The sequence below is a fragment of the Heterodontus francisci genome, chromosome 29 (genome assembly GCF_036365525.1).
Source record: "Heterodontus francisci isolate sHetFra1 chromosome 29, sHetFra1.hap1, whole genome shotgun sequence".
Classification (NCBI taxonomy): Eukaryota; Metazoa; Chordata; class Chondrichthyes; order Heterodontiformes; family Heterodontidae; genus Heterodontus; species Heterodontus francisci.
In genome coordinates this window covers 38,267,238-38,411,416 of record NC_090399.1, presented here as the reverse complement: position 1 = coordinate 38,411,416, position 144,179 = coordinate 38,267,238, and the positions used below count along the sequence as shown (strand labels likewise).

At 44.9% G+C, this 144,179-nt stretch overlaps 2 protein-coding genes and 2 pseudogenes across 2 annotated transcripts; 2 read left to right on the top strand and 2 right to left on the bottom strand.

Moving 5' to 3' along the window:
• The window catches only part of LOC137345776 (netrin-G1-like), a 13,900-nt pseudogene extending 1,715 nt beyond the window's left edge, over window positions 1-12,185 (bottom strand).
• A 26,645-nt stretch (window positions 12,186-38,830) lies between these two features.
• On the top strand, window positions 38,831-48,461 carry LOC137345775 (probable G-protein coupled receptor 139). Its single transcript, XM_068009031.1, has 2 exons — window positions 38,831-38,897; window positions 47,551-48,461. Exons 1-2 carry the CDS (start codon window positions 38,831-38,833, stop codon window positions 48,459-48,461), a joined length of 978 nt encoding a protein of 325 aa, XP_067865132.1.
• Window positions 48,462-55,934: 7,473 nt separating this feature from the next.
• LOC137345774 (nuclear factor 7, brain-like) lies at window positions 55,935-117,422 on the top strand (annotated as a pseudogene).
• Window positions 80,042-94,986, bottom strand: LOC137346318 (probable G-protein coupled receptor 139). The gene is made up of 5 exons (XM_068009809.1): window positions 94,785-94,986; window positions 94,512-94,631; window positions 92,070-92,143; window positions 90,310-90,437; window positions 80,042-80,978 (listed from the first exon to the last, which is right to left on the bottom strand). The coding sequence occupies exons 1-5, from the start codon at window positions 94,984-94,986 to the stop codon at window positions 80,042-80,044; spliced, it is 1,461 nt and encodes a 486-aa protein (XP_067865910.1).
• Window positions 117,423-144,179: the final 26,757 nt, after the last annotated feature.

Below are 144,179 nucleotides of genomic sequence, written 5' to 3'. Positions count from 1 at the left end.
AAGAATGAACTGGTATTTAAACAGCATCATTAATGCAGTAAAAGCCCCAAGGTGCTTCACAGGAGCAAAAATCAGACCAAAACTGACACCGAGTGAGATAAGGAGATATTAGGACAGGTGACCAAAAGCTTGGAGAAAAGTAGGTTGAAGGAGGATCTTAAAGGAGGAGAGAGAGGGAGAGACACGGAGAGGTTTGAGTTGGGAATTCCAGAGCTTAGGGTCCAGGCAGCTGAAGGTACAGCTGCCAGTGGTGGAGTGAAGTACATGGGAGATAGAAGAGGGCAGAATTCGAGGAGTGCAGAGATCTCGGAGGGTTTTATTCGGCTGTTGGAAAATATTATTAGAAATGAGTTTTTCTCTGTAACCTCCTCCAGTTCCACAACCCTCCAAGGGAGGGAGGATTGAGACTGCAGAGGGATTTGAAGACAAGGATGAGAATTTTAAAACTGAGGCATTGTCAGACCAGGAGCCAATGTCGATCAGCAGCAACAACAACAGAAAACAACTGGTATAGGACCGCTAACACAGTAAAACATCCCAAAGTGCTTCACAGGAGAGTCAATCAGATAGAAACTGACACCGAGCCACATGAGGAGGAGACACTCAGAGCAGTGACTGAAGATGGAGACTGAAAAACTGATAATCTCCACCTTCCCTCTTCTCCTGGGACACTCCTGACTTTCCCCATTTTCACCCAAATCCCAAACCAGCCAGATTATCCCCAGGGTTTGCTCAGAAAGGGTTAAACCTGGGAATCTCTTCAAAGGGTTTAAACCGAAATCATTCAATTCCCACTGGGCGGGAAACAGCAGGAATTCCAGGAATTGTAAATGACGAGTAATTGATGATTAATGAATAATTAAATATTAAATCTGCTGCAGCAAAACACTAAACTAATCCCAGCCCATCTTTTACTGGATGTTTGTAAAATATCATGAATTAATTCATTTGATGATTGAATTTGCTGGACTGATTCCAGTGTTAGTTCACTGGGAACTCCAGCTTCAGATCAGGTGAATGAGCAACATTCAGTGATAGAATGAGTGTAGTTTACAGAACAAACAACTCTGCTTTTCAACAGAAATCTCCAGGAAATGTGACAGGAAAACTGACAGGAGTGGATATCAGTGATTCAGGATAGAGAGAGGAAGCAGAGTGTGGGATTTGGGATCAGTTGGATAGATTGGGACACAGACACAGACTGGGAAAAGGCAGGTTCGGGACTGAAGTCAGGGACAACCTGCTGGTGAAAGTTTTTTAAAATATTCTAACGGACACAATCGTATCACTAACATCGACTGTGAATCCATCACTCCACTGACGGCGGTCATGCCTTCAGCTGCCTGGGCCCAAAGCTCTGGAATTCTGTCCCTAAAGCTCTCCATCTCTCTCCCTCTCTCTCTCTCTCTCTCTCCTTTAAAACACTCCTTAAAACTGACATGTATGACCAAGCTTTTGGTTACCTGCCCTCATATCTCCTTATTTATCTCGGTGTTATATTTGGTCTGATTTACTCTCCTTTGAAGCAGTTTGAGATGTTTTACTAAGTTAAAAGTACCACATAAATACAAGTTGTTGTTGTTTAGTATGTGTGATTTGGAAAGGCCCAAAGTGTTGGACCCGTCTTTCTGCCGTGAAGCGTGAGAACACTGCTCTCGGTGACTCTGTATTAACAGCATCGAGCCGCTGTTTAACTCACTGCGAAGGAGATGCTTCAAAATCTGCAGATTGGACGTTGCACAGTTTGCAAATTCACAGTTATGGGAAATATTTACCAAACTAAGCAAAACACGGACAGTTCCTTGGAGTCAAATGAACGGCAGCGTAAACATTTTCCTGCTCCTGTTCTCTAATTAGTGTCTGAAGATTCTCCTGGACTAAAAGCTCGAGTGAGTCTCCCAGAAGCTGAGTGTAGAATAATGAGGTAATGGCTCCGAGTCCCGGAGATTGTGTGATGGGTGAATGGGAACTCACTGATCGAGACTGAATATAGATTGAACAGGAAGGAAGTGTTCAGTCAGAATCATTCATTAAATCATCAGCGACTTTGATCGAGTAAATAAGGAGAAACTGTTTCCAGTGGCAGGAGGGTCGGTGACCAGAGAGACACAGATTGAAGGGATTTGGTAAAAGAACCAGAGGGGGAGATGAGGAGAATTTTATTTACACAGCGAGTTGTTGTGATCTGGAATGTCCTGCCTGAAAGGGCACTGGAAGCAGATTCAATAATAACTTTCATTACCAGAAGGGGAAAATTCACAGGGCTATAGGGAAAGAGCAGGGGAGTGGGACTAATTAAATAGATCTTTCAAAGAGCCAGCACAGACACGATTGACTGAATGGCCTCCTCTGTGCTGTCTGATTCTCTGACTCACTGAATCCTGATGAATCATAGAATCATACAAAGTTTAAGGCACGGAAAGAGGCCACTTGGTCCATCGTGTCTGTGCAGGCCGGAAAACGATCCACCTATTCTAGTCTCACCTTCTAGCATTTGGTCTGTAGCCCTGAAGATTAGTGCACTTGAGGTGCATATCCAGACTCCCTTTTGAATGAGTTGATGGTCTCTGCCTCAACTACCCTTTCACACAATGAGTTCCAGACCCCCGCCACCATCTGGGTGAAAACATTTTTCCTCATTCCCCCCTACCAATCACTTTAAATCTATGCCCACTAGTCACTGACCTCTCTGCTAAGGTGAATAGGCCCTTCACCTCCACTCTATCCGGGCCCTTCAAAATTTTGTACATTTCAATCAGATCTCCCCTCAGCCTTCTCTGTTCCAAGGCAATCAATCCCAGCCTATCCTATCTTTCCTCACAGCTGCATTTTTCCAGTCCTGGCAACATCCTCATAAATCTTCTTTGTACCTTCTGCGGTGCAATTACATCCGTTCTTTAATGAGGTGACCAGAACTGCACACAGTACTCAAGTTGTAGCCTAACCAATGAGTTATACAGTTCCAGCATAACCTCCCTGATCTTATATTCTATACCTTGGCTACTAAAGGAAAGGATTCCATCTGCCTTCTTAACCATCTTATCGACCTGTCCTGCTCCTTTCAGGGATCTGTGGACATTCACTCCAAGGTCCTTCACTTCCTCTACACTTCTCAGTACTTTCCCATTTATCATGTATTCCTTTGCCTTGTTTGACCTCCCCAAATGCATCACCTCACACTTCCCCAGGTTGAATCCATTTGCCGCTTTTCTGCCCACCTGACCAGACCATCAATATCTTCCTGCAGCCTACAGCTATCCTCCTCGCTATCTACCACACGGCCAATCTTTGTATCGTCTGCAAACCTCTTGATCATGTCCCTTACATTTACGTCCAAATTGTTAATATATACCACAAAAAGGAGGGGACCCAATACTGAGCTGTGCGGAACATCACTGGAAACAACTGTCCAGTCACTAAAACACCCATCAACAATTACCCTTTGTTTCCTGCCACTGAGCCAATTTTGTATCCAACTTTCAGCATTTCGCTGGATCCCATGGGTTTTTTTTTTAACTAGTCTGTCATGTGGGACCTTGTCAAAAGCCTTGCTAAAATCCATGTAGACCACATCAACTGCACTACTGTCATCTATCTTCCTTGTTACTTCTTCAAAAAATTCGATCAAGTTGGTCAAACAAGATCATCCCTTAACAAATCCATGCTGACTATCCTTGATTAACCTCTGCCTTTCTAAGTGATAGTTTATCCTGTCTCTCAGAATAGATTCCAATAACTTGTCCATTACTGAGGTTAGACTGACTGGTCTGTAATTATTCGGTCTATCCTTTGCTCCCTTTTTAAACAGAGGTACAACGTTAGCAGTTCTCCAATCCTCCGGCACCACACCTGTATCCAGTGAAGACTGGAAAATGATGGTCAGACCTTCTGCTGTTTCCTCTCTTGCTTCTTTTAACAGCCAAGGGTACATTTCATCTGGCCCTGGTGATTTATCAACCTTTAAGGATGCTAATCCCATCAATACTTCCTCTCTCCCTATGTTTATCACCTCCAGTACTTCACATTCCTCCTCCTTAACTACAATATCTGCATCGTCCCCCTCTTTTGTGAATACGGACGCAAAGTATTCATTAAGTACCATACCAACATCTTCTGCCCCGACACAAAATTACCATTTTGGGCTTTTATGGGCCCTACTTTCTCCTTAGTTATCCTCTTACTCTTAATATATTGAGAAAACATCTTTGGGTTCATCTTGATTTTGCTTGCCAATATTCTTTCATGCCCTCTCTTTGTTTTCCTGATTTTCTTTTTTGATTTCACCCCTCCACTTTCTATACTCCTCACGGCTTTCTGTAGTATGGAGTTCTCAGTGTCGGACATAAGCTTTCTTTTTCTGCCTTATCTTACCCTGTAGGCTCCTTGACATCTATAGGGCTCTAGATTTGGTCATCCCACCCTTTTTCTTTGTGAGAACATGTTTACTCTGAACCCCTTGAATCTCCCCTTTGAGTGCCTCCCACTGCTCTGACACTGATTTACCTTCAAGTAGCTGTTTCCAGTCCACTTTTGCTAAGTCACTCCTCAGTTTAGTAAAATTGGCCTTGTCCCAATTGAGAACTCTAACTCCTGTTCTGTCTCTGTCCTTTTCCATAATTCTGTTAAAACTGACTGAATTATGATCACTACCACCAGAATGCTCTCCCACTGCCCCCCCTTCCACCTGTCCAACTTCATTTCCTAAAACTACGTTTAAAACTGCACCTTCTCTCGTTGGACTTGCTACATAGTGGGCAAAAAGGTTCTCCTGAATGCACCTCAAGAATTCTGCTCCCTTAATTCCTTTCACACTAAAACTATCCCAGTTAGTATTGGGGTAGTTAAAATCCCCTACTATTACTGCTCTATTGTTCTTGCACTTCTCAGAGATTTGCTGACACATTTGCTCTTCTATCCCCCTCTGACTGTTTGGGGTCTATAGTACACTCCCAGCCATGTGACTGCCCTTTTTTTGTTCCTTAGTTCAATCCATATGGCCTCATTTGATGAACCTCCTGACATATCATCCCTCTTCACAGCTGTAATAATTTCCTTGACCAAAATTGTCACTCCCCTTCCTTTCTTATCCCCTTCCCTATCACGTCTGAAAACCCTGTAAACCAGGAACACTGAGCTGCCATTCCTGTCCCTCCTTAAGCCATGTTTCTGTAATAGCTATGATATCATACTGCCGCGTGTCTATCTGTGCCCTCAGCTCATCTGCTTTATTTGTAATACTCCTTGCATTGAAGTAGATACCCTTGAGCACTGCCAAAATCATTTTTTAATTTCCTAACCTTTGTTTCCTCTGTCTTCCAGACTCATCCATTAACTTTCTGCCTTCCATTTTTATTTCTGATTTTCTCCCAAATGAGTCTACCCTCAGGTCCCCATCCCCCTGCCAAATTAGTTTAAACCATCCCCAACAGCACGAGCAAAACGTCCCACAAGGAACTCAGTCCCAGCTCTGTTCAGGTGCAACCCATCCAGCCTGTACAGGTCCCATTTCCCCCAGAGCCAGTCCTAATGTCCCAGGAATCTAAAGCCCTCCCTCCTGCACCATCTTTCCAGCCATGCATTCATCTGTCATATCCTTCTATTTCTGTACTCACTTTGCATGGCACTGGGAGTAATCTGGAGATTACTACTTTTGAGGTCTTGCTTGATAATTTCTTACCTAGCTGCCTAAATTCTGACCACATCCCTCTTTCTACCTATGGCGTTGGTCCCGCTGTAGACCGCAACTGCTGGCTGTTCACCCTCCCCCTTCACGATGCTCTGCAGCCACTCAATGACATCCTTGAGCCTGGCACCAGGGAGGCAACACACCATCCTGGATTCATGTCTGTGGCCACAGAAACACCTGTCTGTTCCCCTGACTATTGAATCACCAATCACTATGGCTCTTCCAGTCTTCCCTGTAGCCCCCCCTGTATGCAGCTGAACCACCCGTAGTGCCATGGACTTGGGTCTGGCTGAAATCCCCAGGTGAAGTATCACTTTCCTCAGTATTCAGAACTAAATACCTGTTGGAGAGTAAGATGCACTCAGGGATCTCCTGCACTTCCTGCCATTTTCTTTTTGACTACCTGGTGGACTCCCATTCCCTCTCTCCCTGAATACTCTTAAGCTGTGGGGTGGCCACATCTATAAATGTGCTATCCACATAGCTCTCATCCTCATGAATACACTGCAGTGTCTGCAGCTCAAACTGCAGCAATTGACAACCCTTCCTGCACAAATGGTTCTCCAGGATACAGGAAGCATCCTGGAGCTCCCATATAGCACAGGAGGTGCATTCTCGAGGTTGAAACACACCTGCCATTTTTTTATTTATTAGTTAACCCTTTGTTACTGCTACAAAAAAACCTTATCAATACTGCAACACCTTAGAGTTTTTAATAAAACCTTACCGGTACTGATAAATCCTACTTAAAATCAATACAGTTCACTAGTTAAAATAAACCTTACTCAACAAAAAAACTTACCAGCTACTCACTTGTTCAAAATACTCAGCAGCTTATCACTTGTTCTAAAGTTATACTTTTCTTGATTACACAGGTATGTAGACCTTCCTACTGGTAATAGATCTTGCCAATGCTAATAAACCTTACTATTATTAATAAACCTTACAAATACTGATATACCCTTATAATACTTGATGCAATTTATGTATTAAGTTGTCCAAATTTGAGCAAATACATTCCCTGCTGGTCTCTCTCTTTCACTCCGTATTATAAATTCCACTTTAGTTTTTAGTTTATATAACATGGAATTGATCAAGTCTTATTTTATATTTGATTGACTGAGATTAAGATAAATTAAATAAAATAAATTTAATGAGACTGGACTTCGGCAGTGTTGAGAGTAAAGGTTGTGCTGCTCGATTGGCTGAACACTGAGCAGGAAATGGCTCCCTCATGGTGAGCCAGCCAGCAGGACTCTGAAAGCTCACTAACAAGCCCATCACCAGGGACAGGGGGAGCTGTCACAGTGCTGCTCTGTACAGACTGTCACAGAGACATTCAGGGAAGCTTTCACAGTCCACACAGGGGCAGCTGACAGTGCTGAGAGGGCCGAGGGAGGGATCCCGATCTATCACTGTAAAACCTCACCAGTTACTGAGTGCTCCCATCAGTGAATCTGAGCAGAAACAGTGAGGAGATCTCACTCTCCGGGAATCTCCAACAGATTGAGAGTGACCCCCAGATATTGGCTCTGATAGAGTGACTCCAGACGTTGGCCCTGACAGAGTGACTCCAGATGTTGACCCTGATTATGCCCACCCCCCAGATGTTGACCCTGACCCGGTGCTCCCTGGATGTGAAGTGTGGGGTCAGTGACTCTGTCCAGAAGAGTTGAGGAGCTCTCACCGCACGCGGATGTCCAGGTTGGAGATGGCGTAGAAGTATTTGGAGAGGTTGAGTGGGTCAACACTGGTGGGCCCAGTGGCCGGCCGGAGCAGCCTGACCCGCAGGTCGGTCAGGGTGAAGAAGTCCCTCAAGTCCTTCGTGGTGTCCAGCTGGCCGTACAGTGAGGCCATGTCACGGAGACGGGCCCCCCGAACAGGGCGAAACGCTCCTGGATCTCGAAGCGGACCATCTTGTCCACCTTCCACACATAGCCCCTGGAGTACTCCTCCGTACAGATGATGTCCAGCACCGAGGCCGGCCTCAGATCCAGGGCCCTTCTCGGCTCCATCCCGAAGGAGTTGAGGCAGTCGGCAGTACAGAACTGGTAGTGCTACCACGTCTGGCCATGGTCCAGAGACTTCTCCAGGACCATCTCAGTGTAAGTTAAAAGTTAATTCCCTTTTGTTTTCGGAGGACCAGGGGAGTGCTGGGTAAGTAAAAACTATATATTTGGGTGGTGGCTGTACCCGAGACACTACACGTGTAGTGTCTCCCATCCACCCTCCTCCTCTCACCAAAAAAAAAGGACTCTGGTGTGTTGATAAGGTAAACTTTTTATTTAAGAAGTTCTGTCCGTTGGATTGCTAACCTAACAAGTTTTGACATTTTTTTTTGGTTTTTCAGTAGATTTGTTGGGAATTTAGAATAGTGGGAATGGAGGTTAAGGCAGTTGTATGTTCCTCCTGCAGAATGTGGGAGGTAAGGGTCGCCAAGAGTGTCCCTGCTGACTGCATCTGCGGGAAGTGCACCCAACTCCAGCTCCTCGAGAACCGCGTTAGGGAACTGGAGCTGGAGCTGGATGAACTTCGGATCATTCGGGAGGCGGAGGGGGTTATTGAAAGGAGTTATGGGGAGGTAGTCACACCTCAGGCAAAAGAAGTAGGTAGTTGGGTTACCGTCAGGGGAAGGAGAGGGAACCAGCAGGCAGTGCAGGGATCCCCTGTGGCCGTTTCCCTCAACAACAGGTATACCGTTTTGGATACTGTTGCGGGAGACGACTTACCAGGGGTAAGCAATGGGGTACAGGTATCTGGCACAGAGTCTGTCACTGTTGCTCAGAAGGGAAGGGGGAAGAGGAGCAGAGCATTAGTCATCGGGGACTCCATAGTTAGGGGAACAGATAGGAGGTTCTGTGGGAACGAGAGAGACTCATGGTTGGTGTGTTGCCTCCCAGGTGCCAGGGTTCGTGATGTCTCGGATCGTGTTTTTGGGATCCTTAAGGGGGAGGGGGAGCAGCCCCAAGTCGTGGTCCACATAGGCACCAACGACATAGGTAGGAAGAGAGATGGGGATTTAAGACAGAAATTCAGGGAGCTAGGGTGGAAGCTTAGAGCGAGAACAAACAGAGTTGTTATCTCTGGGTTGTTGCCCGTGCCACGTGATAGCGAAGCGAGGAATAGGGAGAGAGAGGAGTTGAACACGTGGCTGCAGGGATGGTGCAGGAGGGAGGGTTTTGGTTTCCTGGATAATTGGGGCTCTTTCTGGGGTAGGTGGGACCTCTACAAACAGGATGGTCTTCACCTGAACCAGAGGGGTACCAATATCCTGGGGGGGAGATTTGCTAGTGCTCTTCGGGGGGGTTTAAACTAATTCAGCAGGGGAATGGGAACCTAAATTGTAGTGCCAGTGTACAGGATGTTGAGAGTAGTGAGGTCAGGGATATGGTTACAAGGACGCAAGAGGGCACTGGCAAGCAAGAACCTGGTTTAAAGTGTGTCTACTTCAACGCCAGGAGCATCCGGAATAAGGTGGGTGAGCTTGCAGCATAGGTTGTTACCTGGGATCTCGATGTTGTGGCCATTTCGGAGACATAGGTAGAGCAGGGGCAGGAATGGATGTTGCAGGTTCCGGGATTTAGATGTTTCAGTAAGAACAGAGAAGATGGTAAAAGGGGGGGGGGTGTGGCATTGTTAATCAAGGAGAGTATTACAGCGACAGAAAGGACATTTGAGGACTCGTCTACTGAGGTAGTATGGGCCGAGGTTAGAAACAGGAGAGGTGAGGTCACCCTGTTGGGAGTCTTTTATAGACCTCCGAATAGTTCCAGAGATGTCGAGGAAAGGATAGCGAAGATGATTCTCGACAGGGGCGAGAGTAACAGGGTAGTTGTTATGGGGGACTTTAACTTTCCAAATATTGACTGGAAATTCTATAGTTCGAGTACTTTAGATGGGTCAGTTTTTGTCCAGTGTGTGCAGGAGGGTTTTCTGACACAGTATGTAGACAGGCCAACCAGGGGCGATGCCACATTGGATTTGATACTGGGTAATGAACCCGGCCAGGTGTTAGATTTAGATGTAGGTGAGCACTTTGGTGATAGTGATCACAATTCGGTTAGGTTTACCTTAGCGATGGGCAGGGACAGGTATATACCACAGGGCAAGAATTATAGCTGGGGGAAAGGAAATTATGATGCGATTAGGCAAGATTTAGGATGCGTAGGATGGGGAAGGAAACTGCAGGGGATGGGAACAATCGAAATGTGGAGCTTATTCAAGGAGCAGCTACTGTGTGCCCTTGATAAGTATGTACCTGTCAGGCAGGGAGGAAGTTGTCGAGCGAGGGAGGCGTGGTTTACTAAAGAAGTTGAAGCGCTTGTCAAGAGGAAGAAGAAGGCTTATGTTAGGATGAGACGTGAAGGATCAGTTAGGGCGCTTGAGAGTTACAAGCTAGCCAGGAAGGATCTAAAGGGAGAGCTAAGAAGAGCAAGGAGAGGACACGAGAAGTCATTGGCGGATAGGATCAGGGAAAACCCTAAGGCTTTCTATAGGTATATCAGGAATAAAAGAATGACTGGAGTTAGATTAGGGCCAATCAAGGATAGTAGTGGGAAGTTGTGTGTGGAATCAGAGGAGATAGGGGAAGCGTTAAATGAATATTTTGCGTCAGTATTTACAGTAGAGAAAGAAAATGTTGTCGAGGAGAATACTGAGATTCAGGCTACTAGGCTAGATGGGATTGAGGTTCACAAGGAGGAGGTGTTAGCAATTTTGGAAAGTGTGAAAATAGATAAGTCCCCTGGGCCAGATGGGATTTATCCTAGGATTCTCTGGGAAGCTAGGGAGGAGATTGCAGAGCCTTTGTCCTTGATCTTTATGTCGTCATTGTCGACAGGAATAGTGCCGGAAGACTGGAGGATAGCAAATGTTGTCCCCTTGTTCAAGAAGGGGAGTAGAGACAGCCCTGGTAATTATAGACCTGTGAACCTTACTTCGGTTGTGGGTAAAATGTTGGAAAAGGTTAGAAGAGACAGGATTTATAATCATCTGGAAAAGAATAAGCTCATTAGCGATGGTCAGCACGGTTTTGTGAAGGGTAGGTCGTGCCTCACAAACCTTATTGAGTTTTTCGAGAAGGTGACCAAACAGGTGGATGAGGGTAAAGCAGTGGATGTGGTGTATATGGATTTCAGTAAGGCGTTTGATAAGGTTCCCCACGGTAGGCTATTGCAGAAAATACGGAAGTATGGGGTTGAAGGTGATTTCGAGCTTTGGATCAGAAATTGGCTAGCTGAACGAAGACAGAGGGTGGTGGTTGATGGCAAATGTTCATCCTGGAGTTTAGTTACTAGTGGTGTACCGCAAGGATCTGTTTTGGGGCCACTGCTGTTTGTCATTTTTATAAATGACCTGGAAGAGGGTGTAGAAGGGTGGGTTAGTAAATTTGCGGATGACACTAAGGTCGGTGGAGTTGTGGATAGTGCCGAAGGATGTTGTAGGGTACAGAGGGACATAGATAGGCTGCAGAGCTGGGCTGAGAGATGGCAAATGGAGTTTAATGCGGAAAAGTGTGAGGTGATTCACTTTGGAAGGAGTAACAGGAATGCAGAGTACTGGGCGAATGGGAAGATTCTTGGTAGTGTAGATGAACAGAGAGATCTTGGTGTCCAGGTACATAAATCCCTGAAGGTTGCTACCCAGGTTAATAGGGCAGTTAAGAAGGCATATGGTGTGTTAGCTTTTATTAGTAGGGGGATCGAGTTTCGGAGCCACGAGGTCATGCTGCAGCTGTACAAAACTCTGGTGAGACCGCACCTGGAGTATTGCGTGCAGTTCTGGTCACCGCATTATAGGAAGGATGTGGAAGGTTTGGAAAGGGTGCAGAGGAGATTTACTAGGATGTTGCCTGGTCTGGAGGGAAGGTCTTACGAGGAAAGGCTGAGGGACTTGAGGTTGTTTTCGTTGGAGAGAAGGAGGAGGAGAGGTGACTTAATAGAGACATATAAGATAATCAGAGGGTTAGATAGGGTGGATAGTGAGAGTCTTTTTCCTCGGATGGTGATGGCAAACACGAGGGGTCATAGCTTTAAGTTGAGGGGTGATAGATATAGGACAGATGTTAGAGGTAGTTTCTTTACACAGAGAGTATTAGGGGCGTGGAACACCCTGCCTGCAGCAGTAGTAGACTCGCCAACTTTAAGGGCATTTAAGTGGTCATTGGATAGACATTTGGATGAAAATGGAATAGTGTAGGTCAGATGGTTTCACAGGTCGGCGCAACATCGAGGGCCGAAGGGCCTGTACTGTGCTGTAATGTTCTAATGTTCTAATCTGCTCCGGCCGGCCTGACTCGAAGGTGATGACAATGTCCTCGGTCAGCTTGATGCTCTTGCCCCAGGACAGAGTGATGTTGACCAGGAGGGGCTCGGGGAAACTCCTCCAGGAGACGCTTTGCCAAAAGGTTGGGAATCCGCCCCTCGTCATCCAGCATCAGCTCAGGCGGGTGTGCGAGCTCGGGCATGCGAGCGCCACACTCGTCGTTGCACATGTACGGGTTCTCCTGGAAAAGGAGACAAGAACAACATGGGTTAGATACAGAGTAAAGCTTCCTCTACACTGTCCCATCAAACACTCCCAGGATAGGTACAGCACGGGTTAGATACAGAGTAAAGCTCCCTCTACACTGTCCCATCAAACACTCCCAGGATAGGTACAGCACGGGTTAGATACAGAGTAAAGCTCCCTCTACACTGTCCCATCAAACACTCCCAGGATAGGTACAGCACGGGTTAGATACAGAGTAAAGCTCCCTCTACACTGTCCCATCAAACACTCCCAGGATAGGTACAGCACATGTTAGATACAGAGTAAAGCTCCCTCTACACTGTCCCCATTAAACACTCCCAGGATAGGTACAGCACGGGTTAGATACAGAGTAAAGCTCCCTCTACACTGTCCCATCAAACAGTACCAGGACAGGTACAGCATGGGTTAGCGACAGAGTAAAGCTCCCTCGACACTGTCCCCATCAAACAGTACCAGGACAGGTACAGCATGGGTTAGCGACAGAGTAAAGCTCCCTCGACACTGTCCCCATCAAACAGTGCCAGGACAGGTACAGCAAGGGATTGGCTGGAGAGTTTGTGGAGCACTTACTGTGTGTAATCAGCCGAAGCAGCTGCACTTGTGCAGCCTGGTGGAAGCAGCAAAGGAAGAGGAGAGTGGAGAGAGGAGACAGGAGAGAGCTGAGAACTGAGAATTGAGAACTGAGATTTACAACACAAGTGTTTTACTGACTTTATCTATTGGTGTAAAGGACCTATGAGTTATTTTGTAGAGGTGGGTGTTGGAGTACTGGAGAACTGTTTTTGCGTGGACTGCTGGGGAAGGAAATGCTGGAAGATCCAGGAGTGGGGCTCAAAGATTCTATAGGCAGCCCCTGTATTTGCTGTTGTGCTTTCCTCCAACTTGCACAAAGGGCGCTTCCTCCCCACCCCAACTGCGTGGCTCAGGATGGCTGGAGCTGCCCAGTAAAGAAAGTCTTTGTAACAGCATAGAAAGTGGAAAGAACCGGGCGGCTCCAGCTGATCCAGGCGAAGAACTCTCCCTCACCAACGGGATGATTCGACTTTGTGCCTTTTCCAGGAAGGTGTTCTAACCACTGATTCAGGAGTAACATCCTCACAGCCTTTCTCTCCCTTCCACCACTCAGCCACATATCTCCTCCTTTTCCTTTTCCTTTCCACTCCTATCTCCTCTACTCCCACTGACCACCCACTCCCATCATATTGCTTAAAGTTTTAAAAAAACTGTTGTTTGCTTTATTTCTTAGGGGTGGGCGTGACTCGTCAACCCCATGATAAGCCCCTCTTCACCGGTGGCGGGGCCTTCTCGCATGCATGCTGCTTCAGCTACTGCAGTTGCACCTGTTGCCTCGTCACCATTTATGCTGTTAACATCAAAGAACGGGATCAAGATCTACATCCACCCCAACATGTCAACAAAGGCATGTAAAAAAGCAATGTCCGAGGTTATTGGCCCATCCGTTATTGTCGGCGCCTTGAAAATATATGGGAAGGCAGGTTTTTTCCTGAAGACCGAGCGGACGATGTCCCTGGCCCTGAGCAGGGGGCTCACAGTGGGCGGACCTTTCTGCCAGTAGACAGTGGACCCCCTGGAGGCCAATGCGCAATGGGTCACCTTGTCAAGTGGCCCACTCTTCATTCCTGGTGAGCTTCACTTCCCCCACCTGCACCATCTGGGGGAAATAAAGACGGGGCTTACCCCAATCTTACTCAGTCATCGGGAAAACATGTATACTCCTTCCGCTGACAGCTCTTTATGCAGCTGGTGTGGGAGGAGGTTACAGAAGGCCAATTTAATGTAGAGTTCCAGGGGGCGGCCTACCACGTCTTTTGGACGGGGCGCGGTGTCATGAGTGTAAGAGGGTGGGGCATGTTTGTAAGAGCTGCCCCAGGCTCCGAGCTGCCAACTCCACCTCGGCGACCCAGGGTGGCGCCACTGCAACTCCTCCTACTCCCCACACACCTGCAACAACTGTCGCTCAGGTGGTTCCAGAGGCCATGGTTGTAACAGCCTCTGGTGGGGAGGGAGAGACCCTTGCAGTTGGAAGCAAGGTGGAAAGCAAAACACATGAAGGCGCACCCCTGGATACAGAAACAAGTCCTGAACCTGTGCTCAGCATTATGGCTGAACCAGGGGAGACCACCTGCCCCGTGGCTGAGCTCGGGTCCAGGAAACCTGGGCAGGGGGACATGGAGGGAGAAGCAGAGGCATCTACTGAGATGGAGGACTCTGAGACTCCACACCCCTCCTGGAATAAGAGGAGGAGGCGCCCTTCCTTTGAAGAGGGCCAGGAGTTGCGGGGTCCATCTCCAAGTGCAGGTCTTTGGGCTCCCCCTGCCACCACAGTCAGGACCTCGAACCCTGGGCAGGAACCCTCTACCCCCTCGGAACAGAGTGGGGAGAGATGACCCTGCAAATCTGGCAGCTCCCGAGGAATGGGGACCCACCCATGGTGGGGGAGCATGTGGACTCCAAGGGAGAAATCACTCCTTTGGCCGATGAGTTGGGTGTCCTGGGTGGGGACGAGACATGTGAGGGTCAACCTTCCCAGCAGCATAATGCTGCCGCCCAGGATGTACTCGACCCAGAGTCCAATTTGCATAGTTCCCCATCTGCTGGACCTGTCCTGAACTGCTGGCAGCCATATGCTCCAGTCCGACAGATGAACCCAGAGAGGACTCCTCCGCCATTGATCCTAGGGGTGGGATCATGATGGAGGTGGGACCAGCTGGTGTGGCCGAGACGTCTGCTCCACAGTGTGTGGTGGGTGTGTCGGCCGCTGGAAGTGTTGACCCGGAGGAGGATGTGGACTCGGTGTTGGGCACAGAGGACGATCTTGAATCATCGCCAGTGAGGCAATAGGCTTCCTTGTGCCTCCTACTGAGTTCACATATCAACCCTACCGTGGAACCCCAGGACGTCCTTACGGCCTGCATGGGTTGCTGCAATAAAGTTCAGCTGGCCCTCAGCTGGTGATCATATCTGGCGCTTATCATCTAGTCCATACATGCCGCCCTCAAGAAGTGGGTTAAAGCATTCCTCAATGGGTTACTGGGTGAGTGGAGGGATGGTGCACTTCCACTCCCTCCTCACAGTAAGGTGTCGGTGATTCTAAGTAACTTTGACATGGAGATAACCATAGCCAGCCTCAACATCAATGGCAGCAGGAGGCCTCTCAGTAGATTTCACAATCTCTCAGTCCTCAGAAAAGAGAGGTATGCGGTAAGCTTCCTGCAGGAAACCCACACCGTTCTGGGAGATGAAGCCACCTGGCTCTTGGAGTGGCAGGGTGGGGTCTACATGAGTCATCTCACCCATATTTCTAGTGGGGTGGCCATCATGTTTTCCACAACTTTTCAGTCATAAATCTTGGGGGTCAACGAGCTTGTGCCGGGCCGCTGATCCACCTCGCTATTCGCCTGGGTAGTGTGCCATTCCACTTTGTAAACATGTACGCGCCCAGGCCCGGTGCTTTGCAAGCACGCTTCTTTAAAGAAGTGTCCACTCTCTTGAGTTCCATCAATAGCGGTGAGTGCATCATCCTCAGGGGGGATTTTAACTGTACCCTCAAGGTGAGGGATTGTTCCGGTCCCCATGATGGCCAAGCATCAGTGGAGACGTTGAGGAAACCCCCAGCTCCCTCAACTTGGTGGGTGTCTGGTGGAATCTGCATCCTGACTCCCAGTGCATTCACCTGGAGGTCTGGAGGAGTAGGGTCCTGAGTAGGGTCCTGAGTAGGGTGCCGTGTTCGGACCACCATCTGGTGTGGGCAGAACTCACTCCGGTCTGCACGCGGGCAGGGTCCGCCGACTATCACTTTAACAACCAGCTGCTGGAGGACGAGCAATTCCAGGACACGTTCCATCAATTCTGGGCTGACTGGAGAAGGAAGCTGGGGGGTTTCCCGTCCTTGAGGCTATGGTGGGATGTGGGCAAGACCGACATCCATGTCTTTTGTCAGGAGTACGCGAAGGGATCGACAAAGAGGTGGGAAGCCAAGATAGGGCACCTAGAGAGGGAGCTGCTCGACTTGGAGTCCTGCTTCGGTCATGACGTTGCGGACTTGGCCCTGTGGCAGGCATACAAAGAGAAGGGAGAGCTGGGGGACCTGCAGAACATTGCGTCACGAGGTGTGTACGTGAGATCGTGGATCCAGATCCTGGAAGATTTAAACTGTGCCTCACCCTTCTTCTACTCACTGAAAAAATGGCGAGGGGTCTGTAAGCAGCTCATCAAGCTGCTGGCTGACGATGGATCCTCCATCACGGATCCGGATGGAATGGGCCTCCTGGTTCGTACCTATTACAGTGCGTTGTTCTCTCCGATCCGTCCAGCGGGGATGCGTGCAGAGTTTTGTGGTGAGCCCGGAGGACACTGAAGGATTGAGGCTTCGCTCACATCAGCGGAGCTGACCAGTGCCCATCGCCAGTTCTAGAGGGGCAAATCCCTGGGGCTGGACGAGCTGACCATGGACTTTCTCAAGAGATGTCCTGCAGGCGACTACGCGCTTGTCCTGGGGGAAAGCCAGGCGACTGGGGAGGTTCCCCACTTGTGGCGCAGGGCAATCATCATCCTGCTGCCTAAGGGGGCGATCTCCATTTGCTTAAGAACTGGCATCCGGTCTCCCTCCTCAGCATGGATTATAAGATCTTTGCCTGGGCTCTATCTACCCATCTGGTCTCCGTGCTGGCCCATACGATCCACCCTGACCAGTCCGACACGGTCCCGGGCTGGTCAATCCAGGACAACATCCACCTGGTCCGGGACCTGATCCAACTTTCCCAGAGGACTGATCTGTCAGTCGCCGTTCTCTCCTTTGATGAAGAGAAGGTGTTAGACAGGGTGGATCACAAATATCTTTTCGGGACTCTGCGCATGTTCGGACTCTGGCCACATTTTGTGGCCCTGGTCGACTTCTATACTCCACTGCAGAGTGTCTGGTTAATGTTAATGGGTCCTTGACAGCACCCCTTCGTTTTGGGAGAGGAGTGCATCAAGGATGCCCCATGTCCAGCCAATTGTATACAATCTGCGTGGAGACATTCCTGTTCCTGCTTTGCAGCAGGTTCACGGGATTGGCTCTGCGCAGGCCGAACATGTGGGTATTCCTCTTGGCTTACACTGAAGACGTGTTCCTCACGGTCACAGATCTTGTTGACTTGCGGAGGACACATGAGTGCCAGCAGAACTTTTCTGCCGCGTCCTCCGCGAGGATGAACTGGGAACAGTGTTCCGGTCTCCTGGTGGGTCAGTGGCGGGTGGACTCCCTGCTGGAGGAGATAACACCTTTTGTGTGGAGTACCACGCACCTCCTCTATCTGGGAGTCCACCTTCCCCCCGCTGAGGAAGCCTGGCCGGCAAACTGGCAGGAGTTGGTGGCAAAAGTCACCACTCGGCTGGGGCGCTGGACAGGACTGCTCCAAATGCTTTCCTACAAGGGCTGAGTGCTGGTCATAAACCAACTGATAGTCTCAATGCTGTGGTACCTTGTTGGTCACTTTGGCCCCGCCCCCTGCATTTGCCACTGAGATCCAGAAGAAGCTCGTTGATTTCTTTTCGGGCAAGAGAAAACACTGGGTCTCTGCTGTGATCCTGAGTCTCCCGATTGAGGAGGGCGGCCAATCGCTGGTGTGCCTCTGCACCCAAGCTGCGGCTCTGCGCCTTCAAACCGTACAGAGGTACCTGTACGTTGAGCCTCCTCCCAGATAGTGCACACTGGAGACGTATTTATTCTTCCAGGGAACTGCCTTCAAGATGACATGTGGCACCCGGCAGAGAATGTTAGCCGGGCCTCTGAGGGAGTTGCCTGTCTTTTACCGGGATCTATTCAGAGTCTGGAATATGGTCGCCTCCAGTCAGAGCACTCCCCCGCCAGTGGAGGAGAGCACCTGGGCTGTCTGGGCAGCTGACTCCCGGGACAGACTAACCGGTGGAGGAGTAGCCAGAGCCACTGGGACGCCCATCACTGCGGGTGACGAGGGTGCTCAGGAGTGCGGAGCACTCCCAGCCCAGCGGACTCGCGCTCGGCCCGAACTGCTCATCAGATCCAGGCCCGAAACCCTCCCTGTGAGTTGATCCCACACAACCCTTGCCGCCTCTTGGAAATGCCCTCCGTGCCATTCCACACGGTGCGGAGGGGTTTTCTGTATTGGCTGCTCCTGCACACTCTCCACTTCCTCGCCCTCGTCTGCCATTTGGACATGCCGTGGTGGTCGTGTTGCCATCTGGCGGCGAGGGGAATCCCCAGTGGAGGTCACTCTATGCAGGAGTCCTCCTCCTTTACATCGGGGACCTGGGGTGGAGAGTGCTGCACAGAATAGTCCCTTGTATTAGACTTTTAAATAGATTCACAGACTCCAAGGCCGCCTGAAATTTCTGCAGCCTGGGTGAGTCCATGTTCCATGTTTATATGGAGTGTGTGAAGTTGTAGCCTCTCTTTGATTATTTAAGAGGGCTGCTCCTCAAGTTTTGATTGCACTTCAGCCTCATGCTCCTGATCTTTGGGCACCCAGTGCGGAGGGGGAGTGGGCCGGGAGGAGGATCTCCTTTTTCCTCTACTCCTGAAACTGGCCAAGGTGTCAATTCGTAGGTCCAGGCTGCGGGCTGTCAGGTGGTTCATCCACTCTGCTTGCCTGCCCATCTTCCGATGGTTAAGTTCCCATCTGGATGTCCCTGGAGTGGGAGCATGCGGTGTCCGCCGGTTCGCTTGAGGACTTCCACGATTGGAGGGCAACGCAGGGACTGGACTGCATAATGGATGCAGACAATAGCATTTTCATTTTAGTTATGTTTTATTTACTTGATTTTCATAATTATTCATTTCAAATGCAGAAAAGGGGGCCCGAGGAATGAAGGCACTTCTTGACAAAAATTTAAGGGACATGGGGTATAATGGCCACCTAAAAAAGAAAAATAATGGATTAGATATAAAAAAGTGAGAAAAAAGAAAGATAGTGAAAAAAAACTGGCTTATTGTGACTCTCTCTCTCTCTCTCTGTTCTGCCCCAGGTGATATTGAAAGGTTAAAAGGTTTACTGTGGAAAATAATCTTTACGGTGAGACTGTGACCATCAACACAAGGAACTTATTCCTCATGGCGGGTGCTGCGGGATTGTGAGACTGTGCACGGAGTGAGGAGTTTCCACGGTTTGTCCAGTGGACGTGTGGGTTCGGTGATTCCGAAGGTGTTCCCGTTGGAAAACCCCCACTTTAATCCCCATCTCTGCCAATCTCACCTGATCCTTCTAGTGTGTCACTGGGAAGTGAGTCCTCCCCCAGTCACTGCCCTAGGTTTGTCACTCTGAACCCAGAGTTCTCTCTCACTCTGAATAATACACCCAAACACACAATCATACAGCACAGGAGGCCATTCAGCCCTGAGAACCTGTGCTGGCTCTTTGAAAGAGCTATCCAGTTCGTCTCACACTCCCACTGCTCTTTCCCCCATTGCCCTGAAAATTCATCCCTTTCACGGATTTATCCAATTCCCCTTTTGTAAGTTATTATTGAATTTGCTTCCACTGCCCTTTCAGGCAGAACATTCCAGATCACAACAACTCGCTGTGTAAAAACATTTCTCCTCATCTCCCACTCCAGTTCTTGTACCAATTATCTTCAATCTGTGTCTCTCTGGTTACTGACCCTCTTGTCACTGGAAACAGTTTCTCCTTATTTACTCCATCAAAACCCTTCAGGATTTTGAAAACCTCAATAAAATCTCTTCTGAATCTTCTCTGCTCTGAGGAGAACAATCCCAGCTTCTCCAGTCTCTCCACATTAACTGAACTCCCTCATCCCTGGGCCCATTCTAGTAAATCTCCTCTGCACCCTCTCCAAGGCCCTGACATCCTTCCTAAAGTGTGGAGACCAGAATTGGACACAATACTCCAGCAGGGGTCTAACCAATGTTTTAGCACAACTGAACATAAATCCATGTTTTTTACATTGTGCCTCTATTTAAAAGCCCAGGATCCAGTCTACGTTTTTATCAGGCTTCTCAACCTGTCCTGCCAACGCCAAAGTCCTGAGCACAAATGTCCACAGTTTCAGATTTACTGGCAGTATCAGTATTGAGGGAGTGCTGCACTGTCAGAGGGTCATTACTGAGGGAGTGCTACACTGACAGAGGGTCAGTACTGAGGGAGTGCTGCACTGTCAGAGGATCAGTACTGAGGGAGTGCTGCACTGACAGAGGATCAGTACTGAGGGAGTGCTGCACTGACAGAGGATCATTACTGAGGGAGTGCTGCACTGTCAGAGGATCAGTACTGAGGGAGTGCTGCACGAACAGAGGGTCAGTACTGAGGGAGTGCTGCACTGACAGAGGATCAGTACTGAGGGAGTGCTGCACTGACAGAGGATCATTACTGAGGGAGTGCTACACTGACAGAGGGGCAGTACTGAGGGAATGTTGCACTGTCAGAGGATCAGTACTGAGGGAGTGCTGCGCTGTCAGAGGGGCAGTACTGAGGGAGTGTTGCACTGTCGGAGGGGCAGTACTGAGGGAGTGCTGCACTGTCAGAGGGGCAGTACTGAGAGTGCTGCACTGTCGGAGGGTCAGTATTGAGGGAGAGCTGCACTGTTGCTGGTGCTGCTTTTTGGGTATGACATTATAAGAAGGTCAAATTTAGCATCTCAGGTGGAGGTAAAAGATTCCATGGTCCCTCCTCCCAGCCGAGAGATCCTCTGTCACTTTAAAATAATGATCTGTTTACCAATTCCTTCTCTCCCTACAAGTTCCATCAAAAGACTGATGGAACTCGAGGGGTTGAATGGCCTCCTCCTGTGCCAATTGGTTAGACATGGTGTGGGGCAGTGAATCTCTCTCCATGGTTAACTCTGTGTCTCTTCCCCACTCTCCCCTCCCCAGGAATAACTGAAGACTCTTGCCAGTGAGATGGCGAAGGACTCCCCAGAGTTTCACTGCCTGCAGTCCCAGTTCTCCGTGCTTTACAATGAGAGCCTGCAGCTCAAGGCCCAGATGGACGATGGTTGCAATCTGTTCTTCACCACCCGAACCACAGTCGAGTTGAGGACATCACTGAAACAACATGAGATCGAGAGATGGGACTGATGGTGTTTGAAAGAACAACCTCATTGCTGGGAGAATACAGCTTCAAATTTTCATTAGTTAATTAATGTGATCAGAATTGTCCAGTCTTTAAAGTTTTCCAATTCAAACTCAGAAATAAATATATTCTATCACAACACAGACTGAGCTGGATGTCATAATCTGTTTGTTCAATTTACAAAACAGTTTGAACAATGTGGCAAGCTCAATTTATACCCACAGGGTATAAATTACAGGCTCTGGCAATGTGTCACCTCAGAGTTTAATACAGAGAGATTGTCTGCAGCACGAAGGGACACATCACTTCACACAGAAAATGCATCTACCTGTTGACAGCATCTTGAAAATATGTTACTCAATTCTTGCTGTCATTGGTGTTCCTGGTGAGTGACTATAACCATTGAAATTGTGTAAATCTGTGTGTGAGCTGGTCTCTGGTTTTACTCTGTGACTGATAATGTTAAATGCTGATCTAGTGGTCACTGTTATACAGACACCCGATCAGTGATATAATTTCCTTATGTCAAATATCCTGAATTAACTCTGCAGTTTTATTCCATTCTCTCAGCTGGTAATAAACCTCTGTTTGTAACTGACAGGCTCTCTGAATTATCAAGTTATTGCATTGAGTGGAATATTGTCTAATGCTGAATTAGACCTCAGTGAAGGCAACTCTCTGAGTGAAGGTATTCGTGGGAGCATCAGTCACTCTACCATTGAGTGTGTGTCACTAACCGGAGTGCAACACATGATCCCAGTGACCATGTATTATTGGGAGTTTCTGTCACTGTGGAATTGTACTGAGTGTGGGTCATGAACTGCAGTGGAACACCTGATACCAGTGACCATGTATTACTGAGAGTATCTGTATCATGCAGGGCCCCACCTGCCAAGAATGAGGCATATTAATTTTGCCACACATGAGCATTGATTTCAAACTGTTACTGGAGTGAAGAAAGAACTTACTTTAAAAAAAAAGACAAAATCCTTGACTTGAAAGACATTTGCATGTTTACAGACAGTGCTTAAAAGGGACAACAGACCATTCTCTGACACATTCAATCCACAATGGACTTTTGATTACCAGACGTTGAAGATGGAGGAGCTAGCATTCTAGTTTGATTGCTAAGAAGGCCAAATGCACAAACGGACGCGGTCACACCAACTAGTCACATGACTAACCTGCTGGGCCACTTGAGTTTTTTGAAATAGAACTTGCCACAGAGTTTTGAACTGACAGAAAGCTCCTGGCTCCTAGATTGAGAACATCTCTCTCCTGTCCACTCCATCTCTTTCTCACCAGCCTTGGAATCCATTGAAGACACATGAACCCCAAGAGTGAAAAGTCTCCTACAGTTAACAAGGTTTAAGAAGAATACTGGGCCCATATGAAAAGCAAGAATTACCTACAAACAAGAACTACCTCCAAAAGGACTCTACGGTGAGCTCGAAGCACAGTAACAAGAAACTCTTCAGATTTATTTTTCTTCTGCTCTTTTCTGTCCCTATCTGCGTGTGTGTATCGCATATGCATGCTAGCGTGGGTGCGTCGTGTATCCGAAGGCATTAACTGAATTGGAGTTTAAGTTTAGGTTTTAATAAATTTCACTTCTTTAAACACAGGAAAGCCTGTTTGTGCTCATTTCTTGACCTTACAATTGAAAAGCAGTGAACCAGGATTCACCAACGGGGAGCTCAAAACATGATCTGTTTAAAATCAACCCAGTTACAGTAAGAGCAGGTGAAGGCAGAGAGGGACCCCCGAGACACCTTTCTCACTTGGTCGCAACACCAGTCACTGCAAAATTGTACTGAGTGTGGGTCACTAACTGGAGTTGAACACCTGATCCCAGTGACCATGTATTACTGGGAGTATCTGTCATTGTCGAATTGTACTGAGTACAATTGTACAACCTGGTTCTATCATGAAATCATTTTTTCAGGTATCATATCTCTCCATTACATGAAGCTGCCTCTGTATTTTAACAATATAATTGCTGATGTTTGGTAATAAGTGTATAAAGTGAAATGTATTGATATTGCTCTGTCTCCTATTGAACTGCTCCAACAGAAACAGATGTTAACAACTCACTGACCGTTAAACAGCAGGACAGCACTGTTACAGCATTCTAATCCTCTGTATAATGATGTTTCTTACTCTGAGTATAGTTACTGTAAACAGTTTAGTTATTTTAGTGAAGATTAATCCCCTTCCCCCAACATGGTCTGAAGAATCTGTGGGTCATGAATGGTGAATTTTATTATCTGTCTACCACACAGGATGAATATTGGGCTGTGTTTATTAAATCATCCACTTCTGTAACTGATTATGGTTTAACGGATCAGTTCTTATCTATGATTCAGAGTCTTAACACATGTAATCTATACCAATCTCTGCCCTTAGCTCAGTGAGGGGTGTCCCTGTGAGGAGAGACACCTATAACTGAGGAACAGACATAACAGGTTTTCAGAATAGAGAGATCAGACTGAGGGCAGTAAATAATATGAGTAAACTGTTAATGATGAGATAAATAGTACACTTCTCTCAGTTCTGGTATCATTTGGTTAAAATAATTGCACCTTCTCCAGTGCATTAATATTCTTTTTGCAATATGGAGACCAGAACTGTACACGGTACGCTAAGTGTTGTATAACCAAGCTTCTATGTTAGTTTAATATCAGCTCTTTGCTTTTTCAATTCCATTCCTCTAGAAATGAACTCCATTGCTTTGTTTGTATTTTTATGGCCCTGTTAACCTATGTCGCTACTTTTCATGATTTGTGAATCTGTCCCCCGAACCCCTTTTCCCCTCGACCCCATTCAGATGCTTATTTTCCAAGGTATATTAGGGAACCTTATTCTTCCAACCAAAATTCAGCACCTCACACTTAGCTCAACTGAAATTTAATTTCCATTCAGACACTTATTTAGATTTTATTGTATTAAAGGTATATTTGGAAACCTTCATCTTCCAAACAATATTCAACAGCTCACACTCAGCTATATTGAAATTCATTTGTCATTTAAATGTCCATTGTGCAAGTCTATTTATTATTAATAATATGTTCAGGTATTAACTCGACTCTCAATAGGATCTGGCTTCACCACTTCCCTCCCTGCCAGAACCACGATCAGGTTCCCCTTGTCCTCACCTTCCACCCCACCAGCCTCCACATTCAACACATCATCCTCCAACATTTCTGCCACATCGAGCTAAGTCCAACACCAAACATATATTCTGCTCCCCTCCCTTCCCCCCACTCATTGTGACACCCTGATCCACTCCTCAATCACCCCCAACATCAGCTCCTCTTCCCCAGGCACCTTCCCGTGCAAGCACAGGAGATGTAACACCTGTCCTTTTACCTCCTCCCTTCCCACTGTCCAAGGCCCCAAAAACTCCTTCCAGGTGAAACAGTGATTTACTTGGACTTCTTTCAATTTATTAACAGTATTCACTGCTCACGGTGGAATCTCCTGGACATTGGGAGAGGAGCAAACACAGATTGAGTGATTACTTTGCTGAACTCCTCCATTCAGTCTGTAAGTGTGACCCTGAGCTTCTGGTCACTTGTCATTTTAATTCTACATCCCACTCCCACTCTGACCTCTCTATATCTGACCTCCTACAATCTTCCACTGAAGTTAAACAAGGAACTGGATTTTTCAATTAGTCATTTTATTGCCTCTCACATGCAACATTGAGATTAAAAACTTCAGATTATAAACGTTGTTCTTACTTTCTGGTACGGCCTGTGCTGGTAATGGAGGATGGCTACACCAGAGTCACTGGATGTGGAGGGGGTGTGGGCTGGTGCTTGGGGTGAGGATCCCCTATTGGTACACAGCTGGCAGGCTGGTCACACCCCTGGGGTCTCCCCACCAGTCTCCATCATTTTCCAGGCCACTGGAGCCTTCTGCTCTTTGCCAGATTTTCCATGCTCCCCTCCCCCTCTGTTATTCTGCTGTAACCATTTACACCTCCTCTGGACCCATCCTCTGTTTCTTTAATTGTCCCATTCACCTTGCCCCATCGTCCCTTTTATCATTGAATCACTCCTGCCCTCCACTCGATCACAGACCTTCCCTTTTGTTCTTTCCTCCCCCTATATCCCACTTTTCACTGACTATATGATTGCTTTAAAACTGTTAATCTCTAATATCTTCCAGTTCTGATGAAAGCCCATCAGCCTGAAACATTAACTCTGTTTCTCTCTCCACAGATACTGCCTGACCTGCTGAGTGTATTCAACATTCTCCTATTTTTATCAGATTTACAGCAGTTTCAGTATTTTGCTTTTACTCCAATGTTTATTCCTGGATATTAACAGGGGTGAGTGACATAGGTGGGGAGCAGAGTTTCAGAGTTTTAACTCCACAGACTGCCTCTTTGATCCTTGACAGGTTCCCCGTCCTGAAGTCAGCCTGATTGACAGGCTTGGCTTCCAGTCAGGCAGGGTGGACTCTGGAGCAGGCCTCAGGACCAGGGCGGTCCAAATGCTGACCCTGGTGTTTTGGAGAGATGTCTGATATCGGGAGGTCAGAGGGGGAGAGGGTGGTGACATCTCTGATCACTGGTCTGTCGATCCTTAAACCCCAGGGAGGGGTCTCCAATCCTGCAGCGTGGTCTGAGTCTGGGGAGGAGGAGTGGGAGGGGATTGGAGGGGGAGGGTGAGTGTCTGATCTTCAACCCCGGGGAGGGGTCCCCAATCCTGCTGATAGTACCCAATCTGGTTACGGGGATTGGCAGAGGGCAGTTTCTGTTCCATGACACAATGGGGGGACCTGATTTTTTGGGGCTTTCGACCCCGGTAGGGTGGTCTAAACCTGGAAGAGGGGGTCCAAGCCCGTAGGGGAGTCTGATCCAGGGAGGAGATTCCAATCCTCCCAGGAGGTTCCGAAGAAGGGTCACTGACCCGAAACGTTAACTCTGCTTCTCTTTCCACAGATGCTGCCAGACCTGCTGAGTGATTCCAGCATTTCTTGTTTTTGTGTGAGGAGATTCCAATGCTGGGGAGTGGTGCAGTCTGATCTGGGGGGAGTAGTAGGGTCCAATCACAGGTTGGAGGGGGTCCGATCCTGGCGCAGAGTGGGGTGGGGGGGGGGGGGGTGCCAAGCCTGGAGGGGTGTCCAATCCCTTGGTGGGACTCCGATCCTTGGAGAGGTCTGATTCTGGGGTGCCTTATTCTGGGTGGGCAATCCGATCAATGCGGCTACAGTCCGATCCCGGACAGTGGTGGGGGTCCTGTCGTGGGGTAGCTGGGGTGTGGTCCCAGGATGGGGGGATGATCTCAAGGGAGTGGACCAATCCCGGACGGGGGTCTGTTCCATTCGCCGATCCCAGGTTTCTTTGTATGTGGTGTGGGGTATAATGGGGAAACCCGGCCGTACAGAGTTAAACCTGTAAAACAGATTAAATCAGAGACTTCCAGCCTCATTCAAATATTTAAATTACCAACCCGCCTCCTGGGAGCGGTTGTCTGTCCGTCCCCTTTCTCGACTTAGGTCAGCTCGGAGGTGAGCAGGTCGGAGGTATTTTGGGTTCGGGTTTGGGATTATTAAATTTTAACCTCTGACCCACCCCCAACCCCCCTGTTTCTGGTGCTATTTGTTTTTATTTCATTCATGGGATGTGGACGTCGCTGGCTCGGCCAAAATTTATTGCCCATCGCTAATTGACATTGAGAAGGTGGTGGTGAGCTGCCTTCTTGAACCACTGCAGTCCATGTGGGGTAGGTACACCCACAGTGCTGTTTGGAAGAGAGTTCCAGGATTTTGACTCAGTGACAGTGCAGGAACAGCGATATAGTTCCAAGTCAGGATGGTGGGTGGCTTGGAGGGGAACTTACAGGTTGTGGTGTTCCCATGCTTTTGCTGCCCTTGTCCTTCTAGTTGGTAGAGGTCGCGGGTTTGGAAGGTGCTGTCGAAGGAGTCCTGAAGCTTTGCTGCAGTGCATCTTGTAGATGGTACACACTGCTGTCACTGTGCGCCAGTGGTGGAGGGAGTGAATGTTGATGGATGGGGTGCCAATCAAGCGGGCTGCTTTGCCCTGGATGGTATCGAGCTTCTTGAGTGTTGTTGGAGCTGCACCCATCCAGGCAAGTGGAGAGTATTCCATCACACTCCTGACTTGTGCCTTGTAGATGGTGGACAGGCTTTGGGGAGTCAGGAGGTGAGTTACTTGCCGCAGAATTCCTAGCCTCTGCCCTGCTCTTGTAGCCATGGTATTTATATGGCTACTCCTGTTCAGTTTCTGTTCAATGGTAACCCCTGGGTTGGTGATAGTGGGGGATTCAGTGATGGTAATGCCATTGAATGTCAAGGGGAGATGGTTAGATTTTCTCTTGTTGGAGATGTTCATTACCTGGCACTTGTGTGGTGCAAATGTTACTTGCCACTTATCAGACTGATTCAGTATTTGATGAGTTGCAAATGGTGCTGAACATTGTGCAATCATCAGCAAACATCCCCACTTCTGAACTTCAGATTGAAGGAAGGTCATTGATGAAGCAACTGAAGTTGGTTGGGAGCATGACGGGCCCCCTGTTTTACTTTTATTTTTAGTTGTTTCTTTCTTTTTTCTTTTTTATATTTTTTTTGTAATTATTTTGTTTTATTTTATCTTAGTTTGTTCAGTTTTCCTACCCACTGTTTTTTTTCATGTTAGTACTTGTGGCTGTTCAGTTTTCAGTCCGTTAACACCCTATCTGTGCTAATGCTTTGTCTTTCAACACACCATTAACATATTGTTTGCCTTTACTCCATGACCTCCTGGCCGGTTATTCTCTGTGACCTTGTCCTATCTACGCCTTCTCCTTTGTTATCGCTTGCCCAAACCCCCGCTTTACTTGCTTAAAACCTTTCACATTTCTAATATTTGCCATTTCTGAAGAAGGGTCATTGACCTGAAACGTTAACTCTGCTTCTTTCTCCACAGATGCTGCCAGACCTGCTGAGTATTTCCAGCATTCCTTGTTTTTAATTGAAGATGGTTAGGCCTAGGACACTACCCTGAGGAACTCCTGCAGTGATGTCCTGGACCTGAGATGCTGGACCTCCAACAACCACAATCATCTTCCTTTGCGCTAGGTATGACTCCAACCAGTGGAGAATTTTCCCCCTAATTCTTATTGACTTCAGTTATATTTAGGGCTCCTTGATGTCATACTCAGTCAATTGCTGCCTTGATGTCAAGGGCAGTCACTCTTGAGTTCAGCTCTTTGTCCATGTTTGAACCAAGGCTGTAATGAGGTCAGGAGCCGAGTGGCCTTGGCGGGACCCAAACTGAGGGTCACTGAGCAGGTTATTTCTATGCAAGTGCCGCTTGATAGAACTGTTGATGACACCTTCCATCACTTTATTGATGATTGAGAGTACACGTGACTCTAGGATGGTATGTTGCCTCCCTGGTGCAAGGGTCAAGGATGTCACAGAGCAGCTGCAGGACATTCTGAAGGGGGAGGGTGAGAAGTCAGAGGTCGTGGTACATATTAGTACCAACAACGTAGGTAGAAAGAGGGATGAGGTCCTGCAACAAGAATTTAGGGAGCTAAGTAGCAGATTAAAAAGCAGAACCTCAAAGGTTGTAATCTCTGGATTACTCCCGGTGCCACATGCTAGTGAGTATAGGAATAGGAGGATAGAGCAGATGAATGTGTGGCTGAGGGGATGGTGCAGGAGGGAGGGCTTTAGTTTCCTGGACCACTGCGTCTATTTCTGGCAAAGGTGGGACCTGTACAAGTTGGACGGGTTGCACCTGAACCGGAATGGGACCAACATCCTTGCTGGGAGGTTTGCTAGTGCTGTTTGTGGGGGGTGAGGGGTGGTAGGGGGGGGTTTAAAACTAATTTGGCAGGGAGATGGAATACAGAGTGGAGGCACAGTAGGGGGTGTTGCACAGTCAAATACAGAAGAGAAACTGAGTCATTCTGGAAGGCAGAGCAAGTATTGACCTGTTCAGGCACAAGTGAAAAATGCAAGGCTGGATTGCATCTATTTTAATGCAAGAAGTCATACTAGAATTGAGGGTGTTGATTTGCACATGGGATTATGATATTATTGCTATCACAGAGACATGGTTGAGGGAGGGGCAGGACTGCCAACTCAGTATTCCAGGGTATAGAATCTCAGATGTGACAGGGGAGGGAGTAAAAGAGGAGGTTGTATTGCACTGTTGATCAAGGAGTCAATTGCTGCAGTAAGGAGGGAAGATACCTTGGAAGATTCCTCAAATGAAGCCATATGGGTATAACTTAAAAACAAAAAGGGGGCATTACTTGGCTGGGCTGTACTAAAGGCCTCCAAACAGTTAGAGAGAGATAGAGGAGCAGATATGGAAGCAAATCTCAGAGAGGTGTAAAAATAATTGGGCAATAATAGTAGGGGATTTCAACTTACCTAATATCAACTGCGATAGTCTTATTACAAGAGGCTTAAAGGGGGCAGAATTCTTAAAATGCATACAGGAGAGCTTTTTGAGCCAGTACGTAGAAAGTCCTACAAGAGAAGGGGCAGTACTGGACCTAATCCTAGCGAATGAACCTGGACAAGTGGCAGAAGTGTCAGTGGGGGTGCATTTTGGGGATAGTGACCATAACTCTGTAAGATTTAATGCAGTTATGGAAAAGGACAAAGACGGGCCGGAAATAAAGATACTGCATTGGGGGAAGGCTGACTTCAATCTGATGAAACAGGATCTGGCCAAAGTGGAGTGGGAGCAGCTACTTGTCAGAAAGTCTACATCAGACCAGTGGGAGTCATTCAAAGAGGAAATAGTGGGGGTTCAAAGCCAACATGTACCCGTTAAGGTGAAGGGTAGGACCAACAAGTCCAGCGAACCCTGGATGTTAAGGGATATAGATTATTGGATCAGGGAAAACAAAGGAGGCTTCTGGCAGATTCGGAGCGCTGAAAACAAGGGAGGCACTACAGGAGTATAGGAAGTGTATGGGGGTACCAAAAAAAGTAATTAGGAGAACGAAGAGGAGACATGAAAAAGCATTGGCGGGCAAGATAATGGAGCATCCTAAGGTGTTTTATGAGTATTTTAAGGGCAAGAGGATAACCAGGGAAAGAGTAGGGCCCATTAGGGACCAAAGTGGCAATCTGTGTGGGGAGGCAATGACATAGGTTTTAAATGATTACTTTTCATCTGTGTTCACTATGGAAAAGTACGATGTAGATGTAGAGATCAGGGAGGGGGATTGCAATATACTTGAACATATGAGCATTGAAAGGGAGAAAGTATTAGATGTTTTAGCGGGCTTGAAAGTGGATAAATCCCCAGGCCCAGATGAGGTGCATCCCAGGCTGTTATGTGAGACAAGGGAGGTGATAGCAGGGGCTCTGACACAAATTTTCAAATCCTCTCTGGCCTCAGGAGAGGTACCAGAGGACTGGAGGACAATGAATGTGGTACCATTATTCAAGAAGGGTAGCAGGGATAAACCAGGTAATTACAGGCCGGTGAGTCGAACATCAGTGGTTGGAAAACTAAAAATTCTGAAGGACAGAATTAATCTCCATTTGGAGAGGCAGGGATTAATTCGGAATAGTCAGCACAGCGTTGTCAGGGGGAGATCGTGTCTAAGTAACTTGATTGAATTTTTCGAGGTGACTAGATGTGTAAATGAGGGTAAAGCAGTTGATGTAGTCTACATGGACTTCAGTAAGGCTTTTGATAAAGTCCCACATGGGTGATTGGTTAAGATGGTAAGAACCCCTGGGATCCAGGGCAATTTGGCAAATTGGATCTAAAATTGGCATAGTGGCAGGAAACAGAAGGTAATGGTCGAGAGTTGTTTTTGCGAGTGGAAGCCTGTGACCAGTGTTGTTCCACAGGGATCGGTGCTGGGGCCCTTGCTGTTTATAGTGTACATTAATGATTTAGACGTGAATATAGGAGATATGATAAGTAAGTTCACAGATGACAGGAAAATTGGTGGTGTCGTAAATAGTGAGGAGGAAGGCCTTAGATTACAGGATGATATAGATGGGCTGGTACGGTGGGCAGAGCAGTGCCAAATGGAATTTCATGCTGAGAAGTGTGAGGTGATGCATTTTAAGAGGACTAACACGGGAATGGAATATACAATGGATGGTAGGACCCTAGGAAGTACAGAAGGTCAGAGGGACCTTGGTGTATTTGTCCATAGATCACTGAAGGTAGCAGCACAGGTAGATAAGGTGGTTAGGAAGGCATATGGGATATTTGCCTTTATTAGCCGAGGCATAGAATATAAGAACAGGAAGATTGTGATGGAACTGTATAAAACGCTAGTTAGGCCACAGCTGGAGTACTGTGTACAGTTCTGGTCATCACACTATAGGAAGGATGTGATTGCACTGGAGAGGGTGCAGAGGAGATTCACCAGGATGTTGCCTGGGCTGGAGAATTTCAGCTATGAAGAGAGACTGGAAATTCTAGGGTTGTTTTCCTTAGAGCAGACAAGGCTGAGGGGGGGTCATGATTGAGGTATACAGAATTATAAGGGGCATTGATAGGTTAGATAGGAAGAAACTTTTTCCCTTATCAGAGGAGTCGATAACCAGGGGCATAGATTTAGGGCAAGAGGAAGGAAGTTTAGAGGGGATTTGAGGACAAAAAATTTCACCCAGATCATGATTGGAATCTGGAACGCACTGCCTGAAGGTATGGTAGAAGCAGGAACCCAGGAACATTTAAGAAGTATTTAGATGAGCACTTGAAACGTCATAGCATACAAGGCTATGGGCCAAGTGCTGGAAAATGGGATTAGAGTAGTTAGGTGCTTGATGGCTGGCACAGACACGATGGACCGAAGGGCCTGTTTCTGTGCTGTATACCTCTATGACTCTACATGTCCATAGATCATGGAAGGTTGGGAAAGCATATGGGATACTTGCCTTTATTGGCGGAGGCACAGAATATAAGAGCAGGAAGGTAATGATGGAGCTGTATAAAATGCTAGTTAGGCCAGAGCTGGAGTACTGTGTACAGTTCTGGTCACCACACTATAGGAAGGATTTGATTGCACTGGAGAGGGTGCAGAGGAGATTCACCAGGGTGTTGCCCGGGATGGAGTATTTCAGCTATGAAGAGAGTCTGGATAGGCTAGGGTTGTTTTCCTTCGAGCACAGAAGGCTGAGGGCGGACCTGATTGAGGTATACAAAATTATGAGGGGCATAGATAGGGTAGATAGGAAGAAACATTTTTCCCTTAGTGGGGGGGGCAATAATGAGGGGGCATAGATTTAAGGTAAGGGGCAGGAGGTTTAGAGGAGATTTGAGGAGAAATTCTTTTACCCAGATGGTGGTTGGAATCTGGAACACGCTGCCTGTAGGGGTGGTAGAGGCAGGAACCCTCACAACATTTAAGAAGTATTTAGAAGAGTACTTGAAATACCATAGCATACAAGGCAATGGGCAAGTGCTGGAAAATGGGATTAGAATAAATAGGTGCTTGATGGCCAGCACGGACACGATGGGCCGAAGGGCCTGTCTCTGTGCTGTATAACCCTTTGACTCTATGACATCTGTGTGTTTCCATTGTAATAAAGCAGGGCATTTAAAATCTGACTACTACAAACTAAAGAGAAAACATGTAGGGTTGATTAGGTACACCCGCTCAGTGAAGAATGGAACCTGATGGAAAGCACAGCAGAACAAGCTGTGGCTTTAACTGCAGTAAGAGCGAGATCCAGGAAGCTGACTGCTGCAACTGCAGGAAAATTTAAAAGGGTTTCTGAGGGTTATCAGGGTCTTGTGTCTGTAGAGATAGTAACCCCATACCTCTCAAATGGGGTAAACAAGCCCATAGTGGTTCTCAGGGACACAAGGGCCACTAAATCCCTTTCACTCTCCCCCAGAGAGTGCAGTGAACACCAGAACGGTGGTGAATGGTCTTGGACGGAAGTGTACCTGTACGCCAGGTGTACCTGGAGTGTGAGCTATTTCTAGGACTGGTGACCATAGGGATTGTCCCTAGTTTGCCAGTGGACGGGATTGATCTGCTCCTAGGTAATGATCTGGTGGGGGTGAAGGTGGTAGCCTCCCTCACCCCCGGTAATGAAAGAAAGACTGCAGGAGGTCAGAGAGATAGGGCAGTGGCGGGAGACAGACCCCTGCATTTTCCCTGAATGTGTAGTGGATCAGGCCATGATCAAGCCAGCTCCCCCAGAGGCGACTGCATTGGCACTGCAGGCAGATGATCATAAGGTCTGCCTGTACGAGACTTTCTTTGAAAAGTTAGAAGACCCACAAAATGGATTTTCAGGGGCTGCAAGAAGTACAGAATCTGTTACAAACTGCTGAATTGCTTGTTGAACTATAGTAACCTGGAGCTCAGACACTGGCCTGTGCTGGTAAAAACCAGTTTGAACTAATTAATTTATGTGACAAGACAAAGGAGAGATCACAGGAATGAGCCTTATTTGGACACGGTGTGATACCGGGGTCTTTGGGCCTGGGCCAATTAGGAGAAGATACGAACGAGGTGAGCAGGCTGAAACCAACTGGAAAGAGACAGCTCAGTTTTGAAGAGATAAGAGAGAGAATAAGTATATAGATTTTCAGGCATAGAGCCAGCGAGAAACTCCGGAGACCAAAAATATGGGAAATGGAAGACCTTGCGTGAGCAAAGTGGCGACGACGTAAAAGAGAGAGAGAATGGAACACCTGGCCAGCGTCAGCTCTCCCCTTTCTCGGGTATTATTCTTTGTCTTCTGTGACTAGGTCAGGGGAAGGTCAGAGGAACCTAGTGGGTGTGCTTATTGATTCGAGCTAGCTTTGTTATTAACTGTATAACCCAGTTTGAGTTGCATGCTTTTGTCTAACTAAGTGTATAAGTCTTATTCTTACATTGTACAACAACGTGAATAAAGTAAATTGATAGTTAAAGAAAGGAATGAGTTTCCTCCTCTTTGTACTAAACCATTAACTGTAGCCGGTGGATTAAGTGGAGGGTGGCTCTCCTGTAACCTCGATATCCCAAACACCCAGCCTGAGCCTGAATTAATAGGACTTAGTCCCACATGACGGCCAGGATCAAGTGGGTGCAGGGAATAAAGGGGCCAAGGGGGAGTTGACTCCGCGCCACGGTTTACACTACCCAGTCTGAAAGTGAAGCAGAGGGAGTCCCTGATTGCTACTATTTAAAGAATGAGGTACTAATGAGGAAATTGAGTTCTCCTCACAAACGTGAGAGCGAGGAGTGGCCAGTTGTTTACCAGTTAGTGGTGCCACAGAGGTACAGGCGAGAAATATTAAGAATGGCCCACGAGACTACAGTGGCTGTACATGCCGTATACAAAAGACCAAAGCCCGCATAAGACACAGGTTTGACTGGCCAAAACTCCACAAAGTAGTGGTGGAGTACTGCAAGAGTTGCCACATATGCCAGGTTGAGAGGAAACCCCAACCTACAGTGAAACCTGCACCCCTAAGTCCTGTACCGGTGTTAGGAGGACCCTCCAGCAGAGGGTTGGTGAACTGGAAGGGATCCCCGCCAAGAACAAAAGGGGACAGGTAGGCACAAGGCTGGCAAAAGTTTAGAAAGGAAAGGGGAAAATGTGACCAAGAGGGCAGGTTAAAGGAGATCCGGGAGGAATCCCCGATAAAAACCTCTACTATCTGGTCAGCCAACCCCAAACAATGTGAAAGTTAGAAACTACATCCTCCTATGTAAATACAGACACTAGATGCACCCCACCAGTGTTGCTAACCGCAATTACAGGTACCTGCAGAATCAAAGAAAGACCTCTAGGGGGCAGAGAAACAGTGAGGGTGATGCCTCACCTAGTCAGAGTGCCACAGGAGAGTGCACGTATGTACACGTACCTGTCGGCAGGAGTATCCCAGAGAACAAAGGGGAGATTAACAAAGAATTCTCCCCACAGTCAGAGAAATGGGGTACCACACATCCCCTCAAGTCAAAAGCCTTTGCATGACTCAGCAACTCTTGGAAAGAGAGTTCAGGCTAGAGCCGACCACTACTGATTCTCTTTGGAAAAAAAAACTCCCCCCACTCCCCGCCTTGGCAGACCTCAGCAGGACCAATGACCCTAGGCAGTCATGGAAATGGACGAACTGAAGAAAAACTTCCCCAAAGAGCCACATGTTTACTGGGATGCCAAAAAGGGGGCAATTAAAGCAGCACTGGCACCAAGAAAAGACAGGCAATTTTAATAAGTTTTAGGATTTATGAATGAATGGGAATGAATGAGTGAAATGTATGTTTTTTTTCTCGATCCTTGTAATGAAATGTGTCTTTTCTCAAATCATACTTCATTCCCTTGGGTGTGGAAGTGTCATGCAGGTCCCCACCTGCCAAAATGAGGCATATTAATTTAGCCACATGGCCATTATATTTCAAATTGCTGCTGGGGAGAAGAGAAGGGCTGTGACAAGGGGTTGCCAGACCCCTGGCTGAAAAGTCATTTATGCATATTAACAGACAGTGCGTGGAAAAAAGGACCTATCCCCTCCTCCAATACAATCCACAAACAGACATGGTCAAACCAGTTAGTCACATGAGTTCTGATGAAAGGTCACTGACCCGAAATGTTAACTCTGCTTCTCTCTCCACAGATGCTGCCAGGCCTGCTGAGTATTTCCAGCATTTCTTATTTTTAAATTACATGACTAACCTGTTTGGCAGTCTGTTTTTTTCTGTATTTTACAGTTTGAACTCAGAATCTGCAGAAAGCTGTTTGCACCTGGACTGAGAAGATCTCGCTCCTGTCTGCAACCTTCTCTTTCTCACAAGCTTCTGTATCTACTGAAGACACATGAACCCCAAGATAGAAAAGTCTCTTTCTGTGAACAAGGTTTAAGAAGAATACTGGGCCCCAACGAAAAGCCAGATCTACCGACAATCCAGGACTCTACAGTGAACTTGACGAACCGTAACAACAACTCTTCAGATATTGCCTCATACCTTTCCACTTTATTTTTTCTGCTCTTTTCTGTCTCTTGCATGTGTGTATCATATATGCATGCTAGTGTGGGCACGTCATATATCTGTCAGTGTTAACCAATTTAGAGTTTAAGTTTAATAAATATCAACTTTTCGTCTTTAAACCGAAGGATGCCTGTTTGTGCTGGTTTCTTTGCCTTATAATTGGAAATCAGTGAACAAGGATTCACCAAGGGGGAGCTAAAAACACAGTGTGTTTAGAATTAAACCCTGTTACATTAAGACCAGGTGAATGCTAAAAGGGAACCTGAGACCTCTTTCTCACCTAGTTGTAACAATGTTGATAGTGGGGGATTCAGTGATAGTAAAGCTGTTGAATGTCAAATGAAGATGGTAAAATTCTCTCTTGTTGAAGATGGCCATTTCCTGGCAGTTATGTTGTGCAAAGTTATTTGCCACTTATCAGACCAAGTCTGAATGTTGTCCAGGTCTTGCTGAGTTGTATGCCCAGACTGCTTCAGTATCTGAGGAATTGCAAATGATGCTGAACATTGTGCAATCATCAGCAAACATCCTCACTTCTGACCTTATGATGGAGGGAGGGTCATTGATGAAGCAGGTGAAGGTGGTTCTGCTTAGGACACTAACCCGAGGAACTCCTGCAGTGATGTTGCTGGGGCTGAGATGATTGGCCTTCAACAACCACAACAATCTTCCTTTGCGCTAAGTACAACTCCAACCAACAGAGAGTTTTCCCCCTGATTCCCATTGACTCCAGTTTTGCTAAGGCTCCCTGATGCCATATTCGGTCAAATGCTGCCTTGATGTCAAGGGCAGTCACTCTCATCTCACCTCTGGAGTTCAGCAATTTTTTCCATGTTTGGACCAAGACTGTAATGAGATAAGGAGATGAGTGGTCCTGGCAGAACCCAAACTGAGTATCTGTGAGCAGGTTATTGCTGAGTAAGTGCCACCTGATAGCACTGTAAACGACACCCTCATGACTATTGCTGATGATCGAGAGGAGGCTGATTATTGGCTGGATTGGATTTGTCTTGCTTTTTGTGGACAGGACATACCTGGGCCATTTTCCACATTTCCGGGTAGATACCAGTGTTGTAGCTGAACTGAAACAGGGGCGCAGCTAGTTCTGGAGCACAGGTCTTCACTACTAAAGCCGGGATTTTGTCAGGGGCCATAGCCTTTACAGTTTCAGATATTTCTTGATATCATGTGGAATTAATCAGATTGGCTGAAGACTGAGATCTGTGATGCTGGGGACCTCAGGAGGCTGAGATGGATCATCCACTCGGCACTTCTGGCTGAAGATGGTTGCAGTAATTACAGGAACAGTCGGGAGGTCAGTGTGTTGAGGGGAGGATGTTTTCTGTAAGGATGGGATTGAAAGGTTGCAGCAATGAGGAAGGTGTTTTTATGAATGGTTATTCCTGGTGATCCTGTTCTCACGGACACAGTCAGACCAGAATCTGCCCTTACCCCCACACTAGAAGAAGGGTCACTGACCTGAAACATTAACTCTGCTTCTCTCTCCACAGATGCTGCCAAACCTGCTGAGTATTTCCAGCATTTCTTGTTTTTCTTACACATATTATAGTTACTTGAACAACATTTTAAAGCATTATTATCTATCATAATTGCTTCTAATTAAACTTATACACTTTTAAGACATTACACTATGCATTATTTACTTTTAATATTCTGCCATGCAGGTGAGTTCCATCTTGCAGGGCTAAATGACCTCTTCCGCTTCCTGAGTAACAGGCTCGAGGAGCTGAATGGCCTCCTCCTCTTCCTGTGTAACAGGCTCGAGGAGCTGACTGGCCTCCTCCTCTTCCTGTGTAACAGGCTCGAGGAGCTGACTGGCCTCCTCCTCTTCTTGTGTAACAGGCTCGAGGAGCTGAATGGCCTCCTGCTCTTCTTGTGTAACAGGCTCGAGGAGCTGAATGGCCTCCTCCTTTTCCTGTGTAACAGGCTTGACGGGCTGAATGGGCTCCTCCTGTATTTTCTCTGATTGGTCAGACATGGTGTGGGCCAGTGAATCTCTCTCTCTGGTTAACCCTGTCCTTGTCCTGTGTCTCCTCCCCACTCTCCCCTCCCCAGGAACAGCTGAAGATTCTTGCCAGTGAGATGGTGAAGGACTCCCCAGAGTTTCACTGTCTGCAATCCCTGTTCTCCGTGCTTTACACTGAGAGCCTGAAGCTCAAGGCCCAGATGGACGATGGCCACAATCTGCTCTTCACCACCCGAACCACAGTCGAGTGAAGGACATCACTGAAACAACATGAGATCTAGAGATGGGACTGATGGTGTTTGAAAGAACAACCTCATTGCTGGGAGAATACAGCTTCCAATTTTCATTTGTTAATTAATCTGATCAGAATTATCCAGTCTTTGGAGATTTCCAATTCAATCTCAGAAATAAATATATTCGGATCACAACACAGATTGAATTCAATGTCGTAATCTGTTGCTTGAAGCTTTTTTTTAAATTCAACAATGTGGCAACCTCAATATCCCCGGGGAGATCCCACAGGGTATAAATTACAGGCTCTGGCAATGTGTCACCTCAGAGTTTAATACAGAGAGATTGTCTGCAGCACGAAGGGACACATCACTTCACATAGAAAATGCGGCAAACAATTGACAGAATCTCGAAAATATATCACATAATTCTTGCTATCATTGGTGTTGCTGGTAGGTGACTACAACCACTGAAGTTGTGTAAATCTGTGTGTGAGCTGGTCTCTTAGTTTTACTCGGTGACTGATAATGTTAAATGCTGATCTCGTGGTCAGCGTTATACAGACACCCGATCAGTGATATCATTCCCTTACGTCAAATATCCTGAATTATCACTGGGGTTTCATTCCATTGTCTTGGCTGATAATAAACCTCTGTTTGTAGCTGACTGGTTCTCTGAACTATAAAGTTATTGCATTTAGTGGAACATCGTGTAATGCTGAATTAGACCTCAGTGAAGGCAACTCTCTGAGTGAAGGTATTAGTGGGAGCATCAGTCAGTGTAAAATCAAAATGAGTGTGGGTCACTAACCGGAGTGGAACACCTGATCCCAGTGATCATGTATTAATGGGAGTATCTGTCACTGTAGAATTGTACTGAGTACAATTGTACAACCCAGTTCTATTTTGAAATCATTGTTTCAGGTATCTGATCTCTCCGTTCCATGAAGCTGCCTTTGTGTTTTAACAATGTAATTGATTGCAAGTGTTTTTTGCTGATGTTTGGTAATAAGTGTAGAAAGTGAAATGTATTGATATTGCTCTGTCTCCTATTGAACTGCTCCAACAGAAACAAATGTTAACTTACTGACAGTTAAACAGCAGGACAGCACTATTACAGCATTCTAATCCTTTGTATAATGATGTTTCTTACTCTGAGTATAGTTACTGTAAACACTTTAGTTATTTTAGTGATGATTAATCCCCTTCCTCCAACATGGTCCTGAGAATCTGTGGGTCATGAGTGTTGAATTGTATTACTATTGCACAGGATGAATATTGGGCTGTGTTTATTGAATCATCCACTTGTGTAACTGATTATGGTTTGACAGATCAGTTCTTATCTATGATCCAAAGTCTCGACACATGTAACCTGTACCAATCTCTGCCCTTAGCTCAGTGAGGTGTGTCCCTGTGAGGAGAGACACCTATAACTGAGAAACAGACATATCGGGTTTCATAATATAGAGATCAGACCGAGGACAGTAAATAATAACATTAGTGAACTGTTAATGATGAAATAAATAATACACTTCTCTCAGTTCTGGTATCATCCTGGTCAAAATAATTGCACCTTCTCCAGTGCATCAATGTCCTTTTTGTAATATGGAGACCAGAACTGTATGCAGTACGCTAAGTGTTGTATAACCAAGCTTCTATATTATTTTGATATCAGCTCTTTGCTTTTTCAATTCCATTCCTCCAGAAATGACCTCGTGCTTTGTTTCTATTTTTATGACCCAGTTAACCTGTGTTGCTACTTTAAATGATTTGTGAATCTGTACCCCTGAACCCCTTTCCCCCTCAACCCCATTTAGATGCTTATTTTCCAAGGTACATTAGAGAACCTTATTCTTCCGACCAAACTTCAGCACCTCACACTTTGTTCAACTGAAATTAATTTTCTATTTAAATATCCATTGTGCAAGTTTATTATTATTAATATCTTCAGGTATTTTGTTGCATTCTTCCTCTGTGTTAATTCTTCTCTTGACTCCCATTTCTCTGTAAATCTTGAAATTGTGCTTCTGCTTCCCGAGTCCATATTGTTTCTGTAAATGACAATGTTCCCAGCACTGATCCTTGTGGAACACCACTTCCCACCTTCCGCCAATCTGAGGAAATACCTTTAACTCCTACTCCCTGTTTTCTGTTTCTGTAGCCAGCTCACTGTCCATTCTGCTGCTTGTCTCCTAACTCCACTTGCTCTGAGATTAGTCATGAGTCTGCTGTGTGGTCCATTATCGAAGACCTTTAGAAAATCAATGTATATTACATCATCTGTATTAGTCTTAACTCCTCTTATTTTCAAAGAATGAAATTATATTGGTCAAGAATGACCTTCCTTTTGGATTATGTGCTGACTATTTTTTATCAGAGTATATGTTTCTGGACATTTCTCTGTTAAATCTTTGAATAAGGATTTCATTGTTGAGGAACAGATACTCATGCCTCTGCTATCTCTACCTTTCTTTTTCAGTCTGTGTGGACGTAATCCATCTGAACCAGAGAGTTTGCTCTCTCTTTCTGATTACTTTATCAAATATCTCACCACTTTCTACCTTCAATGTATTGAAGTTTTTCATTGAATTTATTCACTATTATTCGACAGTTTAGTTCCTCCCTTCAGGGATCTCACTCCCTTCTTTAGGCTCAGAATCCTCATCCATTGGGTCATTCTGGCCCCGACTGTCCCACAACACACGAGACTTCCTTCCTTCTGAGCTCGGAGCTGTGCTGCAGAATTCCATTTACATTTCTGTCCATGTCAGTCTGCCCCTCTCTGCTCCAAAGTCCAGTAAATCTGAGCTCTCCTTAAACTCACAGTGGATGGGATCTTGTCTGACAGACACCATGAGGCCATTTCCCGGCTAGTTTCCCTCCACCATCTCCGGCTGGGACATTCCGAGGGCCCCATTTGCAATTGATTCATTTTGTTTAATTCACTCGCCATTCCCACTGGAACTCTTTTCTTCCTCACCAGCTCTGGTCTGGGAATGAAAACCCTCGCAGGTTCCTGATCCTGATCCCTGTGCAGGGATCCTGTTGTAAAGTATAGGTGTGTGGACCTCGGGTGTGAATACTGGGATATTCCACACACAAATGTTGTCACTATGGAAACTGTATGGGTCCGAGCTATGCTGCCTTTGTGTAGGTTACGTGGACCATTGTTTGTTCCAATCCTACTCAGCTCCCCTCCGTCACATATATTTTCCAATACTTTGATGACTGTTCTTGTTCTGGGAGGACGAACAAAGCAAGGGAATATACGATGGATGGTAGGACCCTAGGAACTACAGAGGGTCAGAGGGATCTTGGTGTACTTGTCCATTGATTACTGAAGGCAGCAGCACAGGTAGATAAGGTGGTTAAGACGGCATATGGGATACTTGCCTTTATTAGCCGAGGCATAGAATATAAGAACAGGGATGTTATGTTGAAGCTGTACAAAACGCTAGTTAGGCCACAGCTGGAGTACTGTGTGCAGTTCTGGTGGCCACACTATAGGAAGGATGTGATTGCACTGGAGAAGGTGCAGAGGAGATTCACCAGGATGTTGCCTGGGCTGCAACATTTCACTGTGAAGAAAGACTGGATAGGCTGGGGTTGTTTTCCTTAGAGCATAGAATGCTGAGGGGGGACATTATGGAGGTATACAAAAGTAGGAGGGGCATAAATAGGGTAGATAGGAAGAAACTTTTTCCTTCAGCAGAGGTGTTAATCACCAGGGGCATAGATTTAAGGTAATGGGCAGGGCGTTTAGAGGGGACTTGAGAAAAACATTTTTCATCCAGAGGGTGCTTGGAATCTGGAACGCACTGCCTGAAGGGGTGGTCGAGGCAGGAACCCTCAAAACATTTAAGAGGTATTTAGATGAGAGTTTGAAACACCATAACATACAAGGTTATGGGCCAAGTGCTGGAAAATGGAATTAGAATAGATCGGCTTGATGGCCAGCACAGACACGATGGGTCAAAGGGCCTAATTCTGTGCTGTATAACTCTATAACTCTATGACTCTGAGGTGTCATTTCCTGCTTTTGCCTTGAACAGGAAAATTACATCAACATAGAATCATAACATAGAAAATGGGAGCAGGAATAGGCCATTCGGCCCTTTGTGCCTGCTCCACCATTCAAAAAAGATTGTCTAATTCAGTACCCTGTTCCTGCTCTCTCCCCATATCACTTGATCCCTTCGGCATTAAAAATATATATCTATCTCCTTCTTGAATATATTTAATGACTTGGTCTCTACTTCCTTCTGCGGTAGAGAATTCCACAGGTTCACCATCCTCTGAGTGAAGACATTTCTCCTCATCTCGGTTCTAAATGGTGTACCCCATATTCCGAGACTGTGACCCCTGGTTCTGGACTCCTAAATCATCGGAAATATCCTCCCTGCATCTAGCCTGTCTAGTGCTGTTCGAATTTTATAGGTTTCTATGAGATCCCCTTTCATTCTTCTAAACTCTAGTGAATAGAGGCCTAGTCGACCCAATCTCTCCTCATATATCAATCCTGCCATCCCAGGAATCAGCCTGGTAAATCTTATTTGCACTCTCTCCAAGGCAAGAACATCCTTCCTCAGATAAGGAGACCAAAACTGCACACAATACTCCAGATGTGGTCTCATCAAGGCCCTGTATAACTGCAGTAAGACATCCTTGCTCCTGTACTCAAATCGTCTTGAAATGAAGCCCAACATACCATTTGCCTTTCTAACTGCTTGCTGCACCTGAATGCTTGCTTTCAGTGACTGGTGCACAAGGACACCCAGGTCTCATTGCACCTCCCCCTTTCCCAATCTATCACCATTCAGATAATAATCTGCCTTTCTGTTTTTACAACCAAAGTGGATAACCTCACATTTATCCACGTTATACAACATACATTTGCCCACTCAGCCGCCTTGTCCAAATCACATTGGAGCTGCTTTGCATCTTCCTCACAGTTCACATTGCCCCCCAGCATTGTGTCATCTGCGAACTTGGAAATGTTACATTTAGTTCCCTCACTCAAGTCATCAGTATATATTGTGAATAGCTGGGGCCCAAGCACTGATCCCTGCGATACCCCACTAGTCACTGCTTGCTACCAGGAAAAAGACCCGTTTATTCCTACTCTCTGTTTCCTGTCTGTCAACCAATTCTCAATCCATGCCAGTATAATACCCCATATCCCATGTGCTTTAATTTTGCACACAAACCTCTTATGTGGGACCTTATCAAAAGCCTTCTGAAAATCCAATTGCACCACATCAACTGGTTCTCCCTTATCTATTCTACTAGTTACATCCTCAAAAAACTCCAGTACATTTGTTAAGCATGATTGCCCTTTCATAAACCCAAGCTGACTTTGTCCAATCCGTTTCTGCTTTCCAGGTGTTCTGCTATCACATCCTTTATAATCGGATCTCGTATTTTCCCCATTACTGATGTAAGGCTAACTGGTCTGTAATTCCTTGTTTTCCTCTCCCTCCTTTTTTAAATAGTGGGGTTACATTTTCCATCCTCTAATTTGTAGGAACTGCTCCAGAGTCTATAGAATTTTGGAAGAATTTGGAAGAATTTTGGGCGGCACAGTGGCGCAGTGGTTAGCACCGCAGCCTCATAGCTCCAGGGACCCGGGTTCGATTCCGGGTACTGCCTGTGTGGAGTTTGCAAGTTCTCCCTGTGTCTGCGTGGGTTTCCTCCGGGTGCTCCGGTTTCCTCCCACAAGCCAAAAGACTTGCAGGTTGATAGGTAAATTGGCCATTATAAATTGTCACTAGTATAGGTAGGTGGTGGGGAAATATAGGGACAGGTGGGGATGTTTGGTAGGAATATGGGATTAGTGTAGGATTAGTATAAATGGGTGGTTGATGTTCGGCACAGACTCGGTGGGCTGAAGGGCCTGTTTCAGTGCTGTATCTCTAATCTAATCTAATCTATGACCACCAATGCATCCATTATTTCCAGGGCTCCTTCTTTTCGTACTCTGGGATGTAGATTATCAGGCCTTTGTCAGCCTTTAACCGCATTAATTTCCTTAGAATTCTTTTTTTTACCAATACTGATTTCCTTCAGTTCCTCCCTCTCATTAGACCCTTGGTTCCCTAACTTTTCTGGGAGGTTGTTTGTGTCCTCCTTAGTGAAGACAGAACCAAAGTATGTGTTTAATTGTTCTGCCAATTCTTTGTTCCCCATTATAATTTCCCCCATTTCTGACAGTAAGACAACAACATTTGTCTTCACTAATCTTTTTCTTATCACATATTTATAGAAGCTTTTACAGTCAGTTTGTATGTTCCCCGCAAGTTTACTGTGATACTCTATTTTCCCATGCTGAATCAACCTCTTTGTCCTCCTTTGCTGAATTTTAAACTGCTCCCAATCCTCAGACTTGCTGCTTTTTCTGGCAATTTTCTATGCCTCCTCTTTGGATCTAATACTATCCTAATTTCTTTTGTAAGCCACAGTTGAGCCACCTTTCCGGTTTATTTTTGTGCCTAATTTCCACTCCTCCCTTGTCTTCACATTATCCATCGCTTACACTTCCCTTCTCTTCCTCGACTTCTCTACTTCAGTTTCAGGGGATTGTCTGTTCACCAATATCTACTGTAATCCCACCGACTCCCACAGCTACCTCGATTATACTTCCTCCCACCCGGCTTCGTGGAAAGACTCTGTTCCATTCTCCCAGTTTCTCCACCTCCGTTCTATCTGTTCTGACGATGCTACCTTCCACACCAGTGCTTCTGAAATGTCTTCATTATTCCTCAGACGAGGATTCCCCTCCACTGTGGTTAACAGGGTCCTCGACCGTGTCCATCCTCTTTCCCACGTTACTGCCTTCACCCCTTCCCTCCCTGACAGAACCACGATAAAGTTCCCCTTCCCAACCAACACCAAACATATATTCTGCTCCCCTCCCTTCCCCCCACTCATTGTGACACCCTGATCCACTCGCAATCACCCCCCAACATCAGCTCCTCTTCCCCAGGCACCTTCCCGTGCAAGCTCAGGAGATGTAACACCTGACCTTTTACTTCCTCCCTTCCCACTGTCCAAGGTCCCAAAAACTCCTTCCAGGTGAGACAGTGATTTACTTGGACTTCTTTCAATTTATTAACAGTATTCGCTGCTCATGATGGAATCTCCTGGACATTGGGAGAGGAGCAAACACAGATTGAGTGATTGCTTTGCTGAACTCATCCATTCAGTCTGCAAGTGTGACCCTGAGCTTCTGGTCACTTGTCATTTTAATTCTACATCCCACTCCCACTCTGACCTCTCTATCTCTAACCTCCTACACTCTTCCACTGAAGTTCAATGAGGAACAACACCAGATTTTTCAATTAAGCATTTTATTGCCTCTCAGACTCTACACTGAGATTAAAAACTACAGATTATAACCATTGCTCCCACTTTCTGGGATGGCCTGTGCTGGTAGCGGAGGATGGCTACAACAGAGTCACTGGGAGTGGACGGGGTGTTGGCTGGTGCTTGGGGTGGGGATCCCCTATTGGTACACAGCTGGCAGGCTGGTCCACATGCCTGGGGTCTACCCACCATTCTCCATCACTTTTCCGGGGCACTGGAGCCTTCTCCTCTTTGCCAGATTTTCCATGCTCCCCTCTCCCTCTGTTATTCTGCTGTAACCATTTACACCTCCTCTGGACCCATCCTCTGTTTCTTTAATTGTCCCATTCACCTTGTACCATGATCCCTTTTAACATTGAATCACTCCTGCCCTCCACCTGATCACAGACCTTTACTTTTGTCCTTTCCTCCCACTTTTCACTGACTACATGATTGTTTTAAAACTGTTAATCTCTCATATCTTCCAGTTCTGATGAAAGCCTATCAGCCTGAAACATTAACTCTGTTTCTCTCTCCACAGATGCTGCCTGACCTGCTGAGTGTTTTCAACATTCTCCTATTTTTATCAGATTTACAGCAGTTTCAGTATTTTGTTTTTACTCCAATGTTTATTCCTGGGTATTAACAGGGGTGAGAGAAAGAGGTTGGGAGTGGAGTTTCGGAGTTTTAACCCCACAGACTGCCTCTTTTATCCTTGACAGGTTCCCTGCCCTGAAGTCAGCCTGATTGACAGGCTTGACTTCCAGTCGGGCAGGGCAGACTCTGGAGCAGGCCTCAGGACAAGGGCGGTCCAAATGCTGACCCCGGTGTTTTGGGGGAGATGCCTGATATCGGGGGAGTGTCCAATCACCATCTCCTGACGGGGAGAGAGTGGTGATATCTCCAATCGCTGGTCTGTCGATTCCCAAACCCCAGGGAAGAGTCTCCTGGTTCCAGTCCAGTTAGGGGGAGAGGGCCGGGGGGGGAAACCTGATGTTTTGAGGCTTCCGATCCTGGGAGGATGGTCTGAACCCGGGAGATGTGTTCCGAACCCATAGGAGGGTCCCATCCAGGGATGAGAGTCCGATCCCAGGGAGTGGTGCGTTCTGATCTGGCGGAGTAGTGGGGTCCAATCACAGAGTGGAGGGGGTCCAATCCTGGGGGGAGGGTCCCGAAACAAGGGGTGCCGTACGATCCTGGTGGGGAGGTTCTCAATCCTAGGGGGAGAGGTGCATTCCTCGAGGGTCTTATTGTCTTATTGTGGGGGTGTAATCCAACCAGTATGGGTGCCGTCCGACCCCGGGCAGTGATGGTTGTCCTATCATGGGATAGGTGGGGTGTGGTCCCAGTGTGGTGGGAATGATCACAAGGGAGTGCTCGAATCCCAAATTTGTGGACTGTTCCAATTCCCAATCCTGGGTGCCTTTGTATGTGGTGTGGGTTATAACAAGGAAACCCTGGCGGACAGAGTTAAACCTGTAAAACAGATGAAATCAGAGACTTCCAACCTCATTAAAATATTTAAATGACCAACCCGCCTCCTGGAGCCGGTTGTCTGTCCGTCCCCTTTCCCTATTCCCTTAAACCGGTAGTAGGCGGATAAGATATTGGTTGGGTTCGGGGTTGAGATTTTTAAATTTTATGCTTTGACTTTCCCCCAACCCCCCTGTTTTTGGTGCTAAAATCCTGCCCTTACTGTCTGGGTCAGACACGGAGAATGTTTGATCAGTAATTTCCAGTCTCTTTTCCCTTCTCTCTCTTACAGTTAATTTACTGGCGATTGTGATCCTGTCCCGGGGAAAGTGCGGCCTCTCCACCTGCACCACTCGCTACCTGGTGGCCATGGCAACGGCGGATCTACTGGTCATTATCACTGAGGTCATACTGTGGCCAATCAGTTATTATCATTTCCCAGGATCTTTCCTGAATATCACCCCTGTGTGCAGTGTTAACATTGTCCTGCTCCGTGCAGCCACAGACTGTTCTGTCTGGTTCACCGTCACTTTCACCTTTGATCGATTTGTGGCCATTTGTTGCCAGAAGCTGAAAACAAAATATTGCACGAAGAAAACTGCGGCTGTGGTTCTAGCAACAACCTGCATTCTGCTCTGTTCAAAAAACATCCCCGTCTACTTTGCACGTGAACCTGGAGAGATAATCAACAATGTACCGTGGGGCTGTGTTGCAAAACCAAGCTATTATACTGATGCTGGATGGGTGGGATTTGACTGGTTTGCTACAGTTTTAACCCCATTGCTCCCATTCGCTTTAATCCTGTCACTCAACGCTTTGACTGTCAGACACATTTTAATGACCAGTCAAGTCCGTAAGGGACTGAGGGGTCAGAGCAAGGGAGAGAATCACAGTGACCCAGAGATGGAGAGCAGAAGGAAGTCTGTGATTTTACTCTTCACCATATCCAGCAACTTCATACTTCTGTGGTTGGTCTATGTTATGGAATTCTTATATTATAACATTACAGGGACAGATCAGACCTATTACACTGATTCAGAATATGTATTTCAACAAGTCGGATGGATGCTGCTGAATTTAAGTTGCTGCACAAACACATTTATTTATGTGGTGACTCAGTCCAAGTTCAGAGAGCAGGTCAAGAGCGCGGTGAAATATCCGGTTACATCAATTATTCAATTAATGAATAAACAAAACAACTGAGAGCAGCCCAGAGGCGGGTCCCAGTGTTTCCAGTCCATGAATGGAATATGTATCCCCAGTGGCTAAAATGTGACCGACAGCTGAATGATCTGAACTGCACTGATGGGGTTGGGGTGTCACAAATGCTAAAGAATGGGAAGGTGGTCGGCAAGAGGCCACCTTTGGAGAAGTGGACACAAAGGGGTCGGAGGAGAGTTAGCGCATCCCCTGCAGGAAAGGAGGGGAAACAGCAGCCACATATCTAAATCTTCTTGTGTCAGCTGATTGTTATCACTTGTTTTATATTTGGAGATATATTGTTGAATCCATCTGCCTTCCCTTCCCCCACTACCGTCTCTCTCTCTCTCTCTCTCTCTCTCTCTCCCTATGCCCCCAAGTCAGTCGGTGGTGGTGGTTGGAGGGGCGGTTTGAGGATTCTGAAGATGCCAGAATTAGCGGATTGCAGAAATCTCAGAGGACTGTAGCAGCTGGAGAATTTTACAGAGATAGAGAGGATTATAGGGGCTGGAGCAGATTACAGTGATAGGGAGGGTTGTAGGCAGTGGAGGTGGCTCCAGGTATAGGGAGAGGTGTAGGGCCTGGAGGAGGTTATGGAGACAGTGGGGTTGTAGGGGCTGGAGGAGGTTACAGAGATAGGGAGCGGTGTAGGGGCTGGAGGAGATTACAGAGATATAGAGGGATGAAGGGATGGAGGAAGTTATGGAGGTAGGGAGGGGTGTAGAGGCTGGAGGAGGTTATGGGGATAGGGAGGGGTGTAGGGCTGGAGGAGGTTACAGAGATAGAGAGAATTTCAGGGCTGGAGCAGATTACAGATATAGGGAGGGGTGTAGGTAGTGAAGGATGTTTAGGACATTTTTTGTTTTATTTATTCATGGGATGTCAGCATTGCTGGCTCAGTTTGCATTTATTGCCCATCCCTAATTGCCTTTGACAAGGTGGTGGTGAGCTGCCTTATTGAGCCGCTGCAGTCCATGTGGGGTAAATACATCCACAGTGCTGTTAGGAAGGGAGTTCCAGGAATTTGACCCAGCGACAGTGAAGCAACAGTGATATAGTTGCAAGTCAGGATGGTGTGTGGCGTGGAGGGGAACTTGCAGCTGGTGGTGTTCACATGCACCAACTGCCCTTGTCCTTTTAGGTGGTAGAGGTTGCGACTTTGGAAGGTGCTGTCAAAGGAGTTGTAGTGAGTTGCTGCAGTGCATCTTGTAGATGGTACACACTCTGTCACTATGTGTCAGTAGTGGAGGGAGTGAAAGTTTGCAGATGGGGTGCCAATCAAGTGGGCTGCTTTGTCCTAAATGGTGTCAAGTTTCTTGAGTGTTACTGGAGCTGCACTTATCCAGGCAAGTGTATTCCATCGCACTCCTGACTTGTGTCTTGTAGATAGTTTACAGGCTTTGGTGAGTCAAGAGGTCAGAGTTATACAGCACAGAAACAGGCTCTTCGGCCCATCGTGTTGGTGCCAGCCGTCAAGCACCTATCCATTCGAATCACATTTTCCACCACTTGGCCCATAGCCTTGTATGTAATGGTGTTTCAAGTGTTCATATAAATACTTCTTAAAGGTTGTGAGGGTTCCTGCCTCTACCACCTCTTCAGCCAGTGCATTCCAGATTCCAACCACCCTCTGGTGAAAAATAGTTTCCTCAAATCCCCTCGAAACCTCCTACCCCTCACCTTTAAATCTATGCCCCCTGGCTATTGACCCCTCTGCCAAGGGAGAAAATCTCTTCCTATCTACCCTATCTATGCCCCGCATAACTTTGTATATCTCAATCAGGTCCCCCCTCAGCCTTCTCTGCTCTAAGGAAAACAACCCCAGCCTCTCTAGTCTCTCTTCATAGCTGAAATGCTCCAGCCGAGGCAACATACTGGTGAATCTCCTCTCCTCCTCTCCAGTGCAATCACATCCTTCCTATAGTATGGCGACCAGAACTGGACACAATACTCAAGGTGTGGCCTAACTAGAGTTTAATACAGCTCCATCATAACCTCCCTGTTCTTATATTCTATGCCTAGCTAATAAAGGCAAGTATCCCATATGCCTTCCTAACCTTCCTAGCCTTCTGTGATCTATGGACAAGTACACCAAGGTCCCTCTGACTGTCTCTACTTCTTAGGGTCCTACCATTCATTGTATATTCCCTTGCCTTGTTAGTCCTCCCAAAATGCATCATCTCACACTTCTCAGGATTAAATTCTATTTGCCACTACTCTGCACATCTTACCAGCACATCTATATCATCCTGTAATCTAAGGTTTTCCTCCTCACTATTTACGATACCACCAATTTTCATGTCATCTGCGAACTTACTGATCATATTTCTTACATTCACGTCTAAATCATTAACGTACACGACAAACAGTAAGGGTTACAGCACTGATTTCTGTGGTACACCACTGGTCACAGGCTTCCAATTGCAAAAACAACCCTCGACCATCACCCTCTGCCTCCTCCCACTAAGCCAAATTTAGATCCAATTTGCCAAATTGCCCTGGATCCCATGGGCTCTTACCTTCTTGACCAATCTCCCATGCGGAACCTTATCAAAATCCTTACTGAAGTCCATGTAGACTACATCAACTGCTTTACCCTCATCTATACATCTAGTCACCTCCTCGAAATGTTCAATCAAATTGGTTAGCCATGATCTCCCCCTGACAAAGCCATGCTGAATATCCTTGATTAATCCCTGTCTCGCCAAGTTGAGATTAATGCTGTCCCTCAGAATCTTTTCCAATAATTTCCCTACCACTGATGTTAAATTCACTAGCCTGGTTTATCCCCACTACCCTTCTTGAATAATGGTACCACATTCGCTGACCTCCAGTTCTCTGGCACCTCTCCTGTGGCCAGAGAGGTTTTGAAAATTTGTGTCAGAGCCCCTACAATCTCCTCCCTTGCCTCACATAGCAGTCTGGGATACATCTCATCTGGGCCTGGGGATTTATCCACTTTTAAGCCAGCTAAAACCTCTGTTACCTCCTCATTTTTAATGCTAATTTGTTCAAGTCTGGCTCTCACTCTTGCTCACAGCACCTTCCTTTTTGGCTGGAGGAGGACCCCCTTTGTCTCTTGCTTTCCTTTGTCTCCCAGGACTGCCTAGGTTTCTATCACCCTCCCACCCTTTGTCCGTTTCAGATTTGTGTTGGTGATTAGGAAAGGTTCTCTCCTGGGAAACTGACTTATAAATTAAAGCAAACTCATTGGCAAGAAGGGCCGCTTGTCAGGCTCTCTGGACCTGCTGTTCCGCTACATGGGTCTTCATGGAGAGTGGGACACAGCGCTTAAATTCTTCTAACAGAATTACTTTTCTGAGATTCTCATAGCTGTGCTGTGCTGTACTTTAAGAGCCCTGAACCACTGGTCAAAAGCCAGCTGCTTACTTCTTTCAAACTCCAGGTAAGTTTGATTAGCTTGCTTCTTGAGGGTTCTAAACTGTTGGCGATACGCTTCGGGTAATAATTCATATGCCCTGAGGATAGCATTTATGATCATTTTATAACTTGATGAACTCTCATCTGGCAACAGGAAATAGACGTTATAGACTTTTCCATTTAGCTTGCTTTGTAGTAAAATAGACCAGGTCTCAGCTGGCCATTTTAGCCACCTTGACAGTTTCCCAAAAGACACAAAAAACTTCCACATCTTCCTCATTGAATTTTGGGATTAGTTGAGCTAGTTTTAACAATTTTGTACCTATTCCTGAATTATGCTCCTCCATCTTGGCCATGCTTTCACTGTCACCCCCTAGTTTACTCAAGCCACTTCAACTCTCTTTCTTCGCATTCCTTCTGGAATATTCTTTCTCTCTCTCTCTCTCTCTTGCATTTCATTTTGCTTCATGTTACTTCTGGAAGGCTCTTTCTTTCTCTTTCTCCTGCCTCTCTCTTTCTCTTTCCTTGACTTCTAATTCAAGTTATTTTGTTCCAATTTTAACTTTGCTAGCAGTATCCTGTCTGGGTCTTCTTCTAACACTGCTTCTGCTTTTTCAGATTCAAAGGAAAAATGGTTGGCCACTAGCCTTCGTGGTTCAGACTTCCTAGCCTTGCCACGTACAGTAATCCCACACTGCTCAGCCATTTTCCTCAACTCCTCCAAAGACAGTGCTTTTAACTTATTCCAAGCTACTTCACTCTGGCTTGGAGAGCTACTAGCTTCAGTTGCAGACATGTTAGAATTCAAGCACACACAACCACAAGGAAACCAGTATTAATCTTGCTCTTCTTTGATTGGGAACAATTTGACTTCAAACTTCCAATTTCTCTCAATTGTCTGTGGGTCAATTCCGGACAATGGCACCCAAATTTCTCTTACGACCAGGTGAGAAAGAGGGCTAGGGTTCCATTTCAGCTTTCACCTGGTTTTACTGTAACAGGGTTTAATTTTAAACACTGTGCTTTTAGCTCCCCCTTGGTGAATCCTTTTTCACCGCTTTCCAATTATAAGGCAAATAAACCAGCACAAACAGGCTTTCTTAGGTTTGAAGAAGAAAAGTTGAAATTTATTAAACTTAAATTTTAATTCAGTTAACACCTATGGATACACGACACGCCCACCTGAGCATGCATACATGATACACGCAAGAGACAGAAAAGAGAAAAAAATAAAGTGGAAAGGTTTGAGGCAATATCTGAAGAGTTGTTGTTGTGGTTCTTTGAGCTCACTGTAGAGTCCTTGATTGTAGGTAGATCTTGCTTTTCATTGGGGCCCAGTATTCTTCTTAAAATTTGTTCGCTTTAGGAGACTTTTATCTCTTGAGGTTCATATGTCTTCAGTGAATTCAGAGGCTTGAGAGAAAGAGAAGGGAGCGAGATCTTCTCAGTCCAGGAGCAAACAGGTTTCTGCAGACTCTCAGTTCAAACTGTACAATTCAGAAAAAGACCCAGACTACCAAGCAGGTTAGTTTGTGGATTGTATTGGAGCAGAGGTAGCTTCTTTGTTTCATGCACTGTCTGTTAATATGCAAAAATGTCTTTCCAGCCAGGGGCCTGGCAACCCCTTGTCACAGGCCTTCTCTTCCCAGCAACAATTTGAAATTCAATGTCCATATGGTGAAATTGCTGTGCCTCATTCTTGGTAGGTGGGGGCTTGCATGACAACATCCTGGTGGCTATCATTGATCAGAAATTGAACTAGACCAGCCATATTATTACAAAACTACTTCCATTTTTTGTAAATTTTGAGGACTTGTGTTTTCAAAACTAAAAAGATTCCATAGATGCTGGACTTTGCGTTTTTTTCTTAAGAGGTCATCGGAAGATCTTTGGACTTGATTTGTTAACAGCCCTTACTGGAGATCACCTGCTAACATAAATAAACAACATTTACTGGAAGATGTTTGCAGAGAAGTGACATGGCAAGATTTATGTTGGTCAGGGGTTTTTGACCTGCTGTTTGCAGTTTCGCTTTTAGAGAGATTGTTTTTGGTTTCACTTTGGACAGGGTTGTGGTATGGACAGTATTTTGAAAAGGAGTTTAAAATTCTACCTGCCAAGGACAAACCCCAGCTCAGCTTGTTCCATCTCTTTGAAAAGTTTGCCAGCTTTTCAATCTTTTTAAGAAGCCCTGAGAAACAAGTGTAAGAAACAGACTGAAACTGTTGCTGCATTTTTCCTGAAAGGCCTTCCAAACTGATCCTCAATGTCGTCTGTAAAGACCTGTTCTCGGAAGATCCCAGTGACAGCTCTCTGCGTGTAATTGAGATGCCAGACAAAAAAAAGGGACCACCGACATCTTTCCATATCTTCTCTTTTCTTCTTCAAGAATTAGCAAGTATTTTACCAAAGTACTTTTTTGTAACAAACCTCTGCAGAGATAGAAGTTTTGAATTTTTTTCCAGAGATTATGTAAAGGGTTAATTTAAAAAGGGAACTTTCATATTTCAATCTGTGGATTAATGCTTTGCTTCATTACTAGGTGAGGATTGTTATGATAATGAATGGATAATTTTGTTGTTTATTAAAGAAAGCTGGTTGATGTATTTTATTCAGGGATAAAGAGTAGAGTATATGATTGACCGTATCGGTATCTGGATAAACATTTAAATATTTGTTGTGACCTGTGGAGAAGTGGATCTAGAAAAGTTAGTGCACTCCTCCCACCTGGTTGTAACAATATAAATAGTGTAGCTACAACAGGTGGTCAGAGGCTGGGAATTTTGCAGTGAGTAACTCACCTCCTGACTCCCCAGAGCCTGTCCACCATCTGCAAGGCACAAGTCAGGAATGTGATGGAATACTCTCCACTTGCATGGACAAGTGTGGCTCCAACAACACTCAGGAAGCTCGACATATTGCAGGACAAAGCAACTCGTTTGATTGGCACGCCATCCACCACCTTAAACATTCACTCCTATCACTACCATCGCAGTGGCAGCAGTATGTACCATCTACAAGATGCACTGCAGCAACTCACTGCACCTCCTTTGACAGCACTTTCCAAACCCACAGCCTCTACCACCTGGAAGGTCAAGGGCAGTAGTTGCATGGGAACACCACCACCTGCAAGTTCCCCTCCAAGACACACACCATCCTGACTTGGAACTGTATAGCTGTTCCTTCACTGTCGCTGGGTCAAATTCTTGGAACTCCCTTCCTAAGAGCACTGTGGGTGTACCTTTCCCATATGGACTGCAGCGGTCCAAGATGGTAGCTCACCACAACCTTCTCAAGGGCAATTAGGGATGGGTAATAAATGCTGGCCTTGCCAACGACGTCCACATCCCAAGAATTATTAATTTTAAAAAATCAAGAAATGGCTCACAGCACTGGATATAGCAAAGGCAATGGTCCCCCCATGATGTCCTGGCTGTAGTGTTGAAGACTTGTGCTCCAGAACTGGCCGCACCTCTAGCCAAGCTGTACAACTACAACACTGGCATCTAACGGATGAAATGTAAAATTGCTCAGGTAAGTGCTGCCCACAGAAAAAAGGACAAAACCCAAACTGGTCAATTACAGCCCCATCAGTCCACATTCAATCATCATCAAAGTGATGGACGGTGTCTAGGACAATGTTATCAATCACCATTTACTCACCAATAACCTGCTCACTGAGGCTCAACTTGGAATGAGCGATGATTGCTCGGCACAAGACCTCAATACAGCTTTGATCAAACATAGACAAAACACCTGAATTCCAGAGGTGAGCAGAGAGTGGCAGCTCTCGACATCAAGGCAGCATTTGACCGAATGTCGCATCAAGGAGCCCGCATAAAATGGAAGTCACTGGGAATCGGGGGAAAGCTCTCCACTGGCTGGAGTCATACTGAGCACAAAGGAAAATGGTTGTTGGAGGAGGCCAATCATCGCAGCTCCAGGATGTTATTGCAGGAGTTCCTCAGAGCTGTGTATTCAGTCTAACCATCTTCAGTTACTTTATCAATGACCTTCCCTCCATCACAAGTTGAAACATGGGGATGTTTGCTGAGGAGTGCCCTGTGTTCAGTTCCATTCATAATTTCTCAGAAAATGAAGCAGTCCATGCCTGCATTCAAAAAGATCTCGGCAGCATTCAGGCTTGAGCGAATAACTGGTAACTAATATTCGAACCAGAAAAGTGCCAGACAATCACTATGCCACAGAAGAGAGAGTCTAAGCACCTCTCTTTGGCATTCAATGTCATTACTATCACTGAATCCCCCACCATCAAAATTCCAGTGGTCACCATTGATCATAAACTGAACTGGACCAGACACATAAATACTGTGGCTACAAGAGCAGCTCAGAATCTGGGGGTTCTTCAGTAACTGAATCATATCCTGACTCCTCAAAGCCTTTCCAACACCGACATGGCATGAGTCAGGATTATGATGGAATACTCTCCACTTCCCTGGATGGTGACAGTACTTGAGAGATTGGGACCATTGGCCCTTTCAACAGGGTTCCAGTAGAAGGCACTGACAGGTTTAATGGGGAAGTTGCTACATCTGTCAATCATCGTTGGAGCTGAGTTTAGAGATCCACTTTACCAGGCAACCCAACTTTGCAGCATTGGGGAATGAATTAAACTCAATTAGATGGAAAGGGATCCAGTAAAACACATTCGGGTGGGGGGAATGTACCTGATTCATTCCTCTGCTGAGTGCACAGTTTGTTAAAGGAGGGGAAGGTCTGCTGGGTTAATATTAGTAACTGTCCAGTCTTGCAGTGCAGAGAATGGGAGTTATGGAGAAGCCGTCATCTGTCCCCTTTGCCTCGGATTATTTGTTGATCCTCGACTAGTGGACTGTGAGTGTAATTTCTGCTGCTCCTGTATTGTGTCCTGCAGGAAGGTGCAGGGAGGGTCTATCTGTTGCCCCCAGAGTGGTGATGATGCTGCAGAGCTGACCCTGCAGCCGAACCGTGTGTTGAGGAATATGGTGGACAACATTCACAAGCTGACCGGTCCGCAGGAGGTGACTGAGGAGGAGAGGCATCTGTGCCAGGAACACCAAGAAAAACTGACCCTGATTTGTGAGACGGACGGGATGTTCATCTGCCCGGTGTGCAGGGACTCGAAACTTCACAAGCAGCACAAATTTAGAGACAGAATTGAATTCATCACAACATGCAAGGTATGGGATCCCTTCTCAAAGGTGAGAATGGTGATGGGCGGAATGGTGGAAATGTACAAGTCAGTCAGTACATGAAGGTGGACTGGGGTCTCCTGTATACTTTATCATGGGGTAATTCTGGCTTCTCTTCTATTTAGTAACTTTACAGAACTAGTCTGGTATCCAGGTAGCACAGCTCATTACACTTCCTTCCTGTCTCCCTTGCAGAATAAAGGAGTTGCTTTCTTAACTCACTAAACCAGAAGGTGGTCTCTTTGAAAGATGTGTTGCAGAAACAAGGACTGTAGATTGCACACACTGAAGTAAGTTGGTCTGATCTGCCCGTGTCCAGAAAGGTTTGTAATCTGCAGTCACTTAGTGTGTGTTGTGGCTGTTACACATACCAATGTCTACATGACAACAGTGACTACACTTGGTGCTTTGGGAAGTCTCAAGGTTATAAAAGGTGTAATATCAATGCAGGTTTTCCTACAATGAGGCAGCCATTTTGCACGTGCTCGTGAAATAAATTACTGAGTAGTTATCACATATAGGAGAGAACCAACTGTAAATTGTATTTTGTACACTTAGGTATTGTTGTCAACTGCCATTGTATACAGCATGTTAAGTTTTAGTTGTGTTCCCCTTGTTAAAATGGAGGAAGGAGATCATGTAGTATGGCTTGTCCAGGAGCCACCCTTTCCAACCTGCCTGGATTTGAAACTGCAGCACTTGAGAGTACAGCTTGTTTGAAAACCACAGCTGCCCTGTTCAGAAGATTAGGTCAGCTGCCTACCTCTCTCTACACTCCTCTCTGGGATCTTTCCTACAAGAAGATTAAAATGACATAGTGCAAGAAGCAACCTTGTTTTCTGCCAGCTTTCCTCTCCATCTAAGAAAACGTGACTTCAGAAAATTAAGCTACCTCTATTTACCTTCGAAGAAGGAATTTGTTAGAGAAGAGGTATGTCCAACAGCGGCTCCATCATTAGGAAATCTAAGTGATTCCTGACAACGCAGCAACCTGATGATGTCATCAGAGTGCGCCAAAACGCACACATGCGCAGCTACATCTTACCAGGAAAAAGTGGCGCTTACGCGGGATGACAGCATCGCGCAGCGCCAACGTCATTGCGTATCCATGCCTGGTCCATCTTTGTGCATGTGTACTAAAGCATTATCGGGTATCCAACCACTCATTTGGCTGAATGGGAGACTTTGAGGCTGGAGCTTGATCACTGTCACTCGCTGCCGCCCCACTCTTGCCCCATCGGAAACTCGCTTCAGGCCTCGATGCTTCCTCCCCTCAGCCATTAGCTCCAAATCTCACTGCCCACCCCAGTCCCCTGGTTAATTGTCCCTCGCTTCGCACCACCCAGCTCTCTGGCCACTTGCTCCCCACCCTCCGCCAAGTGGCTGAGCGAGGGGGAAGGGCTGGTGGGGAGAAGGGGGAGAAAACCAGTTACCGAGGGAGGGGGGCACGACTGGTGGGGTGGGAGCTAGTCGCTTTGTTTGGGTGAAATTAGTCCTGGTAAGTCATATCAACAAAGTACGATAATGAGTTGGCAGCACATTTTATACTCTGCCCGATTTTCGATAGGGGTGACTATTCACTATCTTACAACAGAAATTCAAGCACAAAATTCCTTTTGCATTTAATAGGCTTACTGGAATATTATATGGATCTGAGTGTGATATTTAATATCCTATATCTACAAAGTAGTATATTACTGGGCTTCTATCCAAATTAATATAAGGTTAGTTTATTGGAATGATCTAGGCACAAGCATTTCCTGTGATAAATTGAGCAGCGCCATCTGTAATCCTGGCAGCTGCCTGAACGTCGCAGACATTGACATTCCAGTTGAAGAGGCTGCATTTGTGCATGTGCAAGTATTGTGCCACCTAATGGTTGTGTTGTCAGCAAACGTAGCCTTCGGCGTTTTCAGTCGGTAATCTCCGGTTTGTTTGGACTTTTTGATAATTAAAGAAGGACTCTAATTTTGACTGAAATTCCTGTGAGTTTATAGTTCTATTTAGTAAATGTCCTTGCCTTTTTATGCTTTTAACCTTTCCTTGTATATCTATATGCATGCATTGTGAAGTTAATCCTGTTCCCGAGTTTGAATGATAACAAACCCTACTTCTTTATTTTAAATTTAACAACCATGTTGTTGAGGTCATTTATTAATCTGGGAAAAAAATTCAAAAGCCCCAGTCTTACCAGCAGGTAGATCATGCGACCATCTGTTTGTTTGAAACAGGAACTTCTTGGAGGGTTGTTGGATTTCAAAGTCTTTCAGACATACTCGGTGCAGGGGGGTGGGGGATTGTGGAGTTTAGCTGCTACAAAATGTTGATCACCACTATAGCCTAGACCAATCTTGCTAATTGAATCAAGGAACACTCCCATTGTCTCTCTATTCAACTGTCTCTCAGCTAGTCCTTGTCTTAGAATGCAAATATGCAGCCATATTTTCAACTGTTCAGTTCTGCTCTTTGCAAATAACTTTAAAAAAAATGCACAGTAAAACAAGTTTCAAATGGTGTCTTTTCTTTGAAGCAGCATTGCTTTAAACTGCCTTTTTCACTTGAAGTGGGTCTGAGATGGTTAGGTGTTGCCCAGTGGGTTTAAAGTTTCTTTAGTATCAGTTTGTAATCTGGGAATGGGCATTCCAATAAACATGTTGTTTTTTGGGGGAGCTTGCTGCCTGCAAATTTCCATAATTGTTGAGGGTGCCTTTGATTTTATTGGGGTTTACAGGGAGATTGTTGGATTTGATTAGGTTTGGGCTTGAGTTCTGATCCTGTGAGTCTGCAGTGGGTGGATCTACTCTGACCTCACTTTGTCTTCTGGTGAGTCATGCAAGTGCTGTTAACTTCAGGGCATTGTTTCCCTTTTCTCCAGACTGTGGGGGAGGAGTTCTTGCTAATCTCCCCTGTGTCCTCTGGGACATTCCTGCTTACTGGTATTTGTCCAGATTCTACTGCACACTCCTGTGGCACTTCGACTTGGTGAGGCATCGCCCTCACCATTTCTCTGCCCTCTTGACTTTCTTTGCCCCTGCAGGTTTCTGCAAATGCTGTTCACTGTCCTAGTAAAGTGTTTCTGTGGTCTGTATTTACATAGGAGGATGTGGGGTCTAATATTTCCAACATTTTGGACAGTAGGTCTTTGCATTTGTGAATGCTCCCGGACCTCCTTTAACCTGTCCTCTTTGTCCCCTCTCTCTCTAACTCTCTGCCAGACCTGTGCCTGTCTGTCCCCTTTTGTTCTCAGCAGGGCTCCCTCACAATTCACCAATGCTGCTCTGGCACATGTGGCAACTCCTACCATACTCCACCACATTGTTGGAGTTTTGGCCAGTCAAACTGCTGTCTTATGCGGGCTTTGGTCTTTTCGTATACCGATATGTACAGCCATTCTTAATATTTCTCTCCAGTCCCTCTGTGGCACCACTAACTGGTGAACCACTGTCCACTATTTTTATCCTCAGATCTGTAAGAAGAACTCCATTTCCTTATCAGTACCTCATTCTTTTACATAGTAACAATCATGGACTCCCTCTGCTTCAATTTCAGTTTGGACAGCCTGTGCTAACTCTCTTAATACTGGGTCGTGTCACTGAGCCTCAACTAGGGAAGGTTCATTTAATCCATTCCCTGGGTCCTCTAACTTTCCAAAGAAAGTTTCAGACAGTCAGCATGGTTATCTGTCTGCAGTGCCAATTCAGCCTCCTCTGGGAGAGCTAGTTTGGTCAAGTCTCAAGACATTCACGGGGAATGCAGGGGACCATCCCCTGCCACTGACCTGTCTCTCCTACCTCCTTTGGTCTCTCTTTTCACTATTGGGTAAGCTACCACCTTCACCCCTGAGGATAAATATGGGTTTGCTTGTTCCACTCAAGAGGTATGGGGTTACTCTCTCTCCAGACACACAATCCTGATAAATTTCAGGGATCTTATTACATTTTCCTGCTCGTGCAGCAGTATTTTTTTTTGGGTCTTTCTGCTTCTCCAGTTAAAGCCACAGCCTTCTCTGCTGCATTTTCCATCAGGGTCCCTTCTCCTGCACTGAGCGGGTGTGCCCTACAGGCTTCCCCATAGTTTCCAACAGTCAGCTCTGAGGTGACCTGCCCTATTACAATGGAAGCACACAGGTCTCCAGCTCTCACTCTTTCTTTTAGCACTATCTCTTTTGGCTTGAGGAGGGCCCCCTGTGTATATTGCTTTTCTTTCCCTCCCAGGACAGCTTGGGCTCCTATCACCTTCCTACACTTTGTCCTTTTTCAGATTTGTGGGGGTGAAAGGAAAAGGTTTTCACTTGGGTATTGGAGCAAACCCATCAGCCAGAACTGTGGCTTGCCTTGGCATGTGCACTTTGTTCCTCCACATGGGTCTTTATAAAGAGTGGGAGAGAGTTTTTAAATTCTTCAAGGAGAATTACCTCTCTGAGGTTTTCATACGTGGGCTGTACTTTAATGTGTTCAGGCAGCGGGTCAACCTGAAGCAGGATTTCACTGCTGGTCACAGAGCAACATGGAGGTGGATACTGAGGGGCTCCTGTGAAGCATGCTCGGGTAAGGTGCCAGCAGAGACCAGGGAGTTAGCTCAAATGGTAGAGCATTTGCTTTGCACGCAAGAGGTAGCAGGATCCATATCTGCATTCTCCCCTATACTTTTGCCAGGCGCACAATTCTAAGCTTGCTTCTCTGGTACCAGAAGGCCGAAGAGAGGCTTTGTCTGTAGTCTTGAAGCAGAGAAGCTGCCCCTGTGATTTTCCTCAGACTTTGCTGGAGAGGGAGAGAGATGTCTTCTGAGAATTAGAATTGCAGTCTCCTTTTCTTTCTGTGAGGCACAATTCAAAAGCCCCAGTGTTATCAGCAGTTAGGTCATGTGACAATCTCTTTATTTGAAACACAAACTTCTTGGAGGGTTGTTGGATTTCAAAGGCTTTCAGACATACTCGGTGGGGGGGTGGAGTTTTGTCTCTTTCAAAGTCAAAGGATGTTGATCACCACTATTGCCAAGATCAATCTTGTCAATTGAATCAAGGAGCACTCCCATTGACTCTCTATTCAGCTGTTTCTCAGCTAGTCTTTGTCTTCTCAGAATACAAATGTGCAACCATGTTTTCAGCTGTTCATTTCTGTTCTTATAAAAATTATTTGCAATGTCCAGTAAAAACATTTCAAGCAGTGTTCCATGTGACAAAATGAATACATTTCCATTTGGCAGGTGTGATTTCCATCACAGTGACGTCAAAGAGGTAGGACATGTGCAGTCACACTCAGCAACATCTATCCTCCCACACCTGTTGCTGTGCTGTGGTAGATGGAGAAATGCTGGAATTCCCCTGCGGAGGGAGATAACAGCAGCTCTGCTGTAAAAGACAGTCAGTCACTCGACCCAAGAGACGGTGAAGGAAAGACTCAGAAAATGTAAAACTTTGAGGAACTGGATTCTGAACAAAGTAAAGATCCTCAGATCATGGTGTGTTCATACCAGATACATGTGTTTGAAATGCTTGTTGGTTACAATTAATCCAGATTGGCTGCAAATCAAGAAGAGTAACAGTCAATATTAGATTATTTATTTATTTTGAGATACAGCACTGAAACAGGCCCTTCAGCCCACCGAGTCTGTGCCAACCAACAACCACCCATTTATACTAACCCAGTATTACTGTATTATACTAATATAGTAATCCCATATTCCTTACAACCTACTTACACTAGGGCCAATTTACAATGGACAATTTACCTATCACCTACAAGCCTTTGGCTGTGGGCGGAAACCGGAGCACCCGGCGAAAACCCACATGGTCACAGGGAGAACTTACAAACTCCATAGAGGCAGCACCCAGAATCGAACCCGGGTCCCTGGAGCTGTGAGGCTGCAGTGCTAACCACTGCGCCACTGTGCCGCCCACTTAACACTTACGAGGCCTGTTACAAATTGGATTGGAAACCAAACTGGACACAGATAAATAACATTGAAGTATTGATCATTGGGAAGATCAGAATTATATGACATTTGACCCAACAGAAAGGAAGGAGGAAAAGAAGGAAGGAAGGTGCTAATCTGGAATAACTGAAGCACTAATGTGCTGGGCCATGGACTGAGCAGGAGGATCAACATTTCCCACTTACATTTCCTTTCCCACTGCTGCTTCTGGAGTGGGTTTGGTCCCATTTGATGGGCTGACAGTGAATCTCTCTCATTGTTTCGAACATCCAATTTGTTTCAATTCCATTTATTGTGATGTTTCCTCTCCAGAGGCTAATGGTACAGAGGCCAACGCTGGATCAGAGGGGAAATTTATACAGATCATTTTCTCCTCTTTTACATCACCCATAACTCTTTGGAGACACAAGTGGTAACTTCTAACTCCCTTAGTCACCATTCCTGTTAATGCTGGGTCAGATTGGGGACACAAAGCACAGTCCCTCTGAAGTAATGAGATGACATCTCCATATCCATGGAAAGCTTCATCTGACTGATAAAGAATCCAGTCTCTGGCACTTCATGAGTGTGAGGAGGATTCCCTCTAATGGCACCAACACTGCCCTTGGGTCTGTTTCACCCATCAGCAGCAGAACATCCCTTCATCAGCTCCTGTATCAAAAAAACCCACTTGAACTTACTGGTCTTCCTTTGATTCCTTTTCTTAGACTGCAGGGAATGCTGAAAATAATTTTTTTTTTTGAATTGTGATCCCAGGTGCACGACCCAGTCTCCGGAGAAGCAGAATTTAATTGAAGACTAATCTCTGGGGCCTAGAAATAGAATGGCTGTGGGTAATTTTGGGAGGTTGGTTCATGGAGAAATTTACAAGTGTATCTTTGGGTTCTGGAGGAAATGCCCACCTGAGAGGTAGTGATATTAGTCCCACTGCTTCAGGGGGAATTTGCTGACAATCTTTGTATGGACACTGTCTGCACTTCTCTGAGGAGTTGACCTCGTCTGGTAATGTCCCAATCATGGTGAACATTTCAGAGAGCTCCCAATTGTGTCAGATTAAGGAGTGTGTAAATGTGATCGTGCCAATCCCATCATGTTGTGTATCTGTTTGAGGTAAAAATGAGAGATATGAAGGAGAGAAAAGGTTAGTGGAAAAATGAGGGAATCAAGAGGAAAAGTTAAGCAGGAACTAATAAAGGGAAATGGAAAAGTGAGATGTGAGGAAGCGAGAAACAGAGAAACAAGAATAATGTGATGGAGACAAAAAGTACAGAGGAAAGTGTGGGAGATGAGAAGAGACAGGTTAATAAAAAAATGAGCAACTGAAATGTTCAAAGGGAAATAGAATGAATATGAGGAAAAGAATGTAGAAAAATTAGGGAGTAGATAAAGAGAAAAGAGATTGAAATGTGAAACAGGGAAAGGAATTGAGCAAAGAAAAGATAAATAGAAACAAATAAATCAGTTCAGAATAGTAAAAGGTCAGGAGAAAATGAGAGCAACTGGAAGGAGTAAAATGGGAAATAAACAAAAGTAAAATTAAATTACAATTAAGAAAACCAACTGAAGAGATTATATGGAGAGGAAAAATTGGGATTGAAGAGATGAAACATGGTAAATACAAAATGAAAGATGAGGAATTAAGGTTTAAAATGAGAGAGATGTGGAGTTAAATAGGGAAATAAAAAAATGGGAAATGACGGGTGGAAAAGGTAAGTAAGAAATAATCAGCTAAAAAGGTCTGAGAGGGAGAAAGAAAGAAACCAGTCCAAAGATCAGTAGAATGAAGATGAGAAGAGGAAAAGGAATGACAGAAATAATAATTCACCAATGAAGAGAAAAATAAGAGAGACAATGGGAGAAATGTTAAGGACAAAATAAGATGGTTAGAAAGTAGTAAAGAATGGGGATCGAAAATGAGAGGTGGAGGCAAAAAGGTCAATCGTGAAAGAGGACAAGAGAATGGGAAAGGTTAAAGCCAAATTAATTTACAATATTAAAAACAAGAAGCACAATAGATGAACAAACACATTTTTATTTTTTATTTATTCATTTTGGGATGTGGATTTCACTGGAAAAACCAGCATTTATTATCCATCCCTAATTCCCCTGGAGAAGGTGGTGGTGAGCCGCTGTCTTGAACTGCTGCAATCCGTGTGGGAAAGATATTCTCCCAATGCATCTGGTAAGAAATGAGTTCCAGGATTTTGACTGTGATATGTAGGAACAGTGATATATTTCCAGTTCAGAATGTTGGGTGGGTTGGAGGGGAACTCAGAGGTGGTGCTGTTCCCATGTACCTGCAGACCTTGTCTTTCAGCAGGTTTGGGAGGTGCTGTCAAAGGAGTCTTGGCAAGTTGCTGTAGTGTGTCTGGTAGACTGTACACATTGCAGCCATAGTGATGAAGACAGTAAATTTATAAGGTGCTGGTGTTTGATCAAGCGACTGCTTTGTCCTGGATGGTGTTGAACTTGTTAAGTGTTGCTGTAGCCATCCAGGCGATTGGAGAGTATTCCATCACAATCCTGACTTATGTCATGTCGGTGTTGGTCAGGCTTTGAGAAGTCAGGAGGTGATTCAGTTACTGAAGAATACCTAGCCTCCAAGCTTCTCTTGTAGTCACAGTGGCTGAACCAGTTAAGTTTCTGGTCACCCCTGGAATTTTAATGTTGGGGGATTCAGTTTTGGTAATGACATTGAATACCAAGTGGAGGTGCTTAGACTCGCTTCTGTGGCACAGTGATTGCCTGGCACTTGCCTTGTTCGAATGTTACTTACCACTTATCAGCTCAAGCCTGAATGTTGTCTAGGACTTGCTGCGTGCAGGCATGAACTGCTTCATTATCTGAGAAATTGTGAATGGAACTGAAGACAGTTCAATCTTTAGCGAACATCCCCACTTTTCAGCTTGTGATGGAGGGAAGGTCACTGAAGCTGGTTGGGCTGAGGACACTGCCCTGAGGAACTCCTGCAGTGACATCCTGGAGCTGAGATGATTGACCTCCTCCAATAACCAGCTTCCTTTGTGCTCGGTATGACTCCAGCCAGCAGGGAGTTTTCCCCCGATTCCCATTCCGTTTTGCTCAGGTTCCTTGATGCCACATTTGGTCAAATGCTGCCTTGATGTTGAGCCATTCTCTGCTCACCTCTGAAATTCAGGTGTTTTGTCCATGTGTGGTCCAAGGCTGTAATGAGGTCTTATGCTGAACGATCTTCTCAGATTGCACACTGAGCCTCAGTGATCAGGTGAGTAAATGGTGTTATGGCATGACCGCTTGGGCCTGTTTGTCTGGTCCTAAGCAGCAAGGATGTTGTTTTAAAGGAATGGTTCTACTTATGCCCACATCATGTGTCGCTCAGGTTGTACATTCCTGCTTATCCCGACAAACACTTTGAGACATTGTGAAAAGCCTGGTTAGGTCTTCACACTGTTTTCCCTCTAAATGCAAACGCATATTATCTAATTTTCCTCGACATTCTGTATTTGCTGATCTGATAGTTAGAGGTTCATTCTGAGAATTTCCTAGGACTGCTCCTGCCTCATCCTCACGATCCTTTTCCTTCTCAACAGTCCCGATTACCTGACATACCTGTACTGCCTCCTCCCTGTGATAATATTGCTTTAGCATATTGATGTGACACAATCGGTTCTTCTAGCGATCAGGGGTGTCAATCAAATAATCTACCTTACCCATTCTTTTGATCACTCTTTATGGGCCACTGAACCATGCTTTTTAATGGTTCTCCCTGTAATGGTAACAACACCAATGTTTCATCCACTAGTTAAAAATCATGGGCTTTTGCATTCTTGTCTGCCCATTTTTTCATATTGGCTTGGGATGCTTTAAGTTGTCCCGAAGCTACACTGCAAGCTTTTGTGAGCCTTTCCTGGAACACAGATACATAGTCTAGTATCTAAGATTCATTCTTTTGTTCCAAGAATCTGGCTTTTAAAAGTTTTAGCGGAATTCTTACTTCGTGTCTGTAAACCACTGAAAGCACTGAAGCCTGTAGACTCATTCGGTGAGTCTCTGCTGACAAATAAAAGAAAGTCTAGTCCTTTATCCCAGTCATGTGGATATTCGTGACAGTATGTTTGAGAGTCTGGTGAAATCTTTCTAAAGCTCCCTGTGTCTGTGGCTGATATGCTGAAGATTTCAACTGTCTAATCCCCAAATTGTCCATGATTTTTTGAAATATCCTAGACATGAAATTAGAACCTTGATCTGATTGAACTTCAAGTGGTAACCCATATCTTGTAAAGAATTGGGTTAACTTTTCTATGAGTGATCTAGCAGTAATTGTCCTCAAAGGAATAGCCTCTGGAAATTGAGTAGCCATATCCATGATAGTAAGTATGCATTGATGCCCCGCTTTTGTTTCTGGCAAGGGTCCTACAGTCTAACACCCTGCTAAATGGCTCCTCAATCACTGGTATAGGAGCTGGTGGTGCCGGTTTTATGGTAGGTTGAGGTTTTACCACCATTTGACAGGTATGGCATGTCTTACAAAATTGTGTCTCATCGTTTGTAAGACCTGGCCAGTAATAATGTTGGCTTATGCATGATTTGGTCTTCCAAATTTCCATATGTCCTGCAAAAGGAATGTCGTGTGCTAACCTGAAAAATCTTTGGCGATATTTAGGTGGTAACGCTATCTGTTCAACAACTGTCCAGTCTGCATCGGCAGGTCTATGGGGTCGTCTCCATTTTCTCCTCAAATCCCCGTTTGACAATTAATAGCCTTCCGGAACTCCGTTCACCTTAGCTTCTGACAGAGCCATGTGTGCCATTCGGTATATCTCTGGATCAGCTTGCTGTGCTGCAATAATAGATGATCTGTAAACATCTCATTTGGATTATCTAAATCCCCAAATAAAGTTTCAGATACTTGGCTATCTGTTTGTTTTGCCCATTTTACCTCTGACAATGGATCCTATTTAGTCTTTGCTCGGGTGACTACACACACAGGAAATATTCCCGAAACTTGTTCCTGCAATTGTTCAGTTTCTTCAATTTCACTTGGTTCCTCTGTAATTATAGGAGAAACTGATACTTTTGGTCCAGCCAAATCATTTCCTCGGAGTAGATCAATTCCCTTTACTGGCAAACTGTGGACAACACCTACAGTTACTATCCCAGATATTAAGTCGCTCTTTAGGCATACTTTATATAAAGATGGCAGGATCCCCAAAGACACATTGTACAGCGAGCTCGCCACTGGTATCAGACCCACCGGCCGTCCATGTCTCCGTTATAAAGACGTCTGCAAACGCGACATGAAATCGTGTGACATTGATCATAAGTCGTGGGAGTCAGTTGCCAGCATTCGCCAGAGCTGGCGGGCAGCCATAAAGACAGGGCTAAATTGTGGCGAGTCGAAGAGACTTAGTAGTTGGCAGGAAAAAAGACAGAGGCGCAAGGGGAGAGCCAACTGTGCAACAGCCCCAACAAACAAATTTCTCTGCAGCACCTGTGGAAGAGCCTGTCACTCCAGAATTGGCCTTTATAGCCACTCCAGGCGCTGCTTCACAAACCACTGACCACCTCCAGGCGCGTATCCATTGTCTCTCGAGATAAGGAGGCCCAAAAGAAAGAAAGAAAAGAAGACATATAAAGGTACGGGTATATACACCCCGTCAATTCAATTAACTAAAACTTTCGCGTTCAAGGCACTCTCTGGTGAAAACCTTATATCTTTTCCCAGCAAGTGTATTTGGGCTGCCACTGTGTCCCTGAGTATAATGATAGGTTTTCCTGCCTCACTTACAGGATATGGAGTTACTCTCCCCTTCGACAAACATTCATTATAACTCTCACTACACTCCTTTTTAGTTTTAGTATCTGGTTTCACAGCTGTCATTAAAGCTACAGACTGGTCTTCCATACTCTCAGTCAGAGTCTTTTCCTCTGCACTAGCTTTGCGTACCCCAACAAGTCCTATGAGTTTACCTCGCAATTTTCAGCACTCTGAATGAAGGTGACCCGTTTTGTGGCAATGATAACACTTTAGCTTGTGAACCTCACTTTTACCCTTAGCACCTTCCTTTCTGACCTGAGGAGGTGATCCTGGGGCGTTCCCAGCTGTTCCTTCTTGTCCCTGGCTACTTGCCTTCCTTTCACTCTCCCATTTTGTATCCTTCTCGGGTTTGTGGGGGTGGCGGACAAAAGCTCAAAATCATCAGCAATCTCTGCTGCTTGCCTAGCTTTCAAAACTTTCAGGTTATCTTTGAGTTCTCCCTATTGATGGAATGGAGTTTTTAAACTTTTCTAAGAGAATCAATTCTTGAAAGTTCTCAAATGTGGTTTCCATTTTTTAATGCCCATATCCAATGGTCAAAAGTAATTTGCTTCACCCTCTCAAATTCTAAATATGTTTGACCAGCCAATCTCCATAAGTTCCGAAACCTCTGACGGTAAGCTTCAGGGACTAACTCATACGCAGCAAGAATAGCATTTTTTTTGCCATCTCATAATCTGCAGAAGCCTCTTCAGGAAATATGGCATAAACTTCATGAGCTCTGCCTCCGAACCTGCTTTGCAAAAGCAATGTCCAGCTTTCTTTTGGCCTTTTCATCTGTTTGGCTATTTTTTTCAAAAGATATGAAAAATTCTTCTGCCGTGCCTTTCCTCAAACTTAGGAAGAGCCTGTATAAATGTAAACAATGTTTCGCAGGGTACTGAGCTGAATTCAGCTTTTTTCCTGACCTGAATTTTCCCTGGATTTAAGACTAACCCTTTGTTTTAATTCCATCTCTTTTAACTTAAATTCCCACTCCTCTCTTTCACTTTCTCTCTGATCTTCAAGTTTCCTTAATTCTTTTTCTGCCTCAAGTTTCTTTTTCATTTTTAACTGTATCCGAGCCAATACCACTGCATCGCTCTCTGACCTGCTGCTTTCGTGTTCCTCATATTCTTCCTCCTCCATCTTCCTCTTCCTCCTCCTCTCCCCAGATGTTGGTCTATTATGTTAATTATCTCTGCTTATTTGGCACCTAATTTCAATTCCAAACACAATTTTGCTGCCAATTCTTTTAATTTGTTCTTAGTTAAAGTTATCAAGTCACTCAGGGAAACACTCTGCTTTCCCAAAAATTCTCCTGCAACCGCTAATGCCATTACTATGGTGTAGACTGTACCTTATTATACAAGAGACCTGGTTCCTTGTATTTCTTTGTAATTGGCATTAGATTTAGATCAAAACAATTAAATTTCCAAATGATATGATCCCAGCCGCGAGAACAATTTATATGATGCCCGATGCAAGACTCCAATTTATACGTTATCCCATAAATGAACTATTAATATCATTCCAAACATGAGCCCTCCAAATTAGTCTGATTCTGATTCCAGACGTAAGCCATTTAATTAAAATATGATTTGACCACGAACAAGCCTCCAATTAATAATATTGTGGCACAACCGCTCAAAACACAGCCCCCAAATCAAAATATATGCCTGTAAAAATGGTACGGCAAATATCATGGGGGATTTCAATCTACATGTAGATTGGTCAAACCAGCTCAGTCAAGGTAGCTTTGAGGAGGAACTCGTTGAGAGTATCGTGATAGTTTTCTTGAACAGTATGTAATGGAACCGACGAGGGAGCAAGCTATCCTAGATCTAGTCCTGTGTAATGAGACAGGAATAATTAATGACCTCATAGTTAGGGATCCTCTTGGAAGGAGTGATCACAGTATGGTTGAATTTAGAATACAGATGGAGAGTGTGAAGATAAAATCCAATACCAGGGTCCTGTGCTTGAACAAGGGGGACTACAATAGAATGAGGGAGGACTTGGCTAAAGTAGACTGGAAACAAAGATTTTATGGTGGGACAGTTGACGAGCAGTGGAGGACTTTCAATGCAATTTTTCAAAGTGCTCAGCAAAAGTATATTCCAGTGAAAAGGAAGGACTGGAAGAAAAGGGGTAATCTGCCATGGGTGTCTAAGGAAATAAGGGAGGTTATCAAATTGAAAGAGAAGGCATACAAAGTGGCCAAAAGCAGCATGAAACTAGAAGATTGGGAAAACTTTAAAGGTCAACAGAAAGCTACAAAAAGAGCTATAAAGAAAAGTAAGATGGAACATGAGAAAAAACTAGCACAGAATATAAAGACAGATAGCAAAAGTTTCTATAAATATATAAAACGAAAAAGAGTGGCTAAAGTAAATGTTGGTCCTTTAGAGGATGAGAAGGGGAATTTAGTTATGGGATATGATGAAATGGCCGAGGCATTGAACAGGTATTTTGTATCGGTCTTCTCAGTGGAGGACATTAATAACATGCCAGTAATTAACAAAGAGACGAACGTAGGTGAGGACCTGGAAACAATCATTATTACGGAAGAGGTAGTGTTGGGCAAGCTAATGGAGCATAAGGATTGATAAGTCTCCTGGCCCTGATGGAATGCATCCCAGGGTACTAAAAGAGATGGCGGGAGAAATAGCAGGTGCACTGACAGTAATTTTCCAAAATTCGCTGGACTCTGGGGTAGTCCCAGTTGATTGGAAAACAGCAGATGTGACATCACTGTTTAAAAAGGGAGGTGGACAAAAGATGGGGAATTATAGACCAATTAGCTTAACCTCTGTAGTGGGGAAGATGCTCGAGTCTATTATCAAGGAAGAAATAGCAGGGCATCTCGATAGAAATTGTCCCGTTGGGCAGACGCAGCATGGGTTCATGAAGGGCAGGTCATGCTTGACAAATCTTTTGGAATTCTCTGATGACATTACGAGCAAGGTGGACTATGGGGACCCAGTGGATGTGGTGTACCTAGATTTCCAAAAGGCCTTCGACAAGGTGCCGCACAAGAGGCTGCTGCATAAGATAAGGATGCATGGCGTCAGGAGTAAAGTATTAGCATGGATAGAGGATTGGTTGACTAACAGGAAGCAGAGAGTGGGGATAAATGAGTGCTATTCTGGTTGGCAATCAGTCACTAGTGGTGTGCCTTAGGGATCGGTGTTGAGACCGTAATTATTTACTATTTATATAGATGATTTGGAGTTGGGGACCACGTGTAGGGTGTTAAAGTTTGCAGATGACACTAAGATGAGTGGCAGAGCAAAGTGTGCAGATGACTGTGAAACTTTGCAGAGGAACATGGATACATTGAGTGAGTGGGCAAAGGTCTGGCAGATGGAATACAATGTTAATAAATGTGAAGTCATTCATTTCGGTAGGAGTAACAGGAAAAAGGATTATTACTTGAATGGTAAAAAGTTGCAGCATGCTGCTATGCAGAGGGACCTAGGTGTCCTTGTGCATGAATCGCAGAAGGTTGGTCTGCAGGTACAGCAAGTAATTAGGAAGGCAAATGGAATTTTGTCCTTCATTGCTAAAGGGATTGAGTTTAAAAGCAGAGAGGTTATGTTGCAGCTGTATCGGGTACTGGTGAGGCCGCACCTGGACTACTGTGTGCAGTTTTGATCTCCTTACTTGAGAAAGGATATACTGACACTGGAGAGGGTGCAGAGGAGGTTCACTAGGTTGATTCCGGAGTTGAGGGGGTTGGCTTATGAGGAGAGACTGAGTAGATTGGGATTATATTCATTGGAGTTCAGAAGAATGAGGGGGGATCTTATAGAAACATATAAAATTATGAAGGGAATAGATAAGATACAAGTAGAGAGCATGTTTCCACTGGCAGGTGAAGCTAGGACAAGAGGGCATAGCCTCAAGATTAGAGGGAGCAGGTTTAGGACTGAATTAAGAAGGAACTTCTTCACCCAGAGGGTTGTTAATCTATGGAATTCCTTGCCCAGTGAAGTAGTTGACGCTTCTTCAGTAAACGTCTTTAAAGCTAAGGTAGATATCTTTTTGAACAATAAAGGAATTAAGGGATACGGTGGGAGCGCGGGTAAGTGGATCTGAGTCCACGAAAAGATCAGCCATGATCTTATTGAATGGTGGAGCAGGCTCAAGGGGCCGGACGGCCTACTCCTGCTCCTAGTTCTTATGATCTTATGATTGTGGTGGGAGCAATGCACTGTCAATTCTGTCCTTACATCCCACATGTTGCATAACATATACCTTTAAGCTTTCCAAATCAAAGAAAGCAGCCGTCGAATTTAACAACCGAATAACCCTCGAATAAGGTAAATCAAACCAGGTAACTTATATATCAACAAATTAACCGTTTATTTGAAAAAAAAACTAAAATCTTAAACACTACTATGATAAACCAATATCTAAAGACCTTATAACTTATTTAAAGAATCTAACTTCTGCATTTGTATACATATACCCGAACTATCAGAAGTTTGGTGTTTAATGTTCTGCCCGAAAAATAAAATAGAATAACAATAAAGTCTTTGTGGATTTACGCTCCTGACTAAGTGGAATCTTCCAATGTGGAACAGTCCAAGGTTGCTTGAAGTCTTTCAAGGCCTGAAGAATCTGACGGTAGGAGTTCAGCAATTACAGTTCAGTAGTTGAAGCATCAAATTCTTTTTCTTTCCAGAGATGAACACAATAGATCGACAAATAGCTATTTTTAAAAATTAATCTGGCTTGACTTTTCAGAATTCTGAAAGGGAATAATAAATAAGGTTCAAATAGACTGAGAGAGCTCTTCTCTTTCCTTCATGTGCCAGAACAGTCTGTGTCTGTATCAACTGTCTCTGCAAAGCCAATTTTTTCAAAGTTAAATGGCAATATTGTATGTTCTGTTCTCCCTCTCTGTGTGGCTGCATCCAGGGCAACCAATATGCACCTTCTGGTTGCATCTAAAGCTGGCTGCCTTGAAGAAGTATTGATCTCTTACAGCCTTAAAGGCACTTTGCATATCATGACAACGGTGTTTGATAGCATTGTCAATGACACCGTCCATCACTTTGCTAATGATTGAGAGTAGGCTGCTGGGGCTGTAATTGAAAGGATTGGATTTGTCCTGCTTTTTGTGGGCAGGACATACCTATATGGTAGATGCCAGTTTTGTAGATGAACTGCAACAGCTTGTCTAGAGATGAAGTTAGTTCTGAAGTACAGGCCTTCAGCTTTACAGCTGAGATGTTATAGGGCAACAGCCTTTGCTCTATCCAGTGCACCCAGCCATTTCTTAATATCATGTGGATTGAACTGAATGGCTGAAGACTGACGTCAGTGATGGTGGGGACCTCAGAAGGAGGCTGAGATGGATCATCCACCCTACACTTCTGTTTGAAGATTGGGGTGAATGCTACAGTTTTGTCTTTTACACTCACTCGCTGGTCTCAGCTATCGTTGAGGATGAGAATGTTCATGGAGCCTCCACCTACTGTTAGTTGTTTAATTGTTCACCCCCAGTCATGACTGGATGTCACCAGAACGGTGTTCTGATCCATTGATTAGGGGATCACTGGCCTCTGTCTGTAGCTTGCTACTTCTGTTGTTCTGCACACATACAGTCCTGTGTTGTAGCTTCAAATGGTTGAAGCCTCATTTTCAGGTCTGCTTGGTGCTGTTTCTGGCCGGTTCTCCTTCACTGCTCCTTGAACTAGGTTGGTCACATGGTTTGAGGATAATGGCGGTGTGAGGGATCTGCCGGGCGACGATGTTACAGATTGTGCTGGATTCTAATTCCGCTGCTGCTGCTATAGTAGCACTCGGGCTGCAGATGGGGATGGTTTAATAATGATAATCACACTGAATGTCAGGAGGAGGTGGTTAGACTCTTTCTTGTTTGCAATGGTCATTGCCCGACACTTGTTTCCCGTAAATGTTACTTGCCATTTATCAGCCCAAACCAGGATGTTGCCCAGATCTTGCTGGGTGTGTGACTGCTTTGTTATGTTAGAAATTGAGAATGGATTAAACACCGCAACCATCTGCGAACATCCCACTTCTGACCATATGTTGGAAGCAAGATCATTAATGAAGTAGTGGAAGATGGTTGGTCTTAGAACACTGTCCTGAGGAACTCCCTGAAGCAACGTACTGCTGGCGACCATCTTCATTCTCAAGCTTTTTGAGTTTTGTTGGAGTTGCAACCATCCAGGCAAGTGGAGAATAATTCATCACTCTCCTGACTTGTAGGTGGTCAAAAGACTTGTGGAGTCAGGAGGTGAGTCACTCACGGCAGAATATCAAGTCTCTGACGAGCTCTTCCAACCACATCATTAATGGGACTGGTTTCGTTAAATTTCTGGTCAATGGGAATACCCAGGGATGTTGATGGTGACGAGTTGAACAATGGCAATGACATTAAATGACAAGGGGAGGTGGTTAAACACTCTTTTGTTGAAGATGGTTATTGTTTCCTTCTTGTGTGATGTGAATGTATTTGTCACTTAACAACCCAAGCCTGGATGTTGTACAGGTCTTGCTGGATGTGGACACAGACATCTCAGGATCTGAGGAGTTGAGAATGGAACTGAACACTACAATCATCAGCAAACATCCCACTTCTGACCTTAGGATGGAGGGAAGGTCATTGATGAAGAAGTTGAAGATGCTTGGGCCCAGGGCATTACCCTGAGGAACTCCAGCAGTGATGTCCTGGAACTGAGATGATTGGCTTCCAACAACCACAATCATTTTCCTTTGTACTAGTTATGATTCCAACCAGTGGAGAATTTTCCCCCTGATTCCCATTGTATTCTGGTTTACTGGGGCTCCTTGGTGCCACACTTGATGTCAAGGGCTGTCGCTCTCCCCTCACTTCTGGAATTCAGCTCTTTTGTCCATGTTTTAACCAAGCCTGTAATGAGGTCTGAAGCTGAGTGCTCCTGCAGAACCCCAAGTGAGAATCGGTGAGCAGGTTATTGGTGAGTAAGTGCAATTTGGGAGAGTGAAAGGAAGACAAGTAGCCGGGGACAGGAAGGAACAGCTGGGAATTCCCCAGGATCACCTCCTCAGGTCAGAAAGGAAGATGCTGAGGGTAGAAGTGAGGTTCGCAAGCCAAAGTGTTATCATTGCCACAAAATGGATCACCTTCATTCAGAGTGCTGTAAATTGCGAGGTAAACACATAGGACTTCGAGTCATAGAGAGATACAGCACTGAAACAGGCCCTTCAGCCCACCGAGTCTGTGCCGTCCAACAACCACCCAGTTATACTAATCCTACATTCATCCCGTATTCCCTACCACATCCCCACCATTCTCCTACCTACACTAGAGGCAATTTACAATGGCCAATTTACCTATCAACCTGCAGGTCTTTGGTTGCGGGAGGAAACCGGAGCACCCGGCAGAAACCCATGTGGTCACAGGGAGAACCTGCAAACTCCGCACAGGCAGTACCCAGAATCAAATCCAGGTCGCTGGAGCTGTGAGGCGGTGGTGCTAACCACTGCGCCACTATGCCGCCCACTTGTTGGGGTACGCAAAGCTAATGCAGAGGAAAGGACTCTGACTGAAAGTATAGCAGACCAGGCTATAGCTTTAATGACAAAAATTCATTATAACTCTCCCTACACTCCTTTCTAGTTTTAGTATCTGGATTTGCAGCTGTCATTAAAGCTATGTTGGCTCCATAGAAGGCCAAAGGTACCATTGTTACACTGGACCTGTATCAACTTCCATGGTAACAACCCTACCCTCCATCTCTATTGAAGTTACCCCTTTGTTAAAACTTACAACATCGTACAACTTCAACACAGTATAGGCATATTGATGAGTACCGTTATTCTCATTCTCACTACCACATGTATCTTCATCCAATTTGTGAATGTCTATATTTGTATTATGTCTTTGTTTACAAGGACAAAGGCAGCAAATACATGGGAACACCACCACCTGCAAGTTCCCCTCCAAGTCACACACCATCCTGACTTGGAAATATATCGCCATTCCTTCACTGTTGCTGGGTCAAAATCCTGGAACTCCCTTCCTAACAGCACTGTGGGTGTACCTACTCCAAATGGACTGCAGCGGTTCAAGAAGGCAGCTCACCACTTCCTTCTCAAGGACAATTAGGGATGGGCAATAAATGCTGGCCTGGCCAGCGTCGCCCACATCCCATGAATGAATAAAAACTAACTCTGCCTTTGCCTCTGATTCATTGTTTGGTTCTGTTGTATCTGAATCTTTCCTTGGGCTTCCTCATTTTCTCTCAATGTGTCCGTTTTTTGAGCACCGTCTGCAACTAGCTGATTTAAACCAACACACGTCAGGGTGGTGATTCTTTCCACATTGAATATGATTTTTGCTTGTCACTGCTCTTCACCTTGTTCTGAAAATCCCTTTGTGCTTTCCATGCATGGTGTTTACTATGGTGTCTGATCTTCTCAGCTTCAGCTCAACTCCCGTCAGCGGTGGGTCAGTTCTCGTCTCCCCGCTGTTACTTCACATGTGAGTGTGAGGTCCACTGCCACTCGAAATATTAGCCTCAGGTCCTCACTCACTTTTCCCATAATCTTGAGCGATGTGGATTCACTCCGTAGACACAAATGAAACGATCACCCTGGCTTTCATTCAATTTGTCCCAGTATTTGTAATTTAGCAATAAGTGTTGTAACTGCACAACATAATCACTGATAGAGTCTGCCTGCCCTTGATCTCGGTCAACAAATTTTCATCTCTCTGCCACTCAGCTCTTTCCGTAGCATGATTCGCTGCTGGATTTGTCTGGTGAAACCAAGTCTCGCACTACTCCATAGCAGTGTGCTCCTATCAAATTCCACAGAATAGCCACTACCTGCATATTTTTTGCATTATTGTCTGCACTAGGTCCCTTCAAACTATTCATGATGAGATACAACTGAAACTGTTCAATATACAATCCCAGTCTTCACAATCATCGTAATTTGCTGAAAATGGTGGCAAAAATTGACTGATTTGAACCCACTGAATCTGCATTTTGTCCAATTTGTTAGACATCTATTTTGAATCCCGATTCATTGTCAATTTTGTGGATGCCAAAGAAATCACCCCCCTCATTTTTAAAAATATTTCTTTTTAAGAACATAAACGTAAGAACATAAGAACTAGGAGCAGGAGTAGGCAATTCAGCTCCTCGAGCCTGCTCCGCCATTCAATACGATCATGGCTGATCTCATCTCGGCCTGAACTCCACTTTCCTGCCCAATCTCCATAACCCTTCAACCCATTTCTAATTTAAAAATTGTCTATCTCCTCCTTAAATTTACTCAATGGCCCAGCATCCACCAACTCTGGGGTAGTGAATTCCACAGACTCACGACCCTTTGAGAGAAGTAATTTCTCCTCATCTCTGTTTTAAATCTGCTACCCCTGATCCTAAAACTATGACCTCTTGTTCTAGATTTCCCCACAAGAGTAAACATCCTCTCTAAGTCTACTTTGTCAATTCCCTTAATCATCTTACATACTTCAATTAGATCTCCTCTCATTCTTCTAATCTCTAGAGAGTAAAGGCCTAAACTGCTCAATTTGTTTTCATAAGACAAACTCCTCATCTCTGGAATCAGTCCAGTGAACCTCCTCTGAACTGCCTCCAATGCAACTACATCCCTCCTCAAGTAAAGGGACCGAAACTGTACGCAATAATCCAGTCTCACTAATGCCTTGTGCAGTTGCAGCAACACTTCCCTACTTGTATACTCTCTTCCTTTAGCAATAAATGCCAAAATTCCATTTGCCTTCCTTATTACCTGCTGCACCTGCATACTAGTTTTCAGTGAATCATGCACGAGGACAGTCAGATCCCCCTGCACTGAAGCACTCTGACGTTTCTCTCCATTTAGATAATAATTTGCCTTTCTATTCTTCCGACCAAAATGGATAACCTCACACTTATCCACATTAAACTCCATCTGCCAACTTTTGGCCCATTCACCTAACCTATCCATATCCATTTGTAAACTTAACGTCATTAACGTAGATTGTAAATATTTGGGGCCCGAGGACTGAACCCTGTGGCACCCCACTAGTTACATCTTGCCAACCAGAAAAAGAACCATTTATCCCAACTCTCTGTTTTCTGTTGCTTAAGCCAATTCTCTATCCAAAGCTAATAAATTGCCCGTAACCCCATGTGATCTTACCTTGTGTATTAACCTTTTGTGCGGCACCTTATTAAATGTCTTCTGGAAGTCCAGATATACTACATCTACAGGATCCCCATTATCCACTTTCCTTGTTACCTTTTCCCCAGTGATGATGATTTTTCTAAGTTTCTCCCTTTCTATAACTTCTGCATCCTCATGAAGTCCTCATCCATGCCTTTATCATCTCCAAAATTGACTGATCCAACGCTCTCCTGATTGGCCTCCCATTCTCCACCCTCTGTAAACTTCAGCTCATCCAACTCTCCTGCTGCTCTGTGTCCTAACTCACGGCAGGTCCCATTCAGCCATCTCTCCCCGTGTTCACTGACCCACATTCACTCCTGGTCCAACAACAACTCAATTTTAAAATACTCATCCTCATGCTCAAATCCCTCCATGGCCTTGATTCTCATCACCGTAACCTCCTCAAGACCTGCGTTCCTCCCTATCACTGTAACCTCCTCCAGCACCTGCAACTCCTCCCTATCTCAGTAACCTCCTCCAGCCACTACAATCTCTCCCTATCTCAGTAACCTTCTCCAACCCCTACATCCCTCCCTATCGTTATAACCTCCTCCAGCCCATACAATCCTCCAAGATCTCTGCGATCCTCTAATTCTGGCATCTCCAGAATCACCCAACAACCCCCACCAACACCACCATCTGATTGGGGGTAGAGAGGGAGAGAGAGAGAGACGGCAGTGGGGGAAGGAAATTAGATGGACGCAATAAAGTATCTCCAAAAAATAAAACAAGTCATAACAATCAGTTGACATAATTCTTTTCAGTTTCTGTAGCATTTTGCTTTTGTGAGAACAAGTTTTGTTTTCTGAGTAGATGTCAGGAACTTAGAATGTAATCAATGGAGGTGGTGGAGAGACTAGGGCGGCTGTTTCCCCTCCTCTCCTGCAGGGCACTGAGTCTCCTCCGGCCCGCTTTATGTTCACTGCTCCAAAGGTCACCTCCCTAATGTGTGCTTGCCACCTCCCTGCTTTTTGCCATGTGTGACCCCCACCCCCGGCCAGTGTATTACAGGCCATCCAGCTGTTGGTCACCTCTTTCCTATTGGGGATAAATATTCCATTCATGGGTGAGAAACACTGGGACGCACCTCTGGGCTGTTCTCAGTTATTTTGTTTATTCATTAATTGAATAATTGATGTAACTGGATATTTCACCGCGCTCTTGACCTGCTCTCTGAACTTGGACTGAGTCACCACATAAATAAATGTGTTCGTGCAGCAACTTAAATTCAACAGCATCCATCCGACTTCTTGAAGTATATATTCAGAATCAGTGTAATCCCTCTGATCTGTTCCTGTAACGTGATAATAGAAGAATTCTATAACATGCACCAACCACAGAAGTATGAAGTTGCCGGATATGGTGAAGAGTAAAATCACAGACTTCCTTCTGCTCTCCATCTCTGGGTCACTGCGATTCTCTCCCTTGCTCTGACCCCTCAGTCCCTTACGGACTCGACTGGCCACTAAAATGTGTCTGACTGTCAGAGTGTTGAGCAACAGGATTAAAGCGAATGGGAGCAATGGGGTTAAAACTGTCTCAAACCAATCAAATCCCACCCATCCGGGCTCAATATAATAGCTTGGCTTTGTGTAACAGAAAAACGGCACGTTGTCGATTATCTCTCCAGGTTCATATGCAAAGTAGAAGGGAATGTTTTTTGAACAGAGCAGAATACAGGTTGTTGCTAGAACCACAGCCACAGTTTTCTTGGTGCAATATTTTGTTTTCAGTTTCTGGCAAAAAATGGCCACAAATCGATCAAAGGTGAAAGTGACTGTGAACCAGACAGAACAGTCTGTGGCTGCACGAATCAGGACAATGTTAACACTACACACAGGGGTGATATTTAGGAAAGATCCACGGAAATAATAAAAACTGATCGTCCACAGTATGACCTCAGTGATAATGACCAGTAGACCCGCCGTTGCCATGGCCACCAGGTAGCGAGTGGTGCAGGTGGAGAGACCGCACTTTCCCCGGGACAGGATCACAATTGCCAGTAAATTAACTGTAAGAGAGAGAAGGGAAAAGAGACTGGAAATTACTGATCAAACATTCTCCGTATCTGACCCAGACAGTAAGGACAGGATTTGAAGTGTTAACCTGGTGAAGCTGCAACACAGGACTATCTGCATGCCAAACTGCATAAGCAGCATGCGATAGAGCTGAGCGATCCCATAACCAATGGATCAGATCTAAGCTCTGCAGTCCTGTCACATCCAGCCGTGAATGGTGGTGGACAATTAAACAACAAACTGGAGGAGATGGCTCCACAAACTTCCCCATCCACAATGATGGGGGAGTCCAGCACATCAGTATGAAAGATAAGGCTGAAGCATTTGCAACAATCTTCAGGTGAAGTGCCGAGTTGATGATTCATCTCGACCTCCTCCTGAAGTCCCCAACATCACAGATGCCAGACTTCAGTCAACTCGATTCACTCCGCGTGATATCAAGAAACGAATGAAGGCACTGGATACTGTAAACACTCTGGGCCCTGACAATATACCAGCAATAGTACTGAAGATCTGTGCTCCAGAACTTGCCGTGCCCCTAGCCAAGCTGTTCCAATAAAGCTACAACACTGGCATCTACCCGGCAATGTGGAAAATTGCCAGTGTATGTCCTGTATACAAAAAGCAGGACATGTCCAAGCCAGCCAATTACCGCTCCATCAGTGTCATGGAGTCATAGAGTTAGGTAGCACAGAAACAGGCCCTTCGGCCCATCGTGTCTGTGCCGGCCATCAAGCACCTAACTACTCTAATCCCATTTTCCAGAACTTGGCCCGCAGCCTTGCATGCTATGATCATTCAATTGCTCACCTAAATACTTCTTAAATGTTGTGAGTGTTCCTGCCTCTAGCACCCCTTCAGGAGGTGCGTCCCCGATTCCAACCACGCTCCGGGTGAAAATATTTTTCCTCAAATCCCCTCGAAACCTCCTTCCCCTTACCATAAATCTATGCCCCTTGGTTATTGACCTCTCCGCTAAGGGAAAAAGTCTCTTCATATCCAACCTATCAATGTTCCTCATAATTTTGTCTACCTCAATCATGTCCCCCCTCAGCCTTCTCTGCTCTAAGGAAAACAACCCTAGCCTTTTCTGTCTCTCTTCATAGCTGAAATCCTCCAGCCCAGGCAACATCCTGGTGAATCTCCTCTGTACCCTCTCCAGTGCAAGCACTTCCTTCCTATAATGTGGTGCCCAGAACAGTACACAGTACTCCAGCTGTGGCCTAACCAGCGTTTTATATAACCTTCCTGTTCTTCTATTCTATGCCTCGACTAATAAAGGCAAGTATCCCATATGCCTTCCTAACCACCTTATCTACCTTTGCTGCTGCCTTCAGTGATCTACGGACAAGTACACCAAGGTTCCTCTGACCTTCTGTACTTCCTAGGGTCCTACCATCCATTGTATATTCCCTTGCCTTGTTAGTCCTCCAAAAATGCATCACCTCACACATCTCAGGATTAAATTCCATTTGCCACTGCTCCACCCATCTTACCAGCCCATCTATAATCGTCTTGTAATCTAAGGCTTTTCTCCTCACTATTTACGACACTGCCAATTTTCGTGTCATCTGCGAACTTACTGATCATACCTCCTATATTCACATCTAAATCATTAAGTCAGTCCCAGCATCGATCCCTGTGGTACACCACTGGTCACAGGCTTCCACTCGCAAAAACAACCCTCGACCATTACACTCTGTTTCCTGCCGCTAAGCCAATTTTGGATCCAATTTGCCAAATTGCCCTGGATCTCATGGGCTCTTAGCTTCTTAACCAATCTCCCATGCGGGACCTTATCAAAAGCCTTACTGAAGTCCATGTAGACTACCTCAACTGCTTTACCCTCATCTCCATGAGTGGCGCAGTAGTTAGCACTGCAGCCTCACAGCTTCAGCGACCCGGGTTCAATTCTGGGTACTGCCTGTGTGGAGTTTGCAAGTTCTCCCTGTGTCTGCATGGGCCCCTCCGGGTGCTCCGGTTTCCTCCCACATGCCAAAGACTTGCTGGTTGATTGGCCATTATAGTATAGCCCGAGTATAGCTAGGTGGTAGGGAAATATAGGGACAGGTGGGGATGTGGTAGGAATATGGAATTAGTGTAGGATTAGTATAAATGGGTGGTTAATGGTCGGCACAGACTCGGTGGGCCGAAGGGCCTGTTTCAGTGCTGTATCTCTAAACTAAACTAAACTTACACATCTAATCACCTCCTCGAAAAATTCAATCAAGTTAGTTAGACACAATCTCCCCCTGACAAAGCTGTGCTGACTATTCCTGATTAATCCCTGCCTCTCCTTGTGGAGATTAATCCTGTCCCTCAGAATTTTTTCCAATAGTTTCCCAACCACTGATGTTAGACTCACCGGCCTGTAATTACCTGGTTTATCCCTACTACCCTTCTTGAATAATGGTACCATATTCGCTGTCCTCCAGTTCTCTGGCACCTCTCCTGTGGCCAAAGAGGATCTGATAATTTGTGTCAGATCCCCTGCTATCTCCTCCCTTGCATCACATAACAGCCTGGGATACATCTCATCTGGGCCTGGGCATTTATCCACTTTCAAGCCCATTAAAACATCTAATACTTCCTCCCTTTCAATGCTAATATGTTTGAGTATATCGCAATCCCCCTCCATGATCTCTACACCTACATCGTCCTTCTCCATGGTGAACGCAGATGAAAAGTAATCATTTAAAACCTCACCTATGTCTCGGCCTCAACACACAGATTGCCACTTTGGCCCCTAATGGGCCCTACTGTTTCCCTGCTTATCTTCTTGCCCTTAATATACTTATAAAATGCCTTAGGATTTTCCTTTATCTTTCCCACCAATATTTTTTCATGTCCCCTCTTTGCTCTACTAATTACTTTTTTTTAAGTACCTCCCCGACACTTTCTATACTCCTTTAGTGCCTCTGCTGTTTTCAGCGCTCTGAATCTTCCATAAGCCTCCTTTTTTTCCCTGATCCAATAATCTATATCCCTTGACATCCAGGGTTCCCTGAACTTGTTGGTCCTACCCTTCACCTTAACGGGTACATGTTGGCTTTGAACCCTCACTATTTCCTCTTTGACTCTCACTGGTCTGACGTAGACTTTCCGACAAGTAGTTACTCCCAGTCCACTTTGGCCAGATCCTGTTTTAACAGATTGAAATCGGCCTTCCCCCAATTCAGTACCTTTATTTCTGGCTCATCTTTGCCCTTTTCCATAACTGACTTAAATCGTAGAGTTATGGTCACTATCCCGAAATGCTCCCTCACTGACACTTCTACCACTTGTCCAGCTTCATTCCCTAGGATTCGGATTAGTCCTGCCCCTTCTCTTGTAGGACTTTCTACGTACTGGCTCAAAAAGCTTTCCTGTGCGCATTTTAAGAATTCCGCTCCCCTCTTTAAGCCTTTTGCACTAAGACTATCACTGTTGATACTGGGGAAGTTGAAATCTCCTACCATTATAACCCTATTATTTTTACACCTCTCTGGGATTTGCTTCCATATCTGCTCCTCGATCTCTCCCTGACTGTTTGGAGGCCTGCAGTACACGCCCAGCCAAGTGATTGCCCCCTTTTTGTTTTTAAATTCTACCCAAATGGCCTCATTTGAGGAACCTTCCAAGATGTCTTCCCTCCTTACTGCAGAAATGAACTCCTTGATCAACAGTGCAATGCCACCTCCTCTTTTATCCCCTCCCCTGTTGCGCCTGAAGATTCTATACCCTGGAATATTGAGTTGGCAGTCCTGTCCCTCCCTCAACCATGTCTCTGTGATAGCAATAATATCATAATCCCATGTGCTAATCAATGCCCTTAATTCATCTGCCTTATTAGTAAGACTCCTTGCATTAAAGTATATGCAATCCAGCCTTACATTTTTCACTTGTGCCTCAACAGGTCTATATTTGCTCTGCCTTCCAGAATGACTCAGTTTCTCTTCTATATTTGACTGTTCATCACCCCCTACTGTACCTCCACTCTGTATCCCATTCCTCTGCCAGATTAGTTTAACCGCACCCCACCCCCCACCCCCACCAACCTCCAAAACAGCACTAGCAAACATCCCAGCAAGGATGTTGGTCCCATTCCAGTTCAGGAGCAACCCGTCCAACTTCTATAGGTCCCACCTTTGCCAGAAATAGATGCAGTGGTCCAGGAAACTAAAGGCCTCCCTCCTGCACCAACTCCTCAGCCACACAGTCATCTGCCCTGTCCTCCTATTCCTATACTCACTAGCATGTGGCACCGGGTGTAATCCAGAGATTACAACCTTTGAGGTTTTGCTTTTTAATTTGCTATCTAACTCCCTAAATTCTTGTTGCAGGACCTCTTCCCACTTTCTCCTTATGTTGTTGGTACCAATGTGTACCACGACCTCTGACTGCTCCCCCTCCTCCTTCAGAATGTCCTGTAGCCGCTCCGTGATATCCTTGACCATAGCACCAGGGAGACAACATATAATCCTGGAGTCACGTGTACTCTCAATCATCAGTAAAGTGATGGAAGGTGTCATCAACAGTACTATCAAGCAGCACTTGCATAGCAATAACCTGCTCAGTGATGCTCAGCTTGGATTCCGCCAGGGCCACTCAGTTCTTGAGCTCATTAGAGCCTTGGTTCAAACATGGACAAAAGAGCTGAACTGAAAAGGTGAGGTGAGAGTGACTGCCCTTGACATCAAGGCAGCATTTGACAGAGTATGGCATCAAGGAGCCCGAGTATAACTGAAGTCAATGGGAATCAGGGGGAAAATTCTTCACTGGTTGGAGTCATAACTAGTGCAAAGGAAGATGTTTGTGGTTATTGGAGGTCAATCATCTCAGGTCCAGGACATCACGGCAGGAGATCCTTAGGGTAGTGTCCTAGGCCCAACCATCTTCGATTAAAAACAAGAAATGCTGGAAATACTCAGCAGGTCTGGCAGCATCTGTGGAGAGAGAAGCAGAGTTAACGTTTCAGGTCAGTGAACCTTCTTCAGAACTGGCAAATATTAGAAATGTGAAAGGTTTTAAACAAGTAAAGCAGGGGTGGGGCAAGCAATAACAAAGGAGAAGGTGTAGATAGGACAAAGTCACAGAGAAAAACGACCAGAAGGTCATGGAGCAAAGGCAAAGAAGATGTTAATGGTGTGTTGAAAGACAAAGCATTAGTACAGATAGGGTGTTAACAGACTGAAAAACTGAAGTTTTACTGAAGCAAGTACAAATATAAAAAAAAAACAGTGGGTAGGCATACTGAACAAACTAAGATAAAATAAAATAAAACCACAAAAAAAATCAAAAAGAAGAAAAAATAACTAAAAGTAAAATGGGGGTCCGCTCATGCTCCCAACCATCTTCAGCTGTTTTATGAATGACCTTCCTTCAATCATAAGGTCAGAAGTGGTGATGTTTGCTCATGATTGCACAATGTTCAGCACCATTCATGACTCCTCAGATACTGAAGCATTCCGTGTAGAAATGCAGCAAGACCTGGACAATATCCAGGCTTGGGCTGATAAGTGGCAAGTAATATTCGCGCCACACAAGTGCAAGGCAATGACCATCTCCAAAAAGACAGAATCTAACCATCTCCCCTTGACAAGCAACAGCATTACCATCAAGGAATCCCCCACTACCAATATCCTGCGGGTTACCATTGACCAGTAACTGAACTGGAGTAGCCATATAAATAGTGTGTTTACAAGAGCAGGTCAGAGGCTATGAATCGTGAGGCGAGTAACTCACCTCCTGACTCCCCAAAGCCTGTCCACCATCTACAAGGCACAAGTCAGCAGTATGATGGAATACTCTCCACTTGCCTAAATAGGTGCAGCTCCAACAACACTCAAAAAGCTCGACACCATCCAGGACAAAGCAGCCCGCTTGATCGACACCCCATCTACAAACATTCGCTCCCTCCACCACCGACACACAGTGGTAGCAGTGTGTAGCATTAAAAAGATGCACTGCAGCAACGCACCAAGGCTCCTTAGACAGCACCTTCCAAACCTGTGACCTCTACCAACTAGAAGGACAAGGGCAGAAATACATGGGAACACCACCACCTGCAATTTCCCCTCCAAGTCACACACCATCCTGACTTGGAACTATATCGCCGTTCCTTCATTGTTGCTGGGTCAAAATCCTGGAACTCCCTTCCTAACAGCACTGTGGGTATACCTACCCCGAATGGACTGCAGCTGTTCAAGAAGGCAGCTCACCACCACCTTCTCAAGGGCAATTAGGGATGGGCAATAAATGCTGGCAAGGCCAGCGTCGCCCACATCCCATGAATGAATAAATAAAGAGTCCGCCCTGCCCGTTTGGAAGCCAAGCCTGTCAATCAGGCTGACTTCAGGTCGGGGAACCTGTCAAGGATAAAAGAGGCAGTCTGTGGAGATAAAACTCTGAAACTCCGCTCCCCACCTATGTCACTCACCCCTGTTAATATCCAGGAATAAACATTGGAGTAAAAACAAAATACTGAAACTGCTGTAAATCTGATAAAAATAGGAGAATGTTGAAAACACTCAGCAGGTCAGGCAGCATCTGTGGAGAGAGAAACCGAGTTAATGTTTCAGCTGATAGGCTTTCATCAGGACTGGAAGATATTCGAGATTAACAGTTTTAACGCAATCAGGCAGTCGGAGAATAGTGGGGTATCGGGGGAGGAAAGAACAAAAGGGAGGGTCTCTGATCGAGTGGAGGGCAGGAGTGATTCAATGATAAAAGGGAAGGTGAATGGGACAATTAAAGAAACAGAGGATGGGTCCAGAGGAGATGGAAATGGTTACAGCAGAATAACAGAAGGGGAGGGGAGCATGGAAAATCTGGCAAAGAGGAGAAGGCTCCAGTGCCCCGGAAAAGTGATGGAGAATGGTGGGTAGACCCCAGGCATGTGGACCAGCCTGCCAGCTGTGTACCAATAGGGGATCCTCACCCCAAGCACCAGCCCACACCCCCTCCACTCCCAGTGGCTCTGTTGTAGCCATCCTCCATTCCCAGCACAGGCCATCGCAGAAAGTGGGAGCAATGGTTATAATCTGAAGTTTTTAATCTCAGTGTTGACTTTGACAGGCAATAAAATGCCAAACTGAAAATCCAGTGCTTTTCCTCATTGAACTTCAGTGGAAGTGTGGAGGAGGTCGGAGATAGAGAGGTCAGAGTGGGAGTGGGATGTAGAATTAAACTGACAAGTGACCAGAAGCTCAGGGTCACACTTGCAGACTGAATGGATGAGTTCAGCAAAGCAGTCACTCAATCTGTGTTTGCTCCTCTCCCAATGTCTAGGAGATTCCATCACTGTTTCACCTGGAAGGAGTGTTTGGGGACTTGGACAATGGGAAGGGGGGAGTTGAAGGGCAGGTGTTACATCTCCTGTGCTTGCACTGGAAGGTACCTGGGGAAGAGGAGCTGATGTTGGGGGTGATTGAGGAGTGGATCAGGGTGTCACAATGAGTGGGGGGAAGGGAGGGGAGCAGAATATATGTTTGATGTTGAACTTAGCTGGATATGGCAGAAATGTTGGAGGATGATGTGTTGAACATGGAGGCTGGTGGGGTGGAAGGTGAGGACAAGGGGAATCTTATCGAGGTTCTGGCAGGGAGGGAAGGAGTGAAGGCAGTAATGTGGGAAATGGGATGGACATAGTCGAGTGCCCTGTTAACCACAGTGGAGGGGAATCCTCGGCCGAGGAATAATGAAGACATTTCAGAAGTACTAGTGTGGAAGGTAGCATCGTCAGAACAGATGGAACGGAGGTGGAGAAACTGGGAGAATGGAACAGTCTTTCCAGGAAGCCGGGTGGGAGAAAGTATAATCATGGTAGCTGTGGGAGTCAGTGGGATTATAGTAGATATTGGTGGACAGCCAATCCCCTGAAATGGAGGTGGAGAAGTCGGGACAGGGAAGGGAAGTGTCAGAGACGGACCATGTGAAGACGAGGGAGAGATGGAAATTAGAAGCAAAGTTGATGTCATTTCCAGTTCAAGACAAAAGAAGGAAATGACACCAGCACAGTCATCAAAGTAACGGAAAAATATGTGAAGGAGGGGAGCTGAGTAGGATTGGAACAAAGAATGGTCCACATATCCTACACAAAGGCAGCATCGCTAGGACCCACACAGCTCCCAGAGTGACAACATCAGAGTGTGGAATATCCCAATGTTTACACTCGAGGTCCACGCACCTATACTTTACAACAAGGTCCCCGTGCAGAGATCAGGATCAGGAACTTGTGAGGGTTTTCATTTCCAGTCAAGAGCCAGCAGCAATTGTGAGTGAATTAATCAAAATGAATCAATTCCAAAGGGGGTCCTCAGAATGTACCAGCAGGATATCTTGGAGGGAAACTGGCCGGGAAACAGCCATCTTGTATGTCAAGCAAGATCCCATCCACTGTGAGTTTAAGGAGAGCTCGGGTTTACTGGACTTTGGAGCAGAGAGGGGCAGACTGACATGGACAGAAATGTAAATGGAATTCTGCAGCACAGCTCCGAGCTCAGAAGGAAGGAAGTCTCTTGTGTTGTGGGACACTCAGGGCCAGAATGTCCCAGTGGATGAGGAAGGAGGATGAGGAAGCCTGAAGAAGGGAGTGAGATCTCTGAGAGGAGGAACGAAACTGTCAAATAATAGTGAATAACATATCAAAAAACAAAGGTGGAGATAGCAGAAGCACGAGTTTCTGTTCATTAATAATCATTAGAACATAGAACAAGTCTAACAAACTGCAGACCAGTTAGCACAATATCAGTGATAGAAATAATAATGGAATCCTTATTCAAAGATGTAACTGAGAAACATCTAGAAACACATAACGTAACAGTCATCAACACATATTCTAAAACAAATGTCATACTTGACCAACCTTATTAAATTCTTTAAATAATATCAGAAAGAGTGGATAAGACTAATATAGATGATGTAATATACATTGATTTTCTAAAGGTCTTCGATAAGTGACCACACAGCAGACTCATGACTAATCTCAGAGCAAGTGGAGTTAGGGGACAAGCAGCAGAATGGACAGTGAGCTGGCTACAGAAACAGAAAACAGGGAGTAGGGGTTAAAGGGATTTCCTCAGATTGGTGGAAGGTGGGAAGTGGTGTTCCACAGGGATCAGCACTGGGAACATCGTCGTTCACCATTTACAGAAACAATATGGACTCGGGAAGGATATTGATGCACTGGAGAAGGTACAATTACTTTAACCAGAATTATACCAGAACTGAGAGAAGTGCAATATTTATTTTATCATTAACAATTTACTGATGTTATTACTTACTGCCCTCAGTCTGATCTCTGTACACTGAAAACCCAATATGTCTGTTCATCAGTTATAGGTGTCTCTCCTCACAGGGACACACCTCACTGAGCCAAGGACAGGGATTGATACAGGTTACATGTGTCGAGACTATGAATCATAGACAAGAACTGATCCGTCAAACCATAATCAGTTACAGAAGTGGACGATTCAATAAACACAGCCCAATATTCATCCTGTGCAATAGACAGATAATACAATTTACCACTCATGACCCATAGATTCTCAGGACCATGTTGGGGGAAGGGGATTAATCATCACTAAAATCACTAAAGTGTTTGCAGTAACTATACTCAGAGTAAGAAATGTCATTATACACAGGATGAGAATGCTGACACTGTGCTGTCTTGCTGTTTCACTCTCAGTAAGTTTCTGTTGGAGCAGTTCAATAGGAGACAGAGCAATAGCAAGACATTTCACATACACTTATTACCAAACATCAGCAATGACCACTTTGCAATGAACTACATTGTTAAAACACAAAGGCAGCTTCATAGAATTGACCTGACTGAGATGGAAGGAGTGCACTGTTAATTCAGTCCCACTTCTCCACAGGTCACAGCATATCAATAAATTTTCTCACTTACTGAAACAGCCAATCAGAAACTCTATTTGTGCCCAGAATAAAGCACACCAACCAGGTTTCTTTAATAAACAAAATTATCTATATATACATATATATATATATATATATATATATCTCTTCATACACATACATACATACATATATATGCAACTTGAAATATTAAAGCTGTGCATTTTTATATCACTCGCCCTCACTCTCATACATACAAAAACCGGTTAGCTGGGAAAAGCGTATGTTTGTATCCAAAGAAATCGAAGGAATAAAAAAAACTTTAACTCTAAAGAGATGGAAGTCTTTTGTTTTGTCAAGGTGTACCAAAGTCGAATATTTGTATGCCACTCAGAGTCGTTCCAGGCATGGCTGATGAACAGTCTGTTTTGGGTCGGCATTCAAAACCAATCAACTGCAAAAGACTTCACATAAATCTTCCATTGGGGTGCAGCAACAGAGGTGTCAGTTCTTAAACATTCGATGCAAAGTCCATTTATTTAAGATGCAAGGGTTCTGCAATCATTCAAGATGTCTTCAACAACACAGGAGGTAACAGTACAACTTCATGCAACCTTTTGCTTTTCAAGAACAGGGATTCTTCAAAGAGAGGAAACAATTTTCATCTGAACTCCTGGCAGGTCCATATCAAATTCCAAAAGTCTGCTTTAGTCCAAAACCAGTGGATTTTAACAGTTCAAACTGAAACTAACTTTTCCCAGCAAGTCTCATGCCAGCAATATATTCTTTCATGCCACAATAAAGAATAACTCTTAATTCAAACCCCCTACTATTTTTACTGGAAATCACTTTTATCCAGGATTTCTTTCATGCTCAAAACCAGGAATCTCATGTTGACCTTTAAAAAAAAAATCCATCAAGTTCAGCTATCTCCAGATGTTTAAATATCCATAAAATTCTTTTATATTTGTAATATACATGCCCAAGTTTTAACAAAAAAATGGAAATTAAACACAACAGAACGGAGAGATCAGATTCCTGAAATCAATGATTTCACAGTAGAATTGGATTGTACAAATTGTACTCAGTACAATTCCACAGTGACAGATATGCCCAGTAATACATGGTCACTTGGATCAAGTGTTCCACTCCGATTAGTGACCCACACTCAGTACAATTTCACTCTGACAGATACTCCCAGTCATACATGGTCAATGGGGTCAGGTGTTTCACTCCGGTTCGTGACCCACACTCATTTTGATATCACACTGACTGATGCTCCCACTCTTCCTTCATTCAGAAATAAAAACAAGAAATGCTGGAACCACTCAGCAGGTCTGGCAGCATCTGTGGAAAGAGAAGCAGAGTTAACATTTCGGGTCAGTGACCCTTCTTCGGAACTAGCAAATATTAGAAATGTCAAAGGTTATAAGCAAGTGAGCCAGGGGTGGGGCAAAAGATAACAAAGGAGAAGGTGTAGATTGGACAAGACCACAGAGCTGACCAAAAGGTCATGGAGCAAAGGCAAACAATGTGTTAATGGTGTGTTGAAAGACAAAGTATTAGGACAAATAGGGTGTTAACGGACTGAAAGTTGAACAGCAGCAAGTACAAACATGAAAAAAAACAGTGGGTAAGCAAACTGAGCAAACCAAGATGTAATGAAATAAACAGAAAAAATTTTGTAAAAAATGTAAAAAAGAAAAAAATAACTAAAAATAAAAGTAAAATGGGGGGCCGGCATGCTCTGAAACGATTGAACTCAATGCTCAGTCCGGCAGGCTGTAGTGTGCCTAATCGGTAAATGAGATGCTGTTCCTCGAGCTTGCGTTGATGTTCACTGGAACACTGCAGCAATCCCAGGATAGAGATGTGAGCATGAGAGCAGGGGGGAGTGTTGAAATGGCAAGCAACCGGAAGCTCAGGGTCCTGCTTGCGGACTGAGCGGAGGTGTTCCGCAAACCGGTCATGCAATCTATTTCTTGCAAATCTAAAGTGATAAAACGTGGAGATGTTGTCCCTCCAGCTGTCCTGTGTGTTCTCCCGATGTTGTCCCTCCAGCTGTCCTGCATGTTCTCCCGATGTTGCCCCTCCAGCTGTCCTGCATGCTCTACTGACGTTGTCCCTCCAGCTGTCCTGTGTGTTCTCCCGATGTCCCTCCAGGGAAAATCATGTTTAACATAGAACATAGAACAGTACAGCACAGTACAGGCCCTTCGGCCCACAATGTTGTGCCGACCCTTCAACGTACTCTAAGATCAAACTACCTACATACCCTTCATTCTACTATCATCCAAGAGTCGCTTAAATGTCCCTAATGTATCTGCTTCTACTACCACCGCTGGCAGTGCATTCCACACACTCACCACTCTCTGTGTAAAGAACCTGCCTCTGACATCTCCCCTAAACCTTCCTCCAATCACCTTAAAATTATGCCCCCAGTGATAGCCCTTTCCACCCTGGGAAAAAGTCTCTGGCTATCCACTCTATCTATGCCTCTCATCAACTTGTACACCTCTATCAAGTCACCTCTCATCCTTCTTTGCTCCAATGAGAAAGGCCCTAGCTCCCTCAATCTTTCTTCATAAGACATGCCCTCCAGTCCAGGCAGCATCCTGGTAAATCTCCTCTGCAACCTCTCTAAAGCTTCCACATCCTTCCTATAATGAGGCGACCAGAAGTGAACACCGTATTCCAAGTGTGGTCTAACCAGGGCTTTATAGAGGTGCAGCATAACCTCGCGGCTTTTAAACTCAATCCCCCTGTTAATGAAAGCCAACATCCCATATGCCTTCTTAACAACCTTAGGTGGCAATTTTGAGGAATCTATGGGCGTGGACCCCAAGATCCCTCTGTTCCTCCACACTACCAAGACTCCTGTCTTTAAGCCTGTATTCTGCATTCAAATTCAACCTTCCAAAATGAATCACTTCACACTTTTCCAGGTTGAACTCCATCTGCCACTTCTCAGCCCAGCTCTGCATCCTGTCAATGTCCCGTTGCAACCTACAAATGCCCTCCACACTATCCACAACTCCAGCAACCTTTGTGTCATCGGCAAACTTACTAACCCAGCCTTCCACTTCCTCATCCAAGTCATTTATAAAAATCACAAAGAGCAGAGGTCCCAGAACAGATCCCTGTGGAACACCACTGGTCACCGAGCTCCAGGCTGAATACTTTCCATCTACTACCACCCTCTGTCTTCTATGGGCCAGCCAATTCTGTACCCAGACAGCCAAATTTCCCTTTATCCCATGCCTCCTTACTTTCTGAATGAGCCTACCATGAGGAACCTTATCAAACACCTTGCTAAAATCCATATACACCACATCCGCTGCTCTTCCTTTATCAATGTGTTTTGTCACATCCTCAAAGAATTCAATAAGGCTTGTGAGGCATGACCTGCCCCTCACAAAGCCATGCTGACTATCTCTAATCAAACTATGCTTTTCCAAATAATTATAAATCTTATCTCTCAGAATCCTCTCCAATAATTTGCCCACCACTGACATAAGACTGACTGGTCTGTAATTCCCAGGGTTATCCCTATTCCCTTTCTTGAACAAGGGAATAACATTTGCCACCATCCAATCATCTGGTACTACTCCAGTGGACAGTGAGGACGCAAAGATCATCGCCAAAGGCGCGGCAATCTCTTCCCTCACTTCCCGTAATAACCTTGGGTATATCCCGTCTGGCCCCGGGGACTTACCTATCCTCATGTCTTTGAAAATTTCCAGCACATCCTCCTTCTTAGCATCAACCTGTTCGAGCATATCAGCCCGTTTCACGCTGTCCTCGCAAACGACAATGTCCCTCTCACTAGTGAATACTGAAGCAAAGTATTCATCAAGGACTTCCCCTACCTCCTCTGACTCCAGGCACAAGTTCCCTCCACTATCCCTGATCGGCCCTACCCTCACTCTGGCCATCCTCTTGTTCCTCACATTAGTGTAGAACGCCTTGGGATTTTCCTTAATCCTACTCGCCAAGACTTTTTCATGTCCCCTTCTAGCTCTCCTAAGTCCATTCTTCAGTTCCTTATTGGCTACTTTGTAACCCTCCAGAGCCCTGTCTGATCCTTGCTTCCTCACCTTTAAGTAAGCTTCCTTCTTCCTCTTGACTAGCTGTTCCACATCTCTTGTAATCCAAGGTTCCGTCACCCTATCATCCCTTCCTTGCCTCATCGGGACAAACCTATCCAGCAGTCATAGCAAGTGCTCCCTCAACAACCTCCACATTTCTGTCGTTAACAAACCTTATTGAGTTTTTTTTGGAGGTAACAGAGAGGGCTGATGAAGGCAATGCTGTTGATGTGGTGCACATGGACTTTCAAAAGTCATTTGATACAGTACCACACAACAGACTTGTGAGCAAAATTATAGCTCATGGAATAAAAGGGACAGTAACAACCTGGATATGGAATTGGTTGAGTGATAGGAAACAAAGAGCAGTGGTTAATGGATGTTTTTTGGGCTGGAGGAAGGTTTTTAGTGGAGTTCCCCAGGGATCAGTGTTAGGACCCTTGCTTTTCCTGACATATATTGATGATCTGGACTTTGGTGTACAGGGTACAATTTCAAAGTTTGCAGATGATACGAAACTTGGATGCATTATGAACTGTGAGGAGAATAGGGTAGAACTTAAAAAGTCCCTATGAAAAGTACCTTCTGACGAAGGGTCACTAACCCGAAACGTTAACTCTGCTTCTCTTTCCACAGATGCTGCCAGACCTGCTGAGTGGTTCCAGCATTTCTTGTTTTTATTTTATATTAAAAAGTACCTAGACAAGTTGGTGGAACTGGCAGACAGATGCCAAATGAAGTTCAATGCAAAGAAATGTGAGGTCATTCACTTTGGTAGGAAGAACATGGAGAGACAATATAGAAGAAACGGCACAATTCTAAAAAGGGTGCAGGAACAGAGGGACCGAGGTGTATATGGGCATAAGTCATTAAAGGTGGCAGGACAGGTTGAGAGAGCAATTAATAAAGCAAACAGTATCCTGGGCTTTATTATTAGAGGCATAGAGTACAAGAGCAGGCAAGTTATGTTGAACTTCTATAGGACACTAGTTCACCCTCAGCTGCAGCATTGCGTCCAATTCTGGGCACCGCACTTGAGGAAAGACATGAGGGCATTGGAGAGAGTACAGAAGAGAATCATGAGAATGGTTCCAGGGACAAGAAACTTCAGTTATGAAGTTAGATGGGAGAAGGTAGGACTATTTTCCTTGGAGAAGAGAAGGCTGAGAGGTGATTTGATCGAGGTATTCAAAATCATGAGGGTTCTGGACAGAGTAGATAGAGAGAAACTGTTCCCACTTGTGAAAGGATCGAGAACAAGAGGGCACAGATTTAAAGTAACTGGTCAGAGAAGCAAAAGTGACATGAGGAAAAGCTTTTTCATGCAGCGAGTGGTTAAGATCTGGAATGTACTGCCTGAGAAAGTGGTGGAGGTAGGCTTAATTGAAGCATTTAAAGGGAATTGGACAGTTATATGAAAAGGAAGAATGTGCAGGGTTATGGGGAGAAGGCAGAGGAATGGAACTGAAGTAGTTGCACTTTCAGACAGCCAGTGTGGACAGGATGGGCCAAATAGCCTTCTTCTACACTGTAACAGTTCTGTGATTTCCTCAGATTGGTGGAAGGTGGGAAGTGGTGTTCCACAAGGATCAGTGCTGGGAACATTGTCGTTCACCATTTACATAAACAATATGGACTCAGGAAGCAGAAGTACAATTTCAAAATTTGCAGACAAATCTGAGTTGATAGTATAGTTAATAAAGAGGAAGAACAGAGGAACATAGAAACATAGTATCAGGAGTAGGACATTCAGCCCATCAATACTGCTCCGCGATTCAACAGGAGCCAATATGTACCCATTAAGGTGAAGGGTTGGACCAACAATTCCAGGGAACCCTGGATGTCAAGGGATATGGAGGATTGGATCAGGAAAAAAAAGGTTTATGGCAGATTCAGAGAGCTGAAAACAGCAGAGGCACTACAGGAGTGTAGAATGCATAGGGGGATACCTAAAAAAGTAATGAGGAGGACATGAAAAATCACTGGCAGACAAGATAAAGGAAAATCCTAAGGCATTTTGTAAGTATATTAAGGGCAAGAAGATAAGCAACGAAAGACCAGGGCCCATTAGAAAACAAAGTGGCAATCTGTGTATGAAGCCGGAGGATATAGGTGAGGTTTTAAATGATTACTTTTCATCGGTGTTCACTATGGAGAAGGACGAAGTAGGTGTAGAGATCAGGGAGGGGGATTGCGATATACTTGAACATATTAGCATTGAAAGGGAGGAAATATTAGCTGTTTTGGTGGGCTTAAAAGTGGATAAATCCCCAGGCCCAGATGAGATGTATCCCAGGCAGTTATGTGAGGCAAGGGAGGAGATAGCAGGGGCTCTGACATAAATTTTAAAATCCTCTCTGGCCACAGGAGAGGTACCTGAGGACAGGAGGACAGCGAATATGGTACCATTATTCAAGAAGGGTAGTAGGGATAAACCAGGTAATTACAGGCTGGTGAGTCTAACATCAGTGGTTGGGAAACTATTGGAAAAAATTCTGAGGGACAGGATTAATCTCCACTTGGAGAGGTAGGGATTAATCCGGAATAGTCAGCACAGCTTTGTTGGGGAGATCGTGTCTAACAAACTTGATCGAATTTTTCGAGGTGTTCACTAGATATGTAGATGAGGGTAAAGCAGTTGATGTAGTCTACATGGACGTCAGTAAGGCTTTTGATAAGGTCCCACATGGGAGATTGGTTAAGAAGGTAACAGCCCATGGGATCCAGGGCAATTTGGCAAATTGGATCCAAAATTGGCTTAGTAGCAGGAGGTAGAGAGTGATGGTCGAGGGTTGTTTCTGTGAGTGGAAGCCTGTGATCAGTGGTGTACTGCAGGGATCGGTGCTGGGACCCTTCCTGTTTGTAGTGCATATTAATGATTTAGATGTGAATATAGGAGTTATGATCAGCAAGTTCGCTTGATGACATGACAATTGATTGTGTCGTAAATAGTGAGGTGGAAAGCCTTAGATTACAGGATGATACAGATGGGCTGGTAAGATGGGCAGAGCAGTGGCAAATGGAATTTAATCCTTAGAAGTGTGAGGTGATGCATTTTTGGAGGACTAACAAGGCAGGGGAATATACAATGGATGGTAGGACCCTAGGAAGTACAGAAGGTCAGAGGAAACTTGGCGAACTAGTCCATAGATCACTAAAGTCAGCAGCACAGGTAAATAAGGTGGTTAGGAAGGCAAATGGGATACTTGCCTTTATTAGTCGAGGCATATAATATGGGGGGTTATGATGGAGCTGTATTAAACGTTAGTTCAGCCACTGCTGAAGTACTGTTTCCAGTTCTGGGAACCACACTATAGGAAGGATGTGATTACACTGGAGAGGGTGCAGAGGAGATTCACCAGGATGTTGCCTGGGCTGGAGTATTTCAGCTATGAAGAGAGACTGAAAAGGCTAGGTTTGTTTTCCTTAAAAGGCTGAGGGGGGATCTGATTGAGGTATGCAAAATAATGAGGGGCATTGATAGATTAAATAGGAAGAAACATTTTCCCTTAGCAGAGGGGTCAATAACCAGGGGGCATAGATTTAGCTAAGGGGAAGGAGGTTTAGAGGGGATTTGAGGAAAGATATTTTCACCCAGAGGGTGGTTGGAATCTGGAATGCACTGTCTGAAGAGGTGGTCGAGGCAGGAACCATCACACCATTTAAGAAGAATTTAGATGAGCACTTGAAACGCCATAGCATACAAGCCTATAGGCCAAGTACTGGAAAATGGGATTAGAATAGTTAGGTGCTTGATGGCTGGCACAAATATGAAGGGCCAAAAGTTCTGTTTCTGTGCTGTATAACTCAATATGATCATAGCTGATCATCCATTTCAATGCCTTTCTCCAAACTATCCCCATATCCCTTTATGTCATGGGTATTTAAAAATCTGTCAGTATCGACTTTAAACGTACTCAATGACTGAGCTTCTACAGCCCTCTGGGGTAGAGAATTCCAAAGATTCACAATCCTCTGAGTAAAGAAATTTCTCCCCATCTCGGTCCTAAGTGTCTTTCCTGTTATTTTGAAATTGTGTCCCCCGGTTTCCCAAAAAAGGGGAAACATCTTAGCTTCATCTACCCTGTCTATCCCTTTAAGTATTTTGTAGGTTTCAATGAGAATGCAACAAAATACCTGAAGACATTATTAATGATTGATAAACATGCACAATGGACATTTAAATGGAAGATGAATTTCAGATGAACTAAGTGTGAGATGAAGAATTTTGGTTGGAAGAATAAGATTCCCAAATATACTTTGAAAAATAAGCATCTGAATGGGATTGTGGGGAAATGGGGTTCAGGGGGCAGATTCACAAATCATTTAAAGTAACAACACAGGTTAACAGGGCCATAAAAATATAAACAAAGGACTGGAGTTCATTTCTAGAGTAATGGAATTGAAAAAGCAAAGAGCTGATATTAAACTAATATGGAACCTTGGTTATACAACACTGAGCATACTGTGTAAACAGTAAATGGCAGAACCCTTAGAAGTATTGACAGGCAGAGAGATCTGGGCATACAGGTCCACAGGTCACTGAAAGTGGCAACACAGGTGAATAAGGTAGTCAAGAAGGCATATGGCAAACTTGCCTTCATCGGTCAGGGCATAGAGTATAAAAATTGGCAAGTCATGCTGCAGCTGTACAGAACTTTAGTTAGGCCACACTTAGAATATTGCATGCAATTCTGTTCGCCACACTACCAGAAGGACGTGGATCCTTTGGAGAGGGTACAGAAGAGGTTTACCAGGATGTTGCCTGGTCTGGAGGGCATTAGCTATGAGGAGACGTTAGATAAACTCGGATCGTTTTCACTGGAACGACGGAGGTGGCGGGGCGACATGATAGAGGTTTACAAAGTTATGAGCGGCATGGACAGAGTGGATAGTCAGAAGCTTTTTCCCAGGGTGGAAGAGTCAGTTACTAGGGGACATAGGTTTAAGGTGAGAGGGGCAAAGTTTAGAGGGGATGTGTGAGGCAAGTTCTTTACACAGAGGGTGGTGAGTGCCTGGAACATGCTGCCAGGGGAGGTGGTGGAAGCAGGTACAATAGCGACGTTTAAGAGGCATCTTGACAAATACATGAATAGGATGGGAATAGAGGGATATGGTCCCCGGAAGTGCAGAAGATTTTAGTTTAGGCAGGCATCAAGATCGGCGCAGGCTTGGAGGGCTGAATTGCCTGTTCCTGTGCTGTACTGTTCTTTGTTCTTTGTGTACAGTTCTGCTCTCCATATTACAAAAAGGATATTGATGCACTGGAGAAGGTGCAATTATTTTAACCAGAATGATATCAGAACTGAGCGAAGTGTACTATTTATTTCATCATTAACAGTTCACAAACATTATTTACTGCCCTCGATCTGATCTCTGTATTATGAAAACCCAACATGTCTGTTCCTCAGTTATAGGTGTCTCTCCTCACAGGGACACACCTCACTGAGCTAAGGGCAGGGATTGGTACAGGTTACATGTGTTGAGAATCTGAATCATAGACAAGAACTGATCCATCAAACCATAATACAGAAGTGGACGATTCAATAAACACAGCCCAATATTCATCCTGTGGAATAGATAGCCAATAAAATTCAACACTCATGACCCACAGATTCTCAGGACCATGTTGGGGGAAGGGGATTAATCATCACTAAAATCACTAAAGTGTTTACAGTAACTATACTCAGAGTAAGAAACGTTATTATGCGGAGGATTAGAATGCAGTAACAGTGCTGTCCTGCTGGTGAACTGTCAGTAAATAGTTAACGTCTGTTTCTGTTGGAGCAGTTCAATAGGAGACAGAGCAATATCAATACATTTCACTTTATACACTTATTACCAAACATCAGCAAAAACAATTTGCAATTAATTATATTGTTAAAAGTCAGAAGCAGGTTCATGGAATGGAGAGATCAGATATCTGAAACAATGATTTCAAAAGACAGCCTGATTGTACAATTGTACTCAGTACAATTCCACAGTGACAGATACACCCAGTAATACATGGTCACTGGGGTCAGGTGTTCCACTCCGCCTCGTGACCCACATTCATTTTGATTTTATACCGACTGACGCTCCCACTAATACCTTCACTCAGAGAGTTGCCTTCTCTGAGGTCTAATTCAGCATTACATGATATTCCACTAAATGCAATAACTTGATAATTCGGAGAGCTTGTCAGTTACAAACAGAGGTTTATTATCAGCTGAGACAAGAGAATAAAACCACAGTGATAATTCAGGATATTTGTTGGAAGGAAATGATATCACTGATCAGGTGTCTGTATAATGGTGATCACTAGATCAGCATTTAACATTATCAGTCACAGAGTAAAACCAGAGACCAGCTCACACACAGATTTACACAACTTCAATGGTTGCAGTCACTTACCAGGAACACCAACGACAGCAAGGATTGGGTAACATATTTTCTTGATACTGTCAATTGTTCGATCCATTTTCTGTGAGGTGATGTGTCCCTTCGTGCTGCAGACAATCTCTCTGTATTAAACTCTGAGGTGACACATTGCCAGAGTCTGTAATTTATATCCTGTGGGATCTCCCTGGGGATATTGAGGTTGCCACATTGTTTAATTTTTGAAAAAATTTGAACAAACAGATTACGACATCCAGCTCAGTCTGTGTTGTGATCGAATATATTTATTTCTGCGATTGAATTGGAGAACTCCAAAGACTGGACAATTCTGATCACATTAATTAACTAATGAAAATTTGAAGCTGTATTCTCCCAGCAATGAGGTTGTTCTTTCAAACACCATCAGTCCCATCTCCAGATCTCATGTTGTTTCAGTGATGTCTTTCACTCGACTGTGGTTCGGATGGTGAAGAGCAGATTGTGGCCATCGTCCATCTGGGCCTTGAGCTGCAGGCTCTCATTGTAAAGCACAGAGAACTGGGACTGCAGACAGTGAAACTCTGGGGAGTCCTTCACTATCTCACTGGCAAGAGTCTTCAGCTGCTCCTGGGGAGGGGAGAGCGAGGAAGAGACACAGGACAAGGACAGGGTTAACCAAAAAGAGAGAGATTCACTGCCCCACACCATGTCTGACCAATCAGAGAAAACACATTCTGCCCCTCAAGCCTGTTCCACAGGAACAGGAGGAGGCCATTCAGCCCCTTGCGCCTGCTACACAGGAAGATGAGGAGGCCATTCAACCCTGTCAGGTAGAGCTCATCTGCATGGCGCAATATTAAAAGTAAATAGTGCATGGTGTAATGTCTTAAAAGTGTATAGTTCAATTAGAAGCAATTATGATAGGTAATAATGCTTTAAAATGTTGTTCAAGTAACTATAATATGTAGAAGCTCAGTTAAACATAGTACAAGGCCGAGGAGCAAGGCTGATAGTGAATTTAACCCAACTTGATGCTAAAAGCAAAAAACATGCTGAGCCAAGGTTATGATCAAAAACAAGTTGGCAGCGAAAAACAAACCTTGAGTTAAATATGAAAAGAATGTCGTGGTATGTTTGAAACTAACAGATAATGAGAAACAGAACATTAGTTAATTACAATTAAAACAGAAGGCTTAAAGCTATTAAAATCTGTTATCAGATCCAGGACTGGTGTGTGTCGTCCAAGCTCCCTCTTCATTAAACCTCACTCCCAGAGTGTCCCAGGGACCGAGGGAATGAATCATAGAGCTGGTCCAGGACTGGTGTGTGTAGTCTGAGCTCCTTCTTCATTAAACCTCACTCCCAGAGTGTCCCAAGGACAGAGGGAATGAATCATAGAGCTGGTCCAGGACTGGTGTGTGTAGTCTGAGCTCCTTCTTCATTAAACCTCACTCCCAGAGTGTCCCAAGGACAGAGGGAATGAATCATAGAGCTGGTCCAGGACTGGTGTGTGTAGTCTGAGCTCCTTCTTCATTAAACCTCACTCCCAGAGTGTCCCAGGGACAGAGGGACTGAATCATTGAGCTGGTCCAGGACTGGTGTGTGTAGTCTGAGCTCCTTCTTCATTAAACCTCACTCCCAGAGTGTCCCAGGGACAGAGGGACTGAATCATAGAGCTGGTCCAGGACTGGTGTGTGTAGTCTGAGCTCCCTCTTCCTTAAACCTCACTCCCAGAGTGTCCCAGGGACAGAGGGACTGAATCATTGAACTGGTCCAGGATTGGGGCCGAGACACAAAGTGAGGATCCAGGAGCTGAGCCTTTTATAACACTCCACATGGAACGATATAATGGCTGAATTTAAAGTAAGGAGATGATCCACATTCCATACAAACAGTTCACAAAGCCGGACTGTGTCTCCCGAGAGGGGCTGTGAGACTCCCCCTCATCATCTCATCAATTATCATGGAATTACAGAATCTTACAGCACAGAAGGAGGCCATTCAGCCCATCGTGCTGTGCTGGCTCTTTGAAAGGTCTATCCAATTAATCCCAAATTCCTGCTCTTACCTCACATTTCTGAAAATTCTTCTTTTTCAAATTTTTATCCAATTCTCTTTTGAAATTTATTACTGATTCTGCTTCTACCGCCCTTTCAGACAGAACATTCCAGATCACAACAACTCGCTCTGTAAAAATACTCCCCTCATTTCTCCTCTGTTTCTTTTACCAATTACCTTCAATCTGTGTCTCTCTAGTTACCGACCCTCCTGACACTGAAAACAGTTTCAAATTAAGAGGCACTTTTTCATTAACTGGATACTTTGTAGAAAATGGATTTTATCCTCAAGGGATTCCTGGATTTTAATTTATTTTCTACCATGCTGGAGATTGACAGAACAGGGAGTGACCGATTAGTGTGGGGGAAGGGCAGATTCTGGTCTGACATTGTCCGTGAGAACAGAAACACCAGGAATAACCATTCATAAAAACACCTTCCTCATTGCTGTGACCTTTCAATCCCATCCTTACAGAAAACATCCTCCCCTCAACACACTGACCTCCCAACAGTTCCTGTAATTACTGCAAACATCATCAGCCAGAAATGCCGAGTGGATGATCCATCTCGGCCTCCTCCTGAGGTCCCCAGTATCACAGATGCCAACCTTAAGCCAATTCGATTCACTCCACGTGATATCAAGAAACAGCCGAAGGCATTGAACACTGCAAAGGCTCTAGGCCTTGACAATATCCTGTCTGTAGTACTGAAGACCTGTGCTCCAGAACCAGCCACACCCCTAGCCAAGCTGTTCCAGTACAGCAAGAACACTGGCAACTACACGACAATGTGAAAAATTGCCCAGGGATGCCCTGTCCACAAAAAGCAGGACAAATCCAACCCGGCCAGTTACTGCCCCATCAGTCTACTCTCAATCATCAACAAAGTGATGGAATGTGTCATTCATGTGCTATCAAGTGGCACTTACACAGCAATAAGCTGCTCGCTGATGCTCAGTTCGAGTTCTGCCAGGACCACTCAGCTCCAGACCTCATTACAGCCTCAGTCTCAACATGGACAAAAATGAGCTGAATTCCAGAGGTGAGAGTGACTGTCTTTGATATCACGGCAGTATTAGACTGAGTGCAGCAACAAGGAACTCCAATAAAATGGAAGTCAATAGAAACTGGGGGGAAAACTCTCCACTGGTTGGAGTCATACCTCGCACAAAGGAAGATGGTTGAGGTTGTTGCAGGTCAATCATCTTAGCTCTGGGACATCACTGCAGGAGTTCCTCAGGGGTAGTGTCCTAGGCTCAACCTTCTTCAGCTGCTTCATCAATGTCCTTCCTGCCATCATAAGGTCAGAAGTGGGGATGTCCGCTGATGATTGCACAATGTTCGGCACCATTCGTAACACCTCAGTTACTGAAGCAGCCCATGTCCATATACAGCAAGACCTGAATGACATTCAGGCTTGGGCTGATAAGTGCAAGTAATATTTGTGCCACACAAGTGCCAGGCAATGACCATCTCCAATAAGTGGGAATCTAACCATCTCCCTTTCACATTCAATAGCATTACCATTGTTGAATCCCCCACTATCAACATCCTGGGGGTTACCATTGTCCAGAAACTGAACTGGAGAGGTCGCATAAATACTGTGACTATTAAGAGCAGATCAGAGACTGGGAATTCTGCTATGAGTAATTCACCTCCTGACTCCCCAAAGCCTGTCTACAAGGCACAAGTCAGTGTGTACCCTCTACAAGATGCACTGCAGCAACTCACTATGCTCCCTTCAACAGCACTTTGCAAACCTACAACCTTTACCACCGAGAAGGACAAGGGCGACAGATGCGTGGGAACACCACCAACTGTCATTTCCCCTCCAAGCCACACACCATCCTGACTTGGAACTATATCACCATTCCTTAACTGTGGCTGGATCAAAACCCTGTAACTCCCTCCCAAACAGCACTCTGGGTGTACCTACACTTCCATGGACTGCAGCAGTTCAAGCAGGCAACGCACCACCACCTTTACAAGGACAATTAGGAATGGGCAACAAATACTGCCTTGCGAGCGACACCCACATCACATGAACAAGTGATTAAAAAAAAACTCCACTAGACCAAGAAATGACTCAAAGCACTGGATACAGGAAAGACTATGGGTCCCCACAATATCCTGGCTGCAGTGCTGAAGGCTTGTGCTCCAGAACTAGCTGTGCTTCTAGCCAAACTGTACAAGTCCAACACTGGCACCTAACCAATGAAGTGTAAAATTGCCCAAGTGGCTAAAAGAACAGGTCAGAGGCTGGGTGTTCTTCAGTAACTGAATTACCTCCTGACTCCACAAAGCCTGTTCACCACCAACATGGCACAAGTCAGGATAGTGATGGAATAATCTCCACTTGCCTGGATGGCGACAGCAACACTCAAAAAGCTCAACACCAATGCAGTCCACCTGATCAGCATTCCATCCACCACTTCAAACATTCACTGTCTCGACCACCAGTGTACTGTACCTGCAGTGTGTACAGTCTACCAGACACACTGCAGCAACTCACAATTGCTTGTTTGACAGCACCTCTCAAACCCATGTCCTCTATCACACTGAAAGACAAGGGCTGCATAGGAACAGCACCATCTCCAATTTCCTCTCCAATTTACCCACCATTCTGAATTGGAAATATATCACTGTTCCTGCATCATCACAGTCAAAATCCTGGAACACATTCCTTACCAGCAGCATTGGGAGAATATCTTTCCAACACAGATTGCAGCAGCTCACCACCACCTTCTCCAGTTAATTAGGAATGGGTAATAAATGCTGGTTTTTCCAGTGAAATCCACATCCAGAGAATGAAGAAATAAAAGAAAAATAAAAGCATGTTTTCTTAATATATTGTGCTTCTTGATTTTAATTGTAAATTAATTTTGCTTTAACTTTTCCCATTCTCTTGTCCTTTTTCAACTAATGTTTTTAGCCTCCACCTCTCATTTTTCTATTTCCATTCTTTACTACTTTCTATCCATCTCATTTTGTACTGAACATTTCTCCCATTGTCTCTCTTATTTTTCTCTTCATTGATGAATTATTATTTCTGCCTTTCCTTTTCCTCTTCTCATCTTCATTCTACTGATCTTTGGACTGGTTTCTTTCTTTCTCCCTCTCAGAACTTTATAGCTGATTATTTCTTACTACCCTTTTCCACCCACAATTTTCCCTTTTCTTTTATTTCCCTATTGAACGCCACATCTCTCTCATTTTGTACAGATTTTTGGTCTCTCAGTGAATAAAGGGATATGGCGAGTGGGTGGGAATGTAGAATGGAAGCCGAAGATCAGCCCTGATGATTTTGAAAGGTGGAGCAGGTTCGACTGGCCATATGGTTTAGACCTGCTCCTATTTCTTGTGTTCTTGTGTGTACCTTAATTCCTCATCTCTCATTTTGTACTTACCACATTTCATCTCCTCAATTCCAATCTCACCTCCCCATATAATCTCTTCAGTTGGTTTTAATTGTAATTTAATTTTACTTTTGCTTATTTCCCATTTTATTCCTTCTCATTACTCTCATTTTCTCCTGATCTTTTACTGTCCTGAACTGATTTATCTGTTTTTATTTATATTTACTTTGCTCAAATTCCTTTCCCTATTTTATATTTCAATCTTTTTCTCTTTTTTATCATCTCCCTCATTTTTCTATTTCCTTTTCCTCATATTCATTCTATTTCCTTTTCATTCCGTCGTCATTTGCTCATTTTTCTAATACCCTTTGTCTCTTCTCATCTCCTACACTTTCCTCTGTACTTTTTGTTTCCATCACAGTATTCTTGTTTCTCTATTTCTCTCTTCCTCACATCTCACTTTTATATTCACCTTTATTAGTTCCTGCATAACTTTTCCTCTTCTTATCTCCCTCATTTTTCTACTAACTTTTTCTCTCCTCATATCTCTCATTTTTACCTCAAACAGATACACAACATGGTGGGACTAGCACTCTCAGCGTTTACACACTCCTTAATCTGACACAGTTGGGAGCTCTCTGAAATGTTCACCATGATTGGGACATTACCAGACTAGGCCAACTCCTTAGTGAAGAGCAGACAGACTCCGTCCAAAAATTGTCAGCAAATTCCCCCTCATGCAGTGGAACTAATATCACTATCTCTCGGGTGGGCATTTCCTCCACAACCCAAAGATACTCTTGTGCATTTCTCCATGAACCAATCTCCCAAAATTACCCACAGTCATTCTATTCCTCAGCCCCAGAGATTGGTCCCAACATCACCTTCAATCAAATTCTGCTTTTCCTGAGTCTGGGCCTTTGCACCTGGGTTCACAATTAGAAAAAAATAGTTTTCAGGATTCCCTGCAGTCTAAGAAAAGGAATCAAAGGAAAACCAGTAAGGTCAAGCTGGTTTTTTGACACAGGAGCTGGTAAAGGGATGTTCTGCTGCTGATGGGTGAAACACACCCAAAGGCAGTGTTGGTGCCATTAGAGGGAATCCTCCTCCCACTCATGAAGTGCCAGAGACTGGATTCTCCATCAGTCAGATGAAGCTTTCCATGGATATGGAGATGTCATCTCAGTACTTCAGAGGGACTGGGCCTTGTGTCCACAATCTGACCCAGCATTAACAGGAATGGCGACTAAGGGAGTTAGAAGTTACCACTTGTGTCTCCAAAGAGTTATCGGTGATGTAAAAGAGGGGAAAATGATCTGTATAAATTTCCCCTCTGATCCAGTGTTGGCCAGTGTCTGTACATCGGTCAGCTCTGTACCATCAGCCTCTGGAGAGGAAACATCACAATAAACTGAATTGAAACAAATTGAATGTTAGAAACAAAGAGTGAGATTCACTGTCAGCCCATCGAATGGGGCCAAACCCACTCCAGAAGCAGCAGTGGGAAAGGAAATATAACTGGGAAATGTTGATCCTCCTGCTCAGTCCAAGGCCCAGCACATTAGTGCTTCAGTGTCCTGGTTATTCCAGATTAGCACCTTCCTTCCTTCTTTTCTTCCTTCCTTCCTGCTGCGTCAAATTTCATCCAATTCCAATCTTCCCAATGATCAATACTTCAATGTTATTTATCTGTGTCCGGTTTGGTTTCTAATCCCTTTGTAACAGGCCTCATATGTGTTAAGCTGGTATTGACTGTTACTCCTCTTGATCCGCAGCCGATCTGGAATAATCGTGTACAACAAACATTTCAAACACATGTATCTGGTAATGAACACACCATGATCTGATCCACATTTTTTTCGGAATCCAGTTCCTCAAAGCTTTACTTTTTCTGAGTCTTTCCTTCGCCATCTCTTGGGTCGAGTGACTGACTGTCTTTTCAGCAGAGCTGCTGTTATCTCCCTCCGGAGGGGAATTCCAGCATTTCTCCATCTACCACAGCACAGCAACAGGTGTGGGCAGGATGGATGTTGCTCAGTGTGACTGCACATGTCCTACCTCTTTGACGTCACTTTCCTGCCCTTGGACAGTCCTGGAAATGCGCTGTCAGGAAATGTGGGACATCTGAAGGACAGTCCTGGTCTTCAATGATGAGCTGAACTCAAAGAATTGAAGAGATCAAAGTTGGGAAATTCCTCAGGCTGGATGTCACACACACAATATTCCAACTATAACCAGTAGAAAAGGATAAAGTAGAATGGGTGTGGACAAGGGCTCATCTCTAGAGGTTTCTAATGTACCTGTGGAGTGAGTGCTGCACCATCCCAGGGGCAGCTCCTGTGAATGGAATGTTTCGCGCTCTTCTGCTGATCTCTGTGAGTGTGCAGAATGTGTCTGATTTCATGGTAAGACTGTCACCTCGGCAAAATCCTGGACTGATGGGAATCTCAGTAAAGTTCCTCACTTTTACAATCATTGAAGCTGCTATTTCATCCTATCCTCAATACTGAGGGCCTTGGAGCCACCAGATCTGCTCTGTGAACGCAGAGACCTTTCTCCAGTCCCAATTAGTTTGGTGATGATACAACTTCTCTCTCCAGCTTCCTGAGATACTGTTCACTCCAAGAATCTTTCAATATTAAAGTGATGAATATTAATTCTAGAATCTGTATCTTCATTACAGTGAGTGTGTGTGACTATGATTATATTTAATTTGAATATATTTGTAATTAATGACATTTGGTTGAATTACTTACTTTTAATATGAAATTGTTCTTTGCTTTCCATTTCCCTGTTGATATGGTCTAAGGTCACTCACAGTGTCAGCTGCCGACTCCAGCTCCTCCCTCGGTAACTCCACTGATGTGGAACCAGGGCCGTAAACCCGCCGCCAGCTGACATCACAAAGGAGGCAGGAGCCAATCACACAGCATCCAGGATGATGTCACAAAGAAGCCCATGCCCCTCCCACTCGTGGTGTTACAGGGTCACATGACAAGACTCTGCTCCAGTCATCGAGTCATTACAGCACAAAAGGAGGCCATTCAGCCCACTGACTTCCTTCTCCCATCTCCTGATTTTCATTGAGTAAATGAGGAGAAACTGTTTCTATTGGCAAAAGCTCTGGTAACCAGAGGAGACAGATGGAAGGTGATTGGTAAAAGAACCAGAGGTGAAATGAGAAAATATTCTTTCACACAGTGAGTTGTTATGATCTGGAATGCAGTGCCCAAAAAAGTGGTGGAAGCAGATTCAATAGCAAAATTCAAAAGATAATTGGATAAATACCTGATGGGAAACAACACAGAGTGACAGGGAAAGAACAGGGGAGTGGAATTAATTGAATAGCTCAAGTTAAGAGCTAACACAGGCACAATGGCTGAATGGCCTCCTTCTACGTTGTTTAATTCTATGATCCTCCATTTTTTCATTCATTGCTGAGAAGTGATATCCCAGCACATCACACTGTGGGAATGTTGTAGAGCCATGCATGTATGGGACACAATCATTCTGGGTCACATCAGTATCAAATCATACAGGGGCCACATTCATTAGGTGTAAATTCAATACATAACATTCAATAGGTATCAGAGTATCACATTTCAGATTGTGATACACTTACAGCTGAGGAGAGGATTTAAACATCCTCCACAGTGATTATCACCCTGTTATTACAGTCCTGCGGACTGTTAACTGGGAATAAAGACACTTCACCACTTTGTAACTGCAGGAGATCCAGCTTGTTGGCACCAATGTCAGCAGCTTCATTCCCCAATCCAAGACACTCCATGACCAGTGAGCTCCGCTGGATACAGGCGATGTCATTGAGCGGCAGAATCAAATCCTCATTTAACATCACAATATCATTTTAGTTTGTCAGGTCCAATTGTATCTCAGGGAGGCACTTGTAGAATGTGTTGCTTCTGTGCTGGAGAGATTGGGACGATTGGCCCCTTCAACAGGTTCCAGTCAAAGGCACTGACAGGGTTAATGGGGAAGTTGCTACATCTGTCAATCATCATTGGAGCTGAGTTCCGAGATCCACTTTACCAGGCAACCCAACTTTGCAGCATTGGGGAATGAATTAAACTCAATTAGATGGAAAGGGACCCAATAGAACACATTCAGGTGGAAGGAATGTAACGGATTCATTCCTCTGCTCTGAGTGCAACGTTTGTTAAAAGGAGGGGAAGAGCTGTTGGGTTAATATTAGTAACTGTCCAGTCTCAGGATTGATTGTTTCATGACTTGTATTGCAGAGAATGGGAGTTGTGGAAAAGCCCATCTTCTGTCCCCTTTGCCTCGGGTTATTTGTTGATCCTGTCCGAGTGGACTGTGAGTGTAATTTCCGCCGCTCCTGCATTGTGTCCTACAGGAAGGTGCAGAGAGGGTCTGTCTTTTCCCCCCAGTGTGGTGAGGAAGCTGCAGAGCTGACCCTCCAAGGATTCGAGATTGCACAAACTAAATTAAGTTGGTCTGATCTACCCGTGTCCAGAAAAGTTTGCAATTTGTAGTCACGTGGTGTGTGTTGTGGATGTTAGACAGGCTAATGTCTACATGACGACAATGACCACACTTGGTGCTTTGGGATAGTGTAATATCAATGCAAGTTTTCTTTCAATGTGGCAGCCATTTTACATGTGCTAGTGAAATAAATGAATTACTGGTTAAACTGTTTCTGAGGCAGTGTTGAAGGCATGATGTCACTTAAGGCATTGGGAGAACTCACTGCTCTTTTCATTAGTGCCAAGAGATTTTTAACATTCAGACAGGGCCTCAGTTTAATTTCTTATCCAAAAGGTGGCACCCAGACCATGTCCCTCAGTGCTGCCCCACTGATAGTGCCATGCTCCCTCAGTACTGAACTGAAGGTCTCGGCCTAGATTATGTGCTCAACTCTTAGGCCATGGGTTCAAGATCCACTCTGTTCATAGAGGCTACCAACTAAGCCAAGGCTGCAGGCTGTGGATTTCACAATTGTCTAGTTTGAAGAATGTCAAGGACATTGTACAACTTTTTTATTTGACTGGAAATGAGTGATCTCTCTCTAAATCCTGTTGAATTTGAAGGTTTGTGTGGATATTTGATCCTCTTTCCTTAAGGAAATGGGGTGTAATCTGATCTGCCATGTTACACAGCAGTTTGCTGTCCTGCACCAGTTCCTCATTGACCAAGAACAACATTTGATGAAAAAGCTGGAAGTTTAGGTGGAAAGTAACTTGACAGGAATGGAAAGAAACCTGACAAAAATGCACACGATACTCTTCTCCACTGAGCTCGACATCACAAACATCGAGACCAAACTGGATCGAAATGACTTGACCTCTCTGAAGGTCCACAATGTGCTCTCTTCCTCCCCATCTCCCCTTGATTCCGGTGAAAGGTATCTGTCCCTCCCAGTGACTCATTGCCATGGCAATGGTGGACATCTGTAAGTTGGCTTCCAAGTTGCTTGACAACAAAGGGAAACTTAAGCCAGGGTTTTTGCTGCTGACGTCCATTGGTTTCACTTACTTTATATTATTCCTACCAAAATGCATTGTTTTACATAATCTGTGTTAAATTTCATCAGCCACGTGTCTGCCCATTTTACTTGTCTATGTCATGTCAGCGTCCCCCTCACTGTTCACTACATTTGAATTTCACGTCCTCTGTAAACTTTCAAACGATTCCCTGTGGACCAAACTCCACATCAGGAATATATGAAAAAGAGCAGATTCCTAATACTGAACTCTGGGGGACACCACTATATAACCTCCCTCCAGATTGAAAAACAACCATTCACCATTACTCTTTACTTTCTGTCTCTTAATCAATTTTATATCCATGCACCCAATATCCCTATTAATCCTACGGGTTTTTTATTTCTTAACCAGTCAATTATCTAGTACTTTATCAAAATATTCTAAACCTGCATCTTTGTTTTTTTTAACCTCTGTCTGGAAATCCACTAATGTGTCCGCTTTGAGTGAACAACTTCCTGACCATCCGAAATGTATTTTCCCCCGGTTTAACGTGCCTGTCATAATTTACCTTGAATAAATCCTGATCTATCTCTAAGTGTCAGCCGCTATATCACGAACATTTCTACTCTCACCTGCTCCCTTCTGACGAGCCTCAACAGTCACCAGTAGTTTCCTTCTTCCGTCTCGCCTTTACTGATTTTTTTTTGAAGCGTTAAATGGGTTTAAAAATGGAACAGGAGCAGGTCGGCCGAGCTTGGCTGCTCCTGCTGCCCTCCCAGTGGTCAGTTAACTCGATCTGCCAGAGTGCGGAGCTGCTGACTGTCCCTTGGCTCCGTTATTCACTCGATTTCAGGAAGCAGCGATGGCGGCTCCTCTTTCCCACAATGCTGCGCGGCCGAGAATATGTCCCATCGCTCGGGCCGCGCTGCACTCTGGGAGACATGTCAATATTTTGTGACCAGCAGTGAGATGAATGAGGACTGATTGCTTTTGGTTGAGAATCAATAAAACAGTCCAGCACAGCAGGAAGCTATTCGGCCCATCGTGTCTGTGCTGGTTCTTTTTCAGACCAATCCAGTTCGTCCCACTCCCTTGCTCCTTCCCCCATTCCTGCAATTTTCCCTCCATTAATTATTTATCCAATTCCCTTTTGAAGGTGACTTATTGAATCTGTATCCACCACCCGATCAGGCAGTGCATTTCAAATCCTGAGCGCTCTTCAGGTAAAATATTCTTTTTCTCCTGTCACCTCTGGTTCTTTTGCCAATCACCTTTAAATCTGTGTCCTCTGCTTATTGATCCTTCAGCCATTGGAAACAGTTTCTCCTGATTTACCTTTTTTGTGATTTTAAACACCTCGATCAAATAAAAGCAAAATAATGCGGATGCTGGAAATCTGAAATAAAAACAAGAAATGCTGGAAATACTCGACAGATGCTGACAGACCTGTGGAGAGAGAAGCAAATTTAATGTTTCAAGTCAGTAACCCTTCATCAGAAGTCTGAAAGGTTACTGACTTGAAACGTTAACTCTGCTTCTCTCTCCACAGATCCTGCCTGACCTGCTGGGTATTTCCAGCATTGCTTGTTATTATCCCAGCTTCTCCAGTCTGTCCGTGTAATTGTAATAACCTTATCCCTGGAACCATTCTAGTAAATCTCTTCTGTACATTCACCAAATCCTTCAAATTCCTGAGGTGTGAGGTCCAGAATTGGTCACAATTCTCCAGCTGGGGGCAATCTAGTATTTTATAAAGGTTTAGCATCACTTCAGGGGGGAATGGTGTGATAGAATCTTTAACATCCTGATTTTAATTACTGGAATGGGGAGAATGAGGAGAGAGGGGTCTTGGCTTAACACCACTGGATGACGACAGCACATCTGGCAGCAAAGCAGCCCCTCAGCACTGGGCTGCAGTGTCTCTTATCCTGATTTCCCATCTCGAGCCCCACAACCTTCTGACTTGGAGCTGAGCTGCCAACCTGACATTCCTGAACACAAACCAGCTTCGTGTTGGCCCTGGAAATCTAACCAGATCCCGTGGTCTTTATCACCTGGAAGGACAAGGGCAGAAGACACATGGGAACACCACCACTGCAAGTTCCCTTCCAAGCCACACAGCATCCTAACTTGAAACTATATCACCGTTCCTTCACTATCACTGGATCAAAGTCCCGAACTCCCTCCCGAACAGCAATGGGCGGCACAGTGGCGCAGTGGTTAGTACCGCAGCCTCACAGCTTCATTGACCCGGGTTCAATTCTGGGTACTGCCAATGTGGAGTTTGTAAGTTCTCCCTGTGTCGGCGTGGGTTTTCACCGAGTGCTCCGGTTTCCTCCCACCACCAAAAGACTTGCAGTTGATAGGTAAATTGGCTGTTATAAATTGCCCCTAGTAGAGGTAGGTGGGAGGGGAATATAGGGACAGGTGGGGATGTTGTAGGAATATGGGTTTAGTGTCGGATTAGTATAAATGGTTGGTTGATGGTCGGCACAGACTCAGTGGGCCGAAGGGCCTGTTTCAGTGCTGTATCTCTAAAAAAAAAGCAGTGTGTGTGTAGCTACACCACACAGACTCCAGTGGTTCAAGAAAGCAACTTCTTAAGGGCAATGAGGGATGGGCAATAAAAGCTGGACTAGGTCACGATGCCCACATCCCAGGAACCAGTAAAAAAGTCAGAATCTGATTCTTCATGTGTCCGTATTAATTCTTACATTATTACAGTAACTGTGTTCAAAGAGGACTTGATCTAAAGTGGAATAATATTAGACCAAACCAAAGTGAAGCTTCAGTGAAATGATGAAATCTATTGGGAATGTGTGTCCAGGGTACATTGAGTGTGGAATTGATGAGAATGCACTGTCCCAATTTGGTGTTCACCTCACCCACTTTAATTCACTTCAGCGTGCTTTTGTGTTCCATGTAGCTGCAATAACAAACTAACATTGTTTCTGTTTTCTCTTCAAGGAGATTAGTTCTTGGAGGGACAGGTATGTGTTGTCAATAATGAACTATTTCTGATGTAGCAGTTACACATCACACTGTGTTTTTCAGTCTGAATCCTGTAGTGTTAACTTACTTCATACAAAATTGGCCTTTGTTGCAGGGGCTTGGAGCACAAGAGTAAGGAAGTCTTGCTACAATTGTACAGGGCTTTGATGAGACCACACCTAGAGTGCTGTGTACAGTTTTGGTCTCTGGACCAAAGGAGCTATTTGCTTTAGAGAACAAATGTTCACAGAATTTAATTTCTGGCGTGAGCGGGTTTTCCAATGAGGAGAGATTGAATAAATTGGGCCCAGACTCTCTGGAGTTTAGAAAAAAGTGAGCTGATCTCAGATCTTCTTATGTTGTAAAGACGGGATGTGACAGGGTGGAGACAGAGAGGCTGTTTTTCCCCTGGTTGGAAAGTCTAGAACTAGGGCCATAGTCTCAGGATAAAGGAGCATCCATTTAGGACAGAGACAAAGAGAAATTTCTTTACTCAGAGGGTTGTGAATCTTTGGAATTCTCTGTCCCTGAGGACTGTGGATGCCCATTTGCTGCGTATATTCAAGGCTGAGTCGATTAAATTTTGGGATTCAAAGAAATCGAGGGATATGGGGATGGGGTGGAAAAGTGGAGTTGAGGTTGAGGCTCAAGGGGGTGTATAGCCTACTCCTGCTCCTAGTTCTTGATGTTCTTCTGTCCGTGTGTTCTCTGACAGATATGAATGTTATCGGCAGGTTTTCTGAGGAGATGTCCACTGCTATGTCTGGGAATGTGTGCCTGGGGACATACAAAGCTCCTTTACAGTATAAACTATGGAGGGAAATGAAGGAAATCATCCATCCAGGTAAATGAATGAATGACATTGCCTCCACCAGTAATCCTGTATCCAGGTCAACAGGGGTGATCTAACTCCCAGCCTGTGTTCAATTGTAAATGAGTCTTTCCCGAGTTATGTCTGTATTCACTTTCAGGGTTAGTGGTTTGACACAGAAGCTTTCGACATTCGAGGTTCGGTTGGAGAGGTGGATGAAGGAATGTGTGATTAGGACTATTCCCCCAGTGGAGGGGCGACAGGGGGGTAAATACCAATATGGACTGGCTGGGCTGACTGTAACTTGTATGTGGGAGGGTGGCTGGAATTTTATTTAAACCTTTTACACTTTACAGCATTTAAATACAGTCCCCACTGCTTACAGTTTGTGCTAATGCAGTTTGCCAAATATACACATTGGATGGTTCGTCCCAAAGTTGTGACTCTAATAAATCTGAAAATGGACTAACACATTCCTTCGAGGAAACCTGTGTGTAGAACCATTAGTACTTCACATAGAAAAGGCACACTCTGATTGAATCTGTGTCACCTGTTTGTTGTAACTTTATCACAACAATGTCCTGCTTAAGGACAGCAGAGGATCCTGAACTCCACAGAAGCTTGGCAGGGGGAGCAGATGACGAGACAAATAGCAAAGATTAAAAATAGCCTATTGTTTTAAACAAAGAAAGCTGGTTGGATTATGTGCAGCTGAACTGATTGGTTGGGCTGGTGTAGTGTAATTTACTGAGACACTCACTGTAAGCAGGTGCAGCCTCCACACTGAACATCCTGTTTCTGCACTGAAAGAGCTGGTGTGTGGAACACATTAAGCAGTGACTTTGTAATTGACGATAGTAGCAATGGAAATTGATCAGTGCTCTTTGCCCAGTTGAAGTGGTGCGGACTGTGTGTCTATTACTGAGGTCGGTGGGGCTGCTGTTCTTCTACCAGGGCCAGTTTGTGGGGAACTGGGTCACAGCAGTTGGGTGGAAATGCTTGGTGATTTCTGACCCCTCCCCATGCTCAGATTTCTGAGGAATTCTTTTTATTGATTGGAAATGAAATCTGTTTTACAATGTGAAATGAAATTTTAAAATGTCCTCTTAACATTTCTCACATTGGACTGTGTCCTTCCTCTGAAAGGAGGAAAATTCGGAAATATTTGACCTGTAGTCCATCCCACACAGAGTTCCAATTCAAGTGGGACTCACTCCACTCCAGTAAAGCAAGAATTGGCTCATTCCCCCTCCCCCAAGACTCAATCACTGTCCTCCCTTGGTCATCCACCGATGAGAGGGAACTCCAGTAACCCATGGACTTTGTTCTGCAGTTCCGTTCGCCATGACCCTGGACCCTCAAACCCTTGGCTGCTGCTGTCTGCTGACCTGACCAGTGTGACTGTCATCGATACCAAGCAGCTGCTTCCTAACAGCTCGGCCAGGTTCGACCTGTGTGTCTCCGTCCTGGCTGCTGAGGGCTTCACGGTGGGGATGCACTAATCAAAGATCTTGACTCACTTTGCTCTACCACTGAATTCTGTGATAGCAGAAACTTTTAGTTTATTTACGACTCTCACTGTCTTTCACTTGGGACTGTTGGAATTTGGACTATAGGAGGTTTCTCATGCCCTCCCTTTGTCAGATTACCTCTTTCATGACACTGATGGATTCTCTCTCCAATCTTCACTAGATATATGAACACACATAGTCTTTTTACAGAAACTCCAAACACAGACTTTTCCTTAACACCTTGGTGGTTTTTCACCATGACCTTCTGACCAACACTGAACTCTCTAAGATTTATGCCTCGTGTATCATGACTCATCTTCACTCTGTTTTGTTTTCTCTTAACTTGCTATTGGCCTCTGGCTTAAGCAAACTAAACCTTGTCCTTGGAACATGTTGAAACCATAACTCATAAGGTGAAAACACATTTGTAGACTGTGGGGTTATTCTGTAAGAGAAGGGAAAATTGTCTAGCCTGAGTTGAATAGAAACATGAAAACATGGAAAATTACTGCCTAGCTTGTCACCTAGCAAATATCAACCAAAACAAAATAGTCTTTCCCTTCCACTTCAAAGAGATTGACATGTAATAGTTCCCATGGTTTTCTTGTGTTTGACCTTGGTTAGAACCTTGATTAGAAAAATAGAAACACAGTTTAGTTGGATCAATTCTCATTCTGCGACACTCTTCACAACTTTTCACCAACTCTTCAATATCTCTATCTACCTTTGGAGATCAAAAATAGCTACTTGCTACTGCTTTCATACGGAGAATCCCTATGTGCTCTTGATGAAGTTCCTCTAGCAATCTCTCTGTAAACCTTGGTAGAATAATGATTCTTAAACCCCATAGGTGACAGCCTTGATCTACACAGTTCTACATGTAAAATACTCCTGCAATTTCTCATCATCACACTCTTTAGACCAATCACTCATGACATAATTGAGTACTTTACTGAGCATCACATCCTTGTGAGTTTCTTCACTAAGTTTTGGGTTTTAATTTAAGTTTTGATTAATTTCCCTGATTTAATGAAGTTATTTATTTAAACTACACATAAAGGGGCCTGCAGAATAAAGGCCCCTTGACTAACAAAGAAAAGGTTTGATTCACAGTCAGGTTCCCTGGACATTGTCTTGACACACACAGTGAGGAGGGAGGGGTGGAGAGAGAGAGGGTAGTGTGGAGAGAGAGGGAGCGGCGAGAGAGGGAGGGAGACAGAGTGAATGGGAGGGGAAGAGACAGTGAGTTCGACAAGGGTTGGGACAGGGAGAGAGTGTTGTGAGTGAGGGTGAGAAATGGATTGGGTAGAGTGAGAGGAGGTAGAGGGTGAGATGGAGGAGGAAAGGGGAAGAGGGTCTGGGTGAAGGAGATTAGGGGTGAGGGAGTCATGAGAGAAGGGGAGGGAGGCAGGAAATGGGAGAGGGATGGGAAGCCGGAAAAGGGTGTGGGTAGGAGAGGGGCAGGGGATGAGAGGGATTCTAGAGACAGGGAGAGAGAGATAAATAGAGAGAAAGAGGGTGAGTGAAAGTGTAAGTGAGAGAGGAAGAGAGGGAAATAGAGAGGAACAGAGAGAGGATGGGTTGGTCGAAGAAGGTGAGAGAGAGTGGGAGTGGGGAAAGACAGATTGGGAGCAAGAGAGAGATTGAAAGAGAAAATAACAGCAAAAGACTGAAAGAGAGAGAGAGATGAAGAGAGAGACACAGAGAAAGAGAGAGAGAAGGCAAGAAACTGAAAGAGAATGAGAGAGCAAGAGACAGAAAGAGAGAGATAAAGATAGAGACAGAGACAATGAGAGAGACAGAGACACAGACACTGAGAAGTAATGCTAGAGAGGGTGAGAAAGTGACAATTATCTTTATATAACTCCTTTAATGTTGTACAACTTCCCAAGGTGCTTCACAGAAGCATTATAAAGCGAAATTTTACACAAAGTCCAGATCAGGTGATATTAGGATGAACTGTTGAGTTTTAAGGGGCAGCTTTAAGGAGACAGAAGGACAGATGGAGAGGTTTAGGGAGGGAATTCCAGAGCTTAGGGCCCAGGCAACTGAAGGCATGGCCACTAATCGTGGATCAAATAAAATCAGGGAAATTAACAAGACAGAATTAGAGGAGTGCAGAGATCTCGCAGATTTGTCGAGAAAAGGAGATTACAGAGATTGGGAGGGTTTTAGCGGCTGCAGGATGTTACAGAGATAGGGAAGGGTGTAGGGGCTGGAGGAGGTTACAGAGATAGGGAGGGGTGCAGGGGCTGGAGGAGGTTACAGAGATAGGGAGGGGTGTAGGGGCTGCAGGATGTTACAGAAATAGGGTGGGGAGTAGGGGCTGGAGGAGGTTACAGATATAGGGTTGGAGGAGGTTACAGAGATTGGGAGGTTTGCAGGGGCTGGAGGATGTTACAGAGATAGGGAGATGTGTAGAATTGGAGGAGGTTACAGAGACAGGGAGAGCTGTTGGACTGGAGGAGCTTACAGAGACAGGGAGGGTTGTAATGACTGGATGAGGTGACAGAGATGGGGGAGTAGGGGCTGGAGGAAGTGTAGGGGATGGACTGTTTTTTCAGATGATGTGGCTGAGGGGCAGCATGTAGATGAGAAATAAGAGGGGACCAAGGATAGATCCTTGGAGGACACCCGAGGTAACGGTGTGGGAGCAGGAAGAGAAACCATTGCAAGTGATTCGCTGACTATGATTAGATAGATAAGCATGGAACCAGGTGAGAGCAGTCCCACCCAGCTGGACGACAGTGCAGAGGCGTTGGAGGAGGATGGTGTGGTCAACCGTGTAAAAGGCTGCAGACAGGTCGAGAAGGACGAGGAGGGAAAATTTACCTTTGTCACCATCACATAGGATGTCAGTTGTGACTTTGATAAGAACTGTTTCAGTACGGTGACAGGGGCAGAAACCTGATTGGAGGATTCAAACACAGTGTTCCAGGAAAGATGGCCATGGATTTGGGAAATGACAACACATTCAAGGACTTTAGAGAGGAAAGGGAGTTTGGTGAAGGGATGCTCGTTTGCAAGGACAGAGCGGGTCAAGGGTTGTTTTTTTCGGAGAAGGGTGATAAACAGAGATTTGAAAAAGAGAGGGACAGAACCTGAGGAGAGGGAACCGTTAACAATATCTGCCAGCACGGGAGCCATGAAGGGACTCGGCCAGGTCCATCCGAGCACCGCAAAGTTGAGGTCCCAGGGCTACCGGCTCCTGTTCTGAGACTGACCCCACTCCCTCATCCCGGGTCCCAACTCCCTATCCTAGTCCCTCGGCTGGGTTTGTCCTGACACAAACCTCCAACACACAACACCGTCTGAATCGGAGAGAGAGGGAGAAAGAGAGTCAAAAGTGACCAGGTGGGGGAATGGAAGAGAGACAGACTCAATTAAGTGTCTCCAGAAAAAATCAATTAACACGAGAAGATTTCCAGCATCCGCAGTGTTTTGGCTTTTGTAAGAACATTTTTGTTTTCTGAGCAGATGTGAGGAGCTGAGAATCGAACCAGTGGAGGTGGAGGAGAGACTGTGGCTGCTGTTTCCCCTCCAGTCCTGCAGGGGGTGGTGTTAGTCTCTTCCAGCCCCCACTCCCTCCACTGGGGGTATTTTCACATCCCAGCGATTCCTGCTGTCATTCAGTTGATGGAAGTCTGGGGATAATTATTCCATTCATGGACTGGAAACACTGGGACCCGCCTCTGGGCTGCTCTCAGTTGTTTTGTTTATTCATTAATTGAATAATTGATGTAACTGGATATTTCACCGCGATCTTGACCTGCTCTCTGAACTTGGACTGAGTCACCACATAAATAAATGTGTTTGTGCAGCAACTTAAATTCGACAGCATATATCCGAATTGTTGAAATATATAAAAAGAATCAGAATCGAAGTGCTTTCCGATATTAAAGCAATACAAAACATATACCAACCACAGAAGTATAAAGTTGCCGGATATGGTGAAGAGTAAAATCACAGACTTCCTTCTGATCTCCATCTCTGGGTCACTGTGATTCTCTCCCTTGCTCTGACCCCTCAGTCCCTTACGGACTCGACTGGCTACTAAAATGTGTCTGACTGTCAGAGCGTTGAGCAACAGAATTAAAGCGAATGGGATCAATGGGGTTAAAACTGTATCAAAACTATCAAATCCCACCCAACCGGGCTCAGTATAATAGCTTGGCTTTTTATAACAGCCCCACGGTACATTGTCGATTATCTTTCCAGGTTCATATGTAAAGTAGAAGGGGATGTTTTTTGAACAAAGCAGAATGCAGGTTGTTGCTAGAACCACAGCCGCAGTTTTCTCGGTGCAATATTTTGTTTTCAGTTTCTGGCAACAAATGGCCACAAATCGATCAAAGGTGAAAGTGACGGTGAACCAGACAGAACAGTCTATGGCTACACAAAGCAGGACATTGATAACAGTACACACAGGGATGATATTCAGGAAAGATTCTGGGAAATAATAATAACTGATTTGCCACAGTATGACCTCAGTGATAATGACCAGTAGATCCGCTGTTGCCATGGCCACCAGGTAGCGAGTGGTGCAGGTGGAGAGGCCGCACTTTCCCCGGGACAGGATCACAATCGCCAGTAAATTAACTGTAAGAGAGAGAAGGGAAAAGAGACTGGAAATTACTGATCAAACATTCTCCGTGTCTGACCCAGACAGTAAGGGCAGGATTTTAACACCAAAAACAGGGGTGTTGAGGGCAAGTCAAAATTTAAATGCCTCAAACCTGACCCCAACTGACCTCCAACCCGCCCACTTCCAGGTTTAACAGAGTCGGGAAAAGGGATGGACAGACAACCGCTCCCAGGAGGCAGGTTGGTAATTTAAATATTTTAATGAGGCTGGAAGTCTCTGATTTAATCAGTTTTACAGGTTCAACTCTGTCCGGCCAGGTTTCCCCATTGTACCCCATGCCACATACAAAGGCACCCGGGATTGGTGATTGGAACTGTCTCCCCCTCCAGGATCACACCAGTCCCTAGGGATTATCCTCTGCACCCCGGGACCACACCCCACCTTCACCACGATAGGACACCACTACTCTTAGGATTGGACTGCACCTCCAGGATCGGGCCTCACCACACCCAGGATCTGAACCCCAGGAATTGGGCCTCTCCTCCCAGATCTGATCTCCCACCCCTAAGATCATACTCCACCCTGGGCTCGGACTTTCCTCCCTGGATGGGACACCACCCCACCCCCCCACCCCACCACTGGCTTGAACCCCTTTCTCGGGATCAGACCACGCTCCCGGGTTTGGAAGCCCCAGAAAATCAAGACCCCCCCCATCGTGTCTTGGATTAGACACTCCCCCCGCCCACTCCGCCAAAATGGATTGGGACCAAGCTCCAGGATAGGAGACGCCTCCCTGGGGTTGAGGATCAGACACTCGTCCTCCCCTTCCTCCTCCTACCCAGACTGGGACCACGTTTCCGGGGAGGAGACCCCTCCCTGGGATTGGAGTTCGACAAACCAGTGATCGGAGATGTCACCACTCTCTCCCCCTCTGTAGGTGGTGATTGGACACCTCCTGATATCAGGCATCTCCTGCAAAACACCGGGGTCAGCATTTGTGATGGCAGATATGCATACGAACATACAAATTAGAAGCAGAAATAGATCATTTGCCCCCTTGAGCCCCCTCGAACCTGCTCTGCCATTCAATAAGATCATGGCTGATCTCTTTCTGTTTCGTATTCCACACTCCCATCTACCCCTGATAAACTTTGATTCCTTTGCCTAACAAGAATCAATCGACCTCCGCCTTAAAAGTATTCAATGATCCCGCCTTCACCTCATCTCTGTCCTAAAAAGGCATCCACTGAATTTCAAACACTGCCCCCTAGTTCTGGACTCACCCACAAGAGGAAACATCCTTTCCACATCCACCTTGTCAAGACCATTCAGGATCTTATAAACTTCAATCAAGTCTCCCCTCACTCTTCTAAACTCCAGTGTAAACAAGCCCATTCTGTCTAACCTTTCCTCATAAGACAACTCGCTCATTCCAGGTAAACCTCCTCTGAAACACCTCCAATGCATTCTCATCTTTCCTTAAATAAGGAGACCAAAATTCCCCATAGTATTCGAGATGTGATCTCACCAAAGCCCTGTATAACTGACCCATAACTTCCTTACTTTTATTTTCAATTCCTCTTTTAATAAAGAATAGTATTCTATTAGCCTTCTTTATTACTTGCTGTACATGCTACTAACCTTTTGTTACTCATGCACGAGAACACCTAGATCCTTCTATACCTCGGAGTTCTGCAGTCATTCCCCGTTTAAACAATACTCTGTTTTTTATTCTTTCTTCCAAAGTGAACAACTTCACATTTTCCGACATTATACTCCATCTGCCAGTTTTTTGCCCACTCACTCGACCTATCTATATTGGTCTGCAACCTCCTTATGTCCTCTTCACAACATACCTATCTATCCTACCTTTGTGTAATTTGCAAATTTAGCTACCATGCCATCGCTCCCCTCATCTAAGTCATTGACATAAATTGTGAAAAGTTGAGGCTCCAGTACAGGCCGCTGCGGGACTCCACACGTCACATCCTGCCAATCAGAAAAGGACCCATTTATGCATACTCTCTGTTTTCTGCCAGCCAGCCAATCTTCTATCCATGTTAATATGTTACCTCCTGCACCATGAGCTCCTACTTTGCGCAATGACCTTTTATGTGGCACCTTGTCAAATGCTTTCTGTAATCCAAGTACAGTACATCAACAGGCTCCCCTTTATTCACAGTTCATGTTACTCCTTCAAAGAACGCCAATAAATTGGTTAAACAGGATTTCCATTTCACAAAACCATGCTGACTATTCCCGATTACCTTGAGTTTTTCTAAATGCCCAGCTATAGCCTCCTCAATAATCGATTCTAACACCTTCCCCCATGACAGACATCAAGCTACCTGTCCTATAGTTACCTGTTTCTGCCTCCCTCACTTCTTGAATAGAGCGGATATATTTGCTATTTTCCAGTCTGATGGAACCTTTCCAGAATCTAGCAAATTTTGAAAAATTAACACCAAAGCATCTACTTCCTCATTAGCCACCTCTCTTAATACCCTAACATGATGCTCATGAGGACCCGGGGACTTGTCAGCCTGCAGCTCCATCAGTTTGGCCAGCACTGTGTCCCTGGTGATTGTAATTTCACAAAGTTCTTCTCCTTCCACCTCCTGATTTACAGCTATTACTGGAATATATTTTATATTCTTTATAGTGAAGACAGGAGCAACATATCTGTTCATTACATCTGCCATTTACTTACTATCTACTATTAACTCCCCATTCTCACTCTCTAGAGGACCAACACTCACATTACTTATTCTTTTCCTTTTTAAATACCTGTAGAAACTCTTGCGATCTGTTTTTTTTACATTTCGCTAGCTTCCTCTCATGCTGTAATTGTTTTTTCTCCTGATTAACCTTTTAGTTATTCTCTGCTGTTCTTGATATTCTGACCAGTCATCTGACCTGCCACTCATCTTTGCACAATGATATGTCTTTTCCTTATGTTTGATGCTTTCCCTAACTTATTTAGTTAAACACGGATGGTGGGTCCTCCCCTGAGAATTTTTCTTTATAGCAGGATTACACTTATTCTGAATATTCTGAAATATCCCCTTATATGTCTTCCACTGCTTCTGTATTGATCTGTCTCCTAGCCGAGTAACCCAGTTCACTTCAACTTTCTCAGCTTCCATGCCTACATAATTGCCCTTATTTAAACTTAAAGTACTAGTCTTCGACCCACTCTACTCTTAAACTGAGGTTATTAATTAATCCTTTCACATTACACAATACCAAGTCTCATATAACCTGCTCTCTGGTTGGTTCTAGAACATGCTGCCCTGTGAAACTATCTTGAAAGTCAGGCTACCATTGTCAATCTGATATTCCAGTTTATATGTAGATTAAAATCATCCATGATTATTTCTGTCCCTTTAACACAAGCAACCAATATTTCTTCTTGGATACTTTGTGCTACATTGTGGTTACTGTTAGGGGGGCTGTAGACCACTCCCATTGGTGACTTCTTTCCACTACTGTTCCCCAACACCACCCAAATCGATTCTACATCCTGCTGTCCTCAACCAAGATCATCTCTGACTATTGCACCAAGGATTAACAGTGCTGCCCCTCCACATTTCCCTAGCTTCCTATTCTTCTTGAAGATTGTATACACATCAACATTGAGGATCCAATCCTTGACATTCTGCAGCCATGTCTCCGTAATGGCTATCAGATGGTATTTATTTACTTCAATGTGCCCTATCAGTCCATCTACTTTGTGATGAATGCTCTGTGCATTCTGAGACAGAGCCTTTAGTTTTGTCTTTTTGTTACCTTTGTAACATCTCATCTTAACTGTTGGTGTGCTATTAGGTTTTTTCTCTCTGTCCCTTTCTGCCATTCACTGATCTTCATTTCCCATATTACTATTCTGCTCTCCTGCCTTGACTCTATCCCTTGATTTGTTACATCTACCCAAGCTTGATCCCTCTCCCCCCTTGTTTAGTTTAAAGCCAAGTGTGTGGAAAAGAGGCAGTATGTGGAATTAAAACTCTGAAACTCCGCTCCCCACCGATGTCACTCACCCCTGTTAATATTCAGGCCTAAACATTGGAGTGAAAACAAAATACTGAAACTGCTGTAAATCTGATAAAAATAGGAGAATGTTGAAAACACTCAGCCGATCAGGCAGCATCTGTGGAGAGAGAAACAGAGTTAATGTTTCAGGCTGATAGGCTTTCATCAGAACTGGAAGATATTAGAGATGAACAGTTTCAAAGCAATCATGTAGTCAGTGAAAAGTGGGGTATAGGGGGAGGAAAGAACAAAAGGGAAGGTCTGTGATCGGCTGGAGGGCAGGAGTTATTCAATGATAAAAGGGATGATGGTGCAAGGTGAATGGGACAATTAAAGAAACAGAGGATGGGTCCAGAGGAGGTGTAAATGGTTACAGCAGAATAATCAGGGTGGGTAGCATGGAAAATCTGGCAAAGAGGAGATGGCTCTAGTGACCCGGAAAAGTGATGGAGAATGGTGGGTAGACCCAGGTGGTGTGGACCAGCCTGCCAGCTGTGTACCAATAGGGGATCCCCACCTCAAGCACCAGCCCACACCCCCTCCACTCCCAGTGACTCCGGTGTAGCCATCCTCCATTACCAGCACAGGCTGTCCCAGAATGTGGGAGTGATGGTTATCATCTGAAGTTTTTATTCTCAGTGTTGAGTCCGACAGGCAATAAAATGTCTAATTGAACAATCTGGTGCTGTTTTTCATTGATCTTCAGTGAACCAATGTAGGAGGTCGGAGATAGAGAGGTCAGAGTGGGATGTAGAAAATAAAAGGACAAGTGACCAGAAGCTCAGGGTCATGCGTGCAGACTGAATGGAGGAGTTCAGCAAAGCAATCAATCAATTTGTGTTTGCTCGTCTCCCACTGTCCAGGAGATTCGATTGTGAGCAGTGAATACTGTTAATCAATTGAAAGAAGTCCAAGTAAATCACTGTTTTACCTGGACGGAGTGTTTGGGGCCATGGACAGTGGGAAGGTAGGAGGTAAAAGGGCAGGTGTTACATCTCCTGTGCTTTTTTTTTATTCAGTCATGGGATGTGGGCGTCGCTGGCCAGGCCAGCATTTATTGCCCATCCCTAATTGCCCTTGAGAAGGTGGTAGGGAGCTGCCTTCTTGAACTGCTGCAGTTCATGTGGGGTAGGTACACCCACAGTGCCGTTCGGAAGGGAGTTCCAGGATTTTGACCCAGCGACGGTGAAGGAACAGCAATATAATTCCAAGTCAGGACGGTGTCTGACTTGGAGGGAAACTTGCAGGTGGTGGTTTTCCCATGCATTTACTGCCCTTGTCCTTCTAGTTGGTAGGGGTCGTGGGTTTGGAAGGTGCTGTCTAAGGAGCCTTGGTGCATTCCTGCAGTGCATCTTGTAGATGGTACACACTGCTGCCACTGTGCGTCAGTGGTAGAGGGAGTGAATGTTTGTAGATGGTGTGCCAGTCAAGCGGGCTGCTTTGTCCTGGATGGTGTCGAGCTTCTTGAGTGTTGTTGGAGGTGCACCCATTCAGGCAAGTGCAGAGAATTCCATCACACTCCTGACTTGTGCTTTGTAGATGGTGGACACGCTTTGGGGAATCAGGAGGTGAGTTACTCGCTGCAGCATTCCTAGTCTCTGACCTGCTCTTGTAGGTATTTATATTGCTACTCCAGTTTAGTTTCTGGTCAATGTAGCCCCTAGAATGTTGATAATGGGGGATTCAGTGATGGTAATGCCATTGAATGCCAAGGGGAGATGGTTAGATTCTGTCTTGTTGGAGACGATCATTGCCTGGCACTTGTGTGGCGCGAATGTTACTTGCGACTTATCAGCCCAAGCCTGGATATTGTCCAGGTCTTGCTGCATTTCTACACGGACTGCTTCAGTATCTGAGGAGTTGCGAATGGTGCTGAACATTATGCACTCATCAGCGAACTACCCCACTTCTGACCTTATGACTGAAGGAAGGTCATTGATGAAGCAGCTGAAGATGGTTGGGCCTAGGACACTACCCTGAGGAACTCCTGCAGTAATGCCCTGGAGCTGAGATGATTGTCCTCCAACAACCACAACCATCTTCCTTTGCACTAGGTATGATACCAACCAGTGGAGATTTTCCCCCCTGATTCCCATTGACTTCAGGTTTGCTGAGGTTCCTTGATGCGATACTCAGTCAAATGCTGCCTTAATGTCAAGGGCAGTCAATCTCACCTCACCACTTGCAGGGAAGATGCCTTGAGAAGAAAAGCTGATGTTGGGGGTGATTGAGGCGTAGATCAGGGTGTCTCAATGAGTGGGGGGAAGGTTGGGGAGCAGAATATATGTTTGGTGTTGATCTTAGCTGGCGGAAATGTTGGAGGTTGATGTGCAGAATGTGCAGGCTGGTGGGGTAGAAGCTGAGGACAAGGGGAACCTTATCATAGTTCTGGCAGGGAGGGAAGGAGTGCAGACAGACCCAATTGAGAGTCGAGTTAATACAGAGGAAGAATGTGACAAAATACCTGAAGATATTGATAATAATAATGAATAAACTGTAACAATGGACATTTAAATGGAAAATGAATTTTAGTAGAGCTAAATGTGAGGTGCTGAATTTTGGTCAGAAGGATAAGGTTCCGAATATTCTTTGAAAAATAAGAATCTGAATGGTGTCGATGGGAAAATGGGTTCAGGGGGACAGATTCATAAATCATTTAAAGTAGCAACACAAGTTAACAGGGCCATAAATTTACAAACAAAGCACTGGAGTTCACTTCTAGAGGAATGGAATTTAAAAAGCAAAGAGCTGATATTAAACTAATATAGAACATTGGTTATACAACACTTAGCGGACTGTGTACAGTTCTGGTCCCAAGATTACAAAAGGAATATTGATGCACTGGAGAAGTGCAATTATTTTATGAGGAATGATACCAGAACTGAGAGCAGTGTACGATTTGTTTCATCATTAGCAGTTTATCGATGTTATTATTTACAGCCCTTGATCTAATCTCAGTATTGTGAAAACCCGTTATGTCTGTTCCTCAGTTTTTGGTGTCTCTCCTCACAGGGACACCCCTCACTGAGCTCAGGGCAGAGATTGGTACAGGTTACATGTGTTGAGATTTTGAATCATAGATAAGAACTGATCTGTCAAACCATAATCAGTTACAGAAGTGGATGATTCAGTAAACACAGACAATATTCATCCTGTGTGATAGACAGATAATAAAATTCATCAGTCAAGACCCACAGATTCTCAGGACCATGTTGGAGGAAGGGGATTAATCATCACTAAAATAACTAAAGTGTTCACAGTAACTATATTCAGAGTAAGAAACATCATTATACAGAAGATTAGAATGCTGTAACAGTGCTGTCCTGCTGTTTAACTGTCAGTAAGTAGTTAACATTTGCTTCTGTTGGAGCAGTTCAATAGGAGACAGAGCAATATCAATACATTTCACTTTATACACTTATTACCAAACATCAGCAAAAAACACTTTGAAATCAATTACCTTGTTAAAACACAGAGGCCGTTTAATGTAATATCGAGATCAGATACCTGAAATAATGATTTCAAGATAGAACCGAGTTGTACAAATGTACTCACTACAATTCCACAGTGACAGATACTCCCATTAATACATGGTCACTGGGATCAGGTGTTCCACTCTGGTTAGTTACCCACACTCAGTACAATTCCACAGTGACAGATACTCCCAGTAATACATGATCACTGGGATCAGGTGCTCCACTCCGGTTAGTGACCCACACTCAGTACAATTCCACAGTGACAGATACTCCCAGTAATACATGGTCATTCAGAATGTCTTCAACACCACAGGAGGCAACAGTACAACTTCACACAATCTTTTTTAGGAGGGATGATATCTTAGAAGGTTCCTCAAATGAGGCCATATGGGTAGAACTTAAAAGCAAAAAGGGGGCAATCACTTGGCTGGAAGTCTACTCCAGGCCTCCAAACAGTCAGGGAGAGTTAGAGGAGCAGATATGTCGGCAAATCTTAGAGAGGTGTAAAAATAATAGGGTAATAATAGCAGGGGATTACAACTTCCCCAATATTAACTGGGATAGTCTCAGAGCAAGAGGTTTAAAGGGGGTGGAATTCTTAAAGTGCTTCCAGGAGAGCTCTTTGAGCCAGCATGTAGAAAGTTCAACAAGAGAAGGGGTGGTAGTGGACCTAATCTTAGGGAATGAGGCCGAACAAATGGTGGAAGTGTCAGTGGGGAGCATTTCGGGGATGGTGACCAAAACTCTGTAAGATTTAAGGTACTTATGGAAAAGGACAAAGATGGACCAGAAATAAAGGTACGGAACTGGGGGATGGTCGATTTCAATATGTTTAAACAGGATATGGCCAAAGTGAACTGGGAGCAGCTACTTGTCGGAAAGGCTTCATCAGATCAGCGGGAGTCATTCAAAAAGGAAATAGTGAGAGTTCAGGGCCAACATATTCCTGTTAAGGTGAAGGGTCGGACCTACAAGTCCAGGGAACCCTGGATATCAAGGGATATAGAGGATTGGATAAGGGGTAAAAGAAGGAGGCTTATGGGCTGATTCAGAGGGCTGAATACAGCGGAGGCCCTAGAGGAGTGTAGAAAGTATAGGGGGATTCTTTAAAAAGTAATTAGGAGAGCGAAGAGAGGACATGAAAAAACATTGGCGGGCAAGATAAAGGAAAATCCCAAGGCATTTTATAAATATATTAAAGGCAAGAGGATAACCAGGGAAAGAGCAGGGCCCACTAAGGACCAAAGTGGCAATCTGTTTGTGGAGCCGGAGGGTGTAGGTGAGGTTTTAAATGACGACAGTTCATCTGTGTTCACTGCTGTTTAGGTGTAGATGTAGAATTCTGGAGCAGGGCATGTGCCTTCTGATTTGCCGTAAACAAGCTTCTTAGATGCTTCTTTGTGTGATATCTCTCTCCAAGCTCTCTCTCTAGGCTGCTTTTTTAAGGTAAAGCTGTGTTACATCTCCCCTCTGGGTAGGAGATTCTTTGATCTCTCCCATGGTGATCGCACAATGGCCAAGGATGTGGATACTTCAAACCTTCTTTGTTTCAGAAGAACCCATTCAATTCTGGAATATTTTAGGAAGGGTCTAGGATGAGTGCAATTGACACCCCTTGGCTTTGAAGATTTTCCTTTGTCTCTGTCACACAGTTTGAATATACAAAGGCCAAGTCTCTTTCTTTTGGCTGTCATTTTGGAGCATTTCTCAGTTTTTAAAAGAAAGGTCCATTTTTTAAAAGAAAAAGTTGTTTTTTATAACTCTTCAGATTTTGGCCGTATTTTTTATCATCACACTCCTTGCATGTGTGACATAAATATAACCTGCAATTGTAAGTGTGGTGTAGCAATTCAGAGTGCCATATGCTACATGAAAAGAAATTCAACAGTGTTGCACTTTTATGTAATGTCAAAATTGAACTTTCATGTAATGTACCTTTACAAATTATATGAATAAACTATATTTTTGGAAAAAATAGTGTCTGTGTACTGAGGTCACTTCCAGGTATTGCCAAAATGGCAGCTGAAGAGGTGGTGGTGGTCCATCGTATCTACACAGTGAGGTCACTTCCTGCAGCGGGAACTGAGCCCACAGGCCCTTTCCCCATCAACATCAGTCAGAGGGAAAGCCAGGCTTTAATTTGGGAGATTATACAACACAAACACACCAAATCCTGAGGTATGATTCGTCTTTAATTTTATAGGAATCCCCCTGACTTTCAGCTTCCCCAATTCCCCTCCCTCCCAAGTGAATTTTAATCGCTTTAATCAACAACAACTTGTGTGGATGTAGCTCCTTTGACATTGTAAAACCTCCTGAGATGTTTCACAGGAGCGACTATCAAGCAAAATTTGATACTGAGCCACAAAAGGAGATATTAGGACAGATGACCAAAACCCTGGTCAAAGAAGTTGGTTTTAGGGCATCATGTGATATGAATCACAAAAAAATGGTTAAAATGATCAGGGAACAGCCTTCTAGAGAGGGAGAGCTCTCAGGACGATCGGAAGTTCAACACGTACAGAGGCCAAGCTCGGTCACCTCGAGTCTTCAGGAATCCAGGTTGTATGGGTCTATTGTCTAACAGTTATTGTACTATTGGTGTCTGAGTAATAAACTTGCATTTGGACAATACACTCAAGCCTGAATCACAGAAATCATTTAATTGAGTTTAAGAGATTTCCGAATATACTGGCATCCCTGGGTGGGCCTCAAGTGAGTATTGAAAGAAACACAAGGGCCTGGATTTTAAAGCCCCTCTGCTGCCAGGAATGGTGATAGGGGGAGGGGGGGGCAATGAAGACTGGTATGGAGGAGGCCCGCCACTGACCCCAAAGGCAGCAGGCCCCGTATTGAACTTGGTGGCGGCCACTGGAATAAAATATGTAAACGCCTACTTATCATGCAGGCCGCAGCAATTCTTCCAGCATGTTGCAATATTTATTCTGGCGGCTGGCATTGACACGTCTTCAATCCCTCTTCAGGGGCAAGTGGCGCAATACCTGTGGGGAGCCGGGCAGGAGATTATTATCACAGTACGGGAGGGGGGTGGGGAGCGTAGTTAGAACGCCTCGGATTGGTTGGGGGGGGTGGGGTGATGGGAAGGTGTAAAGGACAAAGGTGTCGAACTTTATCGGGGGTGTGGGAGGTCACATTTTCAATATAGGTATTCTGCGAGGTGCGGGCGGGGGAAAGGGCAGGAATGTTGATTTATACCATTGTTGGGGGCTGGGGTTGAATGCATGGGAAGACTTGTTCATTCAGTTTTTAACCTTTAAAGCAACTGACCCTTTAAAAATTTAAAACCTCAGTTTGGGATGTAAGCACTTTAAAAATGATGCCGCTCCTGTGCACTGCTGCTGGACGCCGTTGCCGGTGGCAGTGCACCCCCACCCTCCACATCATCGCGGGGGGTGGGCACTTCTACCATGCAAATGATGCCATGTTTGGAACCGCAGCGGCTCCGCGATGAGGTCCCCGTGCGTGTGGGTTGCATTTTTTTACAACTGCCATCTACTTTGGCAGTGGAATCTTAAAATGTAACCTCAGGTGAGGCATAGTTCCGATGGGAGGGGTATGGTTTGTGTCTAAGTGAAATAAATTAGTGGACGGTCTCTCAGTCTCAGTTACCAGTGGGGTACAGGAGGTAGGTGCCATGGTAGAGGAGTTAGTCAGTACTATTCAGAAATATGTGGACAAGAAGCTAGGAGCAGGTAAATCATCAGTGCCTGAGGTAAACAGTCTGGGACAGGGGTCAGAACTACACCAAAGGTTACAGAAGGAAAAGAAAATGAAACAGCATGATTGGAACGCCATGATTATTCTGTGGTAAATGTAGAAAATAACCAAATTAAAAGATGAATTAGAAGGACAAAAGAGAGTGGTGGAGATGAACCAGAGTCGGTTGAGTGAGGTTAAGAAGCTGTTAGAAGACAAAAAGCAGCATCTTATTTAAAGATTGAGATTGGTGATAAGATCAGAAAATTGATGCAGTGTGAGGCAGAGCTGGGAGAAAAGAGAGGGCTGGTAGAACAATACCAAAGGAAAACCCATGAGCTTAGTGCTGTCCTAAGGGGTGTTCTTAGGCAACGTGTGGAGGAGCAGAAAATAGCTGGAAAGGGAGACAATCATGTTGTTTGTCAAAAACAGATTCAGGAGTTGAAGGATAAGTTGGAGCAACAGCGGGGTCTAATGTTCACTGTATTGGGGAGACAGGTTGGGGAACAGGAAGAAATGGGAGAAATAGAGTGCAATGATCTCACATGGTCTGCATGGGAATATGAATGTAGAAGGGAAGAACAGAGTGATCTGAATGTGAGTTATGATAACAATGGCTTCGAGGGAAAAGTGGTGATGATGTCCCTTGAGGTAACAAAGAGGGGAGGATGTGGGAACCACCACAGTACTGTTTGATGTTCTGCAGTTAAAAGAGAGAGCTCAGAATATCCCACAGATTAGACATAGGGAGGATCCGAGTCCCAGTATAACAGCAATAGAGCAAGTAGCTGACTTACATAATTGTGATGAAGGAGAGAGGGTGAAATTGGTACTGCACATGTGTGCCATCCAGATGTGTATAAGTCTCTCCCTACCTCGATTAAGAAAGGCACTGGGACCTGGAGAGGAGTGAAAGAGACAGTGTGGAAAGCCACAGGTCATGGGTCAGCATCTGATCACAGCTCCCTAAAGGACCTGCTGGAATGCAAGCAGGAGGCTCGCGAGTCCCCGAATGTGTTTACAGACTGATTATGGAATCACTATCAGGCAGCCTTTCCTGGGCTCAATCGTGATAGTGATGACCCGTTTGAAGTAAAGCAGTGGATTCAATACCTGACTGAGGCTGTGCATGAAAGATATAATGTGGTTAATGATGGTTATGATCCCTCCAATAAAAACCACAATGAGGAGTGGGTAAGGGAGTGGAGAAACCAGAAGTGGGAACAAGTAAGATCCCAAAAGGCAAAGATCCATATGATTCAGCCCCTGGGTCTACGTCCCACAGCACTCCCATGGAGGACCGAGGGGAGACCACAGTATGGGCCCCCTGCCCGGCACTCCCCTAAAACCCAGACTCGGTCAGCTCCAGGGTGTTGGAACTGTGGCCAAAGGGGCCATATTTCCAGGCAATGTCTAAATGGGGGATCTAGCAGGCCTCATGGGAAGGGCCCGATAGGAAGAGGGACCGATGAGATGGAACGTTTAGGGAAAGAGACTGACTATTTAAAATGATATGTGAGGGAAGATGGGAGACCAAGTGATGTCCCGGGTTAATCGGCAAGAGGGGAAATGGAACCCACAGTTCCAAGCGTCCTAACCCGATCATTGACAAATTAAATCCACAAGTATATAAAATACACTGTCCAGGGTCCAAGTGGAAAAATGCAGACCAGTGGTTCCATGTTAACCAGCTGAAACTGTATAAAGGTCCTGTATCTAAGGGGAAAGTTGACAGTTTAAAAATGATCATTCTGGATAATGCTGATGAATGGTGACCACATGATGAACCAATGGCCATTACTGACAGGGAGCTGTGGTCCCGTCCAACTACCCAGCACGTTTGGGTACGGTCCGGTGACTATACGGCCCCGGCACCCTCTCCCTCACCCCAGTTACCCTCACACCGGCCAAAACAGGGCCAGAGGCGAGGCCAGAGAAACAGTAAACAGACTGATAAGTAACCAGATACTGTGTTTGATCATTTCCCAGGTATGGTGAGAATCGTTGGGTGTATGTGTGTGATAATCGAATTGAGCTTGCTTCATATGTACCACTCAGCAGTGATTAAGGGTTGGTGCCGGAGTGACCCTCAAGATGAACAATATACAATCCGACCAGAGAAGAAGAAAGGGTGAGAGAAATCGAGGAATGACTGAGTCGACAGTGGAACTGCCACTGGGAGGTGGCAAGTCCTGGTTACATGGAGGAACTGTTGGATGGGAATCGAACTTTTGGTGTATGTGTGGAGAAAGGGAATGGGATTCGGGTGAAATATATTTGCAATGGTAATGGAACAGCAGTGGGGATCCAGTGGTGGTGGTTTCAAACCAATTCAGCATGTTTGCTCCTCCTATAGGGGATGTCGGGATGCCCTATAAAGGGAAAGTACCTGGACAATCTGATGGAAAGAATGGCCTGGTACTGGGTTGGGATAGGAGCCACTGCTGGTGTGGCTGGCCTGAATCATATAGATGTCGAGTCGATGTGGGAACATGATGAAGTCATGTGGAGGCAACTGAATAGGCTTTTAACCAAATTAAATGACCAAAGTGGGATCAAATCCATGAACAAGGTAAAACCCTGTTATCCAACTGAGAGATAGTAGCGGCCATGCAATCCCTCTCGGAAATGGTCGATGAGATTATTGGGGAAACCAATGAAGAGGACACACAGCAGAAGATCACCAAAGCAGTCACCTGTAGTATGGATGGAAACTTTGTGCTTACCTTTACTACAAAAAGGATTGTCTGACTTTGAATCTAATCGTATTCCTGCCTTTGTCAAGAATCACCACTTGACCACCTGACTTGGGACCAATAAGATGAAAAAAGAATATAAACACATCAGACGGCACGGTCTGGCCTTCTTCACCACTCGAGCTCACTCTCAATGCAGTAACAGCCTGGTTCCAGTGATATTGGCAGTCCTGATCATCGTGAACTCTACAGCACCTCCTGTGCTGTATAAGGTATAATCCAGAGGAATCATTGAACATTCCCATGACGATATTATCTTTAACGAATTTCAGGGCAATCCTCGATGGTTCATTATCAAAATGAACACGTGGTTAGTCTCAGACTTGGAGTGTTGCCGTCAAGTTTGAACCGCAAGGGTGTATAGGTGTACCAGCATACTACACCCATGTGTGGGTTCACATTGGACAAGCATTCTCCAAACTGCACGGTCAAGTTAAGCCGATGGAGGTGGGAACTGCCTATGCGGACAGGGGAAGGTACTGCTTTACAACCAGTGCCTCACACATACACCATGGGGAAACCCTCTGCCACCTTAACAGCCCCATGTCTGTCTCTCCCCAATTGAATCGGTCAAAGTTGGAAGAAAACTGTTATTACCAGTTCACCTGCACAACGTTACAGAAATGCAGTTGGAGCTGCCCCTTCAGGAGGAAGCCCGAAGGTCAATGTCCACTTTGGTCACCCGATTCCCCCACTTTCACTTAGTTTGAAAACAATTGTTCAATGTGTAACTACCTTACAAGAACATTTGGTTCATATGCAGCAGGATAATAAAGATATCGAGAAAGGAATCAAAACTTTAGTAGGCCACAAATGGTATATAATGTGGGCCAATCCATCTGGGCTCGCATGCTTTAGAACCATCGAACAATAGAAAAATTATGGCACAGCAGGGGCCATTGTGTCTGCGCGGCCGAAACATCTAGCTGTCCATTCTAGTCGTCCTCGTCCATAGCCTTGCAGATTACAGCACGTCAGGTGCATGTCCAAGTACCTTTTTAAAAAGTTGAGTGTTTCTGCCTCCACCACCATTCCTGGCAGTGAATTCCAGACACCCACTACCCTCTAGTGTGAAAAAATATTTCCTCATGCCCCCTCTAATCCTTCCACCAATCACCTTAAATCTGTGGCCCCCTGGTAATTGACCTCTCTACTAGGAGAAACAGGTCCTTCCTGTGCACTCTATCTAGGCCCCTTATAATTTTGTGCACCTTAATTAAGTCACCCCTCAACCTCCTCTGTTCTAAGGAAAACAATCCTTTCCGATCCAATCTTTCCTCATATCTGCAATTTTCAAGCCCTGGCAACATTCCTGTAAATCTCCTCTGTACACTCTTCAGAACAATTATGTCCTTCCTGTAATGTGGTGACCAGAACTGTACGCAATACTCCAGCTGTGGCCGAACCAATGTTCTTTTACAATTCCAGCATTACATCCCTGCTTTACCTCAGACAGTAAAGGAAAACATTCCATATGCCTTCTTCATCACTCTAGCTCCCTGTCCTGCCACCTTCAGGGACCTGTGGACATGCACTCCAAGGTCTCTCACTTCTTCTACCCCTCTCAAAATCCTCCTGTTTATTGTGTGCTCCCTCGCTTTGTTTGCCCTCCCCAAATGTATTACTTTACACTTCTCCGAATTGAATTCCATTTGCCACTTTTCCGCCCATTCAACCAAACCATTGCTATCTTTCTGGAGTCTACAGCTATCCTCTTCACTATCAACTACACGGCCAATTTTTGTGTCATCAACAAATTTCCCAATCATACCTCCCACATTTAAGTCCAAATCATTAATATGTATCACAAACAGCAAGAGACCCCACACAGTGGAATGCCACTGGAAACCGTTTTCCATTCGCAAACACATCCGTCGACTACTACCCTTTGTTTCCTGTCACTGAGCCAATTCTGGATCCAATCTGCCACATTCTCCTGTATCCCAATTTTTTTCTGACCAGACTGCCATGTGGGACCTTGTCAAATGCCTTACTAAATTCCATGTAGACAATATCCTCTGCACAACTCCCATCAATACACCTTGTTACTTACTCAAAAAACTCAATCAAGTTAGCAAGACACGTATCATGTATTTTTAGTTGATCCTGTTGTGTTGACCAGCACTGTCATTATTGTTTGAATACATATAGTCAGTGTGCATCTGTGGTTGGAGGATCAGCTGCAGGTCCAGCAAGACCTGATAACTAATGGGGGCCTTTTGGAGGGTCCCCATGAGTATAGAAAGTACACACACAATTAGCTGAGTCTGTAAAATTATGAAGAGACAAGTTGATACTGTGTAATTCATAAGTTTGTAGACTCAAGGTGATCAGGCTGTTTGCAAAATATATGAACCAGAGTTTAAAAACCATGGTTTTGCCTGAGTCCCAAAGTTAATCTGAATATCAGAATTTGGATTTAGGTTAACAGAGATTAGTCAGAACAATGTAAGTCGCGACTATAGCAGACATGTTGGCTACATCCCATCTCAAAGTGCAAGTATCGGATATTAGCTCGAACAATGGAAGCACCCAAGCAGTTTCACTTAACGATTCGGGATTGCCGAGGTCATCCTGATGCTTTTGTAAAATTAACTGCTCAACAGTTAAGCTATCAAGACAGCCATTACTCAAGTCTGAAGATTGGGTGAGTAGCAGCTCAATTCAATACACATTCTGAGCATCATGTGATAGAATTCACAAAGAAAGGGGACAGAAATATCAGGACACAGCCCTTTCTTGGAGGGAGAACACACAGGACAGCTGGAGGGACAACATTGAGAGAACGCACAGGGCAGCTGGGGGGCCAACATCGGGAGAACACACAGGACAGCTGTACGAAAAACATTGGGAGAATGCACAGGACAGCTGGAAGGACAACATCGGGAGAACACACAGGACAGGTGGAGGGACATTGAGAGGACACACAGGACAGCTGGAGGGACAACATCGGGATAACACACAGGACAGCTGGAGGGACATCAACCAGTTTTATCACCTTGGGTTTGGAAGAAACAGGCTGTATGAATTTATTGTATTACTGTAATAGTTATTCACTGTTAGTATTGATACTGTTATTGGTGATACTGTTATTAGTATTGGTGTCTGAGTAATAAACTTGCTTTTAGACAAGAGATGGTGAAGGACTCCCCAGAGTTTCACTGCCTGCAGTCCCCGTTTTCTATGCTTTACAATGAGAGCCTGCAGCTCAAGGCCCAGATAGACAATGGCCACAATCTACTCTTCACCACCCGAACCACAGTCGAGTGAAGGACATCACTGAAACAACATGAGATCTAGAGATGGGACTGATGGTGTTTGAAAGAACAACCTCATTGCTGGGAGAATACAGCTTCAAATTTTCATTAATTAATTCATGTGATCAGAATTGTCCAGTCTTTGGACTTTTCCAATACACTCTGAGAAATAAATATATTCTATCACAACACGGACTGAACTCGATGTCATAATCTATTTTTTCAATTTTGAAAAAAACATTTGAACAATGTGGCAACTTCAATATCCCCGGGGTGATCCCACAGGGTATAAATTAAAGGCTCTGGCAATGTGTCACCTCAGAGTTTAATAGAGAGAGATTTTCTGTGGCACGAAGGGACAGATCACTTCACACAGATAATGGGTCTTGAAATTCAAAGTTTCTTGAAAATATATTACCCTTTTCTCGCTGTCATTGGTGTTCTTGGTAAGTGACTATAACCATTGAAGTTGTGTAAATCTGTGTGTGAGCTGGTCTCTGGTTTTACTGTGTGACTAATAATGTTAAATGCTGATCTAGTGGTCGTGGTTATACAGACACCTGATCAGTGATATAATTTCCTTACGTCAAATATCCTGAATTATCTCTGCAGTTTTATTCCATTGTCTCGGCTGATAATAAACCTCTGTTTGTAACTGACAGACTGTCTGAATTATCAAGTTATCGCATTTAATGGAATATCATGTGATGCTGAATTAGAGCTCAGTGAAGGCAATTCTCTGAGTGAAGGTATTAGTGGGAGCATCAGTCAGTGTAAAATCAAACTGAGTGTGAGTCACTAACCGGAGTGGAACACTTGATCCCAGTGACCATGTATTAGTTTAGTGATACAGCACTGAAACAGGCCCTTCGGCCCACCGAGTCTGTGCCGACCATCAACCACCCATTTTATACTAATCCTACACTAATTCCATATTCCTACCACATCCCCACCTGTCCCTATATTTCCCTACCACCTACCTATTCTAGGGGCAATTTATAAAGCCCAATTAACCTATCAACCAGCAAGTCTTTGGCATATGGGAGGAAACCGGAGCACCCGGAGGAAACCCACGCAGACACAGGAACAACTTGCAAACTCCACACAGGCAGTCCCCAGAATTGAACCCGGGTCGCTTGAGCTGTGAGGCTGCGGTGCTAACCACTGCGCCACTGTGCCGCCCATTACTGAGAGTATCTGTCATTGTAGAGTTGTACTGAGTGTGAGTCACTAACCGGAGTGGAACACCTGATCCCAGTGACCATGTATTACTGGGAGTATCTGTCACTGTGGAATTGGAAAGAGTACAATTCTACAACCCAGTTCTGTTTTGAAATCATTATTTCAGTTATCTGATCTCTCCATTCTGTTACAGAATTTCCAGTTTTTGTGTGAATTTTCATACTACAGGAAGAATGTGATTGCAATGGAGAAGGTGCAGAGGAGATTCACCAAGATGTTGCCTTGGCTGGAACATTCCAGCTATGAAGAGAGACTGGATAGGCTAGGGTTATCTTTATTAGAGCAGAGAAGGCTGAGGGGGAACAAGATTGAGGTGTACAAAATTATGAGGGGCATTGATAGGTTAGATAGGAAGAAACGTTTTCCATTGTCTGAATCTATATTTTTTAAAAATGAATAAATGAATTTGATGGACATTGTTGGAGATAGCTGAACTTTACGGATGTCATTTTTTAAAAAAAGGAACTTCAACAAGAGGTTCCTGGTTATGACCATTAAACAATTACTGGTAAACTGGTGATTTCCAGTAAACATAGCTGGGGGTTTTGAATTAAGAGCTATTCTTTGTTATAACAAGAGAGAATATATGACTAGCACGAGACTTGCCTGGAAATGTTAGTTTCATTTTGAACTGTTAGAAGCCACTGGGTTTGGACTAAAACAGGCTTTTGGAGTTTGATATGGACCTGCCAGGAGTTCAGAAGAAAATTGATACCTCTCTTTGAAGAATCCCTGCTCTTGAAAAGTAAAAAAGATTGTGTGAAGTTGTACTGTTGCCTCCTGTGGTGTTGAAGACATCCTGAATGACCATGTATTACTGGGAGTATCTGTCACTGTGGAATTGTACTGAGTGTGTGTCACTAACTGGAACGGAACTCCTGATCCCAGTGACCATGTATTACTGGGAGTATCTGTCACTGTGGAATTGTACTGAGTGTGTGTCACTAACTGGAACGGAACTCCTGATCCCAGTGACCATGTATTACTGGGAGTATCTGTCACTGTGGAATTGTACTGAGTACAATTGAACAACCCGGTTTTAATTTGAAATCATTGTTTCAGGTATCTGACCTCTCCATTCCATGAAGTTGCCTCTGTGTTTTAACAATGTAATTGACTAAGAAGTGTTTTTTGCTGATGTTTGGTAATAAGTGTATAAAGTGAAATATATTGATATTGCTCTGTCTCCTATTGAACTGCTCCAACAGAAACAGATGTTAACTACTTACTGAGAGTTAAAAAGCATGGAGTCATAGAGTTATACAGTTATATATCACAGAAACAGGCCCTTCGGCCCATCGTGTCTGTGCTGGCCATCAAGCACCTGACTACTCTATTCCCTTTTCCAGCACTTGCCCCATAGTCTTGTCTGCTATGGTGTTTCAAGTACACATCTAAATGTTTCTTAAATGTTGTGAAGGTTCCTGCCCCTCCCACCTCTTCAGGCAGTGCGTTCCAGATTCCAACCACCCTCTGGGTGAAAACTTTTTACCTCAAATCCCCACTAAACCTCCTGATCCTTACCTTAAATCTATGCCCCGTGGTTATTGACCCCTCCGTTAAGGGAAAACGTTTCTTCCTATCTAACCAATCAATGCCCCTCATAATTTTGTATACCTCAATCTTGTTCCCCCTCAGCCTTATCTGCTCTAAAAAGGACAGCTAGCCTATTCAGTCTCGCTTCATAGCTGAAATGCTCCAGCCCAGGCAACATCTTGGTGAATCTCCTCTGCACCCTCTCCACTGTAATCACATCCTTCCTATAGTGTGGTGCCCAGAACTGTACACAGTACTCCAGCTGTGGCCTAACTAGCATTTTATACAGCTCCATCATAACCCCCCTGCTTTTATATTCTATCCCTCGGCTAATAAAGGCAAGTATCCTATATGCCTTCCTAACCATCTCGTCTATCTGTGCTGCTGCCTTCAGTGGTCTATGGACAAGTACACGAAGGTCCCTCTAATCTTCTGTACTTCCTAGGGTCCTAGGAATATCCATTGTATATTCCCTTGCCTTGTTAGTCCTCCCAAAATGCATCACCTCACACGTTTCAGGATTAAATTCCATTTGCCACTGCTCCACCCATCTTACCAGCCCATCTATATCATCCTATAATCTAAGGCTTTCTGCCTCACTATTTACGACACCAACAATGTTTGTGTCATCTGTGATCTGACTGATCATACCGCCTATATTCATGTCTAAATCATTAATGTACACTACAAACTGCAAGGGTCCCAGCACCAATCCCTGTGGTACACCACTGGTCACAGACATCCACTCGCAAAAACAACCCTCGACCATTACACTCTGCCTCCTGCCACTAAGCCAACTTTGGATCCAATTTGCCAAATTGCCCTGGATCCCATGGGCTCTTACCTTCTTAACTAATCTCCCATGTGGGACCTTATCAAAAGCCTTACTATTGTCCATCAACTGCTTTACCCTTCATCTACACATCGAGTCACCGCCTTGAAAAATTCAATCAAGTTAGTTAGACACGATCTCCTCTGACAAAGCCATGCTGACTATTCCTGATTAATCCCTGCCTCTCCAAATGGAGAATAATCCTGTCCCTCAGGATTTTTTCCAGTAGTTTCCCAACCAATGGTGTTAGACTCACCGGCCTGTAATTACCTGGTTTATCCCTGCTACCCTTCTTGAATAATGGTACCACATTTGTTGTCCTCCAATCCTCTGGTACCTCTCCTGTGGCCAAAGAGGATTTGAAAATTTGTGTCAGAGCCCCTGCTATTTCCTCCCTTGCCTCACATAACAGCCTGGGATTTATCCACTTTTAAGCCTGCTAAAACAGCTAATACTTCCTCCCTTTCAATGTTAATATGTTCAAGTTTATCACAATCCCCCTCCCTGATCTGTACACCTACATCACCCTTCTCCATAGTGAACACAGATGAAAGTAATCATTTAAAACCTGACCTATATCCTCCGGCTCCGCACACGTATTGCCACTTTGGTCCCTAATGGGCCCTACTCTTTGCCTGGTTATCTTCTTGCCCTCAATATACTTCAAAATGCCTTAGGATTTTGCTCTATCTTGCCAGCCAGTGTTTTTTCATATCCCCTCTTCGCTCTCCTAATTACTTTTTTAAGTGCCTCCCTACGCTTTCAATACTCCTCTAGTGCCTCCGCTGTTTTCAGCAGTCTGAATCAGCCATATGCCTCCTTCTTTTTCCTGATCCAATCCTCTATATCCCTTGACATCCAGGGTTCCCTGGACTTGTTGGTCCTACCCTTCACCTTAACGGGTACATGTTGGCTCTGAACTCTGACTATTTCCTCTTTGAATGACTCCCACTGGTCTGATGTCGACTTCCCTACAAGTAGCTACTCCCAGCCCACTTCGGCCAGATCCTGTTTTATCATATTAAAATCGGCCTTCCCCCATTTCAGTACCTTTATTTCCGGTTCCTCTTTGTCCTTTTCCATAACGACCTTAAATCTTACAGAGTTATGGTCACTATCCCCAAAATGTTCCCCCACTGACAGTTCTACCACTGTCCGGCTTCATTTCCTAGGATTAGGTCCAGTACTGCCCCTTGTCTTGTCGGACTTTCTACTTACTGGCTCAAAAAGCTCTCCTGCATGCATTTTAAGAATTCCACCCCTTTGAGCCCTTTGCACTAAGATTATCCCAGTTGATATTAGGTAAGTTGAAATT

Bases quoted from the DNA above. Each gene is read 5' to 3' on its own strand.
- LOC137345775 (XM_068009031.1), top strand. From the start codon at position 38,831: ATGCGGCAAACAATTGACAGAATCTCGAAAATATATCACATAATTCTT. The intron at 38,898-47,550 runs GTAGGTGACTAC...TCTCTCTTACAG, and splicing joins TGCTATCATTGGTGTTGCTG to TTAATTTACTGGCGATTGTG.
- LOC137346318 (XM_068009809.1), bottom strand. From the start codon at position 94,986: ATGAGGCAAGGAAGGGATGATAGGGTGACGGAACCTTGGATTACAAGA. The intron at 94,632-94,784 runs GTAGGATTAAGG...ACTTTGCTTCAG, and splicing joins ACATGAAAAAGTCTTGGCGA to TATTCACTAGTGAGAGGGAC. The intron at 92,144-94,511 runs GTAAGTCCCCGG...CTCTTTCCACAG, and splicing joins TTTCAAAGACATGAGGATAG to ATGCTGCCAGACCTGCTGAG.